The sequence below is a fragment of the Sturnira hondurensis genome, unplaced genomic scaffold (genome assembly GCF_014824575.4).
Source record: "Sturnira hondurensis isolate 20B ecotype Veracruz unplaced genomic scaffold, ASM1482457v3 Scaffold0008948, whole genome shotgun sequence".
NCBI classification, from domain to species: domain Eukaryota; kingdom Metazoa; phylum Chordata; class Mammalia; order Chiroptera; family Phyllostomidae; genus Sturnira; species Sturnira hondurensis.
This window is the reverse complement of record NW_028081579.1, coordinates 5,222,249-5,366,427: the sequence shown is the minus strand read 5'-3', so window position 1 is coordinate 5,366,427 and position 144,179 is coordinate 5,222,249. Positions and strand designations below refer to the sequence as shown.

Below are 144,179 nucleotides of genomic sequence, written 5' to 3'. Positions count from 1 at the left end.
AAAATAAAATAAATTAGCCAACTGGAGTAGAGCCCTCACCTCTAATTATTGGGCTTTAGGAGTAAATAAATCAAGAACTACCCTACTTCTGAAATAGCAACCTTGAAGATGTATTAGGAGATGCAGGTCCTTGTTCCTGATGACGAGGGCGAATGGCCTTGTAGGGAACTTCAGGAAGAGACAATATGCTAGGTATTATAATAGCCAGTCTCCAAGACGGCCTCCTGTGAGCCTTGCCTTGGGTAAGGGCAGCCCCAGTCAAAATCTGATTGCATCCTCTCGAAACACTTCAAGCAAGAACTTCCTGGCCAACCCCTTTCCCAATTCCTGGCCCATAGAAATATTGAGAGAGAGTATGTGATTGTTGTTTTTAAGCTACTACATTTTAGAATAATTTATTACTGATACAGATGTATTGAGGTGATGTTAAATCATTGGAAGATATTAAGCAGAGAAGTAAATGGCCACACTTGCATCTTAGAAATAGTTCTGCCTGGATAAACATGGTGGAAGTTGGGGAACTAAAGGCAGGACACTAATTAGGAAGCTGTCACAGTATCCAGCTACGATGCGTGCGGTAGGGAGCAAAACTAAGTGAGTAACAATTAAACTGGAGGCTAGAGAAATGGACCAAGACGTTTATAAAAGATGGAACTACCTCCATTAAGGGACTGGATTGGCTAGTGCAGGAAAGGTAGGGACTAAAATGATTTCTGTGTTCTTTTTTTTTTGTCTTCCAGAATCTTGCCGCATGTATAGGTTCTCCAGCTCTGTCTGCTCGCTACAAAAGATTCACTCCAATGCCCATCCTGCTTCTCCATCACAGCTCAGACATATCCACTTGAAAGTCCCATTCTTATTCAAGAAAAACTTATTTACCTCATTGGACTATGTGAAGTTATAATAGGTACTAGCTATAACTACCCTCCCATAATTTGGGGATGGTTGGGTGTTTTTATTAAAGTAAATACTTTTTATTTTATTTTATATTATTTTATTTTTAAATCCTCACCTGAGGATATATTTATTGATTTTTAGAAAGAGAAGAAAGGGGAGAGAGAGAGAGAAACACTGACCAGTTGCCTCCCTTACATGTCCCAACTAGGGATAGACTCGCAACCTAGGTACATGCCCAGACTGGGGATCAAACCTACAACCTTTTGGTGTACAAGATGATATTCCAAAAAACTGAGCCACCAGGACAACAGGGCAAAATAAATGGTTTTAAAAATACTTTCCTGTTCAATATTTTTCACATATAAGCCCTTTTAAAAATTAATTTATTTAAAGAAAAAACTAAAAATGTAGTTTGCATTTTAAATGTTCTTTTAAACTAAAACATATTTTTAAGACATTCATGATATAATCTGATATTTAAGAGCCTGTTGATTACTTTAACTAAGTCGAAACTTAAAGATATGGCCCTGGCTGGTGTAGCTCAGTGGATTGAGTGCAGGCCTGTGAACCAAAGAATCATGGTTCGATACACAGTCAGGGCACATGCCTAGGTTTCGGGCCAGTTCCCAGAAGGGGACACATGAGAGGCAACCATACATTGATGTTTCTCTCCCTCTCTCCTTCCCCAACCCTCTAAAGATAAATAAATAAAATCTTTTAAAAAACCCCAAAACTTAAAGATATGCCCATTAAGAAATTAGCCAAGAAAAAAAAAGAGTAACTTTAATCTCCTAAGGTCTTTTGTTTTTTAATGTTTTTTGGTGATTTTATTCTTTTTATTTTCTAAATTATATTTTCTTTTGTTTAGATTTCAATTAATTTATTTTTAGACGGAAGGGAAGGGAGGGAGAAAGAGAGCAAAAGAAATATCAATGTGTGGTTGCCTCTCACGTAGCCCCCACTGGGGACCTGGCCCCCAACCCAGGCTTGTGCCCTGACTGGGAATCGATCTGGCAACCCTTTGGTTCTCAGCCTGCACTCAATCCACTGAACTACACCAGCCAGGGCTAAATTATATTTTCTTGATTATGGTAGTAAAGTTGTCCCAGTTTTTTCCCTTTTGCCCTCCTCCACCCAGCACCCCTCACTCCCTCCAGCCATCCTGGCATCATTGTCCATGGGTCATGCATATAAGTTCTTTGGCTACTCCATTTCCAGGACCATACTTTACATCCCTATAGCTATTCCGTAACTACCTATTTGTACTTCTTAATCCCCTCGCTGCTTCACCCATTTCCCCACACCCTCTCCCATTGGGCAACCATCAAAATACTCTCCATATCTGTGATTCTGTCTCTGTTCTTGTTAACTTGTTTTTTAGATTCAGTTGTCCACAGGTATGTATTTATTGCCATTTTATTCCTGCTGTTCTGACTGGTTGTTTTTTGCTTCCCGATGTTCCAAATCATTGATTTGATTCTGGGCTTCATCCATTCTACTGTTGTTTCCCTCTAGCTTGTTCTTTTATTTCAGTTACTATGTCCTTTGTTTCTGACTGGATCTTTTTTACACTGTTGAGGTCTTCAATGAGTTCCCTGAGCATCCTTATAACCAGTATTTTGAAATCTGCAGCAGATAGATTGCTTATCTCCATTTTGTTTAGCTCTTTTTCTGGTGGGTTTTTTTTTTGTTGTTGTTGTTCTTTCACTTGGCCCATGTTTCTTTGTATCCTCATTTTGGTTTTTGTAGCCAGGAGTTGTGAAAACTTATTTTCCTGGCCATGGAACCCTGGGCTGGGGGGCCTGGTGTAAGGCTGGGACTCCTCACTCCTGAGATATCCCTTCCAAATTTTTATCCGCTGCACATGGATATGGGACCAGCCCATTCTATGTCTCTGCCTCTCCTAGCAGTCTGGATGGCTATAGTTTCTTTAATTCTGTAGTTGTTAGACTTCCATGCAACTTGATTGCTGATGGTTCTGAGTGATGGCTGTTCTATATTTTAGTTGTAATCTTGATGTGGTTGTGCAAGGATGTGAGCCCTATTTACTACCTATGCCTCCATCTTGACTGGGGTCCCTAATGTTTTCTTTTTACTTTGGAGAAATCTTTGGGTAATTACTAGTTCTTATTTTGAAAAAATATTTATGTGAAGTTGAGTAATTCTTTCCATTTTACCTCAGCTCTCCCCTTGCAACAAATGCATGCCTCTGAACCCCTGTTATGACTTTGACTCTAAGCAAGACTCTCCGTCTTTGCTTGGGCAACTCTGAGGGATTGCCCAGATGCCCGTGTGGACCTAAGACATTGTAACACTTTGGGGCCCATCTGGCTAGCTTAGTTGGTTAGAGTGTCATCCCAATACAACAAGTTTGTGGGTTTGATCCCCAGTCAGGGCACAAACAAGAAACAACCAATGAATGCATAAATAAGTAGAATGACAAAGTGATATTTCTCTCCTTTCTCTCCCCCCTTCCTCTCTTTCTCTCTAAAATTCATAATTTAAAAAAGAAATAACACTTTCATATAAAAATTCCTGTATGTGCTTGTGTCAAAAATACATAGAGCAACAGGCTGCATTAACATTGATTCCAATATAGGTTCTGTGGTGTGAGTTGAGGGTATTTGGGAACGCTTTCTCCCAAAGACCTGTTGCCCTTCTTTTTCCCCAGAACCTGAGATCCTGTTGTGGATAAAAAAGGGCCACATACTCAATCTGACAAGCTCAGGATAGGCCCGCGTGGTGGCCTTACAAAGTAGAGACCGAAGGTATCCACATAGGATGGTCTGAACATAAAAATTCCTAACTAAGCCCTGGCTGGTGTAGCTCAGTGGATTGAGCCTGGGCCTGCAAACCACAGGATAGCGGTTCAATTCCCAGTCAGGGCACATGCCTGGGTTGCAGGCCAGTTCCCCTCAGGAGACTCACAAGAGGCAACCATACATTGATATTTCTCTCCTTCCCTTCCTCTCTAAAGATAAATAAATAAAATCTTTAAAAAAAATTCCTAACTAAAAGTGAGCCATGGCAGGTAGTCATGTCCTAGGCCTGTTGCTTCCTTGACAAAGGCCAATCTTTACCGTAAGTGAGCCCATCTACTGTCCTTTTGCGTCAAAGATAACATACCTTTTGAATGTCAGAATAATCTTTGCCAGAACTCAAGGTGAAACGGGGAAAAAAACCCAAACACCTGCATTTGTGCTGCCTGTCACATACCAAACCCAATAAGCAGAGACAGGGATTGAATCTTTATGGGCGCTTTATTCAGATGTTTGGCAGTCTGAGAAGACTGGAGATTTTTACCCTAATGGACCATCTTACATTTTCTCTGCAACCAGCCTTTTTATAACTGGGAATATACAAGGTGCAGTGAGGGGGGTTGAAATTCAGGGAAAATTAGATAAAGAAAACTGCAGCATTCTCACCCTGGGCGGGTAGCCACTCCCCCACCCGGGACAGGCAGTCATCTGTCTCTCCCTGGAACACAATGGCCTGGATACCTCCACTTGCTCCCCAGGACATAATCCTCAGCAGCTGTCTTTCCCAGGAGCCAGGATGGGCCTCATCTGCTGTCCTGAAACAATAGCTTTAACATACGCATTACTACTAGGCTTATAAGTGTTTTCCTTAAAGTAAAAATTTTCAACTCTTGAGTCCCCTATCAAAGGCACTACTAGCACTAGAGAGTGAGATCACAGAAGCCTTCCTAGTTCTCTTCTTCCCTGCCTACTATCTTTATGTGTTATAGATGTTAATTATTCCCTATTCTGTACCCACAAGTATTAAAGAAATATGTGTTTCTCCATTTTGCTTTCTGTACACTCCCAGAGATTTTGCCCTGCTCTGCTTTCTCCCGCCCCATTCATCTACCACCAATGGATTTCTTGTAACTCTCCTTCCATCTCCTCCTTTTATTCCAAAGTAGAAAGTAACCTGCAAAACTCCTATTCCTTGGGGGGAGGTATTTTCTCAATCAGTTGAGATTTTGCTTCCTGGTAATTGTCATCATTTTGGCTCAAGAGAACTCATAAAAATTCTCCACAGGTTTGGACATTTCTCCCATACAAGTACTGGCCCAACCTTGGTTAGCTTCCAAGATCAGACGAGACTGGGCGCGTTCAGGGTGGTATGGCTATAGACAAGTTTGGGCATTTCTTATGTTGCCACCATTGTTAGGTGACTATGATTCTGTTACCAATTCTCCCCTCATCAAACAGTTCTCTAGACCCGCTGGGTATCCTCCAATTTGACTCAATTCTGAGGCTATCTGGAATCAGCATCAGATCCCACAGGCAAAGGACTCAGTCCCACAGAACTGCCCCCACTTCAGATGCCAATCACAAGGCCCAGACTGTTACCTGCTCTTTTGACTGACTGGCTATGAGTCAGAGGTTCCCAGGACCCCCTTCCTGGGTTCAATTAATTTTCTAGAGTGGCTCACAGAACTCAGGAAACTGGTTCACTCATTAGATTACCAGTTTATTACAGAAGACATTTTAAAAGATCTGAACAAAAGAGGCTCTGTCCTAATGGAGTTTGGGGCATGGCACAGTGACATGTGGCAGCATTCTGGTTCACCAACCTAGAAGCTCTCCAGACCCAGTCCTTTGGGTTTTTATGAAGTCTTCATCACACGGACATAATTGATTGCACCACTGCCCCATTGTTGATTCATCCTCCAGCTGTTCTCCCCTCCCCAGAGGTCAGGGGCATGGGACTGAAAGTTCAAACTCACTAATCACACGGTGGGCTTTACTGGCAACCAGCCAGTAAATGAGGTGGGTGGAAAAGTCACCTCAGTAACACAACAAAGAACACTTTTGTCACTGTCAGCTTGGGAAATTCCAAAGATTTTGGGAGCTCTGTTCTAGAAACTGGGACTGAGACCAAATACATATTTCTTATTATAAATCACAATATCACAATGAGCCATCATTAGATAATTCCAGGATTCCCTTACTAAATTGCATATAGCCTGGTAGAAAGGATACTTTTTCACCCTGGCTGGTGTGGCTCAGTGGATTGAGCGCAGGCCTGTGAACTAAGGGATCGTGGTTTGATTCCCAGTCAGGGCACATGCCTGGGTTGTGGGCCAGTTCCCAGCGGGAGACACACAAGAGGCAACCATACATTGATATTTCTCTCCTTCTCTCCTTCCCTTCCCCTCTAAAAAATAAATGAATAAAATATTTTAAAAAAAGAAAGGATACTTTTCATTTGCCCTCTAGATCCACTCTCCATCCTTCACTAGTTCAATGCACCTGACTTCCAGTTGGGTTCAAGCAATGAAGATCCCCAGAAGAGATTAGAAGAATTGAGAAAAGTCAAGGTGGTGTAATAATTGTCCAACTTTATTCCTAAAAGGTCACCTTGGGCTGCCTGGTCCCTTGACTAAAGGTCACAAGTCCTCTTCCTGCAGACTCCAAGCTTCTCTGGAGTTTGGTCCCTCTCTTCATCCTTCTAGGCGTGAGTTTGGATGCCCTTATACTGCTCTCTTGTGGTTTCCTTACACACTACACCCACTCTGATACTTTTATCTCTTGTAGTCTTCCTGTACACTCCACACACTTGTATAAATAGTACCTTTATTAAACTGACCTTGAATTACCCTAATTTGAGTGTATCATCTGTTTCCTCCTGGAACTTTTGTTATTGAACAGACCCAAGGCGGGTATATGATATACTATTACTGAAAGGACCCCCCACTAGGTTCCTATGCCCACCACCAGAGGAAAGACGTCTCTCAATGCCAGAGATTGTGAAAAGGAAAGGAAATATTTATTTAAAGCTATACAGATTTAAAGTAGTGACCCAATGTCTTCATTAAAATATTAAAGTCTTTTAGTATACTCACAGACACACACAGTCCTTCCTTCTCCCTCTGCCCTAGTCTGAGGTACCGTATCTCAGGAAAAGAAGCAGAAGTCTCCCGGCACCATCAGCTGTGTCACCGCTGCAATCTCTAGTTAATCCAGAGCCATGTGGCACCTTCTCATGACGCACCAGCAAGAGTCTTTTCACCCCTTTTCTTCCAGGCAAAGTTTCCCCTGCTTCCTAAGCCAAGTGGCAAAAGGGAGTACCCCAAAGCTGCAGGGGTCCCCACTCTGCCAAAGCCACTTGATTCTCTCTCCAATGGCTGCCACATGTGGGTTTAAATCTCCCCGCCAATCTTCCTCTGTAGCCCCATTTTCAACTCCTACAACTGGTTACACCTGCCAGCATTCCCGTATCCTTCCAGTTTTACTGGGCTGCCATAGTGAGTCCATGTGGGGACGACTTTGCCAGCAAGTCCCCCCGTCCACCATGAATGAAAGTAACACTACCAAGACATGATCTGCTTGGGGAGGAGAGGTGGCCAATCTCTCAGAGGAGAAGGGCCAAGAACCTCTTCTCAATGGCTTTTATTGGGTTGTAATACACAGGAACACAGGCAACAAGGATCAAACAGTAGATAACATTTCAAAAAAATCTGAGGGCTTAGTCTGAGTCAGTGTCTGTCAGGAAAGGAGGTTGCAGAAACTTTGGGAGACATACTCATTTCCTGCTTGGACACTTAACATATGAATGAAAGCACTCTTAGCAAAGCAGGCTTCACAGGACTTTTAGGAATTCTTTTTTTATGCCCCACCACCCCAGATCCTGCTCTAGTCAGGCAAGGGGCTGCACTGCCTCCCCCATCACAGGTTTTCAGGCTTAAGTGGATTAGAGCCAGGAAATGATTCCCTCAGATGGAAATGGGGACTCAGGCTGTGTCAGAATAGCTGGGGAGAGAGAGTCCACCACCCCCTCTTTGCTGCAGCCCCCCAAGTCCTTCCTTGAGGGCCTCCCAAGTGATCGTGTCTGGCTTAGGTTACCCCCCCTCTGAGGAGTCATACCCGTCATTGACTAACTGACCAAGCTTTGGAAGCAGGGTAATAAAGCAGAGACAAGCTTTGTCTCCTTTGTGGCTCGCATTCTGGAGATCACTCACTCAGTCTTAGCCATGGGGGGCAGTTACAACTCCTGAAACCAGGCAGAGAGGTTCCCAACAAGTCTGGGCAAGCATGGCCCCAGGGCGTGGAGCCAATCACCTCCAAGCTCTCACGCAGGTGCTGTAACCAGGGGGTGTTGCCTCCCAGTTACATCCTGGGCTGAAGTCAAGTCTATCCCCCTGGCTCAAAGCATGGCCACAGCTATTGAACATATCTATGAAACCAATGAAATGTTATAGATTCATTAAATGACCATGCCAGAAGTTATCTGCAAAGCTGTTGCTATTCAAAACAGCTCCCAATGGCCCTGCTCCATGTGTCCCTTCCCCCAACTCAAACCTGCAGTGGGGGAGGGGTGAGGACATCCTGTATATTTTTCTAATATTTCCTGGACACCTTGAGTTCTGGACCCCATTCCAAACCCTTATTTAGGGTCCCCCTCTTGGCTGCACTCTGTTACTAGGTGTCCAGGGAAAGGTAGGTTCTGGGCTATGCATGTGTTTAAAGAGCAGTTTGGGATTTCTGCCTTTTGTGTGCATTCATGCTGTGTGGGGAAGAACATCATCCCTCCTTCTTCTAGGTCCCATTGCAGGTATCTGTGGTGGGGAACAATCCAGGGCGATGCGGGGAGCAATAGAAACAAGCTCAAGTCTAAGTCCCTACACTTTCATCAGAGAGCACTAGGCAAGTGAAGAGAAGGACGGTCCTAGCCTGAGTCTGCTCTTTGGAGTTCATGATTTATTACAGAAAGGAATTCTGGGGAGGGAAAAAAGAAAGTTTTAGTTTTTTAAAAAAGTCCTCACCTGAGAATGCATTTATTGATTTCAGAGAGAGAGAGAGAAAGAGAAACATCGATGTCAGAGAGAAACATTGATGGTTTGCTGCCCAGGCATGCCCTGGCAGGGAACCGAACCTGCAACCTATGCCTCCTCCCTGACCGGGAATCGAACTCACAAACTTTTGGTGCATGGGATGATACTCTAACCAACCGAGCCACACTGGCCAGGGTGAGAAAGTTTCAGTTTTAATATTAAGAGGAATGTGATTATATTTTAGACCTCTGTCTGGTAGAAGGAACACAAATTCATGACCTGTAGACAGTGTATAGTACATAATGGGTGCTCAGTAACTGGAATAAATGAATAAACGGATGAATGAAAAGTTAATGAATTTTGGGTAACATGGCATTAAAATACCAGGTTTGTGCTTTACAACACATATATGAAAAGCAGTGAGTTAGTTTACACTGGAAGTCTGGCCAGCTCTGATTTCCTATGAGCGTGGGCGCACCTACTCTTGCTGGATTATTACAGGTCCCTCAAGGATCATCAGGGAGGGCTACTGGTTACCAGCAAAGGGAGAAACAGGAAAAGAAAAAGAATAGAAAATACAAATTTCAAGAAATGCACCTATTTCCTTCTTTGTCACTGGTATTTTCTTTTATTTATGGTTCAACAAGCTCGAAGAAATATTTAAATGATTTAAAGCTGCGAAGTAGTCACTGAATTTTTCTTTCAACTTTTTATTTTGAAATAATTAGAGATTCCCAGGAAGTAAGACTAGTGCAGCCTACAACAAAATATATTTTTATATTTTGTAAAAATTTTATTTATTTATTTTTAGAGAAAGGGGAAAGGAAGGAGAAAGAGATGGAGAGAAACATCGATGTGAGAGGGAAACATTGATCAGTTGCCTCTTGCAGGCCCCTCCACTTGGAACTCAGTCCCTAACCCAAGCATGTGCCCTGACCAGGAACTAAACCAGCAACTTTTCAGTCCACAGGCCGGTGCTCAGCCCACCGAGGCACACCAGCCAAGGCAAATATATCATTAAAAAGTAAAACTCAGTTAAATATTTTCGGGCCACCTTTTCCATTTAATTATTCTTCTGAAATGCAGATTACTTTAGATCATAGGATACAACAGACATAACTGATCACATTCAAAATGGTATCTCAGGACATCAAAATTACAACTAAACTAGAGAACAACCATCATTTAGAACCATCAGTAATTGAGCTGAATGAAAGTCCTACAACTTTGGAATTGAAGAGACCACATCTAGATGGTAGGAGGGGCAGATGCAGAATAAGGTGGTCCCACACCCATGTGTGGTGGATAAAAATTGGGAGGGATATCTCAGAAGCAAGAAGTCCCAATCTCACACTAGGCCCCCTGGCCCAGGGTTCCAGTTCCAGGAAGATAAGTCTCTAGAACTTCAGGCTGTAAAAACCAGCAGGAATTGAGGCTGTGGAAGACAGAATCTGCTGGAGTCTCAGGCAGTTCCTTTTAAAGGACCTGTGCAGAGACTCACTTGGATTCACTTCCTCTGAGCTCCAGTATTGTAGCAGCAGATTGAAGGGCATCAGAAACAGACACGGAGGAACTGAATTGGTTGGCATCTGGGTGAGAGCTGGGGGACAGTTTTCTCCCAGGCAAATGTGCTGGCAGAGGCCGTTTTCCCTTTTCTGAGCCCTCTCCACACGGAGCCAGAAGGAGAGTGCCGTATCTGAGACTCCATCAGTCTGGCTCATGTTGTTTGCCCTACCTTGGGGATTGGCCTTCCCATACAAACAGTTTGTCTTGGCCCATGCTTCAGATTTTCCTAAATTCTCTCAAACAAGCAGCATCTGGCTTCCACAAGCCCTGTCTGTACCTCTTGCTAAGTTGCCCCAGGCCTGGCACAGGCAGCAGTCAGCCTTGATTCACAGCCTGGCCTTGCCTGGGCACCTCCAAGCCCAGCACAAATAGCAGCCATCTGTGGATCACCCTTTGGTAATGCTGTGTGACCGTGGACAGAATACAGGTGGTGGCTGACCTTGGATGCACCAACAGCAACCAAGGCTCAATTACAAGAGGAGGTTGTACTCAGCCCACACAGTGGGCGTACCTCAAGCACCCAGCTTAGGTAATAGGGGAGGCTGTGTCCTTGGACCCTACAGGACACCTACTACATTAAGCCACTCTATCAAGCCTGGGAGATGTAGTAGCTCCACATAAAAACAAACATGGGAGGAGTGCTAAAATGTCGAGACAAAAAAACAGCCCCCCAAAAAGGAAAAGACAAAACTCCAGAAAAATAACTAAACAAAATGGAGATAAGCAATCTATGAGATGCAGAGCTCAAAACACTGGTTATAAGGATGCTCAAGGAACTTAGGACCTCAACAGCCAAAAGCCAAAAAAGATCCAAAGGATACACTAATTGAAATAAAGACCAATTTACAGGGAATCAACAGTAGAGTAGATAAAACTGAGAATCAATTCAGTCATTTGGAATATAAGGAAGCAAACCTACCAGAATGAGAAGAAGAAAAAGAATAAAACAAAAAACAAGGATAGTATAAGGAGCCTCTGGAACAACTTCAAGCACATCAGCATTCACATAATAGGGGTACCAGAAGGAGAAGAGAAAGAGCAAGAAATTAGAAATCTATTTGAAAAAATAATGACAGAAAATTTCCTTAAGTTGGTGAAGGAAAGAGACATGCAAACCCAAGAAGCACAGAGAGTCCCAAACAAGATGGACCCAAAGAAGCCCACTTCAAGACACATCACAATTAAAATGCCAAAGGTTAAATACAAAGAATCTTTAAAGCAGCAGGAGAAAAGCAATAAATTACCTACAAAGGAGCCCCCATAAGACTGTCAGGTGATTTTTCAAAAGAAACTTTGAAAGCTAGATGAGATTGGGAAGAAATATTCAAAGTGATGGAAAGCAAGGCTCTACAACCAAGATTACTGCATCCAGCAAAGATGTCATTTAGAATTGAGAGACAGATAGTTCCCCAGTTAACGGAAACTATAAGCTAAGAGAGTTCATCATCACCAAATCAGTATTATATAAAATACTAATGGATCTTCTTTAAGAAGAAGAAAAAGATCAAAAGTATGAACAATAAAATGGCAATAAATACATATGTATGAAAAATTGAATCTAAATAAAGAAAAGAAACAAAGAAGGAGAACAGAAACAGAATCATAGATACAGAGAATGTTTTGATGGTCGCCAGATGCGGGTGTGAACCAGAGGATGGGTGAAAAAGGAGAAGGGATTAAGAAGCACAAATAGGTAGTTACAGAATAGTCAAATAGTCACAGGGATGTAAAGCACAGCATAGGAAATGGAGTAGCTGAAGAACGTATATGCATGACCCATGGACGTGGACAGTGGTGTGGGAATTTCCTGAGGGAGTGTGGTGGGCTGAGTGGAGGGGAATGTGGGAGAAAAATTAGGATAACTTTAATAGCATAAACAATAAAATATAATTTAAAAAATGGTATCTCATACACACCTCTGATTAAGGGAACAAGTTGGTATTCGAAAAAGTCACTGACTTTTCACCCAAACAATTAGCCTTCGGAAGAGAGTGACTTACTAGGGAAGGCAGAGAAACTTTTATATTTATAGTGTCTCAAAATTTTGAGTCCTCTGTGAAACCTGGCTTTCTGAAAAGTAACCAATAGGGGGCACTCTAGGCTTCATAGACTGTGAGAAGGGCGGGGAGGTTCCATTCAGAAGCCTTAATCTCTTACCTCCTGCAAGAGACTATGATCTTGTTATGAGTTTGTTTATTGGATGATAGCAGAGTAGTTTTCTTGATAATGAAAACCAGAAATTCTGAATTTCCAAATAGTCATGTTAACCTTACACTAATAATTTTAAAATAGTCCAATGCTCTTGCATCAGTGTTCCCAAACTTTCAATTTGTTCTTTGAATCAGTCATTTAATGATTCAGAATTTCAGCAAATGAGAAACCCACGATTATCAGGATTTCTCAATCCTGAACACTTTCCTGAATTCACATATGGGGTGGGTAAAAGTAGGTTTACAGTTATGAGTACGTAAAACACAGTTTATTCTTGTATTATTACTTATTAATTTTGTATAACTGTAAACTTAGTTTGCCCACCCCTGTACATTGCCTGAACCCAAATGCAATGCAGATCTATTTCCAACTAGCTTTTAATTAACCTGTAAAATAGTGATGTGTATTGAAGAGTTTGGCAGGAAAGCAAAGCATGCACTTTTTCACTGTTGATGACCAGTGTACAAAACAGAATTATAAATTTCCTCATAAACACTCAGGAGTAACTAGAACATCATCCAATACAAACCAAAATGTGTTTTCCATGCAACAAGCTCCTTTGGAAGTGGAAGGAACACTAACATTTGCCAAGGACATAGGATAAATCAGGCACTTGTGAGGCGTTTCATACACATGGTGTCATTTCCTGCTCCTACTATCATGCCTGCATCACGGCAGGGGAAACAAAAGTTGCCCAAGGACTAGCCAGGGGCAGGGTGGAAGCAACCCAGAGAGTTCTGGCTCTGTGTGCCCTTTCGCAGGGGAGCGTCCCTCATCTGTATTAGGCCATTGTGTGACAATGTTCCCTGGCACTTTCTGGGACGGCACTCCACAGCGAGGTTCATTTTCAGTGATTCCTAGTTGTCTGTATTTTGGAATCTGCCTGCTGCCTGAAAGATGCCATCTGTTGTTATGAAACTGCCCTAAACCAGGGTAATTGCAGTTTATAAACAAAAGAAGAACTTTTTTGTTGGGGCTGAATCGTGGGAGAAAGGGATTGGCCAAGGACAGTGAAGGGAGGCTTTGGTTTGGCACTCTGTAGTCTTCTGTAATGTTTGACGATTTCATGATCAGAACATATTCATGCATTCCTTTTTTTTTTTTATAGAGAAGGAAAAAAAGAACCTTTTCAGAAACATGTGGAAAAAGTGTGGAAAGAGCCACAATGCAGTATGTATTCTATTTTTATGATATATGTAGTAATTTGAAGATAAAGACTTCTGTTGAGAGAGGAAAAAGGAGGACCAAGATTTCATTATACGGCTGTTTTCATCTCTTCGACCCTTACACCCTACACACAGAAACACAAACAAAAGACTCTTATTGTTTCTCTTGATGGAACAGCGATGACTAAGTGAATAAATCATCCAGTCACCAAAACTTCACTCCCGGTCATTTGACACCATTTAGGGAATACTATGTTGGAAATGCGCAGCTGTTCAAACCCGCCCCCGCTCCCTCCGCCCAGCACCACCCCCGAATCAGAGGGCCTCAGGACCAGGGAAGAAGCAGTCAGTACTACAGCCTGTAAGTGAGATAAATGATGTTTCACTTCTGCAGTTATACCATCAATTTGAGGGGGGGAAATATGCTTTCCCTTTTCCTCTTCATAACTCCAGCAGACTGTTTTCATAATAAATGAAAGGAAATGAGTTTAAATGTTTTAGGGTTAAATTTACCGACTGGAGCCTGTTCAATCCATTCACCGTCCTGTAAACAACTTTGAAGTAAGGTTTGTGGCGAAACTGAAGTGCTAGGGTGATCATTTCTTAGACACAGAAAGGGTTTAATCGCCTCCCCCCACCCCACCCCGATGATTCAGTGTCTGCTGAGAAGAGTTTACGCAGAGAAGCTCGACAGTGGGAACAGTGTCACGACACTTCCCCTCTTCTGTGACTCACGCTGCTTTGCCGTGTTAAAACTGGTGCATTGTTACAGCTCGATTAATTCTAGTTACTGCGGCCACAGTTCCCTTGTTAGGTGGGAAGAGCACCTCAAGCCCCTTTTCCGTTCTTAGTAGTCTGGACCCTGCTTTGTCTTGTTCTCACCACCTGAGTATGTTTATGGATTCATGGGTGCTTCCTGTGAGGGATGAATTTCGTGGACATAAACACATATATTGTAAGCACATGTGTACATATATGTGTGCATCCATGTACACACATGCACACACAATACATATATGCATGCACATGTAACATACGTGTTTATATGTTTTGTCTTGAGACAAAAATTCCAAATATGATCATCTGTATAAGATCTATGTAACAAGCTGAGTGAATTTCCTTCACTGATTGTGACTATGTTACCTTCACCTAGTTGATATTTTTACTTCATTCTCTTGGTTCTTAAGACTTCTTGGTAAACATGCTTTTCAAGAGACTTTCTTAATTTATTGATTTAGATTGCCTCTTTAAAAAAAGATTTTATTTACTGAGAGAGGGGGAGGGAGGAAGAGAGGGAGAGAATCACCACTGTGTGAGAGATACATTGACTGGTTGCCCCTCACAATCCCACAACCAGGGACCCAGCCTGCAACCCAGGCCTGTGCCCTGACTGGGAATCGAACCGATGACCTTTCAGTTCGCACGCAGGCTGCTGCCGAACTCACTGAGCCCCACCAGCCAGGACTCCTCTTGTTTTTCTTGATAGCATGGAAACTTATTATTTTAAGTGCTATTAGTCGAAAGGTGGGGCAGTTTTGGAGTTTGTTAATTCATTGGCTCAGTGTTGTCAAGGACACAGATTCTTTCCACTTGTTCCCTGGCTATCCCAACTGAATTGGCTTTTGTCCCCTAGCCCGTCCTTTCACGGTCTTCTTAGCAACTTCACTTCCCATTGATTTTTCTTGGATTCTGTCTCCAGTTTTACCTGAAGGAGTTTTGCCTCAGGAGATCTGAGGAGTGGGGCTTACCCCTCCAGCCTGGCCTCCACCCTGCCTCTACGGGAGGTTATCTGATCTGACTCCAGCTGTCTTAGCTCCAGGTCCCTGGGCCTTTCTCTTGGCCTGGTCCTGAGAATTAATTTGCACCTGGAACTGAAAACCCTAAGCAGCTCAGGGGTGGGATTCATTGTTTCTTCTCATTATCTGTGCACCCCTCTCGTTCCTTGGCTCCCAGGGCACCCCACTTCCTTGGTTCTTCTGGGTCTCCAGCACGCCCTGCTCCTTCCCCTCTGGCTTGGAAGTCTCCCAAGGTTCAGATTGGCTCTTCTCAGTAGTCCTTTCCTTGGGAAAGTCACCCATTCTGTGGCTTCCCCTCTCACATCTCTGTAGGTGACTTTCCTTATCTTACCTAGGGAGAAATTCAGGTTCCCATCTTCAATCAGGACATATTGGTCTTGTCATTGGGTCTCGTTACTTACACCTGAAGGTGCTTCAGACTGAATGCCCAGCTCCTTCCCTGCCCTGTCATTGTGTAGATGCTGTTAACATTTCTTGACACTTGGTTTAAATATGGTTTAAAGCTAAGAATTAAAAAGTAGTGGGATTATATTCAGTACAAGCCACCTCCCCTTTATTTTCAGTACAGGGGTCAAAAATGAAGATAAGAGATTGCTGGTTTGAGGCTCACTGATGTACAGAACAATGCAAAGGAAAACAATGAGCTCTAATGCCGAAGGGGAAAGAGCTGCATTTTGGAGTGACTGGGTAAGACATGACAATTAGAAGGCATGTGTGATTCCCCACCCCCTCTTTGTTTTTAAGTCTGCATTTTAAAAAACAACCTACAAAGGATATTTTGGGGACCATTGGAATATTTGATTATGGACTGTGTGTTAATAATACAGTGCACTAATGTTAAATTCCCTGAAACACTTAATCTATGGTTCTGTAGGAGGAATGTCCTTGTTAGGAAAACCATGCTGAAGTATTTTGGGATAAGGTGTCACAGTGTCTATAATTAAATCTGAAATGGTTCACCAACAAATGAAAAATAAAAGAACAGAAAGGGAGAAAGCAAATGCAGTGAAATGCAACCAATACATCTAAATGAGCAGCACATGATATTCATTGTACTATCCACAACATTTCTATATGTTTGACATTTTTCAGAATAAAAGGTTAGGGGAAAGCCAGTCTCTGATTCAAGCACCGTGTGTGTGTATGTGTGTGTGTGTGTGTGTGTGTGTAGGGAGTATCATGGTTTAAGTTTATATTTAGAAATTTTCGGAAGTATAAGCATTCAAGAAAGCAAATGTGATCATCGTCTATTTAAAACCACTAACGGTCTGAACTGCTCTGATGCGTGGAAGGGCTGCTTAGGCGTGCTGCTTCCTGAAGGCAGGGCTTGCTTCAGTCCCTTGCCTGAGGGCCTCCACCACGTGGCAGAAAGCCCTGCTCACTGGCCACATGTCCCATCACGGATGAGGGCTGCATGCCTCACTGCAGTAGCCGGGCTCAGATACAGGCGCGGGAAGCTTGGAGGTGGGAAGTAATGCCTTGATCCTGCCAGTTGCAGGGCTCTGTTCTAGGCTTTCACATACATCACTTCTTTCCATTTGCACAGCCTTCGGGGGAAGTATGAACCATTATTCCCAGTGACAAATGAGAAAATGAAGCTCATGAATGGTTCAGTTTTAGCCTAAACTCATAAAACTGGGTAGGTGGTGGAGCTGAGATTCAAACTAGGTCTTTCCCCTAGAGAAAACCTAACAATTGTTTCAAAGTTGGTCTCCCTGACTTCACATGGCCCTGACTGGAACACGATGCCCAAATTGTCAACCTGGTTGCAGAGCCAGTTTACCAATTTGCTATAGAGAATCATGTAAGTCTATGCCCATTGAGTAGAGGGTTCTCCAGATTTCAAAGCTGGCCTCTATGTTCCTGACACAAGTCAAATCGATTTGGCTACATTATTTCCTGCTCACAACCATGGTATGAGCAGCTCTGAGGGATTCTGCGGCAGCAGCTGCCTTTCACTACGTGACTTCAGTCAGTGCTTATTTGCTCACCTCTCTTTAAGGTAAAAATGTTAGGGTTTTGTTTTTGCTTTCTACTTTAGTTCTATTTTTTTAAGTACAGACATATCACTCTTCTCATTTTCATTTAAGCCAAGTATGCCTGAGCTAAAAAGTTAAAGATGTGTATCTATCCATGTTTTATACCTTAATACAAATTTCAAAATATAAAGTATACCAATATAAAGTATACCAATATTCTCTATGTTCAAATCCACTTAATTTTTATCTGAAACACAGTCTTTATAAAACAAACAGCTCCTGAGACATAACCAACATTAGGAAAGTTGTTTAAATTATTTTCAATGGGTATAGTAGAGCAATTGTCCTCATAAAATATCTACTAGGATTTAGCAATCTTTAGGTTGCCTGAATACAACCAGGAATTTGATATTGATAAGTAATTATTATATATCAGTTCAGTCAAACATTCAAGATAAAAGGAGTGACTTAACCCTAAACCAGAAATGAATCTTGAAATTATAGTTTCCCACTTCTAACACACTCCTTTATGTGTTCACACAGCATGTTCCGGAAGTCAGTCTTCTTCTTTCTTGATGTATATCTTGCATTAACCTGTGCCACGTGCCTGGCCAAGTACCTGTCTCTGGCTGACATTACAGTTTCTTCATTGCTCCATTTTGCAAACTTGCTCAGTGTCTCGTGTGGTCTCTCTCATTCTTTGCCCATCTCTTGGCATTCCTCTGTGATTCTGTATTTTGCTCCCATTGATGTTTCACAACTAGAGAGTTTCTCTGGGCTTCTTTCTTTCTCCTTTTCCATGTTTCTCATTTTATTGGATCTTTCCTGGTCAAGAAACCTATCCTTTACCCTAGATTTCTGGCTGCTTTCTTTTCTGTCTTGCTTTCTTTCTGAAGATCGAACACTTACTTCTCATTTTTCTCCATCTCTGCTTTCATGTCGTTCTTTTTTTGCTTTTACATATTCTTCCTTTTCTTTGCTTTTCTCTTTCTTCTCTCCTCCCTTCTCACTGTGTTGGTCATAATCATTCTGTTGCTTATCTCTTTCTTGTTCTCTTGTGGGATGTTTCTCTGTCTTCCTCCCTGTTCCAATCTCTGTCATTTCTTTCTCTTTGGTCTCTCCCCCTCAGTTTATCTTCTTGTTCATGCCTCTTCCAATGGGAGTCTCCATGACTGGCCTCTCTGTGCCTATGGGAATCTTTCTTTTCGGTAATCACGGTCAGTGTAATAGTAGTTCTGGTCCCTGGATTGTCTCTTGTGGGGTTTATCTTCCCTTTTCTCATGTCCCCCTGACTTGGAACTTTTTGTGTGGCTTTTGGTACCACATTCTCTTTCCTCACTAGATGACCATGAGTGAGTGTGTTTCCTGTGGTGCCTGGAGTCATTCACAGAGGTCTCTGTGCTCTTTTCCCATGTGCAATTCACTGTATTATTTCCTTCCATTTCATCATTCTCACTGTCATTAGCATCAAAGTCACTGTCTGCAGCTGGGTTTTCCTTTCACAACAGTCTGGAGAATGCCTTTCTCATGTGGCATTCTGTTCCCTGAACTCACTCAGTAGAATAACCCCTTGATTCCTCCTTTGTCCCAGACCTAGCTTTGAAACCAGAAAAGTCATTGAAGTTCAGGCTACCTACCACTACCAAACCCAATATGCAGAGACAGGGACTGAATTTTTATGGACGCTTTATTCAGATGGCCAGCGAGCTGAGAAGATGGTGGGTTCATATCCTAACAGATCATCTTAAATCCATTTTTAAATGGCCCTTTTTATAAGGAGAACAGAGTGTAGGTAAGGGGTTTGGAATTCAGGGAAAAGTTAACTGGATTAAAAAACTACAGCATTCTTGCCCTGGGTGGTGGTCTTTAGCGGTGTCCTGGGTGGTGGTTATCTCACCCTGGAGTACAGTGGCTCAGATACTGTCTTGAAATTGCTTGCAGTCCTCCTGAGGCACAAAGGTGGGACTGCTTATGGTTTTCTGGAGTCAGGGTGGGTCATACCTTCAGTTCCTGGAACAAAAGCTTTTACATCCATTGATTACTAAGCTTATTAGCTATTACTTAAACAAAAAATTTCCAACTCTTAAGTCCCCAATCAGCTTCAAGAAAGCTGCCTGTAGGTACTTCCTCTTTACCAACTGCTTGATTTAATAGATGACTATATACTTTCGGCCAAGATGGAGGTGTAGGTGGAAATACTGTGCCTCCTTGCACAACCAAAATTAAGGACAACAAAGATTTAGAAACAAAACCACAACCAGAACAGACAGAAAATTGAACTGTATGGAAGTCTGACAACCATTCAACCAGACCGATAAAAGGGCGGAGAGGGATCGAGGCAGGAAAAGGCAGTGGCAGTTCCTGTCTCAAAGACATATATAAAATGTCCAGAGTAGGCAAATATATAGGAATAGAAAGCAGATTATTGGCAGCCTAGGACTAGGAATGGAGGATTATGGGTGGAGTGCTTGTTAAATGGGTATGGGGTTTCTTTTAGGACACAAATGTTCTAAAATTAGATTATGGTAATGCTTACATTAACTGTGAATATCCTAAAAACTGCTGAATTGTGCACTTTAAATGGGTGAATTATATCTAAATAAAGCTGTTTTCAAAAAAGAAAAAAATAATGAGTCTGGAGTCAAGACTGGATTTGTACATGTCTGTACCACTTCTTTGTCACATAGTCTTGGGCAAGTTGTTTAACCTCTGAGCTACAGTTTCTAATATAGGAATATAGGAGTAGTGGCACCACCACTAGCCTTATTTGGGGAAATAATCTATGAAATAATTTATGTGAAGTACCCATAGTAAATGCTCAATAAATGTTAGCTATTATTATTGATTATCCAACAACCCTAGAGTTTTGTTCTTTTCTCTCTCTCTCTCTCTTTTTTTTTGTTGTTGTTGAGATGGGAAGGAAGAATGAAAGGAAGAGAATCATGAATGTGTGGTTGCCTCTCAAGCACCCCCTACTGGGCACCTGGCCTGCAACTCAGGCATGTGCCCTGACTGGGAATCAAACTGGCAACCCTTTGGTTTGCAGGCTGGTACTCAATCCACCGAGCCACACCAGCCAGGGCTTTTTCCCATTTTTAAGATGAGTACTCTCTGAGTCCCACAAAAGTGGAAAGTTTATCCAAGATCATGAACCGAGTAGTAAGTAGGAGTGGACTTCAGATGACACATGACTGTAAAAGCCAGGCTTTACTGCCATGTAATTTTGCCTGTGCCAGAGCAGACGGACTGTTTGTAATATATTATACATTTATAGAAGGTGCTTTAAGAATCATTTAATTGCTTATGAGAAATCAATATGCTAAAAAACACACATATAATTTTATGCCAAAGTGATATTATTTATTTACTATTCCTTAAACATCTTGAGCTTGATCATCTGACATACACAGGATCAAAAGATCACAGTTTGGCTTTGGGAGAAACAAGCAGACAATTCGTCTATGCATGTGGTATTTCTGAAAGGCCCTGGGACGTCTTTTATGACCAGGTTAATGAAGTTAATTATGTATTATCTAGTCAGCAATTTCAACTTTTTTCATCTAATGGCACACATGAACTAATTACTAAAATTCTGCGGCACACCAAAAAAACCCCCACAGGGCCTGGCACCAAAAAACACCCCTTTTTACTACAAAATCTTTTATTACAAAACCATAAGCATGTAATTCTGTTACATAACAATATGTTACGGTCAAGCACACCATATGACATTCTAGGTAAAATGTTCAAACTGCTGTTCACCTCGTGCGAGATGTTCCCACTCAAGCAAACCTTCCTTCTGCAGGCCCCCGTAGATTTTTGCCAATCTAACACAATAATAGGTATAATTTTGATTCATTCATGCCAGACAGCTATTTTTTGTTGGCTGTTGTCATTTTTTAAATTTGACAATCTAAGGGAAAAGAGGTCAGTGCCCCTGACTAAATAGTCAGGAATTGCATATTTTAAAAATTCTTGTGGCTCACCCATTGAAAATCACTGATCTAAGTACAGCAATGAACACTTTCCACCTTGTGTTATGGCTATTGACACATATTTCTTCTCAGCCAGGACCCTTTAGCACAGTTAAGGATGCTAAACATAGAATGTATTTACTAAATTATTTTTGAATGAATGAATGGATACATACAAGTCACACACTTCAACAGTCATTGGCTCTAACGTGGCAATACATTTTCCTACAGATGTGTTCTTCATGCTAAGGACCAGATGAAGAATAAGACCTACATTTCTTTCCCCAAAGAGCTGATATTTAATGTTTTAATAGGGATTTTTGAAAAACAAATAACCTTATTTATAATCTTGATGATTCGATCATTTTTTACTCTCTTTTGATGCCACAGGTAGGAGAAAGTCTAGCTTTTTGTCACCATGCAGCAGGACAAAATACATTTTCTTTTCCGGTTGGTTCTTCTTGTTCATACACACACCGGCACGCATGCGCCGACACCCACACACCCACTGACCACCACAGCCCAGCCCCTGCACGTGCCCACGGGTCCTCCCAGCCCCTCCACCTGCCTGATGTTATGCAACCTCCTGATGTATCCACCAAACCAGCACAGAATGTGGCTGAGAAGTTTCCAGTAAATCTTATTACCTACAGTAAAAAAAAAGGGTAAGACCTACAAACAACTTATAAAGACTTAAAAACAACTACTGCTTATTCCCTCAAAGTACTGAAAGTTCCCATTTAATCACTTCTATCTCTACTCCACTCCCTAAATCATACATACATACAATTTAGTATAGGATAGACTGGAGCTGTGTAAGCCGTATGGATGTGAAGAGCCTTCCAGCTGCCATCGAAACAAGTCTGGCTGAATTCTTAAATATAGAAGTCTAACCTGCCACACCCACTGGACCTGAACTTTACACCTCCTCATAGGGAAATTATAAGCCTGGCACTCAGTGCTGTGTGTGGCACACACTAAGCATTCAGTCAATGCCTGCTGTATGAATAACTAAAGATGTATGCTTTTCTTTGGCTTCGATCCATACTGTCCACATTTTATATTGGAATTCTCATTTCCACAGGCACAGATTTGAGTTCTACTGTGTGGTCTAGGGGCAGCACTGTAGATGAGAAAATAAAAGGAAAGCTTGAAAACAGCCCAATTAGAAAAAGAGACAGTGAGCCCTGGCTGGTGTAGCTCAGTGGATTGAGCAAGAGCCTGCCAACCAGACGATCGCGGTTTGATTCCCAGTCAGGGCACATGCTTAGGTTGCAGGCCTGTTTCCGGCAGGGGCCCGTTCCCTGCAGGGGATGCATGAGAAGCAACCATACATTGATGTTTCTTTCCTCTCTCCTTCCCTTCCCCTCTAAAAAGATAAATAAATAAAATATTAAAAAAGAAAAGAAAAAGAGACAGTGATTTACAAAAAAAAAACCAAACAATAAAGAACCAAAACCCTACAAAAATATCCAATATCCAATAGTTCTTTTACGCAAATATTATCTTAGGGTTTGAGCTCTGTGCAAGTCAATTCAGTTCTCTTTATTCTCTTTATTCTCTTTATTCTGTGGCCATGGTCAGTTCCAAATCTGTTAATCCTTTTTATCCCCCATCAAATTCTCAGCTTTATTTATAATAATGTATTGATATGTTATTAATAAAAAATATTATTGCTTTACATAAATTACAAGTCAATCCATTCTTTAATTAGAAAAACATTTGGATGCTTCTCTTCTTTTGTACATTATTTTTTTTTGGTATTTAGTCTTTTAACATATACCCATTAAGAGTGAAGGGAAGGCAAAGCAAGAGGCAAATCCACTACCAATTTTGAGAAAACAAACAAATGAAACTCAAGGCACAGTTCCTACTAAGTAAAAGTAAGTGATTTCACCTTCAAACACAGAGAACAGCAGTGTAATGCACGCAGAGACTATGAAGATTATGCACTTTCCTGATCATTCTCTAATGGCAATAAATACCCAGAGATTGAGGCAGGATATTCTACTGTGAAATCTGGAAACATAGACCACTTAAATCCTCCACAGTACACACGAAATTTCATTCATATGTTCAGCAACCTTTTAATTTTAACTACTTTCTATGTACCAGAAACCATTGTAGGTGCTGGAGATCCAAGTTAGGGGCTGCAAAGAATGTGCAACATGAAGAACATTAGGAGATAGAGGAGAAGTTCATGGAATAATATTGGTAGATACTTTCTCTCAACCCTATAAGCTCTGTAGAGTACTGGCTCTTCTCTTTTCCTTGACAGATAAGCTTCTTTTAAAAGTAGTGTATACCTCTACTACTGTACAGAATTAAGAATAAGCATTTAGGACCTTTTATAGCAATTTGACCTGGCCACAACATTCAAGCCTGTTGCCAGCAGATTTGTCTTGTTGAACAGAATATAGACCAGCTTGGTTGTCATCCAGATCTTAGGGTAACTGGGCCCTGGCACGAGTGGCTTACTAGTCATACAGCAGGGCTGTCACCAGTCCACAACACATTGCAAATTACAGATGTTGTGCATCCCCACAAACATTTGAAATGCACTGGTCTGTACACCAATACCAACTCCACTGATCCCTTGTCCAGTCTTCAAATCATTTCAATCTGGCATCTGCCCTTCCTGCTCTGCTAAAAATGTCGGAGGAGCCCTGGCTGGTGTGGCTCAGTTGGTTGGAGTGTCATCCCATACACCAAAATGTTTTGGGTTTGATTCCTGGTCAGGGCACATACCTAGGCTGTGGGAGGGGGAGTGCATACAAAAGAAAACCAATTGAGTTTCTCTCTTACATGAATGTCTGTCTGTCTGTCTGTCTGTTTCTCTGTCTCTCTCTCTCTCCTCTAGCTGTAAAAGCAATAGAAAAAAATGTCCTCAGGTGAGGGAGAAAAATAAGAAATGCCATATTGGTCCATACTGCCATAAAGAATGGTCACTGACCTCCTTTAGAGCCAAGTTTGGTGGATTCTTTTTTTGTCCTCATCATATGTGACATCTCTGTAGCATTTGACACCCTTCGCTTGTGTGACATTACAGAGGTTGTGTTCCAGGAGCTACCCAACACCTCCTTCGGTCTTCTTTCCAGGCTTCTCTTCCCATACTACACCCACACATGTTATTGCTGGACAATCCTACCGATGTTCCACAGTCAACTATATACTGTTGACTTCTAAACTTCTCTCTCCAGTCTTATAAACTCAATGCTACATTAACATGCTTAGAACACTTGCAAAACAAATCTGTTTTAAGGTAAAAAAGCAAGCTAAACAATTATCTTTTTTTCATGTACAATTTTCAAAATTATACATTATTTAGCTTGAGAAACCATTTTTATTCCAAGTGAAATGTCATATGGAATTCCAATATATAAAACAAAAGAAAAGCAGTTCTTTGAAATGAATGTGAACCATATCCATTCAGTCTTTTACTTACTGGGGTTTCTCAGGTAACTGCTAAACTGGTTATTGCTTAACCTGGGACCTCTGGACCCCCAAAGGATCCATGGAAAGAATTCAGGGAACCATGAAAACTTGTATCTTTATTCCAACTAACCACTACTTGAAATCTACCAGTGCCTTCAAGTATAAATATAGGCTATAAACCACAGAGTATCAGGAGGGAGAAATCACAGCCACATTCATGCAGCTATCTCAAAGTATAATTTACATTCATTACTACATATAATGGTAGTTATTACACTGCTACTAGGTATCATTATGTAATTTATTAAGGATACACGTTAAGGTATCACAGTTTTGATGATATACAACATACACATTATTAATATGAAAACATTATTCTGCCCTGGCTGGTGTGGTTCAGTGGACTGAATGCAACCAAAGGGTTGCTGGTTTGATTCCCAGTCAGGGCAACTGCCTGGGTTGTGGGCCAGGTCCCCAGTAGGGGGCGTGCAAGAGGCAACCACTCATTGATGTTTCTCTCCCTTTCTTTCTCTCTCCCTTCCCCTCTCTAAAAATAAATACGATGTTTTTTTAAAAAAAAGAATGAAAAATGCTCTTTAATAGAAAGTGATCTTTCAGATGACCTGAAAATTCCATTCTCTATCACCAGCAGAATGGCTAGGCTTTCTCTAATGAGAAGACGATGTGACAAAACACACTGCTAAACTTCTAAAATCTTTGATCCAGGAAATTAGCTGTGGCTTATATTGGACAGACAAGAATCCTACAATTAAAGCGCACATGCAGAATAATGGAAAATACAACTGTGATTTTTAAAATTATAGGATATTTCATTTCAAAGATGCCATAGCTATAGTAGTTTTAAAATTTTTCTTATCTACTGAAACCAGTTATATGAAAATTATGGCAAATCAGGCTCATCGGTCTAAATTCAAATACAAGACCTGTGATTTTTTAGCCAATTACTTATTTCATGCTTTCAAAGCGTTACTTTTATTAAAAATGTTTTCCAGCCCTGGCTGGTGTAGCTCAGTGGATTGAGCGCATGCCTGCGAACTAGAGGATCGCGGTTCGATTCCCAGTCAGGGCACATGCCTGGGTTGTAGTCCAGTTCCCTGCAGGCCAACTCCCAGCAGGGGATGCACAAAAGGCAACCATACATTGATGTTTCTCTCCCTCTCTCCTTCCCCTCTAAAGATAAATAAATAAATAAAAATCTAAAAAAAAACCCCACTAAATTATACCCAGTCTTTGTAAAAAAAAAAAAATGTTTTCCTTTCACATTTAGATTTCCTATTGTCTTTTCTGAGCCAATTTGATGCTTAAGTAACCTTAAATGTCAATAGTAGAATATAACTTTTTCCAAAAGATTAAAGCCTTACACCCTTTATGAAGTTAATTAAATCTTGTCAATTCTCCTATGTACCTCTCAAATACATTCGCTCCAAATGTACTTGCCACTGCCTTAATTCAGGCCTCCCCTCACAACTGCCTTCAATTTCCTTACCCTCCCGTGTTCCCAACACTATGAGGTATGTGGTTCCAAGATCATCCCACTCCTCTGCTTAAAACTCCACTCTGGCTCCTCATTGTAGTTTTCATATTTGTTATCACAGTATCCATGGCCCTCAATGACCCGGTCATACCCACCTTCTGCACTTCTCTTTCCAGTGCTTCATGCTGGATGAATCAGCGGTCATCAACTATTTGCAGGCCTCTGCACAGCTCTTCTTCCTCCAGATCATCCTTTCACACTGAGTTCTAGTGAATTCCATCGTCCTTCAGAACCCAGCTCAAACATTACTTCTATAAGGCCTTCTTGAAGTCCATCCAACTTCAAAATTAATCTGTTATCACACTGCATGATAATTAGTTGTTTATATGCTTACCTTTCCTATAGCACTGTAAGCTTATGAAACCATAAAGGTGTTTCATGTTTGTTGAACTGAACTGAATTTGATTTAATGATCTGAGTAATTGGGAAACAGAAGTAAGTTTCCAGAGTGACTCACGATGGCCAGGATGATCATGTTTCTCCACAGCAAACATAAGTCTTGTGTGCTTTTAATCACAGGGATTACCAGACCCTCTTGGAATAGCACACAAAACATAAACTCTGAAATATAAACTGTTTCTGGCTTACTGCACACTGTATACGTTATGTTAAAGAACGGTTTATTTAGTTCTCACTTTCCACCAGGAACTAGCATCTATTAAATGTTATGTACCCGTACCAGGAAAAGCAGAGTTCTGAAACACTGGAAACTATTTTGTGAAATAGTTCCTTTTGGGAACAGTACAAATTATACCACAGTCACCTATTATCAAATCCCAATAGAACAAAAGTAGGTGGCACGACAAGGCAAATACAGGGACATTTTGTGGCAAATGTCCACAAAATGGCAAATGGCACCAAGTCATGCAGCAAGCATTCAGGTGAATTATCTTCAAGATCCAAATCTACTTTTCCATGACTACAGCCATAACAAACCTTCTTTCTGGGATGAAAAATACTAGGGAATTTGCACAAACAATACAGGGTTTGGCAAAAAGTAGGTTTACGGTTGTGAGTGACATTAATAATCATAACCTGTCTTTTTCCATATGAACTGTAAACCTACTCTTGCCCACCCCTGTATTTAATAATAAAGTCTCTCCTCTTATCAGCATACACAAATAACTTGACTAATTTTAATTACAGGAATATCCCTAATAGTCATAAGAGTTTAACACAAGTTAAGTTGTCTGCAGTATTTAGTATTAGCTCATGATTTAACTTTCTTACCTGTTCTCTTACTTTACAGAAATTCACATTATTTATAAAATAAAAACACAATTATTTTAAAGAATACCAACTAGCCTTGGCTGGTGTAGTTCAGTGGATTGAGCACGGGCCTGTGAACCAAAGGGTCACTGATTTGATTCTCAGTCAGGACACATGCCTGGGTTGCAGACCAGGTCCCCAGATGGGCGTGCGAGAGGGGCAACCACACATGGATGTTTCTCTTTTCCTCTCTCTCTCTCTTCCTCCTTCCCTTCCCATCTAAAAAATAAATAAAATCTTTAAATAATGTAAGAATACCAACTATATTAGCTTAGCCCATTTTCTTAGTTTCCTACGAGTATGTCATTAGATTTCTTTTTTGTTTCATTTAAGGCTCATTTTCTAGAATTCTATTGGCTTATTTTAATTGTGCCAAGAGAATATGTAATGAAATAAAATATCTAGCTCAGAAGGAAACTTCTTGTTGCAGTGACACTGAATGACACTTCAAATAATTCAAAAACTTTTTTAAAAAAGATTTTATTTATTTATTTTTAGAGAGAGGAAAGGGAAGGAGAAAGAGGAAGAGAAATATCAATGTGTGGTTGCCTCTCGTGTGCCCCCTACCAGGGACCTGGCTCACAACCCAGGCATGTGCCCTGACTGGGAATCGAACCAATAACCCTTTGGTTAGCAGCCCGTGCTCAATCCACTGAGCTACACGAGCTAGGGCTAAAATTTCTTTTTCTATAGCCAGGATACAAGATATTAATTCAGTCACCTGGTATTTCTTAAAAAGTGCTGTACTATAATAATTATAAAGCACTGATTCTTTAGCAGGCAGATAAAAACAAAACCAAAGTGAGGGAAGTACTGCTAAACCAACTTCACAACAAATATAATTCTAATGCAGCAATTATTTAAAGTGTACATATTTCCTCAATATGTAATAGTATTAAAAACTGTAAATCAACTATTGTACTTTAAAAAATCAGTTAAGCTTAAAAGAAAACCCCTGAACATTTTAAAATCTATTTTAAATTAGTAAAATGGCTTAGTTTTAATTCATCCCCTTTACCCTCATATAAGACTTTTTGAAATGGAAACTATACAATTTCCGTTTCTTCATAACACAATGATCAATCAACAGTAATGAATAAAGGGAACATCACTCTTTCAATCTTTGATCAATAGCTACTTTATAGAAAAGGTATAAACCATAATTTAATCCTTATGTACAATTCTTTTCCACTTATTTCATATCTTATATTTTGTGTGGAATGGCAAAGCTTTATGATTTAGAACATAATAATCTCTAATTTTTACAAAACTGTTTAATTATGCTAATTTGGGGACTGCTTTTCTTTTTATTTGGTGACTTAGTTTGCAGCTAATCAAAAACTAAAACTAAACTAAAAATAAAAGTCCCCATCAGCTCACAGGAACACATAGAAGGCTTTAGGCGATATGCCCAGGAATTTTCTGATTCATTCAGTAACTATCAACCTCCCAAAGGAAATATTTGAAATTCCACTATTAAAAAGTATATGAAATGAGCAAAAAGTGCTACAAGAAAATAGTATTCATTAACATGAGTGTTTTTTGTTTCAGTGAGAAAATTATACTTTTGAACAAAAATCTGTTCCAAAATTTTGTTATGCCAAATTATTAAAATGTTGTGTATATATAAAGTAGCTGTCAGAAGTCAGTAATAAATGAAAAGTATTTATATATCTAGATGAATAATCATCATATCTACTCTCAAGTTAACATGTCAGGGTATATGTGAGAAAAATCTAATAGGCTAAAAAAAAGTCAATTGGAATTTTACATTTTTTAAAGATTACTTTATCTTTTAATAATTTAAAAAAGTTGATCAAGAATAAACCTTCTTTTGCCCTGGCTGGTGTAGATCAGTGGATTGAGCTCGGGCCTGCAAACCAGAGTATCACGGTTCGATTCCCAGTCAGGGCACATGCCTGGGTTGCAGGCCAGTTCCCAGCATGGGACTCATGAGAGGCAACCATATATTGATATTTCTCTCCCTCCTTTCCTTCCCCTCTAAAGATAAATAAAGAAAAAAATCTAAAAAAAAAGAATAAACCTCTTTCTAATGGAAACAAATTCTTTTGTGTGTCTTTAATGATAGATAAAAAGGCAAATATGCCTCATTTAAATATTGGTATTTTAGACACCTTGCTTAGATGGAGTAATAGCTCTTTTATCTACAGCTCAGCTATCTTACATACTTTAGTTATAATCCAAACCCAGAAAGTACACCAAAGGTCTTTGAACAACCAACAGAAATGTTAGAAGGTTCAATGTGCTCAGGCACATTGCTCTCAAAGGTAATGTATTCTGAGTCAATGCACTTCCTTAAACACAAGTCTACCAAACTTGGCTTTCCAAATCCACACAAGATGAAGAGCAACAATTATGAGAAGCTACTATAGGCAAAGCATACTGATAATAGTGAGATGCAGTATCTGAGTTTATAAGCCTCAAAGTCAAAAGGAAAGGTACAAAAAAGGGGGGGGATCAAAAGCCAAAGTTGACCCCTTCTAAGGTTACTTACTTTGAGCATTCAGGAGACTCTCAAGTCAGCACGCTAGTACATTATACAATTGAAATAATGACCTTGAGACTGCAATACAGTTCCTTCCATTTAAATATATATTTTGATATCAGACTACTTGATCACATTTGGTTTGTTTGAGACTGTCCCAGATTAATCAAGCCTGTTGTCTGGCATAATCATTACTAGCTCTCCTTTTCACTCTCAGGTGTCCTGGTCTGCACTACAACTTTCAGGGGATATCCTACTGAGTATTTACTACATGCCAGGACTCTTTATTCCAGGTTCTTTAATTTACCCTCACAATCCTATAAAATGGGGTATAATTATTGTCCCTTTTATAGATGAACTAAGACTCTGAGACGTTAAATAATTTTCCAAAGATTGATAGTAAGTGTTCAAGGCCTATATATGACTAACCCAGACCTCTGACACCAAAGTCCTAGTACCTAAAACACTGTTAATACACAGTACCGTCTCTCCTAGGAAGATGGGCATGGAAGGGGGAGGAGCAGGGAGAGGAAGGGAACGGAATCCAAGTTTTTATTTTTATTTATTACTTTTTTATTTTTAAAAAAGATTTTATTTATTTATCTTTAGAGAGGAAAGGAAGGAGAGAAGGAGAGAAATATCAGTGTATGGTTGCCTCTTGGGAGTCCCCTGCTGGGAACTGGCCTGCAACCCAGGCATGTGACCTGACTGGGAATCGAACCATGCCGCAGGCCCGCACTCAATCCACTGAGCTATACCAGCCAGGGCTGGAATCCAAGTTTTTAGAATTAAGTAGTATTAAAAAACTGAGGTATTAGCTTTGTAAAAAATGTCTATACAGTAAGTCCTTATGATTCCACAATCTCATAAACTCATAATCCTGAAATGTCTAAGAAAATCTTTGAAGGGTAAAACCATAATCGTTCAAATTTTTATGAGCATGGACTTTCTTAGGAAACAGTATTTCTCTAACTTTATTTCCTCATATTTTTTACTTCAAAATTATTTGGAGGAAAAATAGTATCTAATAGGTCACATGAGAAAAAGCAAACTACACTAAAAAGATTAAGAGTAGTCACAAACATCAACTCAAGAGGCTACACTTTACACTTCCTTCTGAAAAAGGTGCTACGTATCAACTAATTCTTTAAAATGTGACATTAAGTAGGTTACAAAAATAAAGAGGTTCAGAGATTTGTAATACTTATTTTTAACATGGTTTTCTATTTACTTAACTGCATTTATTTAGAATGGTTGAAATTATTACATTTATATAGTATCTTCCTCTTTTGCAAAAAGTATTTCCATATATGATCCTAGCAACCAAGTGGGGTGGACAGATACTATCATTCTCTACTATGAAGAAACAGGCTCAGAGATTAATTTGCTCAAGTACGACAGGAAATTAAAGTGAAGTGATGACTCCCAATTCTATGAGGAAAGAAAGCAATTACTTAAATGCTTGAGTAAAAGAATAGCCTCAGACTTCCTTGTTGGCTGAGATAAAATACAGAATACCTGTAAATTATAGAATATCTAAAAATTACAGACAAAATACAGAATACCTATGCTGTCTGAAAAGCAATATTCACTGGGGCCTGCCTGTACCTCTCTAATAGCTTTACTAGTCATAGGAAAATGAATACTCATTTGTTTTGGATCTCAAACTATTATTAGATTTGCAAACAAAACCAGGACCTATAAAGAGCAGAACCAGATTATTTTTTGAGTGACAAATGTTAATAATGAAAGGTGTTTTCAACCACTCTGTGATTTACCATTGCTGAAATTATCCTTTAATGTGAAAACACTTTTAAAGCAATTTTCTCCTAAAGCTCATTTGCCAGATTCCATAAATTAGCTACTACAAAGGATCTAATATCAGAGAAACTCCAAATGAACAAGAGGCTTTTCTCCCAATCTACTAAAAGGTACATTAAACACCCAATGCTGGCCACATTATTTACATAATGATGGAAAACAACAGCTGATAGCCAGTTTGGGACAAATGCCAACTGTTCCCATTTGTCTGACAACGTTAAAAAATTAACTGTGAAAACACTGTTTTCAAAGAGTATCACTACCTCTAAATGAGAAATCATAATCAACTAAATCCTAAAAAGACTCAAGATAATAGTGCCTCTCTGATTTGCAATATTAGTTTAAAAAATTTTAATGTTCTGAAGTATAAGTAAACACATCTCAACAGCTTTATATATTTTCATATATTTTATTTTTTTAACACTTAGAATTTTGCAAGCTAGCAGTAAAATATTGTCCTTAATATTTTACTAATTAGCACCGTATACCTTTTAAAGCTAACTGGAACAATTTCATTGTAAATGATTGTAAAATAAAATGATCATTTCAAATGCCAAATCAGTCTCAAGTAACATGTGAATCATTAACTTTATCATTATTTTTGGCTTTTGCACAAAGATGTATTTCAAAGATGAACTTAATAGTCAAATCAGTTCTATCAATCTAACAAATCAAAGTACCACAGTTTAAAGCAGTATGTACCCTCTGAAATTATTGTATGATTAAAGAGGCACGTAAGTTGAGAAACTGGCTATAAAAACAAAAGATACTACATAACTTATTTAGAGTTTCTTATTTTTTTGAAAAATGAGGAATATTCCATGGTACAAATATCAGTTACACATATGGTTTGGTGTATACTAGTATCTTCATGCTTTACTTAGGAGTTTGGCTTTACCAAAAAGCCATGAGAATTTTCAGGGTAATTCACAAGGACAGCTGGAAGCCTAAAATAAAACGCTCATTGCAAAAGATCCCAAGCCATTCATATAATTTTAAATGAAAACCTAGATATTTAACTCCTATTTGTTTTCAACTAAAAAATCTTTTGAAAATGTGGAAAAATACCTAATTTTATTCAAATTACATCCACACATTAAAAAAAGGGGATTTTTCACTTCCTGTTTTGGGATAAGAGCATTCTTCAGAGCTATGGGGTTAAGGGTTAAGTTCAAAGCTACGACTGACTGCTTACTAGCATGCCTGTTTTGCATACCAGTAGAATCCAGTCCAGTTTTGCCATTTGTGGATAACTATGACAAGATACAAAAGCATGTGTTTGCCATAAATAGCTCTGGCTAACAGCAAACTGCTCACACTGAGCAGATCAAATTCTCTATAAGGAGAGCAGTCTGGACCACAGCCAAATACCACTCCTACTGTTTAAAACTGCGATACCAATTCTTTTTTCCCAATTTGCAAAATATATTAAGAAACAGTAGCTCAAGTGATAAATGAGAAGTATTATTAAACTTGTGAAGGATATTTTACAAATTATTTTCATTATAATCAAAGACACAGTAAGAGCTTCCTTCTTCTACTAACCACTTAGAAATGTAAACGTGAATTAAAAAATAACCCTAATTTATCTAGAGAACAAATCAGATATTGACGAGTATTTATGTTAAAGTGCCAAAAAATAATTTCTGATTTCCATATTAACACATAAGAAAATAAATAAACTAATGCTTATAAAAGTATTCCACTAAATATCTTATATTACTTGGCTTTAGGATAGTGTATTTTTTAAACCAAATAAACCCAACAAACTGGAAAATGTCATGCATGAATACTGTACAAAAAATTCTTAAATGACCAGTGCAGAGATTAATAATAGCATTTACATAAGAATTTGCTTCACATAACATTTGCAAAATGTCCAAGGAAAACAAGGCAACGTTCCATAGTATGCCACAATTTTTATTGCAACGTGGCCATTTTGTGAGGATGGGGAGTTTGATCTCAAAAACGTTCCATTTAAGGCTCTTTTATACAGAAATTGCCATCTTGACTGATAAAATATCTTTAGTGTTGCAAGACTTACATGGTAAACATAAAACTTCTACACTTACTCAGTAGTGTACACGCAATGGAAAACAAAAAGGCATTAATAACAGCTAGTTCTTTTAAGAAGGTACGCAGGTAACAAGAATGAACACTGAGGTACTAAGATAAGTTGATGACACAGTTAACACAACTTAATTGGCATTCCTTTTGGGGTGGGGAGTTAAACTCAATACAAAAAGTGCTTTCAATGCATAGTGTTATATCCGTGCTGCCATGTCACAAAAATAGGCTTGCCAAGGCAGGTGAGGTGTATGAATGCTGGAGCCTCACAGAACTTCAATCAAATGCAACTATAAATAATACTGAATAAAGTTTACCATCTGACCAGTGGATAATACTTTCAAGGCATTCAATTAGCTTACCCTTTGCAGTATTCTAAGCTATTCACATTGACAATCACATTCGTTGTAGTGCTTGCTGCTGCAAGGGAGGCATATAACCAGTTGTTTTGGCTAAAATATAATGGGAAGGCATTCCTTGGATTCTACATCAAAGTAACAGTATTAAACAGTCTAATGGCAATCACTGATAGGCTGCTTGCATGAATGATATCTCCTTCATTCATTATGTTGGAAGGACCCAGTGGGAAAAGGAAAAAAACAAAAACAAAACCTAATACTATTCCAATTGACTGAGCTAGAGAAATGAAAGCTCCTTAAGATCTGGATGGCACTTGACTGTCATTTTATAAGGGTTTTCCTTCAAGTGAAACTACTACGTTGCCTCCCAATTTCTCTCCAAGTGTCGAACGGTCCTTTATGTCATCCAAGCCATTTACTTGCCACTCATGTTTAATACCTACAAAGAAAAAAAATCCCATTACTTTATTATAATTAAGAAAGAATAATTCCTCCACACAAAATATTCAGTGTTTGTACCTGTAAATTTCTTTTTAATGGCATCTTTAGAGCTGGCATAGATCATCTTGCTTTTTAAAGGTGCACTTTCAGGGGCCCTACAGAAGAAAAAACAATCGTTGAATCCCAATGAAAAGAAAAACAAAGGCAAAACTGACTATGTTAATAACAATCCTTGCATTTTAAAAGTACTTTTTTCTTTTGTTTTTACACACCAGAATATAAATACTAGGTCTTCTTTCTTAGACTCTTTTGTTTCGTATGTGGCATCGTACAAAGCATATCGGCAATCATTCAGAGGTAGCAACTTCACAAAAGATGTGTAGGGGTCCTCTACAGTATCACCAATGTCACCCACCAAGATCTGCTTTGCTTCTTCTACAATTATTTGTCTTTTGTCATCGCTTAAACAGAAGAGGACTGCTTTCTTTCTTTTTTTGATCTCCTCTTGTGTAGAAGATTTCCTTACTTTCATATCATTAAAAACTTTGATGACTTCATCATTCACTGTAACTCCAGAAGCCTAAAAATAATAATAAAAAAAGAACAGTAATTCAGAATAACTATTTTGGTCTTAACCCAAATTACTATTTGCTTAGAGAAGATTCAAGTTAGTCTGCATATAAAAAAATTGCAACTTTCCACGCAAGTAGTCCAACCAGATTTGCCACGTTTTAAGTATCAGTATATGATGTACCTAAGGATTCTAACTCACTCTGCCCCATTCATCTTTTCTAAAGCGGTTTGCTGCCTGAAGTAAATAGAAGGTAGAAGGAAAGGGACAAATACAGGCTGTCCCATCCCTGAAATGTTTCCTCTTTCACTGGGTGATGTCAGAGCTTCAGGAACAGCAGTAAAATACCTTCTGTATTGTGTCAACTCTGCAGGCCTTAAAAAAACACTTCAGGATTTCAGTTAATGCTTCTACTATTTTTTCTTTAAAGTCATCCTAGCCAGAGCCGTTTCCTCATAAGGAAAGAGAATCAAGTGTAAACGCCAAACCGCCCACAGCTTCAACCCAACTGCCTCACAGCGCAAATGCAGACGCCAAAATTAACGGATCTAGTGTAAAAGATTTTTTAGCGCGAGAAAGCATTTTAAGACTTTTCCCACCCGCCTCAGAGGACTTTTATTACAGGCCATCCAGATCCTTCAGTAAGGGCTTCAAAACACGTACCAATTTTAGATCGCGCCAGTTAAGTACAATTAGGCAGCTAAGGGCAAACGCGACGAGAGCGAGCTCCGCAGCCTCCCGCGCCCCGGTCGCCGCCCCGTGTGCCGCGAAGCCTCCGGCCGCCTCCCGCTCCGCTCAGGCCGGAGTCCCGGCCGGCGCCCGGGCCCGACCGCCCGGACCTTCCCCACCCCCAGGAATCCGAAGAGAGGCAGGGCCCGGGTGGAGACAGAGTAGCGGGGCCGCAACGCAAAAGCCCCCACCTTTGAGGCCAAAATCAGGTTAAAATGGCGGCCTCACTCCCAGGCCCTGCAGGGCCGGTGGCTCGCCGCGCCCCGGCCATCGACCCCCCGTTGACACGCCCGCCTCACCATAGTGCCCCCGGCTGTGCTTGTGGCGGCGGCTGGGGCTCCGGCTCGGCGGCAATGGGAGGAGAAGAAGGAGGGGCTGGCGGACAGCAGCGAGTGCTAGGCACGCCGGGAGTTTCAGCCGGAGAGGCGGCAGCTGCGGCGGCTCGGGGGGCTGCGGGCGGCGGGCTGGCGATCACGTGGGCACGCCCCGGGCCGGCCCCTCGGCCTCCCGGCCCCGCCCGCGCCCTCGACCTGACCCGGGCGCGCGCGCACAGCCAGGCGTGTCTACCACTCGCCGGGACCAGAGCTCGGAAGCTTGGCGGAGCAGCCTTTCGCCTCAGGGCACCGCCGGTCGCTGTCTGTGGAAGGCGCTGGGCTCGCGGAGGGGCGTCTCCACGCTGCCTGCGCGAGGGCGCTACTCCCGCGGTCGGTGCGTTTGCGGGGAACGGCGCACTAGGGTGTCTTTCTTTTATTCACCCGAGGTTTCCACCGTTAGCGACCGAATTACAGCGTTTTGAGTCATTTTGGAAAGCCCTCGTACAGACGTGGCGTGAATTGTCACATCTTCTTCCTCCAAAGAAATGAGATACACACTCTAGGGGGTTACCCAGTTGATTGAATTACTTCGGGAAAAACAAAATGATAAACAGGTGGAAAATCACTTTTTAAAGTCTGTGGTTGAAATAATAATAGGGGAAAAATGGTAGTAACATCCTTTGGAATAATACACTTTTATATATCAGATCGCATAGGAAATGGTCTGTAGTCTCTGCTAGCAGTCATGAAGCCCCAGTTATGACAGCTGACATCAAATAAGTGGACGGAAGGGTGGAGATTCACAGCCTCTTCTAGCAAAGCTTGTATAACTGAGCCAAGGCTTTTTTCTAACTAACCTTTAAAAGTATGCCATTTATCAAAGGAAAAAAGGCACTTTATCCTTTGAGGAAATTTTCCATAAAGACTTAACTATGAATTTATAATGAAAATGTTATAAATGAAACACTTTATATGTTCTCTATAATGAAAAAGATTTAATTGTTTGATAACTGGGCTGATTTATGCCTCCTTTTTCCCTAAATGTTTACGGTTTCTATCTTAACTTTCTTCATTTGTAAAATTGGTAAAATGAATTTGAAACTGTGATCAATAGTGAAACTTTTTTAAAGTGTATTTTATTGATTATGCTATTACAGTTGTCCCATTTTTTTCTCTCCCCTTTATTCCCCTCTGCCCTGCAACTGCCCTCCCACCAACATTCCCCCCACCTCCCAGCCCTTACTTAGTTTATGTCCATGGGTGGAACATGCAAGTCCTTTGGCTTCTCCATTTCTCATACTATTTTAATCCTTCCTCTGTCTATTTTGTACCTACCAATTATGTTTCTTTTCCCCCATCCTCCTACCCCACCCTCTTGGCTGATAATCCTCCAAGTGATCTCCATTTCTGTGATTCTGTTCCCATTCAAGTTGTTTGCTTAGTTTTTTTAGGTTCAGTTGATAGTTGTGAGTTTGTTGTCATTTTACTGTTCATATTTTTGACCATCTTCTTTTTCTTAGATAAGTCCCTGATTAAACAAGTTATGATTAAATTACCTTCTAAGTCCTTTTCAGCTTAAAAGTTTAGTTTTCTAGTTTATCAGTGTTTCTCAAGAAAGTGTGGATATGTTCTCAGGATTAAGTAAGTTTAAGGATGGAAAATCATAATGAGAAGCAATTATGTCCTAGTTTGTGTGATAAATTCTTGTATCCAAAACTTAATATATTTTAAATGGAGCATGTTAGGTTTGCCCATGAAACATAGATCTAGTTTTTATATCCATAGCTTGTGTGTATGGACTTAATGGGAAGATTTACTAAGTTTAGAGACAAAAATTGAGAAGAAATTTCCTAATGTCTAAGCATGAATCCCAAGCAAGTAGATAATAACACTTTAACATGTAGCTGGTACATTATAGTTTGTGAAACCTTTCCCTTCATCTCTTTTGAAATTCCAAGGAAATAATGGAGAATGGATCTCCAGGGCTCCAAAACTGTGCTATGTGTAGATATTGGCAACTCCTTTCCTTCCTATACTCCTCCTCTTAAGGTCTCCTTGCCTTTTCAGCCTTGAAATTTGCAGTAAAGAGATTGCACAGAGGCTGTAGCCCTGATGCAGACCAGATCTATGGACACCTAGATTAGGTATCAGAACCTTTCCTATCAAACCTGGGGATTCTAAAGATGTCAGGCACTCCCAGCTGTGACGGCAACCCCTCTCCAAACCTCCCTGTGTCCTTCACCTTCCCCAGACCGTAAGTTCCTTAAGTATGTGAGTCCTACTCATATTTGAATTTCTGGCACTTGGTACATAGTAGATGTTCAATAAATGATGAAGTAATAAATTTAAGATGTTTTAGTGCTATAAAGAGAACAAAAAGGAGTTTTCTGAAGATTGTAAGGCCTTTCTACATGTCCTTGTAAGAGTGGCTCTTAGAACCTCGCGGTCATAGCAACTCCTTCTCTTCACACCTGTTATTTATAACAGCTAACACCACTTATTTGGTAAAGGGACAGCATCATCAAGCATTGTTGCATGAACTTTGGCCCCTGTATAGTGGAAGGGTCTGAGTGTCATACATCATGTGTATTAGTTTCCATCACTACAAATTTAGTGGGTAAAAAACAACACAAATTTAGTATCTTACAATTCTGGAGGCCAGAAGTCAGAAATGATTCTCACAGGGCTAAAACCAAGGGATCAGCCTCACTTCATTGCTTTTGGAGGTTGTAGAGAAGAATCTGTTTTCTTGTCTTTTCCAGCTTCTAGAGGCTGCCACGTTCCTTGGTTTGTGGCTCTAGTTGCAGCATTGCCACCTCTGCTTCAGTCATCGTATCTCTGACTCTCTCCTGCCTCCCTCTTTCACTCCCAAGGACCATTGTGATTCATTGGGACCCACTGTATAATTCTGAACAATCTCCCATCTCAAAATCATTCTGGCCGCCCCTTACGTGCCGCCCCTTTTGCTGTGTTATGGGTTCTCAAGTTTAGGACAGGGACACCTTTCGGGGCCATTATTTTGCCTACCATACCACATTTGTTCCCTTTAGCAAGTTCAAGCCCAAACAAACAATTGACAGGTGGGACAGAAGGACCCTGGACGATCCAGTACTAGAACACACATCTAAGCTACCATTTTCCCTTTGCTAGACGCAGGGATGGCAGCATAAACCCACCATGAGGAACTAAGTGAGAGCAATCTCAAAGAGGATGGATCTGCACGGAATCTCAGCTCTGACACAGTAGTGTCATTTATTTAACTGCTCTAAGGTTGTTTCCTCGAGTAAAATGGGGATTACGTTACCTCCTTCCTCTTGGGGTCCCGGTGAGGATCAAGTGAGGTAATATATGTAAAGCTCCTACCAGGGCAGGAATAGGGAGCCTGGGGCTGTTGTTATCACTGTTGCAGAATGAATGAAGGTGAGAGCATGATTTTAGCCTCACAGGCAGCAGTCATGAAGCATCCCAAACCTCACTGGTGTTGATTTGTAAGACTTAGCTGAAGTTTGTTTACTCAGGATTTCTTAGAAAATCTGGAAAGTAAGCACTTCCTTTGGTTCACAGGCCGGTGCTCAATCCACTGAGCCACGCCAGCCAGGGCTAAGGAAGCACTTCCTAATGCACATTCTCCCGAGAAACAATCTAGATGAAGTTTCTGTGGCATGTAAAAGTTTAAAGTCATTTTTCAAGTTCTATCTAAAACAACAAATTTGGAAGATAATGCAGACAAATTCTGTTTGAGCCCCGTTCCTTGTCAAGACACATCACTCTCAGTTCCCAAAGCCTCTCTCTTCCTGACAAAGACAAATGTAAGCATGAAGACACAACTTCAAAAGGTACCTTTCTACCCACATGCCTTCTTTACTCTGACATATCCCTCCTACCCACCGCCTGAGCTAAAAGGCTGGTAAGGAGGCAAGTCATGTACTTTTCTAAATTTAAGTTTGATCTTAGAACTAGAAAATAAAAGTAATGGGAGATGTGTTGGTGTCTAGTCTCTGTGACTCACTCCCTGAGCCACAAAACTCAGTTTGAGTCTTACATGTCTCATCTCTAATTCTTTCTAATTTAGGAACATGACCTCACAATGAAGGAATGTGGCAGTCCGTGTCACGTGAAGAGGTAATGAGAGCTAGACTAGAGGATAGCAGCAGGAAATGTAGTAAGAGTGAATTGTAGTTTAAAACGGTTTCAAAATCTGTATTTATAAATGCCAGTTTCAACTATTAACTCACAGACACATTTATCAGATCCACTATCAGTTGCTTGTGGTAGTAATTCAATCATCATAGTAAACAGCAACCGGTTACCCAAATTATACAAACAAGATAAAAACAGTGTCTGAGAAAAGCAACTTGCTAGTAATTTAAGGTGGAAATCTTTTGTTTAGCTTACTTTATTACAAAAGCTGGAGGTTTTTAAATCATAGAAAAAATCATACAGGCATGAAAAATGTAATGTGAAAACTGTATGTTAATAGACATGAATATGAGAAGGCAAGAGATCAAAACCAGGAATGAGGAGAGTTTATTCATTTCATTCATACATGTATTCCTTCATTTCATTTATTGAGCACCTCTGCTAGGGGCTGGGAATGCAAAGATAAAAATAATGCAGACTCTGCCTTGAAAAAAGCCAGTTCTGTGAAAATACAGCAAGGAAGCCATTTTGTGTGGAGTAATCCTATGTATACTGCAAGGACACATGACAGGATGCCTTAGGGGCACAAAGGAGGGCCACCAGCCTGGAGTGAGTTGGGTCACAGGGACAGGTGGGGGTTAACTAGGCAGGTAGGGGAAGGGCAGTCAAAGCAGGGAGAACAGTGTGAGTAGGGCGTAAGAAACCCTGAGTAGTTTGCTGTAGCTAGAGCCTCTACCCTTCATAGAGAAAAAAGATGGAATGGTAGGAGGTATCAGCTCTTATGAGCCTTATATACAGTCACAGGCAGAATTTTATTCTTCTGGCAGTGAGGTAGACAATAGAGATTTTTTAAATGTGTATTTTTAATAATGGCTAAATTGAGATTTTTAAAAGATTTTATTTACTTATCTTTAGAGGGGAAGGGAAGGAGAGAGGGAGAGAAATATCAATGTATGGTTCCAATGTATGCCTCTCATGCGTCCCCTGCTAGGAACTGGCCTGCAACCCAGGCATGTGCCCTGACTGGGATTATGATCCCAAATTATGATCTTTGGTTTGCAGGCCCATGCTCAATCCATTGAGCTACACCAGCCAGGGCTTAAATTGAGATATTAATCACATACCATAAAATTCACCCATTTAAAAAAAGATTTTATTTATTTATTTTTAGAGAGAGGGAAAGGGAGGGACAAAGAGAGGCAGAGAAACACCAATATGTGAGAGATACATTGATTAGTTGCCTCCCATGATCCCCCTATTGGGGACCTGGGCCTGCAACCCAGGTGTGTGCCCTGACTGGGAATCAAACCAGCAACCTTTCAGTTTGCAAGTTGGCACTCAACCCACTGAGCCACACCAGGCAGGACTCACCCTTTTAAAGAGTATCATTCAATATTTTTTAGGATACTCACAATTGTGCAACCATTACCACTATCTAATTTTAAAACATTTTATCACCCCCTCCCCTAAGAAACCCCTCATCAACAGTCACTCGACATCCCCTTTCCCCTGAGACCCTGGCCACCACTACTCTTCTGTCTCTGCTGATTTCTCTGTTGTGGATATTTCACGTGAATGGAATCGTGTAATACGTAGTCTTGGTGACTGGCTTTTTCATTTAGCGTAATGTTTCCAAGGGTCATCGACACTGCAGTATCTGTCAGTACGTTATTGTTTTTTATAATCAAATAATACTCTGTTGCATGGATAGACCACATTTGCTCTGTCTAGTCAACAGCTGATGGGCATTTCAGTTGTTTACACTTTTTGGCTATCATGAATAATGCTACCATGAACATTCATGTACAAATTTTTTTGTAAACATATATTTTCATTTCTTTGAAGTCTATACCTAGGAGTAGAATTACTGGGTTGCATGGTAACTTCATGTTTGACATTTTGGGGAGCTGCCAAACATTTCCAAAGTGGCCACCCCACTTTATAATCTCACTGCAATGTATGTACAGGGCTCCAGTTTCTGTACCTTCTTACCAACACTTGCTACTGTTTGTCTTTTATATTTTGCCATCCTGGTGAGTGTGAAGTATCTCATTGTGGTTTGGAATTGCATTTTCTTAATGGCTAATGATGTTGAGCATCTTTTCTTGTGCTTATTGACCATTTATATAACTTCTTTGGAGAAATGCCTATTAACATCCTTAGTCCATTTTTCATTGGTTATTTGTCTTTTTATTAAGTTATAAGAGTTCTTTATGTATTCTGGATGAGTCCCTTATTAGATATATGATTTGCAAAAATTTCTTTCATAATGTTGGTTGTCTACACTTTTTTATTTTGTCCTTTGAAGTAAAAAGCTTTGAAATTTTCATGAACTCTACTTATCTAGTTTTTCTTTTGTTCCTTGTGCTTTTGGTGGGATATCTAAGAAACCATTGCCTAATCTGTGTTTATAAAGATTTGCTCCCATGCTTTTTTTTAAAAAAGATTTTATTTATTTATCTTTAGAGGGAAAGGGAAGGAGAGAGAGAAATATCAATGTGTGGTTGCCCCTCATGCGTCCCCTGCTGGGAACTGGCCTGCAACCCAGGCATGTGCCCTGACTGGGGACCGAACCGCAATCTTTTGCTTCGCAGGCCGGAGCTCAATCCACTGAGCTACACCAGCCAGGGCTCCCATGCTTTTAATCAGAGTTGCAACTTCATATTTAGGTGTACGATCTATTTTGAGTTACTTTTTTAGTATGAAGTAGAGGTCCAACTTCATTCTTTTGCATGAGGATATCCAGTTGTTCCAGCACCATTTGTTGAAGACATTATTCTTTTCCTCAAATTTGGCTTTTGAATGCCATTAAAATAATGCCAGCAATCATATTCGAAAACTCTATCAATTTTTAGATTTATAATTGCTTACTGATGAATCAAACTGATAAGGGGTTTCTCACTCTGGCTGGTGTGGGTTAGTTGGCTGGAGCATTGTCCCATACACTGAAATGTTGCTGGTTTGATTCCCAGTCAGGGCACATACCTAGGTTGCAGTTTCAATCCCCAGTCAGGGTGCACGTGGGAGGTAACCAATTGATATTTCTCTTTCTCTCTCTCCCTTCCCTTCTCTCTAAAAATCAATGAATATGTCCACAAAGAGATTTCTCTTGTTTTTCATAGCTAGATTACTTATGTGTCTGAAAATTTAGTTCTTAGTAAATGTATCAAGGGAAATGTTTTATTTACTTATTTGTTTGTTTATTTATTTATTTACTTAAGTATTGAGTTCCTATTATGTGCCAGGAACTGTGCTAGACACTGGGAATAAAATAAATTTTTATCAAGAAGATATTTACAGGAGAAATTCCAGTGTCTCAAACATGTTTTTCTATACATTGCTGTTACATAATTTTTTTCCATTTTCTTTTCTGATTTGCCAAAATGGGTTTCAGTAGGATGAGTTTTCCCCCTTCGAATGTTACAACAAAGACTTGATTTTTTATTGGTTTCCTGTACGTAACATTTAAATTTTTACTGTACACTATCGAAAAATTTTTTTTGTTTATTTATTTATTTATTTACTTTTTAAATTATATTTTATTGATTATACCATTACAGTTGTTCTATTCCCCCCTTCAGTCCCCTCCACCCGCACCCTCCCTCCCCCATCATTCTCCCCCCCCCCTTAGTTTATAACCACGTGTCTCAAATTCTTTGGATTCTATATTCCCCCACTATTCTCGCCCTCCCCCCTATCTATTTTCTACCTACCATCTATGCTATTTTCTGTGCCTTCTCCCCCCTTCTCCCCCTCCCACCCCCCTGTTTCTAACCCTCCATGTGTTCTTCATTTCTATGGTTCCACTCCTGATCTAGCTGTCCTCTTAGTTTGCTTTTGTTTTAGGTGTGGTTGTTAATAACTGTGAGTTTGCTGTCCTTTCACTGTTCATATTTTTCATCTTCTTTTTCTTATATAAGTCCCTTTAGCATTTCATATAATAAGGGCTTGGTGATGATGAACTCCTTGAACTTGACCTTATCTGAGAAGCACTTTATCTGTCCTTCCATTCTAAATGAAAGTTTTGCTGGATAAAGCAATCTTGGCTGTAGGTCTTTGGATTTCATGACTTGGAATACTTCTTTCCAGCCCCTTCTTGCCTGTAAGGTCTCTTTTGAGAAATCCGCTGACAGTCTGATGGGTACTCCTTTGTAGGTGACTGTCCCCTTATCCCTTGCTGCTTCTAGGATTCTCTCCTTCATTTTGGTCTTGGCTAATGTAATTATGATGTGCCTTGGTGTGTTCCTTCTTGGGTCCAACTTCTTTGGCACTCTCTGAGCTTCCTGGATTTCCTGGAAGTCTATTTCCTTTGCCAGACTGGGGAAGTTCTCCTTTATTATTTGTTCAAATACGTTTTCCACTCGTGGCTGTTTCTTTCCCCCTTCTGGTACCCCTATAATTCGGATGTTGGAACGTTTAAAGATGTCCTGGAGGTTCCTAAGCCTCTCCTCATTTTTTTGAATTCTCATTTCTTCATTCCTTTCTGGTGGGATGTTTTGTTCTTCCTTCTGGTCCATTCCATTGATTTGTGTCCCCATTTCCTTTCCATCACTATTGGTTTCCTGTGCATCTCCCTTCATTTCAATTAGTTTAGCCTTCATATGTTCCTCTAATTTGTGACTAAAATCAACCAGTTCTGTGAGCATCCTGATAAATAGTGTCCTGAATTGTGCTTCTGAGAGGCTGGCAATTTCTCAGTCACTTAGAGTTATTGGCTCTGGGACTTTGAGTTCTTCTTGCGCCATCTTTCGGGTTGTTCGTGCCTGTTCCATAGCAGGATCAGAGCCCTAAAGTGTTCACTAGAACAGGGCAACTAAGTTGCTGGGTTGTGACGCTGTATGTGGGGGCGGGGTCAAAGAGGGACTATGGCGTCCTGTCCACCGCCTGCCACCACGGCCCTCACCGGTGCCGCAGTTGCTGCCATCACCGGGCCCACGAGTTTTGTCCCACTGCACGCGAGTGTGCCACCGCCGTCAGCCCTCGCCCCCTGGGGCCTGCGTGGTCTGTCTCACTGTGTGCGAATATGTGCCCGCGGTCTGCCCTGCACTCCAACTGGTTCCCATCTGCCTGCGCGCCTGGGTCGGGGGCCCTTTCCTGCCCGACCCTGCTCGCTGCTGGCTCCGCCCCTCTTACCCCATTGAACGGTTAGATGTAGTCGGACTTCCATATAATTCAATTTTCTGTCTTTTGGTTGTGTCGTTGTTTCTCCAAACCTTTGTTGTATTCAAACTTGGTTGTGGGAGAAGGCAGAGTGCTTCCACCTATGCCTACTATCGAAAAATTTTGATAATGGCATTTACCATGATCAATTTTCTTTTTTCTTGTTTTGATGAAATCCAATATTTTCAAGCATATGGTCCCTGTATTTATGGAGCTTGTAGTCTAGTGAGAAGATAACAGCGTCCCTGATACAGATTAGGGGAATCCATTCTCACTCCAGTGGTGGATGTATCCCCATTGATCACATCTTTGCCAACACTAGTATGTGTCAACTCCTGCCAGTTTGATTGTGTGAACTGGTATTTCACTATGATTTTAATGTGCACTTCCCTGATTGTTAGTGCTATTGACCATCCTTAGCTGTGCCAGTTCACATACTTTATAAAATTTTCTTAGGGTCATTTTGAATTTTCCTTATTTGTAGTAGTTCTTTATATTGTATATTCAGTGTACCAACACTTTGTCTGTTATATGCATTGAAAATATCTTCTTCCATTCTCTACACTATCTGTTAATTTTGCTTATGGTGTCTTGTAAGTGAAGAAGTTAAAAATTATGTGATAGAATGCATCAAATTATTCCTGTAGGTTTGTGCCTTTTGCTTTATGTTTATGGTTTGTCTTCTTCCTTTTCTCCCTTCCTTCTTTCCTTCCCTTCCTTCTCCTCAGCTTATTTTCCTCCTTCTCCAAGACCCTTCTTCCTTTCTTTCAAGAAATCCTTCCTGATCAGATTTTTGATGAGTTCAAGGAATTAATATTAAAGGTTTTTCTAGTGTAATAATGGTATTAAGTTATTTTTGTTTAGAGTCCCTTTTTAAAAATACACTTATTTATTTTTAGAGAGAGGAGATGGGAATGAGAAAAATTGGGAGAGATACATTGACGTATGAGAGAAACATCAATTGGCTGCCTTTTGCACGTGCGCCAGCTGGGAACTGGGCCTGCAACCCAGGCATGTGTCCTGACCAGGAATCAAACCCACGACCTTTCACTGTGTGGGACAACACTCAACCAACTGAGCCACGCCAGTCAGGGCTAGAGTCCCTTTTCTTTCTTTTTCTTTTTTTAGAATCCCTTTTCTTTTAGAGATATGGTATGAAATATTAACAGGTGAGATAGTGTGATGAGTGGATTTTTCTTCAGAATAATATGGGGCAGAAGTTGCAGATGGAGATTGAGCAAAATTGACCATGATGAATTGGTAATTGTCAAAGCTGAGCAATAGGTACATAGGGGTTCATTATGCTATTCTGTTTATGTTAAATTTTCCTATAATAAAAAGCATAAAAATACAGAGGAAACTCTTTCCAATATTCTTCTATATAAAATATTTTCCTATATAAAGTTTTGTTTTTTTTGTGGGTTTACACCTCTAATCCCTGGGTTACTCTGAAAAAGCACCATAAAAGAGAACCAGAGAACAGGCTTTATTGAGCTATTCAAACATGGTTACGCTTGTTAGGTTGGTGGGGTCCTGTGACAATCTTTGTCCTGGGAAAGCCCTTTCTAAACCAATGAGGACAATTTGTCTTGGCTGTGTGGAAACATACTTTGTGAGCAAAATTTGAAGAATGAAGCCCATTATGGCTATGCAATAAGAATAAACAAAGGAAGTATTTGACATTTCTTAAGATATTTTTAAACACTTGGTCTTTCTTTGACTATTTATTCTTTTTTTGGCCATTGGTCCAAAGTTTTTAAATATGATAACTGCCATTTTTTAACTAGTAAAATAATTTTTCTAAAGCCTTCATCTCAAAAAGATCATTATATTCTGCTCTTGGAATGCCCATCTTCAAAGAAGAGGCATATTTAGAAAGGAAGTGCTTCTTCCACATTTGAGTCTGGGGAAGTGGCAAATGTTTCTAGATCTTTTAGGAAAGAATTCAAGCTAAGAGTCTTTGATCTCCTGGGATCTCTAACACATGTGAACTCTCACCATATTTTCCTCTAGTTTTACCAGATGTAGCCAGATTGTTCCTAGTGAATCTATTGACTTACAACTTGAATTATTTACAGATATCTTGCTTTCTATTTCATAGGATGGATTTCCAGATGGTCTTTTGATTTATAGTTTGCTCATTCCCCTCCAAGAAATTGTTAAGAGAGAGTCTGGACTGGTGGACCCTTTATCTTTGTCCTAAGAGATGGCACTATTAGGCCATCCAATAAGTTAAAAAATACAGTACTTTGCAGACTCTGCTGTTGTTTAGACTTTAGAGAGGAAAAAAAATCTGAGTTGAAATGGAGGAAGAGTAGTACTAGGGAGAAGATTGTGGCTTAAAAATTTTTTTTTTCTTGCTCGGAATTAAAGTGAGACTATCTAGTCTCATCGGGCTCCATGTGATCTCAGGATGAAGTTAAATGCCCTGTTGTAACCCAACCTGCACACATCTCTTGGCTTGCTTTCTTGCAAGTTTCACAGCCATAGTATTTTATTAAGTATCCACCATGTTCTTGGTATTCTATTTGCCCAACTCTTTCTACAAAAAGCCTTAACTAATCTATTATTAACCCTAAGGGCAAACTAGGCAGACAATTCAGCAATAGCTCTTCAAGCAGATATACAGTGTTCAAGGGAGTGCATTTGATTGTCTCTGCTTATCTGTCCTTGTGATTAGGAATAGATAACTTCTGAGGGACCCAGAGAAGAGATATTCTCATCCCTACCAATCCTCAACTTTTAATAACTGTAAAAATAAGAACCATTATAAAATGAGAAAAAGAACATCAAATACTTAACTGTCTCAGTGGATTGAGAGCAGGCCTGCGAACCAGAGGATCATGGTTCGATTCCCAGTCAGGGCACATGCCTGGGTTGTAGTCCAGTTCCCTGCAGGCAAACTCCCAGCAGGGGACGCACAAAAGGCAACCATACATTGATGTTTCTCTCCCTCTCTCCTTCCCCTCTAAAGATAAATAAATAAATAAAATCTTAAAAAGAAAATACTTAACTGTCTCTGTAGCTTCCACTTTGCACTAAGACAAAAAGTACATCGTTCATGAGTTTACGTCATTTCTACCACCCACTGATATACTTCTCGTCATTCATTCCATAACCTAGCATCAGCATCCAAGAACTCTGAAAGTGTAAGTTCTTTTGCTACCATAATATTGTAGATGGACTTATTCTGAGTCATATTGCTTTTTGAACCCTTCAAATAGAAACTTGAAGTCTTGGGATAAACATGGAATAACAGAGATGAGATGGTTGAATAAAGTTTAATAGAGTCTGAAACAATGAGAAAATGACCACAGGGCATTGTTCCACCCATCTATTTATTTATACTGTAAGTCCTCCAAAAAGAAGTTCAAAGTTGCTTGAAAGACACAGGGTTGAGATACTGCACTTTGTTATCCATATATTACATTTCAATTGTTTCACCGGGCACAGGGATGATAAAACAAAGTTTAGCCTTAAGTTTCTCATTGGTCAGGCAAAAGAGAAAGTCCTTGAATTAAATAGCTCTAAATTAGCTAATAAAAAGAAGCATAACATTGGTAAGGAGAAACAGTTTCTTCCTGGAACTAAATCCCAAGAGAAATTCATTGAAATGAAAAAAAATTAAAAATTGGGTACTGTCTGCAAAGAGTTTTCACATTTTTTCTCATTTAACCCTAGTACCAGACACAGGTGGAAGCCCAACTTTCCCACCCAGCCCATGTCGACACCAGAGAGGGGTGCTCCTCCTACCTGTTGGGGAGTTGGGAGTCTTGGCTCCTCACATAGTCTCCACTGGCACTGTGGGAGAGCAGCGGGCACTGCATTACCTGTCAGTGGGAACGAAAGTGCAGACTCCCTCCTTGGGCTTCTCTGACACCACTCCAGCAGGAATGTTGGGCACCTCATTTTATCCTGGTGAGGGCAGAAGTCTAGGCTCCCCACTTAGTCTTTGCTGGTGTGAGTGGTGGTGAGGCCAGGTTTTTTCTGTGGTGTTTGGCTGGGATAGAGAGCAGTTACGTCTAAATGGTGTTCTCTTGCTAGACCGCTCCTTTCTTGGTCCTTTCACTAGAGAGAGTTTGTTGTGGCTTTCTGCTGTTGGTGGAGGGGCCACTTGGATTTTGGGTTGCCAGTTTCTTCAGCATTGTTTGGATATGAGTCAAAAAACTCCCAGGAAATTCAAAACTTGTCTTTCTTTATGGCTAAAGAAAGACAAGTCTGTCTTCTCTCCACCTTTCAGCCTTTCTTGTTTTCTTTCTTTTTTTTCTGGTTTTCTATGCCTTTCAGCCTTAAGTTTGTTTGATATGTAGTGTCCAGGGTTTTTAGTTATGCTGAGTGGGAGGATCAGGGAAGCGGAAGTGTGCCTAAGGACCCCTTTTAAAGTTGGCTTTTCTCATTGTATGTTTTGGACCACATATTGGCAATTTTTTTCTCATCTACATTTTCTTTTTTTAATTAAAAAATTACGTATTATTTTTAGAGAGAGAGAGAGGAAGGGAAGGAGGGATGCCCTGACCAGGGATCAGACCCGCAACCTGGTGTGTTGGGATGATGCTCTGACCAACTGTACTGCTTGGCCAGGGCCTGCCTACATCTTCAGTAAAGGAATAGTTCTCTGCGGGTTTTGGCTTTGAATGGGTTTTCAGTTCAAATCAGATTTGAATGAGCCTCAGGACTTATCTCCATGTAGGTTTTACAACCAAGCCCCTCCTCACCAGGACCACCACCGCTTCAGCGCATGTCACCGTCACACAGGCTGTCAACCACTCTCTTTGCACTGGTGCACTGTGACTTGTGACAGATGCTCATGTATTTTAGTTAGCATTTCTGGGTGTTTTTAAAATGTATTTATATATTTTATAGCAGTAAAAGATAAATAACAAATTTACCATTTAAAATACATTGTGGTAAAATATATACAACATAAACCTTTTCATTTTAACTATATATATTTTTAAAGATTTTATTTATTTATCCTTAGAGGGGAAGGGAAGGAAAGAAGGAGAGGAGGAGAGAAATAGCAATGCATGGTCCCCTGCTGGGAACTGGCCCGCAACCCAGGCATGTGCCCTGACTGGGAATCAAACCGCGATCATGTGGTTCGCAGGCCCGTGCTCAATCCACTGAGCTACACCAGCCAGGGCTCATTTTAACTATCTTAAGTGTAGGATCCAGCGACATTAAGTACATTGATACTGCCATGCGACCATCACGACTCTCCATTTCCAGAACTTTTCATCATCCCAAACAGAAACTCGGTTCTGGTCTGGGTGTTTTAAACAAGTTTTTAAGTTTTGTGCTTCCTGCTGGTGAAGTGGTGGTTGAAAGACATTTCAGGTGGAAGGCACAGCAAGTGAAAAGGCATGGAGTCTTAAAAGGGTCCTAATACCTGAGAAATAACAGTCTAGTGTGATAGGAACCAATACATTCTTGGTGGGAACATACGTTGCGGTGGGAAGTGACAGATGAGGCTGACAGAATGGTGTCGGATTGTGCTGGTCAGGGTAATCCTATCGTAGGTAACAAGGAAAGGAAATTCATAGATAAGAAATTGAGTTGCTTAGTTTTGTTATTAGAAAGTAGAGGTACAGCATAGGTAGATTTCGCAGAGGTCTATATTGCCTGTTTTCCAATGCACGGACAGTTTGTTGATAGCACGTCAGGTTTTCTAGTTGTTTACTAGTTGTTCTAGTTGTTTAGCAGGGTGTCAGATCCTGTACCAATTCCTCCTTCATGGGTAAAGGCCCAGCCTAGCTTCAGAGGTCAAGCCAAGTTTCCCCATGGCACTGTATGTGATTGCTGGTACTGTCTGGGATTGTATGGGGCTACCTGCAGACCTAGAATAAAAGAGAACCAAAGATGAGAAAGCCCAGGTGAATCTCAACTTTTAAGGAGTAGCCAGAGCAAGGACTACTGAAAGGAATTAAGAGTTCTCCCTGTTTGTCAAATACCTTTCTATAAATCATCTCTCGAATTATGTATTCCAGATCAGGGATCAGCAAACTACAGCCTGCTGGCCCAATCTTGCCCACCACTTCTTTTTCCAAATACAGTTTTGCTGTAACACAGTCGCAGATTAGTTTCTGTATTGCTACCTTTGTGCTACGATGGCAGAATTGAATTGTTATGGCATAGATGGCTGGCAAAGCCTTAAATATTTCCTATCTGGACCCTTACAGAAAGTTTGTTAAGCCCTGTCCTAGAGGATTGTACAGACTGAACAGTAAAAAGTGCCTGGGATCAGGCACAAGAAAAATTACCACAAGAAGCCAAGGCAGGAAAATATTTAAAATTAAATGTCTATAAGCTATAGAAATACTACATTGCCCCATTATCCATTTTTTAGTTTGTCACTCCTCTGATCAGTAGACCATTGTCTAATAAGAGAAACAGCTGTTATATATATATATAAATGATCACTAACTTGAGTTGATTGTAGTTAGCCAAAATATCCCGAGGAAACTAATAGCTTTTTATAACCTGTCATCAGATAACTGGTTAAATACATGCAGGACTGGGATGTTGAGCAAAGGGTTCTAAGTGAGTTGGGTCCCAGATCCAGTAGAGTTGCACATAAATGGATGTAAGTATGCACAATGTATTTCACTAGGTGCAAACACTGCTTAAAATATGCTTTGTTTGATCTGATCCCATTTTTGATGAAGCAAATAATCTAAACAATTATATACCAAATTTAATTTTTCTTCAAATATTTATTATTTTTTCTTTATTGGACAATCACCCTTCATTAATTTTATGACTAGAAGAAGTAAAATTCTCACTTTACTGGGGAAAAAGTATCAAATATATCTCTAATACTGACCAGATCAAAGGCTTAAATCACAACCTTAAATTTTAGAGATTTGTACATCATTGCACTGAATATGTTTTCTCAAATTTCCTTGATAGAAAGGGTTACTGGCTCCCAAGACAAAACTTTTACTGAAAAAAGAAATGAATAGAAAGAGTTAAGTTTTGCTCAGTTGTTTGCATATTAAATTACTTACACACTGCTGTTCCGCATCTCTCTTCTAATCTAGAGGTGTGCTTTGATATCTTAACACTGCAAGCTCTTGAACGGTGAATAAAAAGGCTAACGTAGAGTAGTAAGCACACTCTTTCTAGTATTATTAGTGAAATTAACCTAAGCATTCTGCCCATTAGTTTTAGATCAAACAATGTACCCACATGTGTGAAACTCACCAAATCTCCTATTCTCTCAAGAGAAAGTCCAAACATTTTAGCACTTTAATATGGAGAAGAAAGAAGCAACAAATGAGACAATGAACTCTTTGGAAGAACAGTTACCGTCAAAGCTTGGCACAGGTATTGTTTCTGCTTCTAATGTTTTAGGGCTTCTGATCAAGATGGCTGAGTAGGTAAATGTAGTATTTGCATCCTCCCACAACCACATCAAAATTATCAGTTAACTACAGGACAAATATCATTGAGAACCACCTGAAATCTAGCTCAACAGAAGTCCTATAATTAATAATATAAAGAAAAAGCCACAGGACTTCTGGCCAAGATGGAAGTGTAGGTAGACACACTGTGCCTCCTTGCACAACCCAAAGAAGGACACCAACAATTTAGAAACAAAATAACAACTAGAACTGATAGAAAAATTGAACTGTATGAAAGTCCAACCACCAAGGAGATAAAATAGACACATTCATTCAGACCAGTAAGCAGGGCAGAGTCAGGCAGCTGTGCAGAGAGGGGTCATGGCACAAAAAGTGGTTGACACTGGGCCCACAAGGCACTCCAGGTGCGCAAGACGGCAGCGCACTGACCCCAGGCACGCAGGCAGCGGGCAGACCCAGTGAGGCTGCGATTGTGAAGTGGGGCATTGCGCGCAAGGCGGCTGGCAGACTGGGCAGCGGTCCCACATTTGCGTGCAGATAAACCAGGTGAGATGGGGGGTGAGACAGAATGCGCAACCCAGGGTCCCAGCACTGGGAAATAAAGCCTCAAAACACTGATTGAAAAAACACCTGTGGGGGCTGATGTGCAGGGAGACATTCCTAGCCTCATAGGAGAGTGTGTTGGAAAGAGCCACAGGGTCCTAGAATGCACACAAACCCACCCACACAGGAATCAGCACCAGAAAACCCCAGTTTGCTTGGGGGAAGCAGCGGAAGGGACTGAAATCTGACAGAGCGGAGCAAGCACCATTGTTCCCTCTTGACCCCGCCCTGACATACAGCATCACAACCCAACAACGTGGGTTGCCCCACCCTGGTGAGCACCTAAGGCTCTGTCCCTATACATAACAGGCATGACAAGACCAAAAAAAAGCCCAAATGGAAGAACTGATCAAAGCTCCATAGCAAATACAACTAAGTGACCAAGAGAGAGCCAACCTAACAGATGCACAGTTCAAAGCACTGGTGATCAGGATGCTCACAGAATTGGTTGAATTTGGTCAGAAATTAGATGAAAAAATGAAGGCTACACTAAGTGAAATGAAGCAAAATGTACAGGGAACCAATAGTGATGGAAACAAATCTGGGACTAAAATCCAGATGGAGTGGACCAGAAGGAACAAGAAACAACCAAACAAAAAAGAATGAAGAAACAAGAATTCAGAAAAAACGAGGAGAGGCTTAGGAACCTCCAGGACATCTTTAAATGTTCCAACATCTGAATTATAGGGGTACCAGAAAAAGAAGAGGAAGAGCAACAAGTGGAAAAGTTATTTGAAGAAATAACAAAGGAGAACTTCCCCAATCTGGCAAAGGAAATAGAATTCCAAGAAGTCCAGGAAGCTCAGAGAGTCCCAAAGAAGTTGGACCCAAGAAGGAACACACCAAAGCACATCATAATGATATTAGCCAAGATTAAAATAAAGGAGAGAATCCTAGAAGCAGCAAGAGATAAGGGGACAGTCACCTACAAAGGAGTACCCATCAGACTGTCAGCTGATTTCTCAAAAGAGACCGTACAGGCAAGAAGGGGCTGGAAAGAAGTATTCCAAGTCATGAAAGGCAAGGATCTACATCCAAGATTGCTCTATCCAGCAAAGTTTTCATTTAGAATGGAAGGGCAGATAAAGTGCTTCTCAGATAAGGTCAAGTTAAAGGAGTTCATCATCACCAAGCCCTTATTATATGAAATGTTAAAGGGACTTAGATCTAAGAAAAAGAAGATAAAAAACATGAACAGTAAAAAGACAGCAAACTCAGTTATTAACAACCACATCTAAAACAAACTAAGCAAACAACTAGAACAGGAGCAGAAGCACAGAAATGGAGATCACATGGAGGGATACCAACAGGGGAGTGGGAGGAGGAGAGAGGGGGCAAAGGTACAGAGAATAAATAGCATGGTAGGTAGAAAATAGACAGGGGAGGGCAAGAATAGTATAGGAAATGTAGAAACTAAAGAACTTAAGACACATGGACATGAACAAAAGGGGGGGAGAGGGTGTGCAGGGTTGAGGGGAATGAAGGGGGGAAATAGGACAACTGTAATAGCATAATCAATAAAATATATTTTTTAAAAAAGAAAAAGCCACGATGAAACTGGTAAAGGAATGGTCTGGTCCCACACTCATGGGAGGGGTATTGTGCTGCAGAGGCCCCACTGAGGAGCCAGGGGGTCCCCAGGCCCACACCAGACCCCCCGGCCCAGGATTCCAGTACCAGGAAAAGAAGTTCCCATAACTTCTGCCTGTAAAAACCAGCAAGGATTGTGGCTGAGGTGGGCTGCTAGAGTCCCAAATGTTCCTTTTAAAAGGCCTGTGCACAGACTTCTTCACTGACTGACTCACTCTGAGCTCCAGTGCTGAGGCAGCTGCTTGAAAGGCACCAGGGACATACAAGGATGAACAGAATGATCTAGCAAGAGCTGGAGGGACAGCTTTCTCCCAGAAAGAAGTGTTGCCAGAGGCCATGGTTCCTTTGAAGAGTCCATTTCACACAGACCTGACAGGCAGGTGCCATATCTATGTCACCATCAACCTGGTTAACACTGTTCACTTCACCCTCGTGATTCTGAGACCCCATACCACCCAACTTTTGGGCCCACCTAAACAATTTCCAGTGGCTTTTCCACACAAATGGCCATGTTGAGGACTTTCCTAAAATCTCTCAAGGGGTCACAAACCCCAAACATCCTCTGGCCTCAGAGAACCCCATACCTCTTGCTAAGTGCAGCTGGCATTGGTTTGCAGCTTGGCCTCTTCCAGACACCTCCAAACCCAGCACAAGTAGCAGCCATCTGCAGATTGCCCTATAGCTTATGCTGAGTGGCCTCAGACAGGCACAGGCAGTGGCTTACCTTGACCTACACAAGGCCCCAGAGCTAGCACACCAGGTGGACAGCTTCAGACCACTCTGTAGCACCATCCAACTACCTCCACGAGCAATACTATCAAGGAGAGAACTTATCAGGTACCAGGTGAGTCTGGTTCAGCAGTGTCAGCCCCTGCACAGCAGATCCTCCACTGTGGTTGAAGGCAGTCCTTGAAAATGATCAGCCTGGGGGTAACTCCCTCCCATTGATATGCCAACACCAATCAAGGCTCGAATACAGCAGGAGGATACACACAGCTCACATGTGGGCAAGGGGTGGGGGAGGGCCTGAAGCAACCAGCTCAGGTGAACAGAGGGGCTGTGCCACTGGGCCCTATAGGACGCTTACATCAGGCCACTCTACCCAAACTGGCAGATGTAGCTGCTCTACTAAATACACAGAAAAAAGCAGGAGGGAGCCAAAATGAGACAAAGAAACACGTCTGAAGTGAAAGAACAGAACTCTAGAAAAAAAGTTAAACAAAATGGAGACAAGCATGCCACCAGATGCAGAGTTCAAAATACTGGTTATAAGGATGCTCAGTGAACTTAGAGGAACAGTAGACAAATTTAGTGAGAATTTCAAAAAAGAAATGAGAAAAATAAAAACGGGGATAGAAAACATGAGAAAGAACCAGTCAGAAATAAAGAATATAATAATTTATATTCTTTATGAAGAATACATTACAGGAAATCAACAATAGAGTAGATGAAACAAAGATCAAATCAGCAATTTGGAATATAAGCAGAAAACACCCAATCAGAAGAGCAAAAAGAAAAAAGAATCCAAAACAATAAGGAACAGTTTAAGGAGACTCTGGGACAATTTCCAGCACACCAATATTCACATCATGAGGATGTCAAAAGGAGAAGAGACAAAGCAAAACCTATCAGAAAACCTATCTCAGAAAGCCTTTCTGAGAAAATGACAAGAAACTACTTTAACCTGGTATAGGAAATAGACATTTCAGTCCGGGAAGCATAGAGTTCCAAACAAGATGAACCTAAACAGGCCCACACCAAGACACATTGTAATTAAAATGGCAAAGGTGAAAGACAAAGAAAATCTTAAATGCAGCAAGAGGAAAGCAGTTAGTTACCTACAAGGGAGTTCCCCATAAGACTAGCAACTGATTTTTCAACAGAAACTTTCCAGGCAGGCCAGAAGGAATTGGCACAAAATATTCAAAGTGGTGAAAATCAAGGACCTTCAACCAAGTTTACTCTTATCCAGCAAAGCTATCATTTAGAACTGAAGGGCAGATAAAGTGCTTCCCTGGCAAGAAAGAGCTAAAGAAGTTCATCACCAGCAAACCAGTATTACAAGAAACATTAAAGGGTCTTTAAAAAAATGATTCTATTATTCTTAAAAATAAGAATAATAGAATGGCAATAACTAGGTATCTATCAACATCACTTTAAATGTAAATGGATTAAATGTTTCAATTAAAAGATATATGCTGACTGAATGGATAACAAAACAAGATCATTACATATTCTCTACAAGAGACTCATTTCAGTTTGAGAGACACACATGGACTAAAGGGATGAAAAAAGGTATTTCATGAAAAAAGGGAAACAAACAAAAAAAGCTGGGATAACAATAGTCACACTAGACAAAAATATACCAGACTTTAGCTCTGGCTGGTGTGACTCAGTGGATTGAGTGTCATTGTACAATGGCGAACCAAAGGGCCACCACTTTGATTCCCAATCAGGGCACATGCCTGGGTTGTGGGCCAGGTCCCCACTAGGTGGTGTGCAAGAGACAACACACATTGATGTTTCTCTCCCTCTCTTTCTCCCTCCCTTCTCCTCTAAAAATAAAAAATATACTTTCAAACAAAGGCTATAAAAAGAGATAAAAAAGGACCCTGCAATTCTGCTTCTGGGTATTTCATCCAAAGAAACCCAAAACACTAAATTGAAAAGACATGCATTCCTATGTCTATTTTAGTATTATTTACAATGCCTAAAATATGAATGCAAACTGTCTATCAATAGATAAACAGATAAAGAAGCTGTGGTACATACAGGGGTGGGCAAAAATAGGTTTACAGTTTGTAATTCAAATAAATAATAAATAATAACAAGAAAAATTGTTTTGTGTGCTCACAACTATAAACCTACTTTTGCCAACCTCTGTATATAGTGGAATATTACTCAGCCATAAAAGGAATGAAATCTTACCATCTGCAACAACATGGATGAATTTAGGCAGGAGTACCCAACCTTTTGGCATCTCTAGGCCACACTGGAAGAAGAGTTATCTTGGGACACACATTAAATACACACACACTGACGAAAACTGATGAGCAAAAAAAAAAGGTTTTACAGTTTTGTGTTAGTTCATATTTCTAGCCATCCTGGCTGCATGCGCCCTGTGGGCCACAGGTTATACACCCTTGAAGGGTACTGTGCTGAGTAAAATAAGTCAGAGAAAGACAAAAACAAATGTCATAGGATTTCAGTTTTATGTGGAACTAGAAAATAAAATAAGCCCTGGCTGGTGTGGCTCAGTGGATTGACTGCCAGCCTATGAACTGAAAGGTCATAAGTTTGATTCCCAGTCAGAGCACATGCCTGGGTTGTGGGCCAGGTCTGCAGATGGGGACATGTGAAGGGCAACCAGTTGATGTATCTCTTGTAGAAGAAAAGCAAATATAAAAGTTACTTGCTATTAGCATTAACAAATAAAGAATATTAAGTAATTAGAAAATTTACTTTATTTTTTTTTAAAGATTTTATTTATTTATTTATCTTTAGAGGGGAAGGAGAGGGAGAGAAACATCAATGTATGGTTGCCTTTCGTGCGTCCCCTGCTGGGAGTTGGCCTGCAGGGAACCTGCCTGCAACCCAGGCATGTGCCCTGACTGGGAATCGAACCGCAATCCTCTGGTTCGCAGGCCCGCACTCAATCCACTGAGCTACACCAGCCAGGGCAGAAAATTTACTTTAAAATGATATTTTAGAATTCCCTCCTGAATGTTTAAATACTAAATAAAATTTTAAAGAGATTTGGTTATTGGCATGTGAAATGATTACAAATTTACTAAATTTATAGATACGAACATACTCATGCAAAGAATCTGGAAAATCTGATAATCTCAAAATATCTGAGAAAGAAATGAAAGTAAAGAGGGGCAACTTTCCAAATAAGGAAAAGCTATCCCTACAAAACGAAAGCCCCTCTATGTCTTCCACACCAAAGAAAAAGCACTTTATTTTTTAAAAATTTCCAGAGTGGTGTTGCTTCACTAAGTGGGTATATTCTAAACTCACTTTCTCCTCATTTTAATGAGAATCCGTGCCGTAGAATGTCTACTGTTACTGATGGGAGGTATCTCACTCCCCAAGGGCTGGGGCAGAAGAAAGATGCAAACCACTGTTTGAAAGATTCAGGTACAATAAAACACTGGTTCCTATGTATCACATGGAGAAGTCCAATTCTGATTTATAAAAATTCCAGAAATTCAGAATACTCGGAAAAAATGTATCACTTTATTTGTACACTTAAAAAGTTGTACACAGAAACTTATAATACAGTTCTGTAAAACTGGAAGAACTCTCAGGGAAAAGGGAGGGGGTTACCTTTTATTGATCATTAAGGAAGTTAAGAGATATAAAACAGGAACACAACAAATGTTTAAAAAATTAAAGAACATTTTCAAGGTACAAATTTTATAAATACAAAACAAATTCACAAATTACTCTGAATCTAAATAAATATCTAGTTAATAAACTCAGACTTAATATCTCCAGCCAGCACTGGTACAGCACTTCAAGGGTATAAAACCAGATTCATTCATGTGTAGTGTTGCAAGAATATGCTCATTAAAAAATTCTTAGACATAGACATTTTTTATAAACTGTGCTATGTAACAGTTTATAAACTGTGTAGATAAATCTTCTTTAATACCACATGTCTAAGACAAGTCGTCAATGACAAAAATAAATCATAGACAAAAAAATATTTTCTAAGATATTAGGACACATGAATGATCTCAAAATGTACAAAAAACCTCTGTAAACCAGTACTGTATCCAATATATCTATCAAACTTATTAGATACTGAACAAAACTGTAGCAAAGGAAATCTTTCCTACATTCTCCTGAGTGCTTAATATTAAAATTGAGAATATAGTGCAGGCCAAACTCCAGAGTGGTCACTCAGTTGTTATTGCTTTATATATATATGTGTGCTTTATAGCATGATTTTAATGTTTCACTTCACGAATAATTTGTTTTTCTTAAATATATCCTTTAGAAGGACAAAATTAGATTCGTGATTTTTTTGCAGGCGGAGGCAAGCTAACTTGATCCACATTCCCAGGTGTGATGTGAAGTCCAAGTTTTTGAGCCTGAGTATGGAAAAACGCTTGAAGCCTCATTCCAGCTTTTGCTTCACTTGTGTTACGAGGGTTGTACTCAAAGCAGTTTGAAAACATTAACTCAATGTCATCAATAAATTCAGCTAGAAAGAAAAAAACAAATGAGATTAAAATGAAAGTACAGAATTTTTAGGTAAAATTTTTGTTTGTATTATGTCTAGAAATGTCAAGAGACAGAAGCCCACTTTTTTCTTTATAGACACTGAAGACTGAAAACAAGGTTAGCAGAACTGAAGCTTAAAACTGACTACAAATACTTTAAAACTGTTTTAGTGAAACTGCAATTAAGTAGTGTTTTTTGGACTATAAGACGCACCCCCTACCCCATGCCCCCCCATTTGGGAGGAATAATGGTTGTTAATGCTGCTGTTGAGTTCTGTTTACATTTACATTGGTGAAATAGTATGTTATTTATGTTGTTAAATATTTTACCAAAGCCCTGGCTGGTGTAGCTCAGTGGATTGAGCACGGGCCTATGAACCAAAAATTGCAGTTCGATTCCCAGTCAGGGCACATGCCTGGGTTGCAGGCCAGTTCCCAGCAGGGGACACACGAGAAGCAACAATACATTGATATTTCTCTCCCTCTTTCTTTTCCTTCCCTTCTAAAGATAAATAAATAAAATTAAAAAAAATATATAAAAAATAAAATTACAGTAAAAAAATAAAATAAAAAGTCCAAACTATTTTTAAAAATATTTTACCACATTTTTTGCTTCAAATTTTTTTCCTCTTTTCCTCCTCTAATACCTAGGTGTGTCTTATGGTCCAAAAAATATAGTAATTAGGTATAATTGCACAGTTTCAATAAATAACTTCTATTAAGATCAGATTCTATAAAATACCTTTCACTCATTCAATCCCCATCCATCTCTCACCACCATATACATGGATAAGCATTTTAAGGACCTCTTAGGATGCTATCTACATAACTACATTAATATACATCATATACAAAGAAAATAGCCTCTACCTTTCTAAACAAAAACATAGAAAAAATTATAAATTACTTACATGCGAATTTATATTCACATTTGTTCACCTTTTCACGAATTATATTTAAGGCAATGGGCTTTTTGATGATGTCATAGTAGTCTGGAACCTGTAAAATAATTCGAGTATTATTTCTCTTGTATAAAATCTATCAGAGATCAGTGGTCAAATACTTGAAGGTTCTACACTCAAAAGCAACAACATATTAACCTCTGAATACTATTATTTCACTAAAGCCACATAATACATTCAGTCATTTAATGCTGTAGAAGTCTATTTGATACTACAAAAGTGTTAATTTATTCTGAAAAGAAAAAGATAATGGTTTTGTGTGATGTCTTTATATAGATATATAAATTTGTCTATACAAATTTGTTTAATGAGCATTATTCCATTTGTAGTAAAAAATAAAAATGTATGCAACAAAACTTAATTCAGCACAAGAACTCAGGAAAAATGAGTCAAATTGAGAATCAGTTTTTACAAGATGCTACCCAATGTTAATTAATTCTTTACAATCTTGCTCTAGAAATCTCAAGTAGAATTCTGATGATGTCATTTTTTCACTTACCTAACACTGACAAATGAGAGACTTTATAATCTAGTTGTGTCCAACTAGTCCACTCCATTCAAACTACCCATCTCTCCTCATATTCTCATTTCTAGGTCTTCAATTTTACTATCCCCTCTTCTTGAAATTCCCTTATTCCAGTTCTCACCGTTGAAATTCCATCTTATTTCAATGACCAGACTAACTAGTTCTTCAATAAGTAGTTCTGCTACTCCTTTCCTCCGAAATGCTCAAATAAATCTCCTTTTCTTCTTTACTTCTGAAAGAGTTTTATATAACTTCTATTATAGTATCATAACACTGCCCTATCTCTGATTTGCATATCACATTCTGTCATATAAATATTTGGTTCTAAACAGCGTGAGGGTTAGGGGCATCAACCCACTGCACAGTCAAAAATCTGTGTGTAACTTTTGACTCCTCCAAAACTTAACTACTAAAGGTGTACTGTTGACTATAAACCTTACCACTAACATACACAATCAATTAACACATATGTCACATATTATACGTATTTATTATATACTGTATTTTTAAAAATCCCCAAGGTTATTTTTATTGATTTTATTTGTTTACTTTTCTTTAGATTTTATTTATCTTTAGAGAGAGAGGAAAGGAGAGAGAAAGAGAAGGAGGGAAACATCAACTGGTTGCCTCTCACATGCCCTGGCCTGCAATCCAGGCACGTGTCCTGACTGGGAACTGTCCTGACCCTTTGGTTCACAGGTTGGCACTCAATCCACTAAGCCACAATAGCCAGGGCTATATTTTTTCTTGATTTTAGAGAGAGAGAAGGGAAGGAAGCGAGAGAAAAAAACATTGATGTGAGAGAAAAACATTGATTGGTTGCCTCCCATTCATGCCCCAATTGGGAATCAAACCTGCAACATTTTGGTGTATAGGATAATACACCAACCAACTGAGCCACCTGGCCAAGATCATACATACACTGTATTTGTACAATAAAGTTAGCTAGAGAAAAGAAAATGTTATCAAGACAATCAGCATTCTGAGCTGGTCTGTGAAAGGCCCTTTGCACGCCAACCCTAGTGCCCCGTGCAGCCCTGTTTTCTCCCCAAGAAGAAACTATCACGAACCAAGAGAAACTCGCCCAACTGCAGGCACAAGTGCGCATTGGTAGGAAAGGCACTGCTCCTAGAAAGAAGGTGGTTCACAGAACAGCTACAGCAGATCATAAAAAACTCCAGCTCTCCTTAAAGAAATTAGGGGTAAATAATGTTCACAGACCAAGGAACAGTGATCCATTTTAACAACCCTAAAGTTCAGGCATCTCTAGAGAACACTTTCACCATTACACCCACGCTGAGACAAAGCAGCTGACAGAAATGCTACCCAGCATCTTCAATCACCTCACCGTGGTGCAGAGAGTCTGACTAGTTTAATGAGACTCGCTAAAGCTCTGCCCAGACAGACTGTGGATGGAAAAGCACCACTTGCTACAGGAAAGGATGACGATGATGATGAAGTTCCAGATCTTGTGGAGAATTTTGATGAGGCTTCCAAGAATTAAGAAAACTGAACTGAGTCAACTTCTGAAGAAGATGAACTTGGAGAAGTTACTGGGGGCTGCTATTTTATATTATCACTGCTTTTTCAAATTTTGTTTATTGGTCTGATGAAATCTAGGTCTCTAATATTTTTAAGCCCTAGCCAGGGACGTCCAACTCATTTTCACCAGGGCCACATCACCCTCGTGATTGCCTTCAAAGGGCCCCATGTAATTTTAGGACCGTATAAATGTAACTACTCCTTAACAGTTAAGTGAGAGCTTGGTGCTGCCGCTGGGTAGAAACAAGGTGCCGGGCTGGATAAAATGAGGCGGAGAGCTGGATTTGGCCTGCGGGCCTTGTTTGCCACCTGTGCCCTAGCCCTTGGACATTGCAGCTCTTTCCTGTTTTTGCTTCTGTGAAAATCATTTTTTGCAGCTAATTAAGCTGAAGAAGCCTGGGAATAAAGTTTGAATCCAAGGTTAATTTTAAAAAAAGCCAATCATGAAGGACAAATACCATATGATCTTACCTTTAACAGGAAGCTAAACAACAAAACAAGCAAGCAAAATATAACCAAAGACACTGAAATAGAGAACAGGGGGACAGTGACCAGAGGGGAGAAGGGAGGGAATTTCAGGGGAAAAAGGGGAAGGATTTACAGGAACTAGTATAAAGGACACATAGACAACAACTAAGGGGGGTGGAAATGGGAGGGAGGTGGGGAGCACTGGGGGGGTGGCCTGGGATGGGAGTAAAAGACAGAAAACTGTACTTGAACAATAATTAAATACAAAAATTATTTTAAAAAGCCAATCACTAGGATAGTTCGTTTAAAGTACCGTACATATTTGATTGGAGTTCCGGCCCAGAAGGAGGCGCAGGTAGAAACCCTTTGCTTCCTCGCACAACTGAAAGGAGGATAACAACCAGTCTAAAATCAATAAGCAACCAGAAGCGCCAGAAAATCAAACTGCATGGAACTCCAACAATCAAGGAATTAAAGAAAAAGTCAACCAGAACAACCAGACCATTAAGAACCCACGGTGAGGTGGTGGACTGCGCATGTGAGCGGGGTGGCTGAAGGCGAAACTGAGACTCAGAGCTGACTGAACCCTGGAGGCAGTTGCTGCAGTGGGAGAAACTCCATTTCACACGAGTCCATTGCAAAGTACGCTAGAGAAGAGCACAGGACCTGCACTGTTCCCTCTCTAGCCCCGCCCCCACAGGCAGCAAGGAGGGTTGCCCTGCCCCCTTACAACTTTTCAGGTTCCCCAAGCCAAAGAAATATGGTCCAAATGAAAGAGCAAAATTCCAGAAAGAGAGCTAAGCGATGAGGAGATAGCCAACTTATCTGATGGAGAATTTAAAGCCCTGGTAATCAAAATGCTCACAGAACTTACTGAGCTTAGTCAAAAAATGAAAAAAATGAAAGATACTCAAAATATAATAAGGCAAAATATTCAAGGAACCAACAGTTACAGGAAGGAAATCAGGACTCAAAGCAATGATTTGGAATGAAAGGGAAAAATAAACATCCAACTGGAGCAGAATGAAGAAACAAGAGTTCAAAAAAGTGAAGAGAGACTTGGGAACCTCTGGGACAACCTGAAACATTCCAATATCCGAATTATAGGGGTGCCAGAAGGAGAAGAACAACAACAAGAAATTGAAACTTATTTGAACAAATAATGAGGGAAAATTTTCCTAATCTGGTGAAGGAAGTAAGACTTCCAGGAAGCCCAGAGAGTCCCAAAGAAGTTGGATCCAAAGAGGAACACACCAAGGCACATCATCAAGTTACCCAAAATGAAAGATAAAGAGAGAATCCTAAAAGCAGCAAGAGAAATGGAGAGAGTCACCTACAAAGGAGTTCCCATCAGACTGTCAGCTGATTTCTCAAAAGAAACCTTGCAGGCAAGAAGGGGCTGGAAAGAAATATTTGAAGTTATGAAAAGTAAGGACCTACATCCAAGATTAATCTATCCAGCACAGCTTTCATTTAGAATGGAAGGGCAGATAAAGTGCTTCCCAGGTAAGATCTAGTTAAAGCAGTTCATCATCACCAAGCCCTTATTATATGAAATGTTAAAGGGACTTATTGAAGAAAAAAAATACAAACAATAAAATGACAACAAATACAACTATCAACAAATGAGCCTAAAAGAAAAGAAAAACAATGAAAACAAAAAACTAAGCAAACAACTAGAACAGGAACAGAATCAGAGAAACGGATATCACATGGAGGGTTTTCAATGGAGAAGGGGAAGGGAAGAATAGGGGGGATGGTACAGGGAAGAAGCAGCACAAATAGTAGGCATAAAATAGATGGGGAGAGGTGAAGAATGGTATAGGAAACAGAGAACTCAACCCATGGACATGAACTGGGTGGGTGCTGGAGGATGCGGGGTGAAGGGCGGAGGGGGGATAAAGGGGGAAAAATGGGAAAACTGTAATAGCATAATCAATAAAAAATACTTAAAAATACAGTACTATACCCATTTATCGATACCATAATTTTACACCATCTGTTTGAGGTGAATTACCTGTCAGCACCTACATTCATATTGTCTTCTATGATACAAAACACTGTAGATGTTATACATATTACTAACACTAGATATCAAATATGAAAAAAATGTGAAGAAATATGTAAATAAATATGAAGAAACTCATATTTATTTATAGGGATGATTCATATATTGATAACAAAGAAGCAGTAATACGGTTGCTTTATGGTAGCCTAGTATAATCAATATAATTGCTACATGGTAGTAAGAAAATCTCCAAAGAATTTTCCAATATATATTGAAAACAATCCACATGTAGGTGGACCCGTGTAGTTCAAACCTATATTGTTCAAGGGTCAAATGTATAAACAACTACAGCACAAACTCTAATCCCTTAGTTAGGGTAGGTCATCTCTGCCATGGAAGAATACTTAGTTTTTAAATCAATGTTCTCAAACTGTGGTCTTTGGACCAGCACCATCAGCATTATCTAGGGATTTGTCAGTTACACAAATGACTGGGCTCCATCCCTGCCTTAGTGAATCAAGTATTCTGGGTGCTCTAGTAATCTGTGTTTTAACAAGCTCTCCAGGTGATTCTGGAGTGTGCTGAAATTTGAGAACCTCTGTTTTACATCACAGAAATACCAATAAGGGTACTCAGTTGAATTAACTCTATTCAGATTTATTACCCTGAATAACAACATTGAGGTTATTACAACACACTGTCATCACTTATAAGAATCAGTTACAGAATTAGAAGAGACTGAGGAGGCTATGATATCTAATTCTATTTTTTTTCTAATACTGAGACCAACTTTTCAAGCATTTAAAAAAAGTGCATAGTAATTAATAGGTGTTTGGATTGTCTCAAAACTGCCATGCAGACTAAATCAAATAATATACAGGGACACATTTTACAAAGTCTAGAAATATTACCTGGATTTTAGAAACAAGTTTCAAAAAAGGCCAGCTGTCATCATGTCGTACCAATTCTACAATAAGTTGCTCAAAAGCAGATAGTTCATGAACTCCTCCTTGTCGGCCCGAACTTCTTCGATTCAGTCTCATAGGAGATGATTCTAAATAAACAATTAAATTATTTTTAGGTGATGACAAAGCAAAATATTTGATCACTACAAGCTAAACAGGGCATATAAATACAAACTAAATTCAGACCAAAGTGACAATCTAGGCACTGAGATATTGAACTAACATATTTTGAGGTATGAAAATCTCTACCAAATATTCATTATTTCCTTCTGATCTTAAAATTTTTCAATTGCATTCAACAGTCATTGGGAACAGACTGTAAAATGAGTATAATACAAAAGAAAATTTTAGAACACAAAGTTTGCAGATTTTCACTGTTTTATTAAAAATATGTCTTCAACTATAGTAAAATCACAGTAAGCAATGCTCCACCATTTCCTAAAACACATTAAGAGGAAAGTTACATCTTCAGAACTAGAAACTAGGCCTCTTTGTAAATTACCTCACACATATAATTCTCAATAATGAAGATTATTTTTATAACCTTAATTTTATATGGGGAATTTTCTTGAAGCAAGATGCTTCTCACAAACTCTAAGGCATATAGTGAAATGTAAGGTATACAAATTAGTAGAAAAGGGCAGTAGTATAATCCACATATCAATTCAATGTAAATTCACACAATCCCCCCTTTATATGTCCTTAGACTTAGTGATTTCACAAAACATGAACAAATTTTTTTCTGGCAGAGTGTTTTTGAATAAAATGTTTTATGTGCACTAGTTTGGAGTTCAGATTCAGGGAAAAGCAAAACAGACAAAGAGATAAGAAAATCTAATTAGATCTTGATGTAAAGTTACCTGATATCCCCAAAACCTGACCAATGGTACTAAATAAAGACTAATTATTTCCCATTGTTTCACCAAAAAATTCTTTACTCCTGTCATTGTTTGAATAATGTAATACAACCTATCTACAATTCTTCAAAGGATAGTAGCATTTTATGTTTCGCTTCATTTTTGGAAATAAAGTTTTTATTACTAATGACATTAAAGGAAAAAAGGATTAAAGAGATAAATGAATAAAGGGATTTTTATATTGATAAAGTTACTATAAACAATAATGATCAGAACTGGATATACTGTGATCACTCTGTAACAATATTACTGCCCCCATCTCTCTACTGCCCCAAATTCAGTACATCAACTGACCCAACACCGCTTGTCAAGAAGATAATGAGTATGTGTGTCTTAAGGTGGAAGAGAATGAAATGTGTTATAATGTGGGATATTGAATCTGTTCAAATGTTGGCCAAGCCTCTCCATTAAAAACAGGATACTGCCAGAGACATTGAAATAAAGAACAATCTGACAGTAATCAGAGAGGAGGGGAGAAAGGGATAAGAGGGGACAGTAAGGGGGGTCATCAAGGAATATGTATGAAGGACACATGGACAAAGCCAAGGAGGGGTGGGTTCGAGGGTGGGAGGCAGGGATGGGTGGGGTGGGGTGAAAATGGAGACAATTGTACTTGAACAACAATAAAACAAAAACAAAAACAGAACACTGCACACTTCTCACAACTATGCTATTCTACTAGTAGAAATACTAGTAATATAGGTTACCTTTATTCTCCAAATAGCTACTCCTTCCCTTCAATGAATATTGTGCTTCATTCAGATCTGGCTGTTCCCTAAAACTCTGTATATCTTAGCGACAACCTCTAAAAAGTAATCCAAAGTATCTCAACACTTAATTTTCCAAATTATTCAATTTTCTTAGGTAAGGATAGTTTAAATCAGACTTCTTCATACCTGGGGATTGTCTTTTCCTGACTCTTCTCTTGGATTCACTATCTTGGACAGAAAGTTTTGAAGCGGCAGTTAGAGATCTTGACAGCTCACTTGGCTTTGTGGCAATGACCCTGAAGTTAGGGAAGGTGGGGCTCTTTTCTGGTGCATTATTAGCGCTTCTTCTGCTTCTGCGTTTTCTGCAAGGACTAAGTAGTTCCATGAATACCTCTTGTTGCAATGGGCCATGACTCTGGCGAGTAGAACGACTGGCAATTCTTAAAGATTTCGTTTCTGTAGGAGGAGCAGATTTTATCTTTCTTAGGCTTCTACCAGTAGCTTTAGAAGAAACAGTTGTTCTTGGTGTACTCTGCTGACTCCTTGAAGTGTATCTTCCAGGATCTCGTTGGCCACGGCTTGAAAAAGAAGAGTTCAGCCTCCCTCTTGTTTTAATTGGCAATCTAACTTGTGGTCTTCCTCGTTTTGGAGGGCTACAAATTTGGTTAGAAAACACAATTATTATGCAGAGCCAGAATAAATACACAATTACTTCAATTCCCTTTTTCCTAGTATTCAGCCAGAGTTCTACATATTACTTTTCTATGTTACTGAGACTTATCCTAGGCTCAATTCTTTAAACTTAGAGCCAACAAAGTTCTAGTGGAAATCTCAACTGTTTTTATATATGTGTATGTATGTGCGTGTGTGTATTTAAAGTATTTATTTTATTTTTAGAGAGAGGGGAAGGGAGGGAGAAAGAGAGAGAGGAGTATCAGTGTGAGGTTGCCTCTCACATGCCCCCACTGGGGACCTGGCCCACAACCCAGGCATGTGCTCTGACTGAGAATGGAAACCAGTGACCCTTTGGTCCGCAGCCTGCGCTCAATCCACTGAGCTACATCAGTCAGGGCTATATATTTTTTGTAATGCAAAGAGAATATTTATTATTTTCTTAGTAGTAACTCCAGAACATCATCATGGAGATCAAAGCCTAAATTGTGATAAATGATAATAAAATCTATAAGAGAACCAATAGATTTAATCATGTTGAAAAACTTAAAGAATGATGAACTAATCTTAAAATGCAAATCTTTTCTTTCCTATTATCATCGATACAGAGGTAACATACAGTTTCTACCAATAGCTGCCATTAAAATAGGCCTTAAGCCCTGGCCAGGTGGCTTGGTAACGTCATCCCTTACACCAAAAGGTTGCAGGTTCAACCCCCAATAGGGGTGGCCTGTGGGAGGCACCTGATAGATGTTTCTGTCTCACATCAATGTTTTTCTCTCCCCCACCTCTAAAATGAATAAACATATCCTTGAGTGAGGGTTTAAATAAAAAAACCCAATAAAATAAAATAGGCTTTACATTTTTTGTTTCTAAATACCAAGCCAAGAATCTCTTTGCCATCTTATTCTACTGGAAAAGACAAAACTAGATTCAATCTTTTAGTTGTATTTAAGTTGTAGACAAGAATGAAAGTAACCCCATTAAGTCCCCCGTTTATCCATCCCCTCATATACCTGGAGTTCCAGTTTCCCTAAAATATTTCCAAGAATTTTCCAAATTCTTTATCATCTTTATGCTTAACATATTGCCCTTTTAAGCTACAGGAAATACGGCTCCTGCTATGTGGAGTATTAGAAAAATGATAATTTGTTTCAAAACAATGGGGTGGTTCTCTCTATTCTCCTACCTCAGACTGTGACCTTTTTGTACTTTGTTAGTTCTAGGTTGCTTCCTATTTACCTTCCTGATTCCACATGAAAGGGTTTCAAATATTAGGAGGGGGGAAAGTTTTAGGGGCAAATAAAGGAAACTGCTCCATCACTGGCATAGTAGAAAAAACCAGACCTTAAACACATTGATTATACCTGGGTGACATAATTTGCTCAGTTGTAGAATATTTGGTTATATGGCAGTACAGAAGTTGTTTCTGGATGCTGATGTGATAGGAGTATAAAAATATAATATGCTTCCTGACATCTCTCTCTCTGTATAGGCTGCCAAGGATCACCAAAGTCTGGGTACAACTAAGTCCTTGAAAAAGTATGAAAGGCATAGAGAAGTGCCTTCCATCTTTATCTCATAAATATCCTCTGGACAGTTTATTTGCTGCTTCAGGTATAAAATTAAGTAAAATCCACCTTAATATGGGCCTGATTGGTGTTCCTGTCCAAATTTGAACTCATATTTGATTTTATGATCTGGCTAAGCTCACACGGCTACTGTATTTTCTTCAGGAAAATTCAAATGTTCATAATACATAAAGCATGGAGAATTTCAAGCTACTGTATTACATAGTAGTTTTAAAAAAATGATGAACCCAACCACTCCATTTGTATTTCAGTAGTCAAGAGATTGTCTAGTTAAGGTTCATGAATCTTCATTTTATTGCATGTCAGGGCTTACCTGACTTCTTCCTCTTCTTGAGAGTCATCTTCCTCTTGTTCTATCTCATATTCTTCATCCTCACTTTGACCCTCTTCATCGTCATCATCAGTGTCATCATCCTCACCTCCCATACTGTCTTCCATCTCTTCATCACTTTCCAAGGATGGCCTCTGTCTAGAGGAGAGTCTTCTAGAACGTTCCTTTGGCCGACACTCTGGACAAAACCAATCTCCTTCAGGCACAGTCTGACGAATCACATAAATGCTCATTAATCACCTGTCATTCAAAATCTCAATGTCTCAATTCTAATCTGAGACTCAAAAGAAGAACAAACTACCTTGAGCTTTGGTCGAACACAGTAAGTATGGTGACCCCGATCACAGCCATCACAAAGGACCATGTTTTCGGCATCGCCCTTCTTTCGGCAGATCTTACAACGGGCATTCAGTATGGATTTAGACCAGATCACACTACGGTCCAAGGTGGAGAGGTGAAGGAAGACTTGGGACAGACTAGAAGAAGAAAGAAGAGACTCTCTCCAACGGTCCAGGACTGTTTTATAAGAACGCCCACTGTCACTGGCATCTTAAATGAAAAGGAAGAATGATTAAAGTTTCTAAAGCAAACCCCAGACATCTCCTAGAACTACTTTCTTGGTAGTTTAAACAGGATAAATTTTACAGCTCTTCTCTTGTAACACTTAACAAAAATACCATGTTGATACTAAAAATAAAAATACCTCACGTTACAGAAAATATTTGCTGAACCACATCTTGTTTATATTAAATCTGTACATCAAATGCTTGGGGATGTCAAGAGTTAAAAAAATAACTTGAGCAATGTGCTCTCAATCTAATTTCTGTAATAAATTTTGATCTAATTTAGAAAACTTGATCTAATTTAGAAGTGTGGTTACAAGTGAGGTACTATTCGTTTGAATCAAGGATTTACTTCTTCAATTTCAGATGACAAATTGCTCTCAGCTAAGTATCACTCATATATGAGGTTTCTTTTGGGGCTGATAAAAATGTTCTGAAAATAAACAGTAGTGAATGGCTATACAATTGTGAATATACTAAAAAACACTATATATATTAAAAGGATGATTTCATATGTGAATATACCTCAATATTGCTGTTACTGCAAAATTTCAATTATGTATAGATGCCAACAAAAGAAAATATAGTCTCCTATCTCTAAAAAATATTATTTTTAAAGTGAGGTAAATAAAAAATGTTAATACCTCTCAAAATGAACTTTCAACACCAATATTTATGTAGAAACATTTGAAACCTCCTGCCATTAACAACAGCATCCATTTGTCTTTTGGGCTAAAAATTTATAAAGAGTCATCTGACTAGATGCCTTTAATCTAGGCAGTCTATCATTTTACAATGGCCTGGGGTTTCCATCTTTAATTAATCTTCAATATTGCTACCACCTTAGTTTTCCTAAGATATTATACTTAATTACAAAGGGCCTACCACATCATATCAAAATTCTGCAAGGTATATAAGAACTCTATACATCACTTGGTCCTATTCATGCCATATTTCCTATTATTATCCTCAAATAAAACCTCTTGGGCAGTAGCATAATGGTTAAGAGAATGTGGGCTCCAGAGTCAGTCTGCCTTGAGGTGACCACTAGTTCCCCTATGGGAGCTTGGGCATATTACTTTGCAAGTTACTTTACATTGTTCCTCCTATGTGTAGCACTTTAGAAGATACAAAACAAGTCTATTTGATGGTCCCTACCTTTAAAAATTTTAATATAGCTGGGAGAATGAAGATATACACAATGAGTTCAAGTCATAAGGCAACAGATCTGCCAAACACTAGTGTGTCTCGAGCTCCTGTCTGACTATGAGGGAGGGTGAGAGAGAGGACATGGAACCAAGGTTCCCACCCAATGCGGTGAGTGCCCTCTAAAAAGCTAGGACTCCAAGAAACTATACTTTTAATGTGGAAAGGGTAGCGGGAAGAAAGAAGTACAGAAATCTGTGCATTTGGATCTTGGTATTGGGTACAAAGGGGAAATAAAGATACCTTAAGAATATGTAACTATAAGCAGAGCCTTGAACATGTTTAAAACCTGAAAAACCACAAGCTAAGATTTTACAGTGGTCCAGGGTCAGTAAGTGATCTCAGGTGAATGAAGACACATGTACAAATCTTTGCAAACTCCCTCTGAAGAAATATGCATAGGTAAGTTCTGAGGAATGAGAGTTAATAGTCAAAACCCATAAGGCATATGTCGAAACACTATAAACAAGAGCCAGCAGAATCTAACCCATAAAGACTTGAGATATCAGAATTACATACCGAATACTAAATAACTGTTTAAATGTTTTAAGAAATAAACATTTGAGCCCTTGCCAGCATGGCTCAGTGGACTGAGTGCTGGGTCCTCCGACTTCCCACTGCTGGGGGTGTGTGAGATACAGTCCATTTGATTTACTTCCACCCTCTCATTTTGTGCTATTTATCTTGGGTTTTTATATAAAGCTTCATAAAAGGTTCTGGCCTGAGTGGGACCCCCAAGGAAGAAGACAGTAAGAACCGCTAATTCAAAGATCTTGCAGAAATCTTTCTGGATAAACCAGAGGGCATTCTTACTGGTAATGGCAAGAAACAAGGTTTCAGAGGCCAATGTGAAAGAGTGGAAGAAAAAGACAAATCATGGGGATCTTCTGGAACTCTGAAAACCAGTCTGAGTGGTTTTTAACTGAAAGGCTGATCAAACACTATGGGTTTTGATCAAAGAGAAGCTTTTAGAAAATTATACCAGTGGTAGCTCAAGGTCCAGTTTTTACCTGAAGCACTCCCACCCACTTTAAAATGTTCTAAATGTAAAATAAATGTAAATGGATATCTGTCTTCTTCTATTTTCATATAGTATTCAAATAAGGCTAAAAATAGTATATACAATTGGTTCCATTTTCTCATTGTTTTTAAAAAAATCTTTAATCTTGCTTCTTCTTCAGATTATACATGCTCAAGGGCAGAAATATCTTGCTTCTTTTTTATCTTCCATTATGCTAGCACGGACAAATTCCTCAAGAAATTGCTAAATGAGAGGACTTCACTAACACAGAACACTGGTAGAGTCCCATGGTCAAATGTTACTCTGGGAGGTTCTACGGGTAGCTGCCACAGCACAGTAACCCATGCGACCAGGCCGAGGGGCTTCTCCAGGAGCTCAAACAACAAAAACTCCTGCCTGTAAATCTTCCTATGCTAGTAACAGGAACAACTGCACGAATAAATACCATGTGCAAAATAAGTGAACATGCATTCCAGAGCTCTTCAGTATTTTCACTAACACCTAAATATTCTAAGATTCACCAATGTTAATTCAATACAGACTTAAAAGAGTTTGATCAGCTGAGGTGTGAAATGTAGAAAGGAAAACATTAAAAAGATGATATTCCCTTCCAAAATATCAAACTCAAGGTTTTCTTTCAAAAGCTAAATATGCAAACCGGTATTCAGAAATATATAAAGTAATATCATACTTCTCTAAAAAGTTCGTTCTTTCCCTTTTTTAAAGTATATTTGGATTATGCTATTATAGTTGCCCCAATTTTTCTCTCTCCATTATCCTCCCTCCGCTCTGCACCCTCATCCCCTTAGTTCATGCCCATGGGTCATACATATAAGTTCTTTGGCTTCTCTATTTCCTATACTATTCTTAATAAAAAGGCAAATTTCCTTTAAAAAGTTAAAAATTCACCATCTCTCATATTAGACTGATCTCCCCTTCTCTTTTTCTTGTCCTTTTCCCCCATCTCCATTTTTATCTTTATTAATTTGTGTTACTTTTCAAGTTGATAAAGTTACTTCGGAGTTTTTTTCATAGCATAAGGGTTAAACCATAAGCATGATTTTATAAATAACAAAATTATTAACCTCAATAGTCTTCACAAATCTTACTTAAAATAATTACTTGAAATATAATTATCTTCCCAAGTTTAAAAAAAGCCTAGTTTTACTAATGTGATTAATCCCTAGAATAAAAAGCTACAAATAACTTTTAATTGAAATTTTAAGTGAAGTTATTGCAGCTTCACCATGTGGTTGTAAGAAATAATACAGAGAGAACCCTCATCATGTAGTTTGATTTAGACAGAAAATAGTAAGAAATATTTAAGACTGGCACAGATTGGGTAGACTTAAAAAATATTTTAGACTGGGAAATAAGAGTGATATAGTAAATGCAAATTGTGATGTCTTTGTGAGATGTGATCATATGTATTTTATTTCTTACAAATACTACTTTGAATGTGAAAAGCAATAGCTTTTCTATCATGAGCTTTGAATATTAAGCTCATGGTAGAATGATTAATTCATAAAAATATGAACAGACTTATCAGAAGAATGAGATACTGGCCAGAAGTTCTTCAACTTAAAAACACTCACTTTATGAATACAGTCACATTCTAAACTTGTTTTGATAGCACCATCTGTTCGTAAAATTTTGTTCTCACTGCTCAACAGATAATGTTCAAATAATTTTTAAAGGATTTTAGTCTATTCAAGTTGCACTTTCAATATGAGACCAGAAAATATGGTTTTAAAAAACAGTTTCTTATAGTATCCTATTATTGAGATATAGGATATAAACTATCTGGAGATGATGAATTATAAAGTAATTCAACATTTCAGAGATCACAGGGAAATAGAGGATGACATGAAATTAATTTGGAATTTGAAACACCTATTTTCCTAAAGATATAATGATTATAGCCCCTTGACTAGTCCCTAAAAGGGACATGATCTACATAATATTATTTGTATCATCCTAGCCATAAATTATAGAACATTTACTCATCTGTATATAGTTTAACACTTGGTTTTTCTGATTTAGCACTTCTTATAAAGTGTTCAAGTTAGTGACCCCATGATTAAACTGTGCCCTTAATGGTGGACATTTAAGCAGCTTCTTTGGGGTTCTGTTTAAAATAATAACAAAATAATTTATGTACAATCTCTGATTTTCAGGGTCTGTCTAGCCACAATTTTTGGTTACCTTTCTTGTGATGAAGGTTTCACAAAAAAGAGACTGACAGAAATAGTTACAAAAACAATTATTAAAGTGAATAATTACCTAGAACACATTTAAAAATAATATTATCTAAAAATAAATCTCACTTGAAAGAACTCATGTAAAAATATAAATACAATCTTAAAATTTTCAAGTCAGTCAATCAATTTTATTATGTCGGCCTATTAATTAAAGGGCAATTTTAAAATCATTTAAAATATAACTACTAGTTTGAATTAAAAACAGACACTTACCAAGTGGAGCCTTGAGGAAACGCCGCTCAATGCCTTGCTCTATCTGAAAGAGCGCCGTTGCCAGGTAACGAACCACGTTGCTCACTGACTGCGGTGTGCTTGCGGTGGTTGAGACAGTACTTGGAGTTTCTGTTTTTATGCCCAGAAGTCTACAATTAAAACAATGAAGAGTTTATGGTACTAAAAACACTATTAGGTGAGATTTGATTCCACTCATTTATCCAAATGCTTATTTATACCCGTGTAAGAAATAGTTTCCTCAATCTCGAGGAGCTTTTCATAAGAAAAGAGTGTAGGAAGGGAGATATATACATGAATCAAGGGCTAAACTAAATATCATGTTATTTAAGTACGTCAGAGGGGCACATATTTGGAGGAGGGAAGAAGGGTGAGACAAGTCAAATGGGAAAGGTTTCAGACAGGAGACACTGTGACAGGCCTTAAAGGATAAGCGTCCTAGGCAGCTCATCTCTATTTCTCTTGCATGGGCTTGTAGCTGCCTCCCACCTAGTTCCTCAGCCTCCAGTCTTACTCCCTTTGCAATACATCTTGCTGCAGCTACAATGGTCATTTAAAAAGACAAATTCATTCACTCAAAGCCTTTGGTTTACTGTCTTCCTTACCAATATCCTATCTTCCCCAAGTTTAGGTCTTAGGTTTGGAATCACTTCCTGTGGCATTTTCTGTGCTGTTTTCCCTGTTCTACCAAGATAAATAGCCCTTCTATGTACTACGTTTGCACTGGATATTTACTTTTATCAGAACTCTCACCTGTTCTATAACTGCTAGCTTAATGTCTCTCTACCATTTCTTTCTAGACAACAAACTCCTTAAGGGCAGACATTATTCAAAATAACTCCAAAAGAATAAAAGTACCTATCTACAGATAAAGAGGTTCTGATTATTAGTTCAAATAATATTTAAGTCTACCACAATTTACTAAAATTTTCCTGCAGAAAAGAAAAATGGATCGTGTATGTTACTTTTTGAAATTAATAACACCTTAAGTTCAAAGACTTTTAAATTTTATTTTTTTAAAGATTTTATCTATTTATTTTTAAAGAGAAGGGAAGGGATGGGGAAAGAAAAGGAAAGAAACATTAATGTGTAAGAGAAACATTGATTGGTTGCCTCTCCCACATGTTCCAACTGGGGACTGAATCCACAACCCAGGCATGTGCCCTGACCTTGGAATTGAACCAGTGACCCTCTGCTTTTTGCAATGACACCCAATCAACTGAGCCACACTGGTCAGGGCTCAAAGACTTTTTTGAACTTGAGAAATTATCATGATCCTAAGTTGTCTTTTGGCAAGGTTTAAGCAAAATCATCATTTCAATGGTTATATAGTCTTTACAATAAAATTTTAAAGCAATTTTTTCAAACAAAAAGAAACATTTACATTAGAAAAAAATTATAATTACAGTGGCAAGGAAAAGTGATGGTACTTTAAAAAAATACTTTTTGTACCTGTCTTTGACTATGATCTTTGCTTGCTCATCAATTTCCATCTCTTCTACATTTTCATTCACAGTTTTAATTATCCCATTTTCCTTGTTTCCTTCACTTAACAGCTCATACCGTCCATTTTCTAATGCTGATCTCCAGATGTGTCGGTCTGCAACCTGTAACAAAACCCAAACTAACTCACCCTGAAAACAGGCATATGTTGTTCCTAAGGAGTATGAGGTTCAATGTACATATGAAAAATTCATGAATATTCTAGAACACATTGTGAATCCACAAGGAATCTAAAAATAAGGTTACTAAGTGGTCAAAATGGAATTCATGTCATTTATAGATGGAGCCTTAGTACCTTGCTCTCTATATAAGGAAATTATAAATAATTCTAAGATTGGTCACTGATAGCATCAAAAAAGTGATAGATGATAGCAACGCAATGAATAGAACACACATATCAAGCATGAATTACTTACAGATTTTAAAAAGGTAACAAAGAAACCAATAAACAAACCAGACTCAGCAGAGCAGGCGGGAGCTGGTCAAGGAAGAAGAAAATATCCTTACACATTTCAACATCTTGGATGAAAATATCATTAAAACAGGTATTTTAAAAGATACTAAAAATTAATATTAAAAAGGTCAGTCAATTATGTTCATTTAATTCTATTTAAGAAAGTAGTTAGTCACATAGTGTATTTAAGAAGGGTTTTATAGTAATACATAAACATTTTAATATAGGGGAATAATAAACTTAATTTTTATAAAATAGCACTGACTAGTATTTATTTAAAACATATATGGGTTACCTATATGAAAGAAATGAACAAGTATGACCAAAATCCTGGAAATTAGATAAACTAAAAATAGGAACAGGTACAAACCTTTATTGCTCCTAATGTTCCTTGGTAGATTCTATCTTCAATATCCAAAAGAAAATCTCTCAGCCTCAATTCAAGCTGCCTCTCTGCAGACATCTGAGATGGATCACTTGCATTGAAAGCTCTTCCCCGAGTATATACAGGTTTGCTATCAGTCTGAGGTTTGTCTGAAATAGTTATTCAATACCTTTGTTATGATTTCCTTATTACAAATACAATCTACCCCCTGTGAGTGTTATGATCATGAGATGATGGACATTAAAAACCCTTAGTAAATCCTCAAAGCACTAAAAAAAGGGGGAGGGAGAGAAAATGTTTGCACATTACACATTTGAAAAGGGACTTATACCTAGAATATAAAAAGATCTCTTGTAATAAAGATAAATAATGCCACTAAAAATGGACCTTTAGAAAAGTCTGAATGGACTTTTCTTTAAGGAATATATACAAATGGCCAATAAGACCATGATAAAATGCTCTACTTCATTACTCATTCAGGAAATGAACATCGAAAACAAAATGAAGTACCACTTCATACATCTAAGATGGCTAGAATAAAAAAATCAGATAATAACAAGTGTTGCCAAGGATATGGAGAAATCTTAACCCTCAGACACTGTTGGCAGAAATATAAAATGGTATAGCTGCTTTGGGAAACGGTCTGGCAGTTCTTCAAACGATTGAGCAGAATTACCATATGGCTTAGCAATTTCACTCTTAGGTACCCAAGAGAGATGAAAACATGTCGACACAAAAACTTGTATGCAAATGTTTACAGTGGCATTATTCAAAACAGCCCAAAGGTGGAAACAACAGAAATGTCCATCAACTAACATATGGATAAATAAAGTGTGGTATACAATGGACTACTGTCTGGCCACAAGAAGGAAAGAAGTACTGACGCATGCTACAACTTAGATGAATCTTGGAAACATTACGCTATATGAAAGAAGTCAGTCACAAAAGACCGTATGTTATATAATATCATACATGTAATATGTTCAGACAGGGATACCTGCAGAGACAGAAAACAGATTTGTGGTTGCTTAGGTCTATGGGGGGTGGCAGCGAAAGGAGAAGGTGCTTCTTTATGAAGTGACGAAACTGTTCTAAAACTGACTATGACAGTCGCACAATATCGGTGAATATACTAACCCCTGCCCCACCACTGAACTGTCTACTTTTAATGGGTGAATTGTATGGTGTATGAATTAAGTCTAAAAAAGCTGTTAAAAAAAGAACAGTGAGCTACAGTTTTTAACCCTGAAGAGAACTAAAGTAGTGATGGTAATATTTCCCAAATTTAAGAGTTCTTTACCTAGAGAATCTCACTTGGCAATAAGAAACCTTATACCTAAAAACGCCTTACTGTTTTTTCATATCTGTCATCAATGGATCAGTCATCGAATGGGAAATGTTGCTGCCTGATTTGCCTTTGCAGAACTGATCTCCAAAGTGATCACTAAAGGAACCTCTCTCTGGACCCTCAGCCCAAACCCTTAACGAGTGACATCACCCAGTCATGATCTCTAAAACTGATGGTAACACCTTTGCGTTTCGGGTGTCCAGAACCTGCGGATGAAGGAATGAGATCAGGGAGACTATGCATCTTCTCGAATTGCTAAATGTGTTCCTCATAATACAAATGGAACCCAGTGGAATCTAGAGAACCTTGTTATCCTAATTGGCAAACTTTCTCTAATTCTCAAACTTACAGAATCATGTAAATGAAAGATACGGTGTCTTAATATGACTGTAATAGTTTGAAAATGTTTAATCCCAAATCAGAGTTTGTGGGGAGAGAAAAATAAAGGCAGTGGTTTGCAATGAAAATTTACCTGAAAAATGAAATTTCTCTTCGGAAAAACGAGCTAGCTGCGCACATATTCTGCTCTTCTCTTGTAACAAAGTTTCTTTTAAGGCACTTTCTCTATGTCCTCTAGAATTAAGAGCTTCGATAAGTTGCTCTAGCTGTTCACAAGAACTGTAAAAGCACCACCGGTTTGGCTTATGCACTGGTTTTGGCAACTGCACAGAATCATCACATGGACCTTGGTCAATGTTGGAGGTAGATTCAGACATCAAAGACTCTCCAGTTCTAGTGGATACCTGAGCATTCTGAGACTGTACATTATTCTGAAATGATGAAGGTCTAGGCAACAGCATGTCTTCAGTGAGACCAGAATAATCCTCTTCAATAAACAATCCAGGAATAGAAGGGAAAATCCAGTATCGCCTATACATGCGGTCACGGCCCAAGGGAAAGATATTGGTGCATGCTATGGCACTTTGGATTTTTTCTAAGAGCTCTTTCTCTTTCCGTTGATGCTCCTGTTTTAAAGCTTCTTCCTCATCGGCAGTGAGAGGCTCTCTTGTCAAGCAGTTGATCTCTTCTTGCCTTGTAAATTCTTTAAATTCATTTTGTCCCCCTTTCCCTATAGATGAAACAACATTTGATCATCATCACATTTTAATTTTTCATTAGAAAAATATGACATAAGACTACCTCTAGTCATCATGTGTTATGGATGGAAATATATGCCCCAAATTCATAAGCTGAAAGCCCAAACCTCAGTGTGACTGTATTTGGAGACAGATCCTCTAAGAAGATAATTGAGGCTAAATGAGGTCACAAGGGTGGGACACTAGTCCTTCTAGGAAAAGAAAGAGAGACCAGAGCATTCTCTCTCCTCCCACTGCTGGTACAGAGGAGAGGTTGTTTGAGGACACAGTGAGAAAGTGCTGTCCTGTAAGCTGGGGAGGGAAGCCTCACTAGAAATGAACCCTGCTGGCACCTTGATCTCAGACTTCCAGCCTCCAGAACTGTGAGAAAATAAATTTCTGTTGTTTAAGCCACCTAATCTGTGATATTTTGTTATGGCAGCACTAAGGCTAACACACTATGTTGGTAAGAAATCAGTACACTTAAATATAAAGGGACACACACAGATCTGTGACTTCAATACAGGACAGTGTGCCAGAGTCTGTTATTCTGCAGGATATATAGTCAGTGCTTCTTCTAAATCAGGAGTCAGCAAACTACTTTTAAAAAGGGCTAGCCAGTAAATATTTTAAGCTGTATAGGTCGTATGGCCTCTGCCACAACTACTCAACTCTGCCATTATCGCATGAAAGCAGCCACAGACAATATGTGAATAAATGAGCACAGCTGTATTCAATGACACTTTATCATCCCTGAAATCTGAATTTCATGTCATTTTCACATGTCAAAAATGTTCTTTTTAAAACTGTTTCAACTATTTAAAACTGTAAAAATCATTTTTTGCTTACGGGTTATATAAAAACAGGGGGCAGGGCAGATTTGGCCAAGGGGCTGTTTACCAACCACTGCTTTCCAGTAAGAGAACCCCTAACTTTTAGGTGGGTATGTAGCAATCCAAAGAACATTTCCCAGATCTCTTCCCAGGAGGCATGGCTACACGAGAAACTTCTGGTGAAAGAGATGGGAACAAAAGCATGATATGTAACTTCAGAGCTGTGCCCTTCTTTCTTCTTTCCCTCTTCCGACTCACTGAAATGGAGATATGATGACAAATCACTTTGGAACGTGAGGATGGAAGCATTAGTAAGACAGAAAGAGTCTGGACTCCTGGTGCCCTGCCTGGCATTTATGACGTGTTGAAGAATTACTCCACTCTCTTATTTCAGTCACTGTCAAATTGTTTAAATGGCTAGGGAGTGTTTTTTCTACTTTTTTTTTTTGCTTGAAAGAGTCTGTATAAGATTGGAATTATTTGCTTCTTTAAAATTGGCAGAATTACCTATAAAGCTGTCCAGTGCTAATGTTTTCTTTGGATGAAGGTTTTCTTAAAAAGAGTTTACTTATTTATTTTTAGAGAGAGGGGAAGGGAGGGAGAGAGAAAGTGGGAGAAACATCAATGTGTAGTTGCCTCTTGTGTGCTTCCTATTGGGGACCTGGCCCGCAACCCAGGCACGTGCCCTAAACTGGGAATCAAACTGGCAACCCTTTGGTTCACAGACCAGTGCTCAATCCAATAAGCCACACCATCCAGGACTGGAAGAAGATTTTTAATACTAATTCAAGATCTTTAATAGTTTAGAACCATTCACATTTTAACTTTTTCATTAATTCATTTTAATCTATTGTTTCCCTGTATTTGTGGGGGATTATTCTATTTCCTACTTCTAATTTAAATTTCTTCAATGTAGAGGGACTGTATTAAACAAATGTTAACATGCAGTGTTGATGAGTTTAAAATATTTCCTAGTTTTCATTATGGTTACTACTTTTGCTTGACCCATTGCTTGGAACTATGTTTTAAAACTCCAATTATATGAAGTTTATTTGTTTTGAATTCCTAAATCAATTGCACTGCAATCAGAGAATACAGCCTCCACGACACAGCAGATTTCCTGTCTGTAATAACCATTTAGAAAACAATGTAGAAAAAAGTAGCATCCAAATTACAAACACAGAATAAACTTAAGGATCTCCTCCAATAGTTATTAAATGAAGACGGTTAAAGATCCTCAGAAATAATTTGGTTCAATAGCTTTCAAAAATGTATTCCCTCTGACCCAGGAATTTGTGAAATTATTTTAAGGCAGTAGAGAGTTCCATTTTCAGAAATATGACACCAATTACAAGCATTACTGATCTTTGCATCTCTACTATCTAAAAGGCATTAAATAAATGTTGAATGGGTACCTTATAGAAAAAAAATTCTACTGGGCCTAATATAACGTAGTAAATACAAAAACTCAACAAAACTCACTGACAAACTAAGAGTGCAAGTTAGCAGAAACTAACCTATTAAAGAGATAGGAATACTATCTCTTTCCCCTAAAGTATAAATGACGTGTAAATAAAGACCTAATCATAAATATACTAATGTGACTTCATAGCACCATTTAATAACAGAATGGTCACAGCTATGGGTTGAGCATTTAAAAAACAAATGGAATCACAAAAAAAGTTAAGTTAATACACATTTCAGAACCACAGAATTAATAAAGTGCCTCAATTAAAAACAAGTAAGCATGCCCTTAACAAATTTCTATATTACCCCTTCTGCCTCTTTTATGTAGTCCTGGGTCATCTTCATCTTCGGTGACTGTATCTTGATCTAATTCCTTTTGCTCCATTTCTTTGCTCTCAGTGCTAGTATCAAAATCTTCCCTTTCTTCCTCCCTTTAGGATAAAAACAAAGATGTTCATCAATGAATATATGACTCCATTCATAAAATATTTACTGCCTGCCTACTTCTTGGGGAGTAATGGACAAGATGACAAGAGTTTATAGTCTTGCAGAGGAAACATAAACCATTGTGAGATTAATATATATAATAAATACCCAGAAAGGAGAAGTTCAAGGTGCTATAAAAGCATTTCAAGGAGAACCAAATCTAGTCTCAGGATCAAGAAAGAAAGGCTTGGTTGGCCCTGGCTGGGTTGTCTCAGTTGGAGTGCAGGCCCATACACCAAAAGGCTGCAGGTTCAATTCCCCACTAGGTCCCATCAGGGCACACACCTAGGTTGTGGGTTTGATCCCCGGTCAGGGTGTATACGGGAGGCAACCAATCGATGTTTCTCTCTCCCTCTCAAACAAATAAACATATCCCCAGATGAAGATTAATAAAAAGAAAAATACAAAAGGTTTGCTTGAAGAACTGACATTTAAATTGAGAGACTGGAGAGACTCAGAAGGAATAAGGGAGCAGACGAAATCTCCATTTCTAGTAGAGGTGATCATATGCACAAAGGCGTTGAACTGAAGGGAACAGGAAAGAGCACATAATTTTGAGTGTAAAATAAAAAGAAGTAATCCAAGATATGGGTGATCATACTGGGCCTTAGTAGGCATTATTCGAAAAGCAATGGGGGAAAAAAAAGGAGAGAGAGAAAAGGTAATGGTAAAAAAGTAAAAGAGTTTAGTAAAGGGAAATGGTATGATAAGTAAGCACTTTGGCTGCTTTGTGGAAAATTATCTGGCAGAGAAAGTAGATGAAGGGAGACCAGTCAAGTGGCCACTAAAATTGTCTAGTTGGTTGGGAGGTGATGGTGGCTGAGTAGAAAGAAGATAAACTGACAAATAGTGGAGGAAAAAGGTAGACAAATTTCAGATATAAGGCAGAATGAACACAATATAAATGTTTTACTAATTGGTTATGCTGTCCAAAGTAAAACTAGAATAGTATAAATCCTGAAGTAAATTCTACCATTTATAGTCTACATGCAAAGTGAGATTTGCAAACTCAGATGTGTTCAGGAGCCAGAGAGATAATGTAAATGATGAGGCAAGATGAGTACAAAAAACTGAAGTTGTAGAACCTACCACATGTTTATTTCCTTTTTAAAAAATGAGATATCACAAAGAAAAAAACTATAACTATGTGAGGTAATGAATATTATCTAAATGTACTGTGGTAATCATGTCACAATATATGCATATATTAAATAATTTTGTTTTACACCTTAAACTAATACAATGTTTTATGTCAATTATATCTCAACATAACTGGAAAAAGTTTAGAAAATGTCAAAAAAAGGGGATATAATTCACATACCATAAAAGTCACCTTTTAAAGTGCACAAGTCAGTGGTTTATAGTATGCTCACAAGGCTGTGCAATCGTCACAATTTAGTTCCAGAACATTTCCATCACTCCAAAAGAAAAATCCCATAGTAGTCCCTTTCCATTTTCTCTTCCCCACTGGCCCTGGTAACCAATCTACTTTCTGCTATAATTTGTCTATTCTGAACTTTCCACATAACTGCAACCATACAATGCCTGACATTTTAGGACTAGCTTCTTTCCCTTGGCATAATGTTTTCAAAGTTCATCCACACTGTAGCATGTAACAGAGCTCCATTTCTCTTTATTGATGAGTAACATTCTGCTGTGTGGATATACCACTGAAGGGACACATCTTTTTGTTTATCCATCATGTTGACAGACAGCTGGGTTGTTACCATTTTTTGGCTATTAGAAATGATGCTGCTAATAAGTTTTCATATATACATATTTGAGTGAACGAAAGTTCTTAATTCTCTTGGATATGTACCTTTCAGTGGAATTTCTGGGTCATATAGTATCATATGGTTGAACTGTTAGAGGAACTGCCAAGCTTATCAAAGGAAGCTGTATAATTTTACATCTCACCATCAATGTACCAGAGTTTCAATTTTTCCCCACTTTCCTACTTGTTATTGTCTCTCATTTGCACTGTGATGATCCTAGTGAGTGCAAAGTGGTATTTCACTGTGATTTTGATGTGCATTTTCTTAATGACTAATGACATTGAGCATCTTTTCAGGTGCTTTTTATATATTTTCTTTGGAGAAATGCCTATTAAAATCCTTTGTCTATTTTTCAATTGGGTTGTCTTTTTATTGTTGAATTGTATGAATTCTTTATCTTAATATTTTGGATATTAGATTATTATCAAATATATGATTTACAAATATACATTACTGTTCACTGGATTCTTTTTACAACTTTTTTATTTTTTAAATATATTTTATTGATTATGCTATTACAATTGTCCCATTTCCCCCCTTCATTCCCCTCCACCCTGCACACCCCTCCCACTCACATTCCCCACCTTTAGTTCATGTCCATGTGTCATACTTCTAAGTTCTTTAGCTTCTGCATTTCCCATACTATTCTTACCCTCCCTGTCTATTTTCTACCTACTGTCTATGCTACTTATTCTCTGTACCTTTTCCCCCTTCTCCTCCTCCCACTTCGCTGTTACTAACCCTCCATGTGATCTCCATTTCTGTGATTCTGTTCCTGTTCTAGTTGTTTGTTTTTGTTTTAGGTGTGGTTGTTAAGGTGCTGTCATTTTACTGTACATGTTTTTTTATCTTCTTTTTTTAGATAAGTCCCTTTAACATTTCATATAATAAGGGCTTGGTGATGATGAACTCCTTTAACTTGACCTTATCTGAAAAGCACTTTATCTGCCCTTCCATACTAAATGAAAGCTTTGCTGGACAGAGCAATCTTGGATGTAGGTTCTAGACTTTCATGACTTGGAATACTTCTTTCCAGCCCCTTCTTGCCTGTAAGGTCTCTTGAGAAATCAGCTGATAGCCTTATGGGAAGTCCTTTATAGGTGACTGTCCTCTTACCTCTTGCTGCTTCTAGAATTCTCTCCTTCATTTTAATCTTGGGTTATGTAATTATGATGTGCTTTGGTGTGTTCCTCCTTGGGTCCAACTTCTTTGGGACTCTCTGAGCCTCCTGGACTTCCTGGAAGTCTATTTCCTTTGCCAGACTGGGGAAGTTCTCCTTTGTTATCTGTTCAAATAAGTTTTCCACTTGTTGCTCTCCCTCTTTCCCTTCTCATACCCCTATAATTTGGATGTTGGAACATTTAAAGATGCCCTGGAGATTCCTAAGCCTCTCCTCATTTTTAAAAATTCTTGTTTCTTCATTCTTTTCTGTTTGGTTGTTTCTTTCTTCCTTCTGGTTCACTCCATTGATGTGAGTTCCAGTTTCCTTCCCATCACTATTGGTTTCCTGTACATTTTCCTTTATTTCACTTAGCATGGCCTTCATTTTTTCATCTAATCTGTGACCAAATTCAATGAATTCTGTGAGCATCCTGATTATGTGTTTTGAACTGTGCATTTGATACGTTGGCTATCTCTTCATTGCTTAGTTGTATTTTTTTCTGGATCTTTGATCTGTTCTTTCATTTGGGCCATTTTTTTTGTACTGATTCACCTGTAATGTAGTGAGGGACAGAGCCTTAGGTATTCACCAGGGTGGGGCAACACACGTTGCTGGGTTGTGATGCTGTATGTGGGGCAGGGGTTCAAGAGGGAACAATGGTGCTTGCTCTACTCTCTGCCAGATTTCAGTCACTTCCCCCATTTCTCCCAAGCAAACTGGGCTCTTCTGGTGCTGATTCCCGCGTGGGTGAGTTTGTGTATGTCCTGGGACTCTGTGGGTCTCTCCAAAGAACTCTCCTGTGAGGCTGGGAGTCTCTCCCAGCATCTCAACCCCTACAGGTATTTTTTAATCCGTGTTTTGAGGCTTTATTTCCCAGCACCAGGACCCTGGGTTGTGCAATCTGTCCCACTCCCCAGTTTTGCCTGGTTTATTTGCTCACGAATGTGGGACTGCCCAGCCCGTCAGCCACCTTGGGTGCCAGCACCCCTCCACAATCTGCGGACTCGCTGGGTTCTCCAGCTGCCGCTTTTTACTTTTGTTTGGTTGTGACCCCTCTTTACCTGGCTCCCTGACTCTGCCCCTCCTACAGGTCTGAATGGATGTTTCTTCTTCAACTCCTTGGTTGTTAAACTTCCATACAGTTCAATTTTCTGTCAGTACTGGTTTTTTTTTTTTGCTTCTAAATTTTTTTTGTCCTTATTTTGGTTGTGCGAGGAGGCACAGTGTGTCTACCTATACCTCCAACGTGGCCAGAAGTAGGAGAAGAAGCATCTTTTTACATTCTTGACAATGTTCTTTAAAGCACAAAAGTGTTTAATTCTGATGAAGTCCAACTATCTATTTTTCTTTTGGTTGCTTGTGTTTAAGGTGTCTTATTTATTAACTTTCCAAAGGCATCCAAATTCAATTTCTTGAATTTGCTTTCAAGTGTTGTTGATGGTCTTATAAAATACAGGTGTTTCAAGTTTATGATCTATAACCTTCAGACTTAGAAGGTATTTTTACATATAAGTGTGAAGCACAATGCACAACTGAGGTGATGGAGGTGGTGGAGGGGGCAATATACTACATTAATGCTAAAAATATATTACTAGTTAAACACAGCCTATTAAAAATTTTCTGGGAAATTATCATCAATAACATTAATTCTACGAGAAAATGAGTTTTAGATTCCCTGGAAGTAGTTTTATTTTTATTTATTTATATTGAGTTTTAGAGAAAGAGGGGAAGGGAGGGAGTGAGTGCGAGAGAGAAAGAGAGAGAAACGTCGATTTGCTGCTGTTCCCAATCACACACTCATTGGTTGACTCCCGTACGTGCCCTAACTGGGGATCAAGCCCACAACCCTGGCACACTGGGACAGTGCGCCAACGAACTGAGCTACTCAGCCAGGGCCCCTAGGAGTATTTTTAAATACAACACATGTATTCTTGAGGACAATCTATACTATGTACCTCTCACAGACTCACTATATAATTATTGTACCTACAGAAAATGAGTTTTCTAAAAGTTTTTAAAGCATTTTAGAGGTCAAGGTTCTGATATTTACTCCTTATGGAAAGTCAGATGAACAGTGTAATTCAAACCATACCCAATAAATGTATCTGCAGCTGGATTTCTTTGCTCATCTTCCTTCAGTTTTTCTTGTTTCTCTTTCATTTTTTGTTCTTGCTCCTTAAGTTTCTCTGCCTTCTTTTTACGAATTCTGAAAGTTAAAATAACATATTATAGCCTATCTGATGTTTTTAACTTTAGCATCTTGCCTTTAATCATCAAATTATGGAAAGTATACAAATGTTATCACAAAACCATAATGTAGCATTCTAGTCATAATCTTTTAGTAAAGCTAGCAAACATCAGTGGGAGTCAATGTCACATTACAGCCCAATGTGAAATTTGGTTCTAGATGCAAAGAAATAAACAATCTTCATTAGCACAACTAACTATAATTGTCTCTTACCTAGCAGCTGCTTCTTCCCTCTCTTTTCGATGTTGTTCTGCTTTTAACTCTCGGAACTCCTGCTTTGCCTGTCGTAATACATCAACATAATCTTCAATAAAATCCCTAGTAGACACTAAGGTCAGTAGTTTCCCACAGAGAGCATGAAGTATCTTCATTTTTTCTCCTGTCAAAAATTGTTAAATAACTTTTTTATTATCAATGACAAAGAAGGAATTGTGTTTGAAAAATTTTGATTTGTGACTCAAGGTGAAAATGCTTAAGAAAGAATAGGGGAAGTCTCTTAGAATCATACATGCAAATGGCATGTCTTCAGAAAAAAAGCAACTTTGAGTCCAATTTAACAGTTTTGTGATATATAAGGCATTTCTTTTTTTAATAAAGGTTTTATTTATTTATTTATTAGATAGGGGGAAAGGGAGGGAGAAAGAGAGGAAGAGAAACATCAATGTGTGGTTGCCTCTCACATACCCCCCACGGAGGACCTGGCCGGTAACCCAGGCATGTGCCTTGAGTGGGAAATTGAACCAGCAACCCTTTGATTCACAGGCTAGCACTCAACAACTGAACCATATCAGCATTTCAAATACTAATGACTACCAAATACAGTTAAGTAAACATAAAACATTTCTAACTACAAAGAATTATTTTTCAAGTTTTAGTTTTTAGGCTCATATACATAAGGTTCAAATCAAAACTAAATTATAGGCCCTGGTTGGTGTAGCTCAGTGGACTGAGCACAGGCCTGAGAACCAGATGATCGAGGTTCGATTCCCAGTCAGGGCACATGCCTGGGTTGTGGGCCGGTTTCCTACAGGCCAACTCCCAGCAGGGGACGCAGGAAAGGCAACCATACATTGATATTTCTCTCCCTCTCTCCTTCCGCTCTTTAAAGATACATAAATAAATAAAATCTTTAAAAGAAAAACCTAAATTATAACCACAGGATTTTTAAAAAAATGACAATAGGCAAACTGTGACTGTGAAGCAACTGCTCGAAAACACAGGCATAAATTCTGAAAACTGTATGAGTGTTAGGAAGTAAGGTCCTCTACTTCTATTATAAGTTCTGCTCTCTTAATTATATCAAATTAAATCCTATATATTTTTATATTATAATTTTTTACAAAAAAGGAAGTGAAAAATGACTTTATCTTAACTTTTATACTGTTTCTCATACATTATTAAAGCAAATGTGAGAATTTAGCAGCTACAGCTTAAACATCTTCTATACTAATTAATAAAAATGAAAGCTAATTCTCACTTATTCTTTTAAACTTAGTAGATTTATTAGACAAACCAAAAACTTTCTAAATAGTAAAAAACCCAAATGGAAAAGAAAAGAAAATCATAAGTAATTCAAGCTAACATGAACAACAATAGTAGTTTCAATTAGGTCACTACTGGTATTCGGACGGTCTTTTTTAAAAGACTGTTTTCTCTCTTTCTCTTTTAAAACTGCTCATCATCTAAAATTTCTCCTAGGCTACCTAGTGTTCTGGGTGTAAGAGGCATAACAGGGTAGAAATGGAAAGGTCATACAAATTCCAACTTGCAAGTTTACCTGGTGTCAAATCATACACTGAAGTGCTTGACAGTTTCTTCACTAGACTGGGGCTGCTTAAACGAAGCTCCATGCAGGCATCATCTGTAGCATCAAATCCTCCTCGTTTCTGATATCTGTACTTTGCATTTGCTGATGTCACATCAGCACCTGAAGCTAAGATGTGCAGTCTGAGGATTTCAGAAAGAGTGCAGCTATCAAGATCCAAGCTTTTCAAACTGCAGCCTATAGTTAAAAATGAAAAGAGTCATTTAGAACATAAACCAGAAATCCTCAGCAATGTAAAGTGTACCTTTATAAAATAAAAATAAAAAGCCAATTAAAAAAAAAGCCCACACATACCCTGGTGCAACTGCGGCCATGCAGCTGCCAAAGATGCAACTGCAGACAGTGCAGATTTTGTGGGGTCTGCATCTTCATCCAAAGCCTCTGTTAAATCTTTAAGGAAATAAATACTTTATTCTAGTGCAAATTAAAGCTTGAATATTTCGGAACAATGCNGCAATGTAAAGTGTACCTTTATAAAATAAAAATAAAAAGCCAATTAAAAAAAAAAGCCCACACATACCCTGGTGCAACTGCGGCCATGCAGCTGCCAAAGATGCAACTGCAGACAGTGCAGATTTTGTGGGGTCTGCATCTTCATCCAAAGCCTCTGTTAAATCTTTAAGGAAATAAATACTTTATTCTAGTGCAAATTAAAGCTTGAATATTTCGGAACAATGCCCTTTTACAATGACCAAAGAAACAGCAAACAGCTTAACATTCACAAACCTCAAAAGAACCAACTCTAGGTACAAGCGTCATTTACATTCTACCTATTCTCCACTTAAAACTTTAAATCCTGTGACATGGACTACACATTAAATTTACCTTACTTAACATAGAGAAGACAACTTCCAAGTTACCAACAAGATGCACATACACCTTCCAAAAGATGGTAAAATACACTTTAAAATTAAAAACAAATCTCCTTGTTCAAAATAACTTCGGAAAAGTCTACTTTGAAAATCAAAATCCACTTGAAGATATTCAATCTTTTACAAATATTTTAAGATTGAATCTTAACAAAGTATAGGTTGTAATCATCAGAAAACAAGCACAGAAAAAGAGCTAAAAGAACAAAGACAGCACTGCTGTCACTTAACCATTGATTTATCCTATATATTTAAGTTGTTTTTATTTTGAAAACTCTGATCCAAGAACAATAGGCAAGTGTTCCTGTATTTTCTAAGTAAATTACTCTAGCCTTGAAAACAGTGCTTAGCCTATAAATAGGACTAAAGAGAAATCTATGAGAACAAATGTATATAAACCATTAGTATATATACTTATTTCTAATTATAATACAGATGACAAAAAATTAGAAGTGTAAACTATGAAAAACTTTACGCTTACAAAAAATCCTTCTGTTATATCATAGTACAGTGGACACAGGTTCAGGCTAAAAGCCAAATAATGTGTATTCTGGTCTCAGCTCTGACAACCCCTAGTTCCATGTTATGTAGTCACTTAATCAGCTTCATTTTTCTTAAAGGGATGAGTCTAGATCAGCAGTTTTCAAATTCTTCAAATATTTCTTAGGAACCAATATAAAAGAGATAAAAATGCCCTTGTTAAAGTGGGGTACAGAATCCCTGTACAACTTGAACTGCATGGATTAGACTTCGGAAAATCACTGGTCTAAACTGGTTCAGTGGTTCATTAATCTCCTACAATATGACTTCCTTTCCCCAGTTCACAAGCTCACAAGCTCACAAAATGAATCTTAAAGAACAGAACTGCTGTCCTCTAGGAAAAAGACAGCCTTGGTATCCTGCCTGATTACAGTCACTGACAGTTTCATGGCACTTAAGGCATAAACAGTAGCACACAAAAGAAATTATCTGACTAAACTTTACATATATGCAGAAGTTATTCCTACCAGGCCATGAATCTAGTCCAAACACAGACATTATTACTAGACATAAAACTTCCTCAGTTTTCATTTTATATATAAAACCAAACAAACTTAAAATTAACTGGCACTCTAAAGTTACCGGGAGGCGCAGGTGCAGAGCTGCAGAAATGTGCTGGCACCCCTCCTTCGCAGGGATCGCCACCTTCAACCTATTTATCCACAGTGAGTCACAACTTCCTAGGACAAAGGCTATATGGAAGCCTTAGGAAACGGGCAACCAACAAGATGAGTTTTCTTTTAATCGTGTTAAACTAACATGTTAAAATATGTATTACTTAACTCATTTTATCTATGCTCTCCAGGAACTGTAAATGTCACTCTAGGATTTGCTTAGGGATGGTCACTTGGGTATGCCAGACCAAGAGAATATGTAGTTGAACTGTATGTGTTACGACTATCTAAAAGATACTTCTATCATTATGGTAATCTAGAATCACGAATATAAAATTCTAATACCAAACAATGAGATCTCAGCAAATATACAAAATTATTCTATATAGGAGGATATTCCTATCCTTTGAAGGGCCTGTAAGTTTAAATGTAAGACTAAAGTGAGGAATGAATATTTTTAATGTAAGAGTTTAAAAACTGTTGCTAAAAATTTCCCAGATTTGATATAACAAAAGAGAGACCAAAGGCCACAGAAATTAGATCTTCTTGAAAACATACAATTTTTTGGACAATGCTAGGTAAACAAATATTCAAATTGTGAACTCAATTACCATTATAAGGCTTTAGACCAGACTGCCCCAGTTTGCATCTCATCACTTTCTTACTGGCCGAGTGTCTTTGGGCAAGTTCATTGAAGTCCTTAAGTCTAAGTTTCTTTATATGTAAAAGGCAGAGTATAATCATATCTACTTCTCAAGGGTTTAAGAAGGGATTTGAGAAGGGATCCTTCTCATGGGGATTAAATGAAATAATGCTTATATAGTGTCATATATCACTTATTAGCTATGTGATCTTCTGTAAATAACTTCACCAAACCTCAGTTTTCTCATTACTAAGGTAAGTCCATAGTTTTCTGCCCAATTTCTCCCTTTCTAGCAAACATTTTACTATTAAGGCCAGCTAAAGAGGAAGTAAGAGATTATTCAATCCTGTCGACTATTGAATTGCTTCAGGAAACCCATGGGAAAGCTTTTCTGTTACTGAGATGGGAGGACATGTGAGAAACACTTGGGGAAACCCCGGGGCCCTCACCATGCAGACTGAAATCTCGACATAAGATGTGGTCAGTCATAACAGGAAAGTGAGAGAAAGGTGAAAAATTCCAAAGTACATTTTTTCCTCTAACATGTAATTTTTCAAAAGGAGTATTAAAACCTTTATTTAACGGCCAATACTTATTCAGTAATCTTACATGTATATTTATAGACAGTTCTGTAAAGGAGAAGAGCTATAAAAATTACAGATCAAATTAGTCATAAATACAAAATATAGTGATAATACAAATGCCAACAGCCACGTATATTTCCCCTCTACACTAGCTGATCTTCCAACACAGTTTTCTTGTCACTCACTTGTTGTCACTCACTTCTAAAACTACAACATTCATCTGCGCCAAGTCCTGAGTTAAATACCATTTTATGTCTTACATGAAGATAAGAACTCTGTTGACAACCTGTGATGGTATTGCTTATTAAGACAACCTAATGGCTACAAGAATGAATGGATTTACCCTTCTGTCTTCCATTTAGTTGGATCTCAGTTAACTGATTAAGTTACCTGTGATGACAACAGGGGCCATACCGCTAAAATGGCCTTGATAAGGGATCTATGGTGCTTAGCACCCAAGCTAGAGAACATATTTTGCTTGAACTCAGGCTGTAAAATCAATCAAAATGCAACCAACACTGGAGGCATACTCATCATTATCCTGTTGCTCCAAGGACCAGGCATAAAGGAAAATAAGCTCAAATTATCTAATGCCAATAATAGTATTTGAATGGAGGAATATCCTACCTTTTTGTATCAAGATTCTGTTATTAAGATGTCTCCTAATAGTTATTTCTTATTGTGAATTTTTATGGAATACACTAAAGTGTTGTTGAATAAAGCTTCTGATCCTAAATCTCATAGGTGGCCAAGTTCACTGAGAGTATTATTTAGGAAGCCAATCAATCTTTTAATAAAAGGCTTAACAATTCCTCTGAGGTAAATCCTGAACAAAATAGTAAACATACTCTCTTTTAAAAATAAAAAAGGGTTTATCCAAGAATTATTCCTACATTAATATGTACTACCTACTGACTCTAGTTATCTTTAAGTACATAGAATTTAAAAAGCAAAATTTCTAGTTCAAACTAAATAGTGAAATAAAAAAATTAAATTTTACTTAACTCTGATTTAAAACTGTCAGATGTAAAATGAAACCAGCAGTAGTATTTTCAATTTAAAGTATTAAAAACAATAATTAAAGTATTTCCTTGGGTGGAGAAAAAAAATCAGTGTTACCTAATGGAATTTCTTGGAATTACAGATACTAATCAATGAAATCTGTAATGCTACTACATCATGGGAGAATTCTAAAGGAATAAAAATCAAGACAGGCTGGGGAGGAAATATTTTTAAGGTCATCAGAAACAGGATACATTAAAACAGCCGATAATGTGTTCTAGCATATGACTCAAGAATTTGGTAATTTGAACAACTATATTTTATAACCGTAAGAGCCAAGTTAATTTTTAAATAGCCTTCAAAATTGAGTGTCACTACAAAGCAACTACCAATGAACAATGATATGAATTCTGACCTTTGGTGTCAGCATCAGTTATTTGGTCTTTGGCTACTTCCTCTTCTTCTTCAGCTATCGCCTGGAAGATGGCAGTCAGGAAGAAAAAAAGCAATTCACATAGTGGGCCTTCACTGTCATTTCCTACAAGAGCTTCCTCTAACATTTCTGTGAATAAAATGTTTAAAATGAATTTAAAGTTCTGTTCATGTACTGAAAACAACAACTCCAATGGAATAATAAACATTTCAATCAATGATAGCCCATTTAACTATTTTCTTAAGTGACCATTTATTAAAGTAAAGCAAAGTATTATCTAAGACAAAATCAAAAACAGTTATAACGATTACAATAAATTCCAATACCATCATAACCCAAAATCATTGCATTCAAGAAAGCCAAATTAGATTCAATAGATCAATGTAATATTTCATCTAAGTTGAAATTTGAGGTGAGAATTAAGGCACATTTTTAAAATTACAATTTTATTCTGATTACCATTTTATTCTAATTTGAATAACAATATAAAGATTTGTTATTGTTTCCCCATGTTCTTAAAAGCTATGTGGGACATTACTTGTACCAAACCACGCACAGGAGAGGTAATCAGCAGCAGCAGGTGTAATCCTAACAACACATCGAAGTCAAAAATGTTTCTGATCTAATGCATCTTACCTAAACCAGCATTGTTTAGACCCTCTTGATCTGTAAGGCACAATGACTCATACCTCAGCTACCTCATAAAGAGGATTTGAGGGAATGTAAAGGCCCTCCTAAAGAACAGACTCTTATTAAAATAAAAGTAGCATTATAATTCTGTCTTTGATTTTTACTCGGATCTTAAGAAATTATTTTACTATTTGACAGCTAAAGATCCAAAATGTGATTCAACATTCTCCTCATACTAAGTCAGCTCTTAAAAATATTTATGTAAAAGTATGTAAGTACAGAGGCAGAACAGGATCACAAACTAAAAGCAGGCATCAGCTTATCTCCAAATACACCTTATGTCAATTCCCCCGGCCCTGCACTTATCTACCAGGCTACTCTTCAGAAGTGGAGTCTTCTTTTGAATCTCAGCAGGCCTCACCAATGAAATATGGCAGAAATAAGGCCCGTCCGTTCCAGGCCCAGTTTTTAAGAAAGCTGGCAGTTTCTGTTTCCTGCCACACGAGAAGTATAGGCCACCCTGATAAAGCAGGACACTGTGTGGAGGGGCGCCAAGGCACCAGGCATCTTCGCTAAGAGGCCAACCTAAACACGTAGCCAGGGAAGCCTTCAGATGACTCCAGTTCTAGCCACTGTCTGACTGCAACCACATGAGACCCAAGAGAGGACTAGAGAGCTAGGTCCAATGGCTCCCCAGAACTTTGAGAAATAATCATTTGTTCTTTAAAGGCACTCATTATAGGGTGAACTACAGCACAGCAATAGTACTTGCCTAGGGACACTCCCTCAGGAAATTCATCTTGAAGATCAAAAAGTTCTCCAAATGCATTAAGGAACTCTAAAACCATCAGAGCATCACCAAAGATTTCAGGAGGTAGTCTAGTTTTCACTGGAGTTGGTTCTGGAAGTTCCTGCAAGATTAAACAATTTATGTACCTATTTGAACCAAGTATAAGAAATTATTAAAGGAAGACTGATATACTCTTTACTTAATAAGAATTATTTCATGTAAACTAGTGGTTTTCACCCTGAAGGTTAACCATAATCACCTTCAGAACTTTTAACATGATGGATGTCCTGGCCTCATTCCACTTTTACTAAACCACAGTCTCTTAAGGATTTTTTCCTTCATTAAGACTATAACTTCAGGCTGAAGTGTATTTCTGACTGCGTTTCCTAGCAGAGAGGGACTTTTAACTTAGATTCTGGGGTCAAGACAGTTGTGCCAAAATTATCTTCAATGGAACAGTTAATCTGCTATCTACTGACTTAGAAATACTTCCTTATAAATAGAGCTGAATGAGTTTGGCTTGAATATTTTGATTTTCTGGAGATGGGAAGAATCTTTACCTAGTAACCAAGCTAAATGCATGCCTGCCCCTCCCCCCCCAGGTGGTTATTGGATTGTCAAGGATCACGTAAATGGACCAATTATTTCTGCAGAATAAAAATCATTATTAAAGCTTGTTAGGAAATGCTACCTTGAAAGTCTACTTTCAAGTAGACTTTCTAGAAAGTCTAGAATGTGCATCTACTTAACTGGCTATTCCCTCTTGGTTAAATATGAAGAGGCCATTATTATAAAGAAAGATTTCATCAGCAAAACCACATAAGTATGCAGAATATGGGTGTGTGAAAACATCACACAATAAACTTATACCTTAAGATCATCACATTCCATATCTTCTCTAGGTTTACTCCACTGTTTTAAGTGTTCCATATATTTTCGCTTTTCTTCACGTAATTTCTCTCGTTCCTAAAACAAAAGGTTAATAAAAATTCTTATAATTGAGTACTGGCTGGTGTGGCTGAGTGGATTGAACATCAGCCTGCAAACTGAAAGGCTGCTGGATTGATTCCCATTCAGGACACATGCCTGGGTTGCAGGCCAGCTCCCCAGTAGGGGGTGTTCAAGAGGCAGTCGTTTTATTCATAAAAAAATAAATATATATTTTTATTTTTAGAGAGAGGGGAAGGGAGGGCGAAAGAGAGGGAGAGAAACATCAGTGTGTGGTTGCCTCTCACATGGCCCCCACTGGGGACCTGGCCTGCAACCCAGGCATGCGCCCTGACTGAGAATTGAACTGGAGACCCTTTGGTTCACAGCCCACACTCAGTCCACTTAGCTACACCAGCCAGGGCATAAATAAATTCTTTAAAAAAATTCTTATGAGAAATTTATGAGGTAGTATCAGCATCACCTGAGAACTTGTGAAAAAGAACAAATACTTGAGCCCTACCCCAGATCTACTGAATCAGGAACTGGTGTGAGACCCAACAACTGATGTTTTCAGAAGCTTTTCTGGTGATTTTGATGCACGCTAAAGTGCTAGAACCACTGATCAAAACAATGCCTACCTCACATAATTGCTACAAAGATGGGAAGTGTCCAATATGGTAGTTCTTGGATAAATATTAATTCAGTCCAACTCTGCCCAAAGCAGCTCTCCCCATACTTCAAATCAATTAGTATCCCAACAATACAGGTAACAAATTATTAGAGAACCTAAAATAAAGCCTCCCCTTATATTTGCATAACATTTATTGTTTTCAAGACTCACTTAAACCCAACTGACAGCCTAGAGACACACGGAGGGAGCAGTAGGTAAAAGCAATACTAGAATACAGTTGGTGAACATTTCTTTCTTTTTAACCCAGGCCATTTCTCTTGCTCACTTAGTCTTTTGAAACTCTTACTTCTTGGTTCTGATATTTGAAACTGCAAGATAAATATTGACCCTCAAACATCTCTAATAAAGAGTATAAATAAAATGTTATTATGATTCTTTCTAATACATGTTTAACTATGTTAATATTCTTTCTCTGAAATTTAGAAACACCAAAGGTAAATGATGTGGACTTACCACATTTTCAACATAAAACAACTAGATGACTACAGAACTTATTAATGTGCTTTGAGCAGTCTGCTGAAATAAGTCATCCCCGCACTCCAACGTAATTTTTATAGGGTGTAACAGGATGAGTATTCTCATTCACTTTTGCTAAGAGTGTAAATACGCACATGTTTGGTAAACAAAGTATTTGTGTATATATATATATATATATATATATATATATACACATTGACTCCATATATATATATATATATATATATATATATACACATTAGTATTTGTTTATGCTTGGTAAACAAATACTAATGTGTATATATAGATACAGAAAGTTTTACAAATGTTCTTACCCTTTGACCTAGTATTCTACTTCTACAAATTTATTCAGGGAAATAATCCCAAAACAGGAACTTTATTCACAAATTTGAACAGAATACCATTATTTACAGGTAAAAAATTATAAACCATTTAGCTACATTTATTTAACTGTTAAGCAGTCACTGAAAATTCCACCTTATTGGTTTATTTAATAACGTGAAAAATGCTTATATTAAACAAAAAGTATACAAAATTATAAATGCTGTATTTCTTTAAGGTCCAGAATAAAGATTAGAAATAATTAATCAAAGTGTTAACAATGATATCTTTAAATGTTACCACTTAGATTACAAGTGGTCTTTTAGTTCTCTTATACTGGCATGAACGTGTACTAGACACCTCCACTCCCCACTGCAATGGCCTATGTGAAATTATTCATAATATTCAGGCAATGTAAACAAGCATAGTATGTAACATGGCCATCTAAGGCTACTGGTGAGTATCTCAGAAAATCAATGATCTTTGGGAAAAAACCAGATAAGAATTCTCTAAGGAATATTTACCACTAAGGATTATAATAAGGAATTACTGAAATGTTCTTTTTATCACCGATACCTATTCTTTAAGGAGAATAACAACTGTAATATTTCTTCTTATTCACATATTTTACTGTATTTTTCTAATTATGTATTTTACCTTTAAAGGTTTATGCATATCACCTTCCCTAAATTTGGAAGTCTAAAACATGAAGAAAATTTTAGAATTATACTCTAAAAGAAGCTTTGAGGTATAAAGGCATGTACGTATATATTGAACCTTAAATAATTCATTCAATTTTTCAAAGCAAAAGAGAGATAAAGTAAATAGCTTATCAGTGCTTTATGCACAACTATAAATGTGAATGAAAATGGTAAAAGCATTCTACTGGTACATTCATGGTAAATTAACCATGAATTTAAATGTGTAAGTACTATGTACTCTATGTACAGAGCACAACTTATTTAAATGAATACCTTTTCTCTTTCTATTTTAAGTCTTTCTTTTTCTTCTTTCTTCTTTAGTCTCTCTTCTTCAACAATTTTCTTTAATTCTTCCTTCTTTTTTTCTTTATCTTCCTTTTCTTTTTTCTTTGCTTCCAGGGCATCTGCTTTTTCTCTTTTTAATTTAGCCTTTTCAAAAGCTGTGGAGAAGGTCAAATTTAGAACTGTACACAGACAGAAAACAACACATTTTATCATGGAACAAAACAATCCTGAAATAATTTAAGGTTAAATGAGATCAGCAGAGATTCACAGGGGTTGTAAATTCCTGGAGGGAACCAGCAGGTAATTGGAACCTGAAAACAAAGTTGGCTGGGTTTCAGACCAAATACTGCAGTGGGATAAACATTTACCTGCATCTGAAAGCCCTGCTACTCAAAACATGGTCATGAGACCAGCAGCTAGGTTATCACCTTAGAAATGCAGAATCTCTTCTCTCACCCAGACCTACTAACTTAGAATCTTCATTTTTAAAAGAATTCTTACCAAGGATGGTTTTGATTTTAGAAGGAGAGGAAGGGAAGAGGAAGGGAAGAGGAAGGGAGGGGGGAAGAGAGAGAGAGATAGAGAGAGAGAGAGAGAGAGAGAGAGAGAGAGAGAGAGAGAGAGAGAGAAATATTAATGTGAGAAACATTGATCAGTTGCCTCCCATTCGCCCCCTGACCAGGGACCAAACTGGCAACCTAGGTATGTGCCTTACTCAGGAACTGAACCTGCAACCTACTTTATTTATTTCTCTTTAGAGGGGAAGGGAAGGAGAGAGGAAGAGAAGTATCAATGTATAGAGGCCATGTGTCCCCTGCTGGGAACTGGCCTACAACCCAGGCATGTGCCCTGACTGGGAATTGAACCGCGATCCTTTGGTTCGCAGGCCCACACTCTATTCACTGAGCTACACCAGCCAGGGCTGAACCTGCAACCTTTTGATGCACTGGATGAGGCTCCAATCAACAGAGCCACCCAACCAGGGTCCTTTTATTTTCTTTTTATCCTCATGTGAGGATATATTGCATTGCTTTTAGAAAGACAGGAAGGGAGAGAGTAAAGGAGAGAGAAGCATCAACTGGTTGCCTCTTGCAAGCACCTGGACGGTGCGGGGTGGGGGGTCGGGGATGGGGTCATAAATGCCAGGACCAGGATGAAACCAGCAACCTGGGATCAAAACTGCAAACTTCCATTTCTGGAATGAGGCTCCAACCAACTGAGCCACACTGGCCAGGGCAGAATATTCCTTCTTAATATTGTTTCCACGTGATTCATATGCACAGTGAAATTTGCAAAGCCATGCTTTATAAGGCTGTGTGAATTAAACAAAATGGCCCCAAATAGTATGCAAACTCTAGAAACTCCAAATTGTGCTTAATGTAACATTACATTAGTTTAACATGGGATATGCTATATATGCTAAGGTATAGCAAGGTATATGCTATACCCTGAAATAGTTTTAAGAGATAAGTAGGGGTTTTGTTTATCATAAAAATCAATAAGTAACTGAAGGGAAAAAATGATTTATGCTTTTAAAAAAATCCAGAAATATACCATTTTAGAAATAATCCCCCACTTGGACCCAAAGAAATAATCTTCCCTGTATCTAAACAGTTTTGGGAGAAAATGTTTAAACTTACCCAGTGACTTATTTTCTTCTTGTTTCAAAAGTTTGTCCCTTTCTTTAGTAGCTTTATTTCTATAACTTGCAATAGTCTGTTTACTAGCAACGCTGTCCTCCTAAAAAACAAACCAAGAAACTAAGGTTGTAGAACCACAAACAGACCAACTTTTACAAACAGATGGTATACCTTGATTTTTTTAGACCAACTTTTACAAACAGATGGTCTACCTTGATTTTACAGTAAGAACAGAAAAAAGTTTTAACAGCCCTCCTCAATTCAATTTTCGTTTCTTTCTTTTTTTTTTTTTAAGATTTTATTTATTTATCTTTAGAGGGGAAAGGAGAGAGGGAGAGAAACATCAATGTATGGTTGCCCCTGGTGTGTCCCCCGCTGGGAGTTGGCCTGCAGGGAAACAGCCCGCAACCCAGGCACGTGCCCTGGCTGGGAACCGAACCTCGATCCTCTGGTTCGCAGGCCTGCGCTCAATCCACCGAGCCACACCAGCCAGGGCGTCAATTTTCTTTATACAAAAATGAGGTTTGAGTCTAAGTCATGGCTGAACTTTCACTGCCCAAAGTCTAGTTCCCTTCCATTGCCGTGTGTCTGACTCTCTGACCCCCCTTTCCCCAATCTGCCCGCCCTCCACCCGCTCCCCTCTGGTCACCACCGTTCCGGTATCTGAATCTTGGTTTTCTTTTTGTTTCATTAGTTCATCTGTTACTTTGTCTTATATTCCACATGAATAAAATCATACAGTTTTTGTCCTTTTCTGACTTATAACTGAACTTTTAATAACTTTAATTATAGTAACACACAGCATATGAGTTAATTCTACAGTCTACAAATTAGTACAAAAACATTCCAGGAGAAAACAACTGGTAATCTATACAGACTTAAAAAATATGCATTAGAGAAACAAAAAAAGTCCTTATCAACTAGATGGTGTAGCCATCAAATATGTAAGAGGTAGAGAAAAAAATATCAGAAATATTCTGTGGCCAATTGAACAATGTCAAACGTTTATTTCTACTTTATTTCTTGTGAAAGTAATGTGTTTAACCTGCTTTATTATCCCTCTTATTTTAAATATATTCTTAATGTTTCAATACCATCATTTATTCCTTCAATTTCATACTGGTTTACATTTTAGTAATTGCTTCCATGCTTGCTTCCACGGCAGTATAAAATCCCTGTGGCATGAGAGCGTGTCTAGTTCACGAGAAGTTTCTACAAGCCTCACTGCTGAACAGTTGTCACCAGACAGGACACACATTTTTATGTGTGAAGGAATGTGTTCCTTCCTACAGGCTGTGGAGGTGGGGGAGCCAAACACTACTCTTAACCTTGGAGAGTTTTATTAACAGCTATAAGGCAGCTTTTATCCGTTCTCTACTTACCTGACTGACAGATACCCGTTTGGGAGGCCTCCCCCTTCTCCTGTTAGTAGGACTGAAGATAAAGGTGGGTGGGTCATCAGGAAAAAAATAAGAAAAATCTTGGTCTGCTATTTTATATGTAGAAAGAGATGATGCCTTTATCAAAAAAAGATACAGGGTACAATAATAACACATTAGTAAAGCATATATAGATAGACTCTAACATGTTCTACGATTAACATATTAAACCAGGTCCAAAACATTAGAATTTCTTGTGCTATTATGTAGTGTCATATATTTTAGTTTACTTGATCCTTTTAAAAATTATATAATCAGCTTTACCAGAAAGAAATACATAACTGAAAAAAAATCTCAAGAATGTTTCAAGTTTCTTGAATTCTAAAATTATTTCAAAGTTATATTTATACAAGAATCCTTTTTTATTTGCTTGATTGTTTTTTATGAGATTTTCTATGTAAATAAGTAATCTATATATTTAATATTAAAATCCTTTGTATTAACCAATAATTTTTTCTTAACCATTTCCTAACCGCTGAACATTTAGGTCCCTCCCACTACCAGTTTGGGGTGATAACAAATATTTTTATGCATCAAATTTTAAAGCTGATCTGGATAAAAGCAGAAAAACTGACAAATTCCTATACAGCTTCAACTCAGAACGTCAGTTCAGAGCAATCAACCTCATTTTTTAAAAATTAAATTTTAATTTTTAAAAGATTTTATTTATTTCTAGACAGAGGGGAAGGGAGGGAGAGAGGGAGCGCAACATCAACATGTGGTTGTTTCTCACACCCCCCCCCCCCCCCCCCCCCCCCCCCCACCNATCCAGGCACATGCCCTGCCTGGGAATCAAACCAGTGACCTTTTGGTTCACAGGCTAGTCCTCAATCCACTGAACCACACCGGCGAGGGCCAATCAACCTCATCTTTATAGAAGTGGTGTGGTTCTAGAATAACTGCTAAATTCGAAAGAATTTCTGTCTGTTTACTTTGTATTCAGAACTTGTTCACCTTTTATTCATATCTAACTGTGGATTTTTTGTTCTTGACCAGCAATTCTGAAGATTATTTTTTGTCTAATTGTCAAAATCATCATTCATTCTCTTGAAGAAAACATGTGGCATTTACAGAACTATCTTTCAGAAGTGTGTAAGAAAATGATATAGTTTTAAATTATTAACAAAACAGGACTCCTTTATCAGGAATTCAATTTTCTATATATTTTGACTTTGGGGTAAAACACAGCTTTTAACATCTAAAATTCAATCAGTTCTGGCTATAGTAGATGAAGAATTTATTAAAATTTACATAACTTCCATTAAGATGGTTGTCTACCCCACATAAATAAACCACTGAATATATAGACTTGCCTTTTAAGTATGACCATAAAGCACAAGTGATTTTCTTTTCAAATATATAAACTCAAAAAGGTCAAAATAGGCTTGCATATATTAAGACTAAGGTTTCTTATTCATACACATGTATCACAACAAACATAAATACCTACATCTCTGTGTACTTGCAAAAGTACTCCTAACAACAGTCTACACCCACCACACTGGGTATCAAACTCAGTTGCTCTGGGGAGGGCAGGTGTGTGTGTGTGTGTGTGTGTGTACGTACACATGCACACTTGCATCAGATACCCATTAACAATATTTCATTATACTCTAAGAGTAGAATGTTGACTGTCACCTTAATTTTCACTTATTTATTAAAGTGAACTTCCTTCCACGTTTACTGACTGTTTATTTTCCTTGGTGAGTAACTGCTGATGTCCTTCAGCAGTTTTTCCAACTGAGTTGTTTCTGTTCATTGATGTATAAGAGACCTTTGTAAATTAGAGGAATTGGCCAAATGGCTATTTACATATTATAAATATATGTACATATATATATGGAAATATATATTTATATAAATATAAATATATACACACACATATATAAATATGTGTATATATATTTATATATATGTAAATATATACAAGTATTCATTCACATATTCACTGAATGCCAAATGCCAGGCACTATTCTAGCCACTTAACATAAGTAGCAAAACTGTTAACTTCTTAGCCCTGACCAGATAGATCAGTTGGTTAGAGCATTGTCTCAATATGCCAAGGCTGCAGGTTTGATCCCTGGTCAGGGCACACACAAGAATCACCCAATGAATCCATAAATAAATGGAACAACAAATCAATGTTTCCTTTTTCTTCTCTCCCTTCCCCTCTCTCTAAAATCCATTTTAAAAAATTAAAAACTTTGCCCTGGCCTGTGTGACTCAGTTGGTTGAAGCAGGTGGCTGGAGCACTGTCCCATAAACCAAAAGGTTATGGGTTCGATTCTTGGTCAGGGCATACACCAGGGTTGCAGGTTCGGTCCCACTTGGGGCTTGTGCAAGAGACAACTAGTCAATGTTTCTTTCTCACATTTATGTTTCTTTCCCTCTCTCTCCCTCCCTTCCCCTCTCTCTAAAATCAATAAGCATGTCCTCAGGCGAGGATTAAAAAAAATTGTTAACTTCTTGTAAGCCTCATCTTACACAGCTATCTGATATTCAATGCTATAAATAAAGCATAATTTAAGCATTCTCTCATCAAGACAGATACACAAATATGATCAGATTTAAAAATTATTTCTTTCAGGTGATTGTCTTATATTTTTAAGTTTTTATATTTCATCTGCTATGAATTTTAATTATGTCTAATCTATTTTTTACTGAACTTCTCACATTTTTCTAACTGATTCGAGCTCCTCATTATATTCACTTAAGGTATTTTTCCTCTGGCACTTGAAATCTATTTATGACATTTTAAACCTACATATATTTATACTGTCAAATCAATCTCATAATTGTTATTTCTTTTCTATTGCTCCTCCAAGGTACTTCAAGCATGCATAAAACGTAAGATTTGTTTCATTTCATTTTTTGAGTTAGATTTAATTTTATTCTACAAAATAGTTAACCAAATACCCCACTTTTATTTAATAAACAATCTATCCTGGTCTCTAGAGATATAAAATGCTACTTTTCACATAGAGTAAACTAATTCATTTTGTTCATTTTGTTTGATGAACATTTACATGTAAGACATGCAACAATCTTAAGCATACAATAGCTAATTTCTGACACATGTATACATCTCTCTTACCCATTCTATTGCTTTTTTACTTAGATTTGGCATTTCTCCCAATGTGAGTTAAATGTTTTTCATTTTAAAGAATTAGTTTTACCATACAACTTTTTACTCAGTGTATAATTTGAAGTTTCTAAACTTGATTTTTTCCCTTCTTTAATGGTTATGAATAAAAGATGATCTACCTGCCTGGTACTGACCTCTGATATCCTTCTTATATGTTGTTCTCCTATCTACTAGGATCTCTTTTAGCATTGCTCTTTTTATCTGTTTTTGTGAGCCAGAACCACACTTAAAAAATTATAGTTGAGACAAAAAGAAAATAGCCCAAATGAAAGAACTGACCAAAGCTCTACAGAAAATACAACTAAGGAACCAAGAGATAGTCAACCTATCAGATGCACAGTTCAAAGCACTGGTGATAAGAATACTCATAGAAGTGGTTTAATTTAGTTGCAAATTAGATGAAAAAATGAACTAAAGGCGGGGGGATGTGTGTGGGAGAGGATGTGCAGGGTGGAGGGGAATTAAGGGGGAGAAATGGGACAACTGTAATAGCATAATCAATAAAATATATTAAAAAATTATAGTTGCCCCACTCCGCAACCTTTCTTTTGTCAAGTTTACCATCTCTTCTCACCTGGCTAATTTTTTTACCAGGAAAAAAAAAGTGGTAGCACCTGTACCACCTAGAAATTCTAGCAATTGCAAAAACATCATTTAATCCAATAAACAAAGAAAATTACTAGAAATTGACTCTAGATAAAAAGAGAGCTATTTTCAACCAACTTTGATATAACATTGCAACGTTATAACTTTATACCACTACTCATTTCTCTTTTCTCTTCTTTCTACCAAATAATTTTACTGTTCTAATTACCTTAACTTTAATGACTCCATCTTGTGGTTCACAGTGTTGCTTTAGAAAAAGCTTTAGTTTCTCACGAGAGAATAGGTGTTTTCTTCGACTAAAGAGGAAAAAGAAGAAAGAGGAAAGTTAGTATCAAAGAATTCAATCCGATTTCCATAATTTCTGTAAATCTATACAACCTCAATTTCAAGCCTAGGAAAAGGACATTTCATTTTCTAATAGTATTTATGTAGAAGTAACAAGAAACTTTATATAAAAGTATTTATATAGAATAAGGTCTACTTGATTGGATCTATTATAAAAGTCCATTAAACATAGTATATGTGCTCTGGCCAATGTGGCTCAGTTGGTTGGAGCATCATCCAGTAAACTGAAAGGTTGCTGGTTCAATTTCCAGTCAGGGCACATGGTTAGGCTGCAGGTTCTGTCCCCACTGGGGCACGTTCAGGAGGCAACCATCTGTGTTTCTCTGTCTCCCTCCCCCTTCCTCTGTCTGGAATTAATGGCTATATCCTCTGGTGAGGATAAAAAATAATTGTATATGCATTTATTGCTTAGGAACCACTTAGAAATCAAATATTCCTCAAGAAAAATATACTATAAAGAATAAACCAAATCATGCAAAATTAGATGATCATTCCTACATGTTATCACCATTAAAATTGTTTAAAAAATTAGTGTATCAGCAGGCTACCAGATATCACATAACACTATGTAAACCAGTATTCAAATTGATATTGTGAACAGAGTTGAACACGGAATTTTATCAAATTCTTAAATATTTTGTATTTAAATTTCACACAGCAGCCAACAAATTCATAGGACTAAAATTAAAGAGAATAGAGAATTCTTAAGATCCCAAGAATATACTATTGTTGATCATCTCTTGTTCCCAAATTCAAATAGAGTAATCATAACAGTAATAAACACCACCATAACAAAACAAAAGCAATAAATGACACGTAAGTATTTCTGGAAAGTAATTTTTTAAATTAAATTCAATGTATTTTTTTCAAAAAAGGCCACTTAAAAGCTTCTATGAGTAAATAAACTATAAAGTTTTTAAGTAGAGGTCCTCCCAATAATATTATCACTTTTCTTTGAACATGAGTATATATGGGGCAACAGAGATGAGAGAATAAATAAAAATATTTTACATCAAATGAAATCTAACACTGACTTCTATGAGGCAACCTGACAGTTGGCTGATGACGTCACCTCACTCTCGGGTGACTAAGAGCCCAACCTCAACGGGCAGCCATGGGGACTGTCCCACAATTTATCTATGCATAGTGCTGGTTTTTAAAAATATAAACCACTCACTACTTTTCTCTTTTGCTTCTTCCTCAAAGAGGAATTCTAAAAGATACTCAATTTTTATTATTTAACTTTCTTAAGGAACAAGAAGAGACTGATCAGATGTTTGTGTCTAATGAATAAAATATTATATATATGACCAACACATTTCTAAGCACTGTCAGATTTCTCATCTTTGAAAATTGGGCTCTCTCATGAGCAGTACTTCGTCAATAGGGCCCTTCATAATTTCTTAGATGTGAAGACTATTTGGGGATAGTTGCTAATAAATAAGGGACCATAGAGTCTATCAGGGTTCACTTTATCAGTTCATGAGCATATTAATGCCCATTCATTTTAAAAAAAGAAGCACTTGCAACACTACCCATTTGTTCTACATCAAATCTTCTTAACCTAACATAATTATATGACTTTAAAGTAGCACAGAGAAGACACTGAATTTTACCTGATGTGTGTGGCTTTAACAATGGCACACTCATACAAGTCTTTTTCAGTGGGTTGCACCTTGTACTTAAACAACAAGGGATCGATTGCATCTCTTTTCTTCCTAAAAAGAGCAGAGGAAAGACACAAATCAGTTAATTATTTTTGTGGAAATGTGAGCTTTTAAATGGAAATCTAGTTTCTAAGAATATATGAGTACTATAACACAATCTAATGTGTATTTATTTTAACTAGGATTTTATATGTTACTGATATCCCTCACCATTCTGGTAGCCAAAAAAATACAAAGCACTATTTTATGTTAGGTAGGTACTCTAATTACTCATTTGATATATTTTCCTCTGGTGAAGAAAATAACTACAGAATAATAAGCAGAGTACCCAGTTTAGGTAGAATTTGTAAAATTAGGTAAAACAAAGCATTCTTATATTTGCTTTTGAACTTTCTTCTTTATAGCTTTGTAATTTGAGAGCAAAAGGGGAGATAATGTAATTTACCCTGTTTTAAGGATTGGCTGCCCTGGCTGGTATGGCTCAGTGGATTGACTACAGGCCTGTAAACCAAAAAGTTGCTGTTTTCTTTTCTTTTTTAAATGATTTTATTTATTTATTTAGAGAGAGAAGGGAAGGAGAAAGAGAGGGACAGAAACATCAATGCGTAGCTGCCCCTCATGTGTCCACAACTAGGGATCAGGCCCACAACCCAGGCATGTGCCCTGACTGGGAATCTAATGGGTAACTCTTTGGTTTGCAGGCCCATGCTCAATCCACTGTGCTACACCAGCCAGGGCAGAAAAATTGTTGTTTTGACTCTGGTCACAGCACATGCTTGGGTTGCAGGTCAGGTCCCCTGTTGGGGGTGAGTGAGAGGCAACTAATAGATGTTTCTTTCCCGCTCTTTCTCCTTCCCTTCCCGGCTCTCTAAAAATAAATAAATAATATCTAAAAGAAAAAAAAGAATTGGAAAAGAACCTACACATTTAAAACCCCCACCAACTTCTTACCTTTTTGTCTCTTTGAGGGTGCATTCACTTCATTCATTCATTCACTCATTCATTCTTTCTTTCTTTCTTTCATTCTGTTATAAATCTCAACATGCTACAATATGGATGTGCCTTGAAAAATTATACTAAGTGGAATAAGCCAGACACAAAAGGACAAATATTATGACTCAATTTATATGAAATATCTAGAATAGGTAAATTCAAAGGGACAGAAACCAGATTAGAGATTACTAGGAGGTGGGGGGACAAGGAAATGGGAAATTATTACTTAATGGGTACAGTGTTTCTGTTTAGAGAGATGGAAAAGTTTTGAAAACAGTAGTGATAGTTGTACAACACTGTGAATGTAATTAATGCCACTAAACCGTACAATTAAAATGGTTAAAATGGCAAATGATTATGTTATACACGTTCTCTCTCTCCCTCTCTGCCTCTGCCTCACCCTCTCTCCCACAAAATGCTGGTGATCATTTTGAGGACCTATAATTCCAAATATGCTTAGTGTATCTTGCAGATACTGTCAACTACGTGACACTGGGCAAATTTTCTAACTTGGAACTTCTGTTTCTCCTCAACAATGTGAGACTATGATCATCTCCCCTTATAGAATGTGTGTGAGGAATAAACAAACACCATGTGGGGGCTGTTACACAGTTTAGCCCATGGAAAACGCCTGGTAAAGAATTGTTCCTTTCCCTTCAAGCCACCTACACAAACATAAGAAAATCCAGACTATGTTTTGTTCTGGGAGCAACCTAGAGGTAAATCAAGAGGTAATTTCTGTAAATTAAGTTAGGAAATTTATAGAAATAACAGAGCAAAGATCCAAAGATGACTACGTTTCACTCTTCCTGGTATCTCTGGATACCACAGTAGCAACATAAACAACCAGGCATATTATGATTTTGATGTATAGTTAAAGCTCAGATTCTCTGAAAATCATAAGCAGGTTAAATATATCTAATAATAAAGTAATAGCCCAGCTTATTCAATTTTCTTAGGTCAAGGGTCTATTCCAAGTACCTATATTAAAAGGAGAAGGCACAGACTACATAGGCAGGCAAGTATTACTAATTACTCCTCTGGCCAAATTCAATTATGCTTTGTGATGAGCTTCTCGTAAGTGGCACAAGTGGGATTTACAAATAGAAATATTCTTCTAAATGCTACATATAACAAGTAAAACATTCACTTACTAATTGAGATTCTGAATTAATTTGCTTTGTACCCAAGTTAAATTAGCCACCAAATATGCAGGTAGCTCATATTAAATCTAAAAAGAAGGGAAAGGACATGAACGTGCTGAATAACAGAGTGCTGAACCCAAGAATCTAGACATTTCTCATCCCAAAGCACCAAAAACAATTAGCATAGTGTATTAAAAGTCACTACAAAATAACCACAGATGATAAGTTATTGTATGAAAAACTTTATAAACAAATGCTTACCATATTTAAACATCAATTTTAAAAAATTTATATACAAAATCTGGATTTAACTGTTCAGGACTCATCTAATATATAACTTGAAGGGTTACAGTCTTTGCCAAAGTCCAAAAAATCCCAGGTGGACTACTCTCAGAACTGCTAAAGGATGTGCGTTAACTACCACAATACCCACCAATTCTGCATTCAGTAAGAGATACAGACAAGTGACCTATTAATTTCTTGTTCTGAATAGTGGTAATTCAAGAAAAAAAGTGAGGTATATCAAAAGACTTAGTATATCGGATCATATCATGCTTCATTCATTCACCTCAAAACCATTTTTTTGTCAGCGAATGTACTGGCTAGATAACCTCATGAACAGACAATGAACCTTTCTAAGGCTCAAGTTTTGTTAAGCAAAAATAACAATATTCTTCCAGAACTGACAAACAGGTGAAGCACTTAGCACAGTGCCAGGACACAGTAAATGCTGAAATGCTGGCTACAGATACAATAGTTCAAATCAGAAAAAAAGGGAACTTGAATTACAAGATTCTGCAAGACAGAACTTGATAGTTACTAACTAGTATTTCAGGAGCAAAGGAGTTAAATAAAGTTTTTAAGAGTGGCCACAGAACTCTGGCTAGGTAGCTCAGTTGGTTATTGCATTGACCTGATATACCAATGCTGTGGGTTTTATCCCTGGTCCGGGCACATACACGAATCAGTCAATGAATACATAAGTAAGTGGAACAACAAATTGATGTTCTTCTCTCTCTTCCTTCCTCTCTCTCTCTTTCTCTCAAATCAATAAATTAAAAAAAAAGAAGAGTAGTCTCAGGCTTATTTGATTATGGTACTATTTACTGAAAACAGGGAGGTAAAAGAAGACACAAGACAGGCTGGAGAAAGCATTTTTAAGTCTGAGATTCTTCAAAGGCAGAGAGGAAACAGAATGGAGCAGTGAAGAATTAGATGGTGAGCCCTGGCTGGTGTAGCTCAGTGGGCCTGCAAACCAGAGGATTGAGGTTCGATTCCCAGTCAGGGCACATGCCTGGGTTGCAGGCCAATTCCCAGCAGGGGACGCACGAGAGGCAACCACACATTGATATTTCTCTCCCTCTCCCCTTCCCTTCCCCTCTAGAGATAAATAAATTTTTAAAAATCTTAAAAAAAATAATTAGATGGTGGCTGTGGAGAACAAAGGAGAGAGCTGAGTTAAAACATGTAAACAGGCTCATCAGTTGAAGACTCAGCTGAGATTTTAAATTTACCTGCACGAGTGCCAATCTAGATGTTGGTGTACTTCTTCTCCAAGAGAGCACTTACCTGACGCAGGTTGTCAACTGACTGAATTTCAGAAGGTACCGAGTTTCTTTACCACATGTACCATAAGTAAGTAAGTCTGATAAAGTATAGAATTAATTTTCCCAAGTAAACAAAAGTGAACGTATGTAATTGAATGAGATGAGCTTCAGTTGCTCTGAAGCTGCTAACTAGAATTAACTAGGCAGGTTTCAGTTTTCCTGTGGAACCACATTGTGCAGCTAAACAGTATACCACAGTATGACTAGAAGAAAGTCCCTTTCTTTAGGAAGGGACTAAAGAAAAAATTATTTTAATGGAATGATTAGCCAATCTGATACATATTTTAAAAATTAATAAAAATCGCTTACCCATTTTGAAAAGAACTGTTTTGTGTTTCTGAATCATCACTATCACTGATGATAATAGTTTCTCCATCTACACTGCTGACATGTCCATTAGCAAAACCATTTTGATGTGACGGAGGGAGGACTTCCAAAATCCTACACTGTAACCTGAAAGAAAATGAGACATTAAAAATGCAAATCATTTGATATTTTATAATCGAACATTTCAAAACAATCTACTGTTGTGCGCTGAAAAGATTTTTGTTTTATATAAACTATGGCTGATTGATATAACCAACTTTATAAAAAAGAGAATCTGTAACATCTAATTTAAGCAAAGGTTGGCTATAATTTAAAATAATACAAAACTATTTTAAAGGTCAATTTATCAAGATTCTTGGCAACTATATCCTTAACTAAAGTTACTACTCAGAAAATAAGATTTTGGCATAATACTTCATTATACAGATTAGGCCTCATAGTTTTTCAAGGACTCCAATATTTTAAATTCTGAAATTTTCCTGATTATAGTCTTTTTCAGTCTCACTGTAACTTTTGTTGTGATTTCTGATCTCTGGAAAGCTTCCTATTCACTAACCCTATTTCCCCTATTTTGACTTCCCTTACCTCTGCCCACTCTATCTGGGTTTTATGGCTACAGTTTCAGATTCACTCACCATAACTGAAATATTCTTCCATCCCATTTTACTGTGCCAATTTTCAATTGGAATAAAATATTATATAGCCAGCCCTGGCCAGGTGGCTCAGTTGGTTGGAGTATCGTCTGTACACCAAAAGGTTGTAGGTCTGCATACCAGTCAGGGTATATAACTAGGTTGTGAGTTAGATCCCCTGTCAGAGAGCGTAGGGGAGGCAACTGATAGGTGTTTATCTCTCACACTGATCTTTCTCTCTCTTCTTTTTTCTATCTCTAAAATCAACAAACATATCCTCAGGTGAGGATTAAAAAATAAATAAAATAAAAGGTGGTATATTTAGACAGTGTAATATTATTTGGGAAATAAAAAAAAAGAAAAGAAGTATTGATAACATGCTACAGTATGGATAAATCTTGAAAGCATTAAGTGAAAGAAACTAGAAGTAAAAAGCCACATACTATGTGATTCCATTTGTATGAAAAACAAGAAAAAGCAAATCTACAGAGACATAAAGTAGATGAGGGGTTGCCAGGAACTTCAGGAACTTGGGGGTAGGTGGGGGGAGGGTAAGAGATGAGCACAGAGGGCAGTGGCTGCTAATAGGAATGGTCTTTCTCTTTGGGATATAGAAAATGTTCTAAAACTAATTTGTAGTGATGGTTGTGCAACGCCATGAATATACTAAAAACCACTGAGCTGTACATTTTAAATGGGTAAGTTTTATGGTATGTGAAATATATCTCAAGTTGTTAAATAAATGCAGTCACAAGTAAAAGCAGGGTACAGGAGGGGGGGGAGGAAATGTGCACATTGTTGGAATTATATCTACGGCACTTCTGCAACTCTTAAGACAATCCAGGGCGGGGTTTATTAACCAAGAATGTCTAAAAGCACATATATACCACCAATATGTAAATCTCTATTCTCTAAAGCAGCTCAAGATTAGAAAATTTGCTTGCTACGGCATTCATTTGGTCATCCCATGCCATAAACAAGTTTTGAGATATTATGGGCATTATAAGAGTGCCTGCCTGTCCATTCACCAGCCCAATTCTCCCGAGAACTTCATTCTCCCCACACACCCCCTTCATCTGTATAACTACTGGCAGGGCTGTCAAACTCCCACAAGACTCTGGCTAGAGTTAGTGGATACTGGGTGGGCATCTTTTGCTGAGAAAACACATCATTTTCTAAGATTTTAAAATCCGGAATCTAGAAAGTTAAAATCAGTTCCTACCCCATCACAAAATCTATAAAATATAAAATTTTGGTGCTGTGGGCACACATATTTCCTATCACATGGAGTGGGCCAGTATGCAGTGAGAAAGGATTTTAAAAAGCTTATAAGAAAGGAGAGAAGAGAGAAGAGAGATGCCAAGGGTATTACTAGAGGTAATCAGTTCTCTTTTTTCTGTTGTTCCTCAGAGTTAGATGCACCTTGCCATCTCAGATTTAGGTGGTGAATTTGTCCTTTGATTCAATAAGCTGACAATTTACCCTTTCATATGTTTTTTCAAAATGAGGGTTTTATACAGTGAAAATAAACAGAAGCATACAATTCCAGAAAGACAAGTAGTAAATTTAGAATCAATTCATTTGGGGACTTCCAACCAAGATGGAGGTATTGGCAGACACTTCGCCTCCTTGCACAACCAAAAGAAAGACAATGACCAAAAATAACAAAAAATATTAGCAGAACTGCCAGAAAATCAAACTGTATGGCAAACAAGGAGTTAAAGAAAAAACATTCACGCACACTGGTAGAAGGAGCAGAGATGGGCAGACAGAGTGGAGAGGATTCATGGCAAGGTGGCGGCTGGTGGAGTGGGTGGTCCCACATTTGCAGGCAGGTAAGCCAGGGGGAACAACTGTGGAGTGGAACAGACCTCGCAACCCAGGGTTCCAGTGCAGGGAAATAAAGCCTCAAAACCTCTGACTGAAAAAACCTGTAGGGGTTGGAGCAGCAGAAACTCCCAGCCTCACAGGAGAGTTTGTTGGAGAGACCCACAGGGTCCTAGAACATACACAGACCCATCCACCCAGGAATCAGCACCAGAAGGGCCCAATTTGCTTGTGGGTAGTGGAGGAAGTGACTGAAAGCCCAGCAAGAGCTGAACAAGCAGCACTGTTTAACAGCCTAACCTAAAAAAACAAAAACAAAAATGAATTAAGCAAACAACTAGAGCAGGAACGAATCACAGAAATACAAATCACATGGAGGGTCATCAGTGGAGAGGGAGAAGGGGGAGAATGGGGGGAACAGTACAGGGAATAAGAAGCATAAATGGAAGGTACAAAATAGACAGGGGGAGGTTAAGAATAGTATGGGCAATGGAGAAGCCAAAGAACTTATATGTACAGCCCATGGACATGAACTAAGGTGGGGGAATGATGGTGGGAGGTGGGGTACAAGGTGGAGGAGAATAAAGGGGAGGAAAAAATGTGACAACTGTAATAACATAATCAATAAAATATATTATTATAAAAGATTGTAAGAAAATACTATGGACAATTATATGCTGATAAAATGGATAACCTAGGTGGAATGGACAAATTCTTAGAAACACACAAACTACCCAAACTGACTCAAGAAAAAACAGGCAATTTAAAAAGATGTATAACTAGCAAGTAGATTGAATCAGTAATTTACAACCTCCCCCCACCAACCCCCCCCAAGTCTACCAAGTATTTAAAGAATCAATACCAATTCTCAAAATCTTACAAAACACCAAAGAGGAAAGAACATGTAAAAAACTCTTATAACTCAACAATAAAACAAACAATCCAATTCAAAAATGGTTCAAGAACCTGAACAGACATTTCCCTTAAAAAGACACAAATAGGAATAAATACATGAAAAGATATTCAGAATCTTTAGTCATAAAGGGAATGAAAAATCTAAACTGTAATGAGATCCACTCATACCCACTAACATGACTATTATTTATTTTATAATAATTTAATTTTTTATAATAATTTAATTTAGTAATTTAATTTAATAATTTAATTTTAAAAATAATTTAATTTTTTTATATTTTTTATTTTTATAATAATTTATTTTTTATTGTTGGTCAAATATAGTTTTCTGCCTCCCCCCCCATTAACATGACTACTATTAAAAAAACAAAAAATTGTGAAAAATGACAAGTGTTGGTGAAGATATAGAGAAACTGTAACCCTTGTACATTGCCCACAGGCATGTAAAATGGTACAGTGCTATGGAAAACAATATGGTGATTCCTAAAAAGATTAAACATAGAATTATCAGATGACTGGCTATTGTACTTCAAGGTACACACCCAGAAGAAATGAAAATGAGAACTCAAGCTGTGGCTGGTGTGGCTCAGTGAGTTGAGTGCTGTCTTGCAAACTGAAAGGTCACTAGTTCAATTCCCAGTCAGAGCACCAAAAACTAAAGATATGTGACACTGTTAAAAAAAAAAGAACTCAAAAGATACTTGTATACCAATGTTTATAACAGTATTATTCACAACAGGCAAAAGGTGAAAACAAATCAAGTGCTTATCAACAGATGAATGGATAAACACGATGTTGTACACAATGTCTTTTGGGAAAAAGTCCAACCCTTGTTAATATAACAAGAACAGTTTGTGCAGCATGAATGTAACCTGGCAGCCAAGGAGAGTAGACTGGAATGTGCATTCGTGAACCGTGATGACTTCACTGTACTAGTCAGTGCGGGTGGTAGATGCTGTTGAGTGAGCATGTGTACTGTGTTGCCCTTGATTCAAAATGGCTGAGCAAGTAGAGCAATGAATCTGCAGGAAATTTTGCATTAAGCTTGCACATTTCTCTATGCAAAGTATTCAGATGATTCAGAAGGCTGCAGCTATGAACTGGTGATTGGCATCTCTATCATAACACGCACCTGCTTACGCTACCCACTTACTCTACTGTCTTATGTAGAGTTTTTTGGCAAAACATCAAATCACCCTGGTGATTTGGTGATCACCCAGCTCCCCTACAGCCCAGATTTGGTGCCCTGTGACTTCTGGCTTTTCCCAAAACTAAAATCACGTTTGAAAGGGAAGACATTTCAGACAGTCAATGAGATTCAGGAAAATACAATGGGCAGTTGATGGCAACTGGGAGAACTGTACGAGGTCCCAAGGTGCTTACTTTGAAGGGGACTGAGGCATCATTGTCCTATGTACAATGATTCGTGTATCTTGTATTTTCTTTAATAAGTGTCTCTATTTTTCACATACATGCCTGGATACTTTCTGGACAGACCTCATGTACACCTACCATGAAATACTATTCAGCCATAAAAGGCTGGTCCATGCTACAACATGAACTTTGAACAAATTATGCTCAGTGAAATAAGCCAAACATAAAAGAACAATTATTGTATGAATCTATTTATTTAAAGTATCTGGAATAGGCAATTCATAGAGACAGAACGTATATAGAATAAAAGTTACCAGGTCTGGAATAAGGGACAAACAAGGAGTTATTGCTTAATGGGTACAGTTTCTGTTTGGGATGATAAGAAAGTTCTGGAAATAGTAATAATGCTTATGTAACACCATGAACGTACTTAATGCCACTGAATCGAACACTTAAAAATGGTTACAATGGTAAATTTTAACTTATGTTTATTTTACCACAATTTTAAAAAGAAATTTTTATGCTAAAAGTGAAGCTTAAGAAAGCTCAATTACCAAGACTATATTGGCAGCAAATAGAAATTGTGTCAAAAGAACTGAAGGTTTACTTTCACCACTGGCTAATAGAACTAAACCAGTATTTCTAAAGAAGAGCAACCACAGAAAGTCATGTCAAAACTTGTTAGGTAATTATGTAGACTAATAATAACAAATAGGTTCTGTAATTTAGTGACATGAACTACACAAAAATATGCAAAGAATCAAATGGACCCACTTTTGAAGTGTCTGGGTATCAGTTCCAGGGATCAAACAGCTCAGAGTTCCAGGAGATGATAAAGAATGCTTTTCAGTGAAACTGATAAGGGAGTTCAAGTTAGAAAAAGAGATGGTTTTCACTGCCAGAGCCCAGCTGAGTCCCCTAAGTGGTGATGGCGGTCACAAGGAATAAACAAAGTAAATGGCTCTACTCTGGGTGCAGATATGGTTGAGATGGTGCCTAAAAGGGTTTGACAGTCCATTAAAGGGCATAGTACATGACCCCAGTGAGGCCCAAAGAGCTACAGTAACTTAAGAACAAACTTATTTAAAACAAATAGGCAATTAACAGCTAGAAATGCAATTCCCCGACAGAGGAATAATGGAGAAAGAGACCAGTATAGCATATGGGCATTGCCTAGAATGTAGCAGATGTTTTATTCATAAATTATACTAGTTATTATCAATGCTACTATTAACTTTATACCACACCAAACCATAGGTATCAGTTCTTGTTAATTCAATAAAGGCTAGGCCTTTTGCTAATGCTTAGTTAAACTTCAGTTAACCACACAAGGTGTCAACACCTTCTACGAGATTTCCAAAAATACTTAGTCTATTTTTTCAAATCCACTTGCTACAATTTCTTGGTTCTAGGGAGTCCAAAGATTAGATCACTAAAAAGGTTAAAGAATCACGAAAAAAAAACCCCATTAAGTGGGTCTTTACGAGTACAGAAACTTTCTAAATTAAAGTTATACTCAATTATTTGAGGACAGAATGGAAGCTGATTATTATTAGAGTTCCTGTGTGCCAGATAAGTATGTAAATTATACATATTTCTCTCCTCATATCAACTCTGCTCAAGTTACACAGTTTTCAGGAGTTGAAATTTGGGGTCAGAAAGATTCAATTATTTGCTCATAGTCATATAAACCAGTAACAGTACAGCCAACTTTTTAACTGTTTGACTCAGAAGCCAATTTCCAATTGGCTTTCCAATTTCCCACTCTATTACTGGATTGAGGGGGACAGCTGATCCCAGGGTATTTCAGAGATTGAAGTCTAGCTTCTCGACTGAGAAACTCCCAAAGTGTCAACTACTTGAACTCATTTCCGAGTGAAACAGCAGCAAGAACAGAAGGAAGACACAGCAAAAGTTAGCCACAAATCTGTAACAGTGACAAGCTAAATAAGGAAACAGCCATTTATGAGAATATTTTGGAATAGTATATGCATATATCTCTTCCCCTAAAAAGTTGTTTCTGTTTTAATAGTCATTTATTTTGTGTTAATAGTCACAGTTCAACTTATATCTCAAAATACAAGCTAATTAAAGCAATAGCAAATTATAAAACATTCTAGAATTGAAATATATGCAGAAGTTTTATTTACAAGGCATTTAGGGTAAAAGATAAACATTTAACAGCAAAAGGAAAGAAAACTAGAAACCTCGGGAGACCTACTTGAGAGGAGGTCTGTCCCTCTGTGTTTGGGTCTCTAAAAAGGAGCACATGGAATCTACGGCACACTGTATACCTGCTCTCCTGGGCTGCCTCAGTGACATTTTATTTTCTTAAACATTTATTTTAATGCTATGCTTACATAATAACCTCAACTTTACAGGCAGATATAGAGTAGACCTGCTTAGTTTGAAGTTCAGAGTTTAAAAACTCAAATTAAAGGAAGTTATGTGATATTTCATGTTAAGTGGAGGAAACTAGTTAACGAGCCTGCTATATCAGGCAAGACTGTGACTTAGTTGATTACTCCTAAGTGGAGAAGAGGAAATAAGAAAAGGGTGTTCTGTGTGTAACACCTCACTTTTTAGACTAACTGATTAAAGTAACTCAAAGAATATTTCATTTTGAATGATTCCAGGACTTTTTTTTACCCCCCAAGACTTTTTTTTTAATTAAAGATTTTATTTATTTATTTATCTTTAGAGGGGAAGGAGAGGGAGAGAAACATCAATGTATGGTTGCTTTTCATGCGTCCCCTACTGGGAGTTGGCCTGCAGGGAACCTGCCTGCAACCCAGGCATGTGCTGTGACTGGGAATCGAACTGCGATCATCTGGTTCGCAGGCCCCCCCCCCAAGACTCTTTATGTACCAGAGAACCAGGTCTTATAATTTCTACAATTGGCATTTGAATCTACAGTTCTTTCAAAATATAAAGTTTAATTTAAAAATGCTAATGATAAATATAAGAAAAGCATTAACTCCAATTAACACTCATTTCACACCAAAAAAAATCAATGAAAGAGTAATATATACTGTATGTATTACTAACAGAGTACAGTAAATAATGACACTGTAGTACTGGCAAAGGGATAGCCATACAGATAGATAAGAGAGTCCAGAAATAGATCCAAGACTCCATTTATATTTATATTTTGTAAAGGACAAAATTATAAGGAAAGAAAACAGATCAGTGGCTGCCAGAGGCTTGGAGGTGGGGGCAAGGGTTGACTACAATGGGGCACAAAGAAACTTTTTGGAAGGGTAATAAAAATGTTATTCTATGTCTTGCTGTGGTGGGTCAGGTGACTGTAGATGTAAAAATTCATAACTATACACTAAAAAGGGTGAATTTTACAGTATGAGACAGTAATGTACTTTAATAAAGATTTTATTAGAAGGATAAAGGATCAGTAGGATAAAGGCCTACTGATTTTTAAGTTATTTAAATTCTTTTTTTAACTTAAAAGAAAAACATTTATTGCTTTTCTGAAAATATGAGCTTCTCATATAGCTTCACATATGAGATTGGCAGACCGTAGAAGGCCTACTTGTTGGATCTCACTGAAGCACTGACTGGTCCTGTACAGTCTACACTTACCAGAAGACAAGCCAGAGAGCTTTGGGTAATGCAAAAACTACGCGAAGGGAGTTCTGTTCTCCAGTCTTCCTTCTCAACTATAAACATTATAAAAATTCATCTTAAAGTCCCTAATTTTCATTAAAGAAGTTCAAAATACTAGTTTTCTCTTTTACAACCTGAGTTGGTCAAATCGAATAAAGTCAGTTGATTTCTACACATCTAAATACAGTACATAAAAAGAAGAATTTGCAAAAAAATTATTATACATACAACTAACAAATCACAATTTTTAGGATATTAGAAAGATTTCTAGATGGCTTCCCAATTTACGTTATTATGCAAGCACATAAGGATTCTAAATTGTAACTGTTACTCTTGCGCTGACAATTTGGGAGTCGGTTAGGTTGTGAGTACAGGTCACTGGTGCACACAACAAACACAGTACCCGTCTAAAGATGCTTCCACTCTGACTGAGAATTCCAAAAACAAAACAATCTCCCAGCTGTCCCAAATAGCCTCCTTTTTGTTTCTAATAAAATTTACATTATCAACATATTAGGTTCATTGGGAACTAAAGATTGAAAGCAATTTTAGGATGTTTCTTAGTATTCTCCTTGGTCGAGAACCAGGAATTTTGACCTTAGAAGGTCAGTAGTGCTGGCCAGAAGCTGACCAATAGAAAGCCTTCTTTCTGAGAAGAGTTATAATAAGTTTATGTTGATAAAAATTCTACACTATCTTTTGCACCAAAATAAGAAGACTTTTGCTTTTAATTCTTTCTATTAATTTATGTTTTTTTTGTGCCTTCCCATTTCTAGTTAAGAAGCTCTTTCTCAAAATGTAAAAATTTCTCCTTGGTTAATCCCACCTGGACTCAGTTACTGACACCCAAGTATGTACATTTAAATAAAAATAACTGCACTTTTTCATTTATATCTTTTGTTCCTATTATGTTCTCAGTATGTTTAGTATTTCTCTGTCCTAAATATTAATGCATTTTAATTAATTATGAATCACTAATGCCATTTAAGCTAGTAATATAAAAAGTCCATTTTCTCATTTCCAATTCTAATATATACTAAGTGCCCACTCTCTTGTATAATAGGTTTTTATGCTTAATTTTCTCCTACTTCATTAGACTGAAGTGATTAAAGAATTCCACCAATGCAACATGGCCACAGGGGACATACTTTAAGAGTTCAACAGATAAGAGTTCTAGCTGACTGGTTATTATTCAATTCCAAAATCGATATAGTTTGTAAGATTAAAAAGTATCTGTAATCTTTATTTTACAAAGCAGTTCTCTAAAAACAAGTGAACAATGTTTTTTTAACCTTCTTGACTAGATAACATTTTAAATTATAAATTTTAAATCTAAACAGTATTGGGATAATATTTGGAAAAATACAGCTTCACATGAAACTCTTGTGTAAGTCCAATTCTGCTAGTTTACTTGACTAACTCAGGTTGTAAAAGAGAAAACTATTTTGGGAAAAGGTATGTCAACCAAAGTTAGGGATTATCTAGAAGAAAATGCAGTTTATTATTTTCGAGAGAGAATTCACACAGGCTAGCAGAAGGAATAACTTTCTTCATCCTCAGAAAAAGGCAATGTTACAAGTAAGCTTTTTAGGATCTGATAGTTTATCTAGTTTATGCAAATTAGAAATGGTGTACATCTACATCTTTTGACACAAGAAGACATCCAAACCATCACTAAGTGAGAAAGCTGCTTGCTGTTTTTTAAAACTTTGGTGTAGTACAGAAGAAAACTATGCACTAACTTTTTGACAGTAAGTTATCTCTGAAGGGAGGATTTGGGAAATGCACTGTAGGCTTTCATGTTTTGTACTGATATATATGAATCTTCATAGGTAAAAAGATTTTTAAAAAACGATAAAGTTCAATCTTAATAAGCAGAGATTGTAATTTTTTAAATATAAAGACTTCAGTTTTGTAGAGCAGTTTTAGATTAACAGCAAAAATGAAATGAAGATACTGAGATTTCCCATGTACCCTTTGCCCCATACAAGATACTTAACTCAAATGACAATATTACATAATATAGCTTTTAAAATTCACATTTATTATGTCATTTCATTCTGTGAGGCAATTTAACAGATGAAAAAGACTAAAGCTTAAAGAGTTCAAATTACTTGCTCAAAGCCATATGGCTAATCATAAAGGGCAGAATCTAAAACCAAGGAGATAGTGATACCTTGAAAGAAATGGCTTTGTAGATGGAACTCCTTTTTGACCCAGTGATCCCACTGCTGGGACTAACCTAGGAACCCTGAAATACCAATTCAATAGAACCTATGCACCCCAATGTTCACAGCAGGACAATGTACAATAGCCAAGTGCTGGAAACAGCCCAAGTGCTCACCACAAAATGAGTGGGTAAAAAAACTGTGGTACATTTACACAAAGGAATACTACACAGCAGAAGAAGGAAGGAACTCCTTCCCTTTGTGACAACATGGATGGAACTGGAAAGCATTACACTAAGTGAAATAAGCCTGGTGGTGAAAGACATATACCACATGATCTCACCTAATGAACCACACAAACAAATAAGCAAAATAGACCCAGAGACATGGAAATAAGGAACAAACTGACAGTGACCAGAGGAAAGGGGAATAACGGGGGAAAGAAGGAGAAGGTTCTAGTCAAGGAACATGTATAAAGGACCCATGGTAATGGACAACAGGGTGGGGGTTGACTGAGGGGGAATGGGCAGGGAAGGGGGGGCAGGGGGAGTTGGGACAACTATAATTAACAACAATAAAAAAAGAGAAAGATATGGCTCTGTAAGTCAGCCATATCTGAATTTAAATCCTATCACTATTTGTAAAGCTGGAATAGAAGCTCCATGACTTTGTTCTGTTCACTGCTTTATCTCCAGGGCCTAGAACAGTACAAGTTAATAGCAGGAGATCAGTACATACAGGCTGAATGATTACAAAAAGTTATTTAATTTCTTTGGATCTTTGTTTCCTCATCTGTAAATTAAACATAAGTTTTTGCCTTATATCTGCTGATATAATGTGTATACAAAACATCTGGTAGGTATTTCAGAATTACTAGACCTGACTCCCACCTAGTGTAATGTTTTTTCACATGACCATACATTTCACTCCTTTAGGTTCTAAGGAAGGAGCAGAGAACTAATGTCAGCATGATATGCAGGCACGTTGGGTGGTAATCACGATGGGGAGGGTAGAGAACTAAACTGTTGGCTCAGTCAATTAGTTAGTTGTTGTCTTTACTCCCTCTGTCATAGCAATGACAAAGGATCTCCTAGAAGAATCTGTTTGCTTATTTCAAAACAGAAAGTCTTGGTGGGGGGAGAAGTACCTAATCTATACTTGTAAGATGCAAGAAGAAAGCAAGAGGGGATACCTAAAGGTAATGAGACAATAAGAAAAGAATATTGAGGTGAGAAGATCCAGAGTGCCTATACTAACTAATTAAACCCCTATTTATGCCATTTCTCTGTGATTTAGCATACTCTTTCCAGTAAATTTAAGTCTAATGGATGAAGCAGTCTTTAGGAACACTGATTAATACTGTGAACAGAGACAGAAACAAAAGATAGATGCTATGAACAAGTAGAAACAAAAGTTAAAAACAGCCCTGGCTGGTGTAGCTCAGTGGATTGAGCGCGGGCCTGCGAACCACATGATCGCGGTTCGATTCCCAGTGAGGGCACATGCCTGGGCTGCAGGCCAGTTCCCGGTAGGGGACACACCAGAGGCAACCATACATTGATACTTCTCTCCTTCTCTCCTTCCCTTCCCCTCTAAAGATAAATAAATACAATTTTAAAAAAAGGTTAAAAACAAAGGGAGAATGTGCTGCAAATGGAACTATCAAGAAAGTAAAAAGGCAATTCAAAGAATGGAGCAAATACTTGTAAATCATGTATCTACTAAGGGACTTGATTCTAAAAAAATGCTTACTTACAACTATATAATAAAAAGATAAATAACCCCATTTAAAAAATGGACAAAGGACCAAAACAGACATTTCTCCAAAGAAGATATACAAATGATCTATAAGCACATTATATGATGCTTAACATAATTACTCATTAGGGAAATACAAATCAAAACTACAGTGAGAAAACACTTCACACATGGTAGGATTGCACAATAAAAAGATGGACAATAACAAACTGTCCATACCTATGACTTGGTGAGGATATGGAGAAGCTGGAACTCTCATACCTTGCAGGTGGGAATGTAAAATGATGCAGCAGTTTTGGAAAACAGTTTGGAGGTTCCTCAAATGCTAAATATGGTCACCATATGACTTAGCAATTACTAGAATACCAGAAAAATACTCAAGACATCTGAAAACATATATTCACACAAAATCCTGTACATGAATGTTCTTAATAGCATTATTTATAATAGCCCCAAAGCAAAAACAACCCAAATGTCCAAGGACTGATAAACAGATAAATAAAATGTAATAGATCCATACAGCAGAATTTATCAATAAAAAGAGGTAAAATTTTCATAGATGCTATTGTACAATATGGATGAACCTAAAACATTATATGTAGTAAGTGAAAGAAGCCACACACAGAAGGATATATATTATGATTCTACTTATATGAGATATCCAGAATAGGCAAACCCACAGAGACAGATCATAGATTTGTGGTTACCAGAGTCTGAGGGGAGAGGGTAATCGGGAGTGCCTGCTAAAGAGTCCAGGACTTCTTGGGGTGATGAAAATATTCTGCAATTAGATAGTGGTGATAGCCCCATAACCTTGGGAATATACTAAAACCCACTGATTGCACCTTTTAGATGGACAGATTTTATGGTATGTGAATTATATCTTAATAAAGCTCATTTAACAACAACCAAAAAAAGGCAGAGGGAGATGAAAATGTATGCAGTTTAAGCAAGTTCTTGTAACTTCATATTCTGTGGAGAAAGGATGAAGAGTGAAAGGTGGGAGGGGAAACACAGATATCTCATACTAGCGGGCCCCATATAAGTGCTTGCTATTTCTCAGTCACTGAGGAAAATCCATTTATTTCTCTAAATAAGTCCCCTGATGATAAACTTCATGCCACTGCCAGGTAGAAAGGCCAAAAGAGCCTACAAATAAAAATCAACAGGAATACTTAGGAAATTCAACCTGGAGTTTCTCTCATCATAGAAGCTGGGCTTACCCTAGCCAATCTCTTCAGGATGCCAGGGCTTACCATGACCATTGTCTCAATATTGAACTCAACCCCCAAAGGCACACAAGTAGATGTGAAGCCAGAGTGATATATATATATATCCTTGGGAGTCCAGAACACATCCCAAATGAAAAACATCATGCCAAGTCATTTCCCCATACCAATATAATAGAAGGAAAGGGTTTTTTTGGTTTTGTTTCATTTTCTAACATTAATTTTAAAAGATCTTTATTAGACTGGTTTATAGCAGCCTGGAGATTAAGATGGCCAGTACCCACATACTATGCCTTAAAACATCTCTATGGAAAACAGCACAGGAAGCTACTCATATAATAATGAAATCAAGACTATTGACTGTGGCTTATTTAAGGGGGCCAGATACCCTCACCACCACATGTGGAAGCAAGAGAACAAATTAAAAGGGTCATCTTAAACTGTCCTCAGGACAGAATAGCACTACACAGTATTTGAAGGTGCCAGGAACACAGGAATGGTCACTGACTTGGTAAGAAACTTTAGGGGGCTTTCTTGGCCCCCTAAAGTTTCCACCACCCCCTAGAATCCAAATTATAAAAACAAAAACCCAAACAGAAAACTCAGAAACTACAGTTAGAATAAAAGTTTATAAGCATGTCAGAGAACTCAAAAATCAGAATGGAAAAAATTGACTTTTTTTACTTGTTTTTTTTGAGCACTTGGTGTGTACCCAGCACTTCACATGCAGCATCTCAGTTAATCTTCACAATAACTCTACTAAGTATGCAAAGGACAGATAGGTGATGTTAAATATTTGCCCAAAAGTTGTGCAAGTGTTAATAGGTGGTAGAGTCACAGTTCTAACCAAAGGAAATCTAGTCATTAGCCAAGTTCACGTGATAAAGTTATTTTAACTGAAAGTTAAGTGAAAAGGGTAAATGGAACTTAGCATCTAAAGTAGCAGAAATCTTAAGTCAGGCTTGAAGCTTAATTATAAAATGCAATTTTTATTAGAAAAGCTAGTTGATAAGAGAAAAAATACTAACTTACATACAAATCTCTTGAGCCAATAGCACCCTTATTCCCCCCACAAAATGCTACTACTGTATTCCATTTATGTAAGTAATTCAAAATGCATACCCCCAACGCATTCTCATTTCAGTCTCATAATAGTCTGAAAGAATGTCATTGTCCAAAAAGTCAGACTCCAAAGCCTAGATCCTTCACTATCACACTATTTTGCCCCCCTATAAAATTAGAAACATGTAACTTTTCTCAAACTATAAACAAAAATCAAAGATAAAAGTATTCTATTAAAACCAAGTGTGAAGGGTCATCAAGGAACATGTATAAAGGACCCATGGTCAAAGACAATGGGGTAGGGGGAGGATTGAATGTGGAGGTGGGAGTCGGTAGGGCAGGGGAGAGTAATGGAGGGAAAATGGGGACAACTGTAATTGCACAATAGTAAAAAAAGGAAAAAAGTAAAGTTTCTACAATCTAAACAAAAATCAAATCAAATCAAATCAAATCAAGTGGTAAATGCACTGAATATCGATTGCACTTTTATTCTTTATTCCTTAATGATATCACTATTGTTTTACACATATTTAAAAAAAATTTTATATTAAGTGCATATTTAGAGAAAACAAAAAAAAATAAATGGAAAAATATTTGCAACAGTAAAATAGAGTATAATATGCCTAGTATTTATTTCTAAAGATTTCATTTATTTATTTTTAGAGAGAAGGGAAGGGAGAAAGAAAGAGGGGGAGAGAAAAATCAATGTGTGTTTGCTCTCTTGCACCGCCAACTGGGGACCTGACCCACAACCCAGGCACATGCCCTGACTGGGAATCCAACCCACGACCCTTTGGTTTGCAGGCCAGCACTCAATCCCCTAAGCCAAACCAGCCAGGGCTATGCGTAGTATTTAATAAACAGCTCTTATATATCTATTGAAGACAAACATGCCAAAAGAAAACTGGGCAAAGGACCTGAACAAGCAAATAAACACTTGAGATATCATCATATTTGGCAAAGATTAAAACATTAAAATATCTAGTGTTAGTATAAATGTCGGGAAGCCAGGCCTAGCTTTTATGGCACTCTGGCCTGGATGCTCCTGAATTATTACACTCATACATTTACTTATTTTAATACTTGGCAAGTCAAAATGTTTGTCTCTTTTTTAACTGAATCTTGAAGGGCATCTTAACCCTTTTTGTATCCCCAGTACCCAACCCAGTGTCTATTCTGTAAGTAACACTTATGAATCATTAAGCAACATGTGAAACGTGGTTTCAGAGCAACCAGAAATATCTGGATCTGAGATGAAAGCAGAGCTGGCCAGACTCATAATACCACTTCCTGGGGCTTCTGCATCTTACCATCCATCCAGTTGCCAAAGGCAGAAAGCCAAGGAGTCTCTCATAATTTCTCCTTTCCCACACAAAGATTAAGAATGGCCAACATATATTATAAAAATTAAGTCTTAAAAGTTTGCAGAGAAATACCAATTTCTTATATTTTATAATTTAAATACTTCTTAAGCAAGAAGAGGTATGCTTCCCCATGAATAATAATCAGTAAAACTGTGATCCCCAGATTTCCTATTTCTACAATGCACCCTAATCTACTAGAGTTAACAGCTATAACTACCTAAAGTCCACTTTTAAAACACAGTAACAACAACAGAAACTGTGCAAAACACAATGAACCACTACATTTCTAGATGTAAGCTATATTCCTAATGTTAAAGTTTAATGTACCTCAGTGATTTGTAAATTAGAAAATACTTTTAGCATAAGTCGAATAAAAACAATGACTATAGGGGGAGAAAAAAGCTGTCCTGGTACCCTAACATGGCCCCATTACTCCTTTTGTTGATATACTGTAGATTGAAACACAAAAAATTGTTTTATAAATATATCACCAAAAACCATAAAACATACTCGAAAATGTATTTATAATTTGATCTCTTTTTAAAAGGTTATGTTTTTGGTGGGATTACTGGTGACATGTTAATCTCTCCCCCCAAAATAAAGATATAATTTTTTCCAAAGGTCACTAGACACAAAAAATTCTTCAATTTTTACCATTCGTTACTTCTACAATTAATAAAAAAATTACCCAATTATTTATCAAAGTCAAATCCAAACAAATTTAGATCTTAATGTAAACATCTCTTGGCTTCAAAAACATTCTTCAGTTTTTAGAGAGAGAAATGTAGATTTGTTGTTCCACTTATTTAAGCATTCATTGGTTGATTTCTTGTATGTGCCCTGACCAGGGATTGAACCCATAACCTTGGCGTGTTGGGATGATGCCCTAACCAACTGAGTAACCCAGCCAGGACAACATCTCTTGGCCTTTTAAGATCCATGTATAATAGCACTGGACAACTAAAATGGATCATAATATTTTAAGATATTCTGAAATTACATACAAACTCATGATGATTCTCCAAAATAAAATAAAGAACATAATTAAATAACTTCTGACTGCTAGAGTTTAAAGTGTAGAAAAAAAACTGCACTCAGGTCAATAAAGAAAGGGAAGAAACGGTCAAAAAACATTTTATAGTTACTGCACTAAAGTAAAGAAGGCTATAATACCATCTTAAATTTTCATACATAAAAAGATCTTTTTTTTCTTGATGACCTGAGTTAAAAAAAGACCTTAGTGAAGTACACAAAACTCAGTCCTCATCAAAGGAGCCACTGAAACCAGCAAGAAAAACAGGTATATTTAAACTATCATGTAATATAATGAGAATACAGTAGATATCTTCATCTAATTTTTTTTACTTTTAAATAAAGATGAAATTTACATGTAATGGAATATACTATACAGTAAATACAAAAGAGAAGGAAGGTGATTTATAACTCAATGCACTGGCCTTCCAGATATTTTAAGTGAAAAGGTCTAGCCTAAAATATGTTACCTTTTGCATTTAAAGGGGACTGGGGCAGGAGACTGTGCACATACGTGTTTTTGGTTATTTATATAAAAATTAGCTTTAGAAAAATACATGAGAAACTGCTAACACCAAGGCTCTGTCAGGAGGATTAACAAGGTAAGCTGGAGGGTAGTAAAGGGAAGCTTTCTTCATTTCGGCCTTTTGTGTATTTTGAATTTTAAGCAATGTGGACTGTATGTTACCAGAAGAAAAAAATAAAAGTACTTTACCTTGTGCCATTGTTCCTAATGACTTCCACAGTTTCTTCAACAAAATATCGATCCTTGACATATGCAAAAATATCATCACAGATTTCATGTAAGCGTGAACGATGGGTAAGGTTGGTCAAGTATAAAACTGGAATAATTAGTGGTTCTGGAAAACTCTGTAGATTCTGTCTTGCTCTTTTTTCTGACTCAAGTGCTTCCTGATAGGTCAGTCCAGGTCTACCCGTCACAGCACAACTCCACACAAGACTGTTGCACAGAATGGTTCGTTCAAAAAAGTCACTGATTAAAAAATAAAAATAAAAATCCATTACCTATCATTTCACAAATTTTACATTGAAAGCTGATAAATAACTGTGCCTCTGTTGAAAAAATTTATATAGAATCATAGAACTCAAACAACTAGTTGATTTAGTAACTGATGAACTTACACATTAATACAAATCTAAGAAAAAGTATATTTAAACGACATTGATATTTTGCAATCTAAAAGTATATTCGGCCAAAATTAAACTTTGATGTCTATCAGTCTTGAAACTGGAAGTGCAACTGAAAATAAACTCAACCTTTCCTTTTCATTCTAATTTTTTTAAAAGATTTTACTTATTTATCTTTAGAGAGGGGAAAGGAGGGAGAAAAAGAGGGAGAGAAACATCAGTGTGTGGTTGTCTCTCACACAGCCCTTACTGGCGAACTTGGCCTGCAACCTAAGCATGTGCACTGACTGGGAATCAAACTGGTGACTCCGTGATTCACAGGCTGGCACTCAGTCCACTAAGCCACACCAGCCAGGGCACATTCTAATTTTTAAGCTTCTTTGTTCCAAAGCCATCAGAACACTGGGATTAGTTCAGGAGCTTAACTGCGAATTTCATTTTTATTTATTTTTTTAATATGAATTTTAAAAGACTTTAACATAATAGTGGAAAACTGGGAAATCTAAGCATCTAACAGTGAAAAAGGTTAAGTACAGTATAGTACTTCATATGATGAAAAATTAGTCATTAAACAGAGTAAGGAGAATTATTAAATAATGTTAATAGCAAAAAACTTTTAAGTTTATATATATACGATCATATGGTCCAATTTGTGATAGAATAAAAAAAAAGAGAGAATTTAGGGAAGCATAAGCGATTTCTGGAATATGAAACAAAAATCAAGGTGACAGCTACAGAGTGGGGATTGGACTAGGCAACCATTCTACTCAATCCTTTTCTACATTACTGGAATTTTTAAACAAGGGCATTTCTTTTAAAAAATTCTATCTCGTCACTTTTAAAATGCAAGAGATCTATAATTTGGAAACATTTTTCAGGTATACTGAGTAGAAGAAACTTAAACCACTGAATAACACAATTTCATACATACTGATTATAAAAACAAAAATGTGTGTATTCATACAAATACTATATAAAGAGATGTTCCCTGTGGAGAAAGGGAAGAACTGGGAAGGAAGAAAAAGGAAAACTTGTTATACTAAATATTTGTTTGAATTTTTAAAAATATATTTTATTGTTTATGCTATTACAATTGTCCCATTTTTTCCCGTTATCCCCCTCTGCCCTGCACCCCCTTCCCTCCAGTGTTCTCCACCTTACTTAGTTCATGCTCATGGGTCACACATGTAAGTTCTTTGGTGTCTCCATTTTCTATACCACTGTTAACCTCCCCCTGTCTATTTTGTGCCTACCAATTATGCTTCTTATTCCCTGTACCTTTTTCCCCATTCTCTCCCCACTGCCTCCCCACTGATAACCCTCCATGTGATCTCCATTTCTGTGATGCTGTTCCTGTTCTAGTTGTTTGCTTTGTTTGTTTTTTAGGCTCAGCTGTTGATAGTTGTTAGTTTGTTGTCATTTTACTGTTCATAGTTTTGATCTTCTTTTTCTTAGATAAAGTTGTCCTAGAGGTTCCCAACCTCCTTTTTTTGAATTCTTATTTCTTCCTTCTGGTCCAAACCGGTTTCCTTCCCTTTACTGTTGGTTCCCTGTATATTTTTTTCTTTATTTCACTTTGCACAGCCTTCACTTCTTCCTCTATATTGCAACAATGCTCAATCATTTTTTGTGAGCATCCTGATTACCAGTGTTTTGAACTCTGCATTTGATAGGTTGGCTATGTCCTCATTGCTTAGTTCTTTTTCTGGAGTTTTGGTCTGTTCTTTCATTTGGGCCATACTTCTTTGTCTCAGCACACCTGCTATGTTGTAAGGGGCAGAGCCTTAGGTATTCTCCAGGGTGAGGCAACCCACACTGCCACTGTGTTGTGGCCCTGTATATGGAGGAGGTGTCAGAAAGGGAATGCCACTTGCTCAGCTCTCTCCTCACTTTTTGTCACTTTCCTTGCTTCCCACAAGTAGATTGTGTCCTTTTGGGTGTTGGTTCCCAGGTAGGTTGGCTTGTGTATGTTCTAGGACCCTGTGGGCCCCTCCAATGGACTCTCCTGTGAGACTGGGAGTTTCTCCCTCTACCACACCCCTGCCCACAGGTTTTTACAGCCAGAGGTTTTAAGGCTTTAGTTTCCTGCACTGGAACCCTGGGTTGCCTAGTCTGTCTCACTCCCCAGTTGTTCCTCTTGGTGTATCTGCTCATGAATGGGGGACCATCTGGTCTGCCAGCAGCTGCCTTGCCCACCTGGTCTGCCAGCCTCTGCCTTGTCACACGTCCTTTCTGTCCCGGCTGACATCTCTGCCCCCCCTACCAGTGTGGATGGATGTTTCTTTAAGTCCTTGGTTGTCGGACATCATATAGAAAATCCAGTTCAATTTTCTGGCACATGTGGTTGTTCTTGTTTTTAAATTTGTTGTTATCCTTCTTTTGTTTATGCAAGTAAGTGAAGCACATATACCCAGGCCTCCATCTTGGCAGGAATTTCTCTTTGTTTGAATTTTTTTTGGTTCACAGGATGACGCCCAACCCACTGAGCTACACCAGTCTCTTTGTTTAAATTTTTATAATGACCATGTACTTGTATTATTTTTATAATAAACATATTTTTCAAATACAAGAGGTTAGATATATGTAAAAGGGTTAACAATAGCTACCTGTAAATTGTAAGATATGTGTAGTTCACCTATCTATACTCTGATCTACTTTGCAATAATGGTATGTAATCAACATATTTTACTATTCTCTAACTTTTTCTTCTTCAGGAATCTCTTTCCTTCTCCCATCATTCTAAAAAGTATTAAAACTGCTATATGTTTAATTCCTGGTTAGTATTATCTGTTTAGGTTATCCCTGTAGTACTCTGGTCTCCAAAGATTTGGGTAATCCCATTAAGATAGTCTCATTTGTATATTTGTCTGCAGAACAAGGAAGGAAGGAAGGAAGGAAGGAAGGAAGGAAGGAAGGAAGGAAGGAAACTAATCATACTTTAATATAAATAAGATCTAAAGAGCTAGCATACAAGCCAAGTTACACAACTCTAATTCAGTACAAAGATCCTTCTGAAGTATGTACCCTTTAGTAGAGCAGATAATGGATATATGGTATTAAAACACAAAGTAAAAATGATTATCTTTACAATACAAAGGCAGATACCCTTCAGTAATTCAGAGGAAGGGTAGAGGAAAAGCAAGCAAAAAAGGTCAAGAAATACTAGAATTGTTTTAAAGGAAGCAACACTAAAGAGTTAGGGTTTTAAAGAAAACACAGAGTCAAAGAAAGAAATGCCAGAGAGAAAAAAGGAATATAATCTGGTTCTTTCTTATAAGCAACAAAATCTATGTCACATAAAAATCATATTAGCTAAGAGGGAGGCAACAGACATATCCAATAGGCGGTTATCCATGGTGCAGAATAAAATGAATAGGCAGATCTTGAAAGAGGTTTTATTTAATTGTTGTACTGTCTAAAACTGCAGTTCACTTAGATAACTTTATAGATTTTAAACTTTTTTCTATAGAAACAAACATATCTCTAAGACTTAGCTTCCCAAGCCAACACATAGCTAGCACATGACATAGTACATACACTTCTAGTAATTTAAACTACAGTATTATTTAAGAAAAATAAACCTCAAATTTAGACACCTTCCACATTAAATAGTCTCTAAAACAGTGGTAACAGAAATAGAATGCTAGCCATACATATAATTTTAAATGTTCTAGTGGCAACATTTTAAAAATTAACTTTATATTTTATTTAACCCAATATATCCCAAAACAATTTCATTTCAGTATATAATCAATATTGAATTATTTTACATTTTGGGGGTACTAAGTCTTCAAAGTCTAGTATGTATTTTATTTTTTAAAATATTTATTTATTTATCTTTAGAGGGGAAGGGAAGGAGAGAGGAAGAGAACCATCAATGCATGGTTGCTTTCTAGTGCATCCCTTGCTGGGAACTGGCCCCTGCCGGGAACTGGCCTGCAACCCAGGCATGTGCCCTGACTGGGAATCGAACCGCAATTGTCTGGTTCGCAGGCCCGCGCTCAATCCACTGAGCTACACCAGCCAGGGCCTCTAGTATGTATTTTAAACTTATTGCAGATCTACTTTTTATTTTTAGAAAGAGGGAAGGGAAGGGAGAAAGAGAGGGGCAGAAACATCAGTGTGTGGTTGCCTGTTCTTCACCCCCCACTGCGGACCTGGCCCATAAGCCAGGCAGGTGCCCTGACTGGGAATCGAACTGGGGATTCTTTGGTTCTCAGGCTGACACTTAACCCACTAAGCCACACCAGCCAGGGCATTATTCCACATCTTCATTCTGATACATTTCAAGTTCTTACTAACCTTCATGCCAAGTAATGGCTCCTGTATTGGACAGCACAGCTCTAGCCATAGCAGGTCAGTATTTGGTAGCCTGAGGTATTTGGTATATAGGTATTAGGCACCAATGAGGGGGAACAGACTTTATATACTGAGCTGCAATAAACACTATACTTGTTAACACTAACAAGGAGAGCAATGGCACAAATGCCAGAAATCTCTACCAAACTCTGTTGCCAGGAAGAAAAATTGGATAGTCAGTAACCAGTGACTTACAGCTGCCCTTCTACAGCAGGTTGCTACCACCACCTGCAAAGTGTTTGTACTGTTTGTTTCCTTTGTGTCTATCCACTCTACAAAGCTGTTGTTATATTATAGCCCTGCTGTACACAAAGATCTACCCTCAGGAGGAGAGCAGCAGGGCATACAACCACAATGGCAATTTTAATGCAAGGGGAAAAAGGGCTATTTTTCCTATTCACCACCCCATCCCAGCATGGCCCCATTTCTAATATTACATACACTCACTTTCTCCCACTTTTTAATTCTGCTCTTCACTCATTGATCATACCCATTCAAATGTGTAGGATTTTGTTAATAATACTAAACCCTAGGGCAGGGGTGTCAAGTTCATTTCACCGGGGGCTACATCAGCCTTGTGGTTGCTTTCAAAGGGCTGAAGGTAATTTTCAGACTGTATAAATGTAACTACTCCTTAACAGTTAAGTTAAGTGAGAGTTTGGTGAGGCTGGATTAAAACAAGGTGGAGGGCAAGATGCAGCCCATGGGCCTTGTGTTTGCCACCTGTGCTCTAGGGGGTAGGTTACAGTGCTTATTCAATTTCTATGTTATAAAATGAAACTTTTACTAAAAAGCACATTTTACTATCATAAGTAAAAACTGATAAATACAAAGTACTGTTTTTATGAATATGCATTTAAGCTAGTATAGATTATTAGGTGGCCAAAAAGTTTGATTTTTTTCCCATGAGATGGCTCTAGTAGCACTTAGTTGTCTCTAACTTCTTTCAAAACAATTTCGTTACTGTATTGCAACAGCTGTCATATCAGTGAGCATTTTAAAAAATTTATCAAAATTGGTGAATTTTTGTGTAGCCATTTTAATATTGAAGATGGAAGAAAATATGTAGTATTTTCAGCATATTATGCTTTATCATTTTAAGAAAGTTAAAAATACAACTGAAAGACACAAAAAAGATTTGTGCAGTGTATGGAGAAGTTCTGTGACAGATCAAACGTGTCAAAAGTGGTTTGCAAAGTTTTGTGCTAGAGATTTCTCTCTGGACAATGTGCCACGGTCAGGTACACCAGCTGAAGTTGATGGAGATCAAATGAGACATTAACTGAGAACAATCAACATTATACCACGTGGAAGATAGCTGACATACTCAAAATATCCAAATCAATAAAGTTATTGGTGAAAATGAAAAATGTGTCTTTTATTTTACAAAAAAAACTAAATGGACATTTTGGCCAACGCAATAAATAATCAGGTAAAAGTTTTGACTATTTAAAAATGTAAAGTTTAGCTTTTAAAAAACTAGGGAAATATTGCTTTCACATTTTACTTAGTGCTATCAGACAGACTTAAATAATGACAACATACAAAGCAGGCTCCAAAAAGCTACAGATGACACTAAGGTGAGGAACAGCAATAAAAAGTTTTAAATGTGGAGAACAAAATCTTAACTAGAAATCAACAAGTGAAACTTTATACTAGATTAACAAATGTCCTAGCTTAACAATAATGAATATGAAAAAGGTGAATTTCAAAAGAACTGCAAATTCACATTTTGTGCCTTTTTATAGTTTTCTCTGCTTAAAAAGTATTTTTCTGAGCATTCTCTTCCTAGAATGCCCTTTTTCCTCATCCTGCATCTTGACAGCTCCAATTCTCCTAATTTAGGGTTTTCTCAACTCCACAGTAGTTACCAACTCAATTTTCTATGCTCCCATTACACTGATTCCCATAGCACATGTGTGATTGTGTTGTAGATACACACTCATTTCTCATTGTAGGAATAAATTATCTCAGCCATCACCAAAACTCTCTGAAGTATGGTATCAAGAATAAACAAATGGCCCTGGCTGGTTTGGCTCAGTGGATTGAGTGCCCGCCTGTGAACCAAAGGGTTGCCAGCTTGATTCCCACTCATGATACATGCCTGGCTTGTGGGCCAGGTCCCCAGGAGGGGGTGCAGAATAGGCAACCACACATTGATGTTTCCCTGCTTTTGTTCTCCTCTGTCTGAAAATAAATATATTTAAAAATATTTTTAAAAAAGAATAAACAAATGTATTCTCATTGGCAGTCATTAATTTTTTTTTGTATTAGATAGGAAAAGTGCATATATAAATGGAAAGGAGAGAGGAAAGTGCCTGAATCTCAGCTTTACTACCTGTAGAGTGTGAATTTGGGTTAAGTTACACAAGCTCATTGAATCCAGCACCCCTTCTGTAAAATGAAAGTAGGATCTTTCATGAGCAGTCAGTATGAAAATTAAATAAGGTAGAATACACAGGAGAATAATCAGTACGGTAGAGGAACAACATCAGAGGAACACATAAAAGACTTGAGAATCTTTGAAGAGAAAGTCTGTCACTGGGAAGGGGGATAGGAAGAGAGATTAACTGAAGAACTCATCAGGGAACATCCAAAAATCTATGATGACCTAAGTATGAAATCCTATCAAGTGCTTTGTGGTAAACTATTCGCAAAAAAGGTTGAAGGTATGCAGGCTCCTTAGAAATACGACTTGGATACTCTTCTTACAAGATGTGGAGTCTATTTTACCACTCCTTGAATCTGGGCTGGCCTTGATAACTGGCTTTGACCAACAAAATACAGAAATGACATTGAGAGACTTTCACTCTCACCCTGCTGGAACCCTGAGACCAGCAGGTAAATAAACCCAGTTTAGCCTTTTGAGGATGAAAGACCACCTGGTGAGAAAAGCTATCCCAGTGTATTACCACCACTAATGGACAATTAGGTTGTTTTCATATCTTGGTTATTGTAAATAATACCATAATGAACAGGGGGGTGCCTATATGTTTTGTTTAAAGACTTAAATTATTTTTAGAGGGGAAGGGAGGAAGAAAGAGGAGGAGGGAAACGTTGATAAGAGACATCAATCGGTTGCCACTTACATGCACCCAGACCAGGGACTGAAGCCGCCACCCAGGCACGTGCCCTGACCAGGAATGGAACCTCTGACCTTTTGCTTCATGGGATGACTCCCAACCAACTGAGCCACAGTCGTCAGCGCAAGGGATGCATATATCTTCTCCAATTAATGTTTCTGTTTTCCTTACATAGATACCCAGAAGTGGAATTGGTAGATCCTATGGTTAATTCTATTTTTAATTTTTTTCGAGGAACCTCCACACTGTTTTCCATAGTAGTCACACCAATCGACATTCCCACCACAAGGGTTCCCTCTTCTCTACATCCTCTCCAATACTCATTATTTCTATTCTTTTTGATAACAGCTATTCTAATAGGTGTGAGGTGATAATCATTACAGTTCTGATTTGCTTTTGCCTAATGATATAAAGCATCTCTTCATGTTTGTTGGTATGTTTTCTTTGGAAAAATATCTATTTAGATCTGCCCATTTTTTAATTGTATTGTATGGTTTTTTGCTATTGAGTTGAATGAGTTTTTTCTATATTTTGGATATTAACTACTTATTAACTACTTATTTCTCCTATTCAGTAGGTTGCCTTTTGATTTTTGTTGATGATTTCCTTTGCTATGCAGAAGCTTTTTAGTTTGATGTAGTCACACTGTTTATTTTTGTTATTGATGTCAAATTTTAAAAATCATCACCAAAACTGATATCAAGGTCTGTATCACCTATGTTTTCCTCTAGGAGTCTTATGGCTTCAGTTCTTATATTCAAGTCTTTAATCCATTTTAAGTTAACTCTTCTATATATTGTAAAATAGTTGGCCAATTTCATTCTTCTGCATGTTAGTTTATGCATTTGCCTACAGTTAATGTGCTACTTTTAACAAGTCTTCTTTATTTATGAAAAGCAGGTCAGAACAGAGTTAGCAATTAGTTAAAGATCATGTAGTTCAAACAAACAAAACAAAGGAGTTTTGTAGCACTAAGGAGTTTGTGCTACAAAATCACTAAAGATCTATCCTGGTCGTAGTTCCTGTCTTAAAGAATTCAGAGTGTAGGAAAAGAGAAAATGTGAGGCAACAAATACATTGCATTACAGTGCAATAACAGCAGATGTTACACTAGATAAAATGGAGGGGGTGTTCACTGCTGCCTAGACGCACAGAGGAGGAAGTGTCAGACTATAATATTAAGTAAGATAAAGACAGAAAAGTATGTGGCTATTAAACCGTCACTAGCAACCTCTACTAACCAGAATTAAGGGTAAAAGGTACTTTGCATTGTGTTGGGAAGTGAACAAGGCTGGGCAGTACAGAAAAATCTCTTTGAGATTGATTGCACAGAAAGTTACAACCAAGAAATAAAGTAAAAAACAAAAACAAAAAACGAGCAAATAGGTGAGCAGAGGGGTCTGCAGACAAATATAAAAGAAATTCAAGATAATACATTTAAAGGATAATCTTCAAACAAATTCACATAAACGAAATGATGATTTAATGAATGAGTGAAAACAGAGGTTTCCTTCATAGTTTCTCCAGACTTGTGGCAAGGGTAAGATTATCACAACACTGCAGACAACCATATACAATACCATCCACTGCGAAAACATTTTTTGTAAAGATCGCTTTATAATTATCTGAGAAAGATAAAGTAATACAAAATTTAACACAATAACATTCTTCCAATTTTGCCAATTCAGAGTCCTAAAGATTAATACCCAAGAATACCAGTAGTTCTGCTATGTTTAAGGTAAATGATTAAATATCTTTGCTCCCAAGTGAATCAGATCTCCTGATCTGCTTGTAATTTCCCAAAACCCAAGCCCATCAACACAGATAAAATTTAAAAAGTTTTTTTAAAAAACAATGTTATAAGGCTACAAAAGACACAGTTCCTTAATCTTAATGGAAGGCAGTAGACTGGGAATACGAAAAATCTCTTCCTTTATTTCAGCATTTCAGATTTCTCCATGATTATGTAAATCATCAAGAACCAAATTATATTAAAGCTATTTAATTTAAAAAAGATAACATCCAAGTTCAGTCTCCCTGATAAAGTTGAGAAGATCCATTTAAAAAGATTGCTTATATCAAAGGAGCATTTTGAAATCTAAGCCTGTTTCATATTTTGTTGGTACTCTTAAGTACACTTTTTAAAAATAATTTGGAATTATTTCCAAAGATTTTAATTTAAATTTTAAAAAGAAATAAGGCATCATCCTTGTCAAGTTACCTAATCCAAATTCACTTAAGTAGTTACAAGTAATAAAACAAGTCTGTACAGGAGCAGAGTTAGATGTGCACTCCTATTTTAAAGTAGTGTCTGCTGAAAAACTTCTCTAGATCTAACATATTCTTGTGTAACTCCTTCCGTGGAGCTGAAGAAAAAGGCTTACTTAACAGCTCAAAGGAACTGACTTTTCTAACTTTCTTATGCATTCATTTCTCAGACAGGTGCAGTTTGGCAAAAAGCACTCCCTGGATCAAGCCCCCACTCAGAAAAGATGCGTCCCAAACACAATTTATTTGGTTGTTGTAACACTTGGTTTCTCAGTCACAAAGGATTCCTTCTGAATGGAGACGATAAAACATTTAAAAAAGAGAGAGAGAGAAATCGGGCCTTTTGAGTATCAATTCAGGTTCTCTCTTGGAGATACTGTGTTTAAAACACAGGATATCTCTGAAGCACCTCCCTGTTTGTCGCTTCAAACAGCAGGACAACAGGATCTCTTTGGATAAACCAGGCGAAGGACTGAAAGTTTAGGGGTTGAAACTACACATGCAGCAGCTCCGGATTCTTATCAAAACAATAGCGAGTGGCACATGTCAGGCAGCCCACATGCGCAAGGGGATAAAAAAGAGGCTGGCTGAGGCTGGCGTTGAACTTGTCTTAACCCCCTCCCCCCCAACTCCCATCTTGCCCCTCAGCACAGCGCGAAAGTGAAAACCCGGTGCCCCGCTCTCTACTCCTCCCCTTCCCCCGCCCAGCCCCGACTCCTTCCTCACCCTGTCTCCCGGGGAGGAGACGAAGAGCTCCCCGAGACCGCAGAGCTCCCCGACTAACCGGGAGTTAGTCACCCAGAAGAGGCGGTGACAGAGCACAAGGCTCGCGTCCCAAACTCTGAGGCCTAGCCGCACCGGACCGGAGGTGGCTGGGGGACAGTCTTGTCCCGGGCTCCAGGGCCCGTGGCCAGCCCCCTCCTTCCCGGACTCTCAACTCCGCTCCCTCCCGCTTCTACCCTAGGCAGCTCCAGTGTCAGGCTCCACAACAGTCCAAGAAAAGGACGCCCTGCCCGGCTGTTTTCTGGCCCCGGGGCGGGGATTCCCTCTCCGGGCCGGGGGACGGCGGCCCATTGCCACTGACCCGAACGGGGATCCCCTCCGCTGCCGGGCGGGGATCCCGGAACTGGCCCGGGAGTACGCGTGTGGCCGCAGCGGGGAGGGGCGAGGCGGGGAGTTTCCCCTGCCGGGCAGCCCGGTGGAAGCCGAGGCTAGAGGCGGTCCACACCGGGACCCCTGCCTCTCCGCCCCTGCCCGCTCAACCCCACGTGCTCCACTGCCTGTCGGGCCGCCCGGGGGGCCCTCGAAGTCACCGGGTCGGGGTCAGGGGCAGAGAAACGAGGGCCCACGGCTACCCGGCACTTTCAAGTCTCCCCGCCAGAAGCCTGGGCTGGAGGAAAAGGAGAGAGACAAAAGGACGCTGGGGAGAGAGTCTGCCCCACACTCCCTCGCAACCCACCCCCCTTCCCTCTCCCCTCCCCCTCCTCGCGCGCGCCGGCTCGGTCCTTACTCGTAGTGGCGGAAGATCTCGTTGGTGACTTTACAGTAGAAAACTTCCTCGTCGGGCCGCAGGTCCGCGGGCGGCTTCTGTCTCACAAACGGCTTTCGGTGTAGCAGCGGCATCTCCTGTCCGACCACGGACTCACTCTGACGTTCGGCCGCCCGCGTCCAGCCCGCTTCCCTATCAAAATTGGAGGGAAAGGAAAGCCGGTAAGGTGGAGAGCGATCGGCGGTGGCATGGGCCGGTCCACGCGTCGGGGAAACTCGAGTGTCTTTTGTGTGACCGACACTCCACAGCTGCCACCTGAGCCGAGGTCGCTCCTGTCGCTGCCCGGGTGTTGAGCAAGCTGAACCACCGCAGCCTCTGCCCTCCCCGCGCGCCCCACCTCCGCACGCCGGTTTGCGGGCTCACAATGGGGCGGGACACCCCGCGGAGGACTGGCCAGCGGCGGTGCGGGAGCGGCCGAGGCCCCCTCCCCCAGCAGTCCCCTCCCCCAGCGCCGGCTCCCCACCCGCAGCCGCCGCCAGCTCACAACGTGCTCGCGGAGCAGCCGGCAGACCTGTGCCGCAGGGCAGCTCTCCGAGGGAGGACCCCCGGCACCCCTCTGCTTTGTTCCCCGGCTCGCCAACACTTCCTTGCCGGCACTGGCTAGCTCCCGAGCGACCACACAGAGCCCCTCACCTGTGAGCACGCCGGCTGCCACTTCTCCACCTTCTCAGCTACAAGGGCAGGGAGGGGAGGTTCTGTCCTCCCAGGGGGTCGCCTCTTGCGGGCCCCGCCTCGCCACCAGCCGCCGCTTCTCCAGCTGCCACGGCCTGGCTCTGCGCGGGGGATCGCGTCCCACCGCCACTTCCCCGCCTCTCCCTCTCCGAGCTCCTGGGAAGTTTCTGATCTACTTTCGGCTCAGAAGGAGGAAGAGCTGTTGGGAGGAGCTTTTCACTTCTCGCTTCTACCTTTTTATTGGCTACTCGATGACTTTTACAGCTTGTCATAGATACAGGAAGAGACGGCGGAAAGCCTGGGAGAGCTACATTATTAATTAATGGAGCAACCCCTTGTGAAGAATCAGAAGCATCCTCCATGTTTGAGATTATCAGCCAAAAGATCTAGAGAAAGCACTCGAGTTTCATAAACACAGGGCTAACAAAGTAAAGCCTTCATCATCAAGTCTGGCACCATCGCTTGTACATGATGGGAAAACCATTACAATTAAGATTTAACTTGTATTTTAAACATGGAATGAAGAACACGGAATAAAAAGTATTTTGATCTTCAAAATTGGAATTTTCGTGTCTAAAACAATATTTTGCTTGTGTAAACGTCCATCTTGAAAAGAAAATAACTTTGTT

At 38.3% G+C, this 144,179-nt stretch overlaps 2 protein-coding genes and 2 pseudogenes across 4 annotated transcripts; 1 reads left to right on the top strand and 3 right to left on the bottom strand.

The window, feature by feature from the left end:
* Positions 1-17,868: 17,868 nt before the first annotated feature.
* On the bottom strand, positions 17,869-21,859 carry LOC118993896 (nuclear speckle splicing regulatory protein 1-like; annotated as a pseudogene).
* A 10,523-nt stretch (positions 21,860-32,382) lies between these two features.
* CFL2 (cofilin 2) lies at positions 32,383-36,584 on the bottom strand. Of its 3 annotated transcripts, none has more exons than XM_037056471.1 (4): positions 36,425-36,584; positions 35,098-35,405; positions 34,904-34,980; positions 32,383-34,823 (listed from the first exon to the last, which is right to left on the bottom strand). In XM_037056471.1, exons 1-4 carry the CDS (start codon positions 36,425-36,427, stop codon positions 34,711-34,713), a joined length of 501 nt encoding a protein of 166 aa, XP_036912366.1. In that variant the 5' UTR covers positions 36,428-36,584; the 3' UTR covers positions 32,383-34,710. The 3 variants fall into 3 exon arrangements, with proteins under 3 accessions (XP_036912366.1, XP_036912368.1, XP_036912367.1); XM_037056473.1 differs by lacking the exon at positions 36,425-36,584 and adding an exon at positions 36,317-36,400; XM_037056472.1 differs by lacking the exon at positions 36,425-36,584 and adding an exon at positions 36,060-36,153.
* Positions 36,585-59,509: 22,925 nt separating this feature from the next.
* Positions 59,510-143,751, bottom strand: BAZ1A (bromodomain adjacent to zinc finger domain 1A). The gene is made up of 27 exons (XM_037056470.1): positions 143,512-143,751; positions 142,840-143,010; positions 131,186-131,464; positions 113,471-113,614; positions 109,366-109,467; positions 107,613-107,700; positions 103,597-103,731; positions 102,215-102,314; positions 100,563-100,729; positions 98,040-98,135; positions 97,152-97,290; positions 95,732-95,878; positions 91,585-91,680; positions 91,017-91,241; positions 89,453-89,618; positions 89,084-89,197; positions 83,875-83,999; positions 80,665-81,261; positions 78,830-78,993; positions 77,955-78,109; positions 76,485-76,633; positions 71,522-71,769; positions 71,203-71,429; positions 68,812-69,278; positions 66,945-67,087; positions 61,439-61,526; positions 59,510-60,508 (listed from the first exon to the last, which is right to left on the bottom strand). Exons 2-27 carry the CDS (start codon positions 142,950-142,952, stop codon positions 60,312-60,314), a joined length of 4,671 nt encoding a protein of 1,556 aa, XP_036912365.1. The 5' UTR covers positions 142,953-143,010; positions 143,512-143,751; the 3' UTR covers positions 59,510-60,311.
* LOC118993941 (transcription factor BTF3-like) lies at positions 63,225-63,603 on the top strand (annotated as a pseudogene).
* Positions 143,752-144,179: the final 428 nt, after the last annotated feature.

Excerpts from the sequence above, each read along its gene's own strand:
- BAZ1A (XM_037056470.1), bottom strand. The coding sequence starts at position 142,952 with ATGCCGCTGCTACACCGAAAGCCGTTTGTGAGACAGAAGCCGCCCGCG. Across the intron at positions 91,681-95,731 it reads AACTGATGCTGACACCAAAG|ATTTAACAGAGGCTTTGGAT; the intron begins GTCAGAATTCAT and ends ATTTCCTTAAAG. Across the intron at positions 61,527-66,944 it reads AACTTGTTTCTAAAATCCAG|GTTCCAGACTACTATGACAT; the intron begins GTAATATTTCTA and ends ATTATTTTACAG.
- CFL2 (XM_037056471.1), bottom strand. Across the intron at positions 34,981-35,097 it reads GACCTAGTATTTATATTCTG|GGCCCCTGAAAGTGCACCTT; the intron begins GTGTGTAAAAAC and ends TTTCTTCTGTAG. Across the intron at positions 34,824-34,903 it reads CATTAAAAAGAAATTTACAG|GTATTAAACATGAGTGGCAA; the intron begins GTACAAACACTG and ends TTTTCTTTGTAG.